This window comes from Pieris rapae, chromosome 18 (assembly GCF_905147795.1).
Source record: "Pieris rapae chromosome 18, ilPieRapa1.1, whole genome shotgun sequence".
NCBI lineage: Eukaryota > Metazoa > Arthropoda > Insecta > Lepidoptera > Pieridae > Pieris > Pieris rapae.
In genome coordinates, this window is record NC_059526.1 from 7,115,454 (window position 1) to 7,259,632 (window position 144,179).

General features: G+C 32.8%; 8 protein-coding genes across 19 annotated transcripts; 6 read left to right on the forward strand and 2 right to left on the reverse strand.

The window, feature by feature from the left end:
- The first annotated feature begins 9,784 nt into the window (after nucleotides 1–9,784).
- LOC111000615 (E3 ubiquitin-protein ligase MARCHF2) lies at nucleotides 9,785–18,658 on the forward strand. Of its 2 annotated transcripts, none has more exons than XM_022270126.2 (5): nucleotides 9,785–10,488; nucleotides 11,063–11,173; nucleotides 12,308–12,395; nucleotides 16,814–16,946; nucleotides 18,348–18,658. In XM_022270126.2, the coding sequence occupies exons 1-5, from the start codon at nucleotides 9,857–9,859 to the stop codon at nucleotides 18,575–18,577; spliced, it is 1,194 nt and encodes a 397-aa protein (XP_022125818.2). In that variant the 5' UTR covers nucleotides 9,785–9,856; the 3' UTR covers nucleotides 18,578–18,658. The 2 variants fall into 2 exon arrangements, with proteins under 2 accessions (XP_022125818.2, XP_022125819.2); XM_022270127.2 differs by having other exon boundaries at nucleotides 18,369–18,658.
- Nucleotides 18,659–19,442: 784 nt separating this feature from the next.
- On the reverse strand, nucleotides 19,443–20,655 carry LOC111000616 (D-erythronate dehydrogenase). Its single transcript, XM_022270129.2, has one exon. It carries the CDS (start codon nucleotides 20,622–20,624, stop codon nucleotides 19,668–19,670), a length of 957 nt encoding a protein of 318 aa, XP_022125821.2. The 5' UTR covers nucleotides 20,625–20,655; the 3' UTR covers nucleotides 19,443–19,667.
- Nucleotides 20,656–22,781: 2,126 nt separating this feature from the next.
- Nucleotides 22,782–33,351, forward strand: LOC111000603 (nuclear pore glycoprotein p62). 2 transcript variants are annotated; one of them, XM_045632135.1, is made up of 14 exons: nucleotides 22,782–22,964; nucleotides 23,176–23,226; nucleotides 23,607–23,702; nucleotides 24,090–24,211; nucleotides 24,620–24,698; nucleotides 24,961–25,067; nucleotides 25,794–25,905; nucleotides 27,594–28,172; nucleotides 28,203–28,727; nucleotides 29,932–30,004; nucleotides 30,756–30,924; nucleotides 31,299–31,471; nucleotides 31,845–31,956; nucleotides 32,574–33,351. In XM_045632135.1, the coding sequence occupies exons 1-14, from the start codon at nucleotides 22,895–22,897 to the stop codon at nucleotides 32,730–32,732; spliced, it is 2,427 nt and encodes an 808-aa protein (XP_045488091.1). In that variant the 5' UTR covers nucleotides 22,782–22,894; the 3' UTR covers nucleotides 32,733–33,351. The 2 variants fall into 2 exon arrangements, with proteins under 2 accessions (XP_045488091.1, XP_022125799.2); XM_022270107.2 differs by having other exon boundaries at nucleotides 27,594–28,727; nucleotides 32,574–33,350.
- A 1,783-nt stretch (nucleotides 33,352–35,134) lies between these two features.
- Nucleotides 35,135–44,668, forward strand: LOC111000612 (putative ATP-dependent RNA helicase TDRD12). Of its 3 annotated transcripts, none has more exons than XM_022270122.2 (4): nucleotides 35,135–35,298; nucleotides 36,326–36,600; nucleotides 37,243–37,655; nucleotides 38,266–42,794. In XM_022270122.2, the coding sequence occupies exons 2-4, from the start codon at nucleotides 36,332–36,334 to the stop codon at nucleotides 42,108–42,110; spliced, it is 4,527 nt and encodes a 1,508-aa protein (XP_022125814.2). In that variant the 5' UTR covers nucleotides 35,135–35,298; nucleotides 36,326–36,331; the 3' UTR covers nucleotides 42,111–42,794. The 3 variants fall into 3 exon arrangements, with proteins under 3 accessions (XP_022125814.2, XP_022125813.2, XP_045488090.1); XM_022270121.2 differs by lacking the exon at nucleotides 35,135–35,298 and adding an exon at nucleotides 35,309–35,444; XM_045632134.1 differs by lacking the exons at nucleotides 35,135–35,298; nucleotides 37,243–37,655; nucleotides 38,266–42,794 and adding exons at nucleotides 35,309–35,444; nucleotides 43,617–44,668.
- A 654-nt stretch (nucleotides 44,669–45,322) lies between these two features.
- Nucleotides 45,323–48,019, reverse strand: LOC111000604 (checkpoint protein HUS1). Of its 2 annotated transcripts, none has more exons than XM_045632281.1 (6): nucleotides 47,823–48,019; nucleotides 47,480–47,686; nucleotides 47,151–47,251; nucleotides 46,872–46,986; nucleotides 46,088–46,255; nucleotides 45,323–45,589 (listed from the first exon to the last, which is right to left on the reverse strand). In XM_045632281.1, exons 1-6 carry the CDS (start codon nucleotides 47,872–47,874, stop codon nucleotides 45,360–45,362), a joined length of 873 nt encoding a protein of 290 aa, XP_045488237.1. In that variant the 5' UTR covers nucleotides 47,875–48,019; the 3' UTR covers nucleotides 45,323–45,359. The 2 variants fall into 2 exon arrangements, with proteins under 2 accessions (XP_045488237.1, XP_022125801.2); XM_022270109.2 differs by having other exon boundaries at nucleotides 46,088–46,265; nucleotides 46,876–46,986; nucleotides 47,823–48,018.
- Nucleotides 48,020–48,372: 353 nt separating this feature from the next.
- LOC111000609 (myb protein) lies at nucleotides 48,373–96,223 on the forward strand. 5 transcript variants are annotated; one of them, XM_022270117.2, is made up of 17 exons: nucleotides 48,376–48,557; nucleotides 49,638–49,754; nucleotides 76,698–76,830; nucleotides 77,423–77,572; nucleotides 82,127–82,224; nucleotides 83,056–83,190; nucleotides 83,910–84,060; nucleotides 84,789–85,036; nucleotides 85,480–85,562; nucleotides 85,914–86,029; nucleotides 86,559–86,681; nucleotides 87,402–87,478; nucleotides 87,623–87,788; nucleotides 89,194–89,346; nucleotides 90,561–90,719; nucleotides 94,202–94,309; nucleotides 94,572–96,223. In XM_022270117.2, exons 1-17 carry the CDS (start codon nucleotides 48,529–48,531, stop codon nucleotides 94,692–94,694), a joined length of 2,169 nt encoding a protein of 722 aa, XP_022125809.2. In that variant the 5' UTR covers nucleotides 48,376–48,528; the 3' UTR covers nucleotides 94,695–96,223. The 5 variants fall into 5 exon arrangements, with proteins under 5 accessions (XP_045488036.1, XP_022125806.2, XP_022125809.2 ...); XM_045632080.1 differs by lacking the exons at nucleotides 94,202–94,309; nucleotides 94,572–96,223 and having other exon boundaries at nucleotides 48,373–48,557; nucleotides 83,910–84,039; nucleotides 90,561–91,591; XM_022270114.2 differs by lacking the exons at nucleotides 94,202–94,309; nucleotides 94,572–96,223 and having other exon boundaries at nucleotides 48,374–48,557; nucleotides 90,561–91,590.
- A 2,659-nt stretch (nucleotides 96,224–98,882) lies between these two features.
- Nucleotides 98,883–105,420, forward strand: LOC111000608 (gloverin). 3 transcript variants are annotated; one of them, XM_022270123.2, is made up of 5 exons: nucleotides 98,883–98,991; nucleotides 99,311–99,395; nucleotides 99,590–99,710; nucleotides 100,054–100,239; nucleotides 100,579–100,747. In XM_022270123.2, exons 2-5 carry the CDS (start codon nucleotides 99,316–99,318, stop codon nucleotides 100,708–100,710), a joined length of 519 nt encoding a protein of 172 aa, XP_022125815.2. In that variant the 5' UTR covers nucleotides 98,883–98,991; nucleotides 99,311–99,315; the 3' UTR covers nucleotides 100,711–100,747. The 3 variants fall into 3 exon arrangements, with proteins under 3 accessions (XP_022125815.2, XP_045488037.1, XP_022125805.2); XM_045632081.1 differs by lacking the exons at nucleotides 100,054–100,239; nucleotides 100,579–100,747 and adding exons at nucleotides 104,808–104,993; nucleotides 105,252–105,420 and having other exon boundaries at nucleotides 98,888–98,991; XM_022270113.2 differs by lacking the exons at nucleotides 98,883–98,991; nucleotides 99,311–99,395; nucleotides 99,590–99,710; nucleotides 100,054–100,239; nucleotides 100,579–100,747 and adding exons at nucleotides 103,285–103,413; nucleotides 103,735–103,819; nucleotides 103,964–104,084; nucleotides 104,808–104,993; nucleotides 105,252–105,420.
- An 8,777-nt stretch (nucleotides 105,421–114,197) lies between these two features.
- Nucleotides 114,198–115,685, forward strand: LOC111000607 (attacin-E). The gene is made up of 3 exons (XM_022270112.2): nucleotides 114,198–114,536; nucleotides 114,866–115,063; nucleotides 115,246–115,685. Exons 1-3 carry the CDS (start codon nucleotides 114,256–114,258, stop codon nucleotides 115,448–115,450), a joined length of 684 nt encoding a protein of 227 aa, XP_022125804.2. The 5' UTR covers nucleotides 114,198–114,255; the 3' UTR covers nucleotides 115,451–115,685.
- Nucleotides 115,686–144,179: the final 28,494 nt, after the last annotated feature.

Genomic DNA, 144,179 nt, shown 5'->3' on the forward strand with positions numbered 1-144,179 from the left:
TGTTGTTGGCGTCTCCTTGTGTTTTTACAAAGTGTATGTGTGAGTGTTCCTTGTTACACCTTACGAGAATCAATGCAAAATTTCATCACATCACCTGCTTGGCTGGAAATCACTCTATCTGTATTACAAAGAATTATCTTTAGCGAACAAGCGTACTGTGGAATCGACTCCCGTTTCTAGTTAGAGGTCGTATCTTCCGTGAAAGATACGACCTCTAACTATTTAAACTGAAAAAACCAAAATTTTTATTCAAAGTTATAATGTATGGAGGATACACTATAATATATCAATGGCCGGCAACATACCCACTAAAAATTGGCATCCCGTAGGCTCATGTTATATATACATGGCCCCCTATTATATAAAAAAATTATTTTTACTTAATACCTACTCCTTCACTTTTAATCGTGAACTGATGAAATTTTGATAGCAAACTCTGACCTGATAGTCTCACGTTTCCCAGCAATGACATCCACCGTACATTCTCCAGGGATTCATAAAGCGGAACCCGATTGCCTACAGATGTAGGTTGCAGATCACATACTAGCTATCTGCGTTCAATGAGCATTTCGCTGATATGTGGCTGTTACATGGAAAATATACTTAAACGGATATTATAGATTTCGTTCTTGATTGTTGGAATAGGTAATTATTAGTCGTTTATTTATTTATTAACACTTCTAACACTAAAAGATCTTTAAGTTGAAGCGCCACTGGATTATGATCCTGTACCAAACTATCTTATTGATCTTAATTTATTTGATTGATCTCGGGATTTAAATCCAATACCTCATCTTGGATTCAAATCCCCCGTGAGTCTAAAGACTAGTAGTACTACTAGTGTTCTAAGCCTAAGTAAGACATCTTTCTTTGAAATTTCGAATTAATAAAAAAATAAAAATGAAAGATTAAAAGGAATGGAAATTTGGAAAATGATGAATCTAAACTTTGACGTTCATAAGTCTTAAAAAAGTACTGACATTTAATAAATAATAATTAATGACACTGATAAAATCCTTTTATTTGAACGTGTGCTACTTACAAAATGGAACAATGCTCTATAAAGCCGGGTGCAGACAGGATTAGATGGCGGCTAATCAACGACAGTCGCTTTGACAATGTTATCTCCACTAACAGACTACGATTTATATTTCGGCAAAATCTGATACGATTCTCTCAGTGCATCTAAAATTGAATGAAACAAATTAAAGAAGTTTAAATTTTTGAAATGGAATGGTTTACAAAAATAGAACAAAAACTTTTCGCTTTATCTTAAATTGATTTTAAAAATTTTGAAAATAGAACACAATTTTATCGCGCAATTCCATCTTTGTGATTTTGGAATTTTTAAAAATAGAACACAAAATTACCGTGCAAAACGATCGTAAAGTGATTTTGGAATATTTAAAAATAAAACACAAATTCACCGTGCAAGAACATATTACAGTGATTTTCGAACTTTAAAAATGGAATACAGTTTCACCGCCATACCATACAGTGTTGTTGAAATATTTTTTCATAGAGAAGTCGGTTTGAGCAACTGTTATTAAAATTTAGGTTATAATTATATGTTAAATAGCATCTCGATAACAATTAGTCTCTAAATATCGACTCAGAGTTATTATATAGCTACACAAGGCTAAATGAAACATGCGCTCTTTTCGGTCATGCAACAGGTTAGAGAGTAAAAATAACGGAATCGGTATAAATAAGTTTGCAAAAATATATCTATATAAACATATATATATCTAGGAACCTCTACGGACACAAATCTGCCATCTGGCATCTCGGCGGATACTTAAAAAGTAAATACTATGTAAACACAGCGTTGGGCGGCATGAACCACCCAACGGAAGTATATTGAGCGGCTTATAAGGCGGGCGGATAGCCAAGTACACACGATAATGACTTGCTTCATTCTTGGACGTATATTACGGTTTTGGTTTTAATATTACGCCTTGAGCTCCTCCTCGCTGTCTTAGTGGTTAAGGTATAGAAGTCGCTTGGGAGACCCCGGTTCCATATCTAGTGAATATTGTTTCAGATTGGTTGGTACGAAACTACATACATTACCATTTCACCTTCTCTTTATAAAATTGAATTATTTATCTGTTTTGTTATTACGGAACCATTCTGGTATTAATAATATATTTTAGTTACATTAGAACTCCAATTATCCGAATTAATGGGGACCGGCACCCATTCGGATAATCGGATTTTTTTTTTAAAAAGTTGCCCTTGGAGAGAATAAAAGCTACGTTTTGATATTGCACTATTTTTTTATTGAATTAAATTTAAGAAACATGAAATTTTCACATGTTTTAAATATAAATAAAATGTACTTATGTACAAGTTTAGAAATAAAAATCATTGTTTTTTAAACATCTCCGTCAATGTAAGCTGTTTTGCGGTCTTTTTTTTTAATTTTTTGCGATTCGGATAATCGGCGATTCGGATAGTCGGAGTTCGGATAATTGGAGTTCTACTTCTTACATTTTAAGGTTAGTTATTATATTATAATTATATTTACATTTTAAAATTTATTGTATTAGTAATTTTTAGGTCTAAGGACTTATTTTGTTATTTCAGAAGAAAAGTGGAATTCCATTTTAATTATCATATTATATATTACCAAAGACAAAACAAAGACTGTCTTTTACTGTTTTAATTCCACATAGATACTACAAGAGCTCTTATAGCTTTGACATAACATCACATATAATTCGGACATTTTTGCAGAGCTGTCACGAGGGACGGACATGAGCTGAATTATTATGTTAATGGTTGTCATTTGAGAAGCCGACATTAATATTTATGACACGTAGGATCTGGACATTGCTTTTGCTGATTTTAAAGTTATGATTACGATGTCCATTAACTTGCTTTAACGACTCACCATTAAAAGGAAATTCGTGTATCAAGCGGGACATGTTTTGAAGCCCCATTAGGGTCTTGAGACATAGCTTCGGGGGTTTTTATCATTTTTGACGAGATCGCTCTGATGCCAGTTTTGGTTCGAAATCAAATACTCTCCTACATAACAAATACTCTGCCACCTACCTACGGTCTAGGTAGCATGAAAATATGTTCAAGTTGTATGTTCTAATATGTTTATATTTATAACTCGTGTTTCGTAACAGTATAATTAAGCAGAGTAAATAAATATTATTTTGGTGTTTTTAAATAAATTTAATATACGACGGTGATAGTATTTACAAATAATTTATTTATTTAAATAAAATCTTTATGATTAATTTATTATTTATCGTTAATCATTACTGCATTTTAGTTATTTTTCCAAACGTCAAAGAAGTAAAATTTCTAACGAGTGTACATAAGTACACATACTCTTTTTATTTTATTACTATGTTAATAAAATTATAAATACTGTATATTCGATTGCTATGTATATGAATGTCAATATTAATTTAATAATACATGTATTAGTACATTTTCTCATGTAATGTTCTGTGCCTAAAAACAGATTCTATTTTCAAATTGCCTCAGTTATTTAACCAAACCTTATTCCGAGCGCAGTATTCATAGTTTTGTACGATAAAGTTTGTTCTATTTTGCTAATTAATAGCTGCCGTTAGTTATTTAGCATCGCCAGCATCGTATTACGAATTTAACAATTGATTAAAACGTAACTACTGTACCTTTGCTATATAAACAATTAAGCCTTTTGAAATATGATCTTCATTTAAATTGTCTCTTGTATTGAAATCGGATAATCGACTAGATATTACGAAAAACTTTTAGAGTAAATTGATATGATTTTGCGAATCTAGATTAGTTTGATGCGATTGGAGACTTAGCAAATAGGCGGAAATTAAAATAAAAGTGTTTAAATTACGAGCCGTACCGCGATAGGTGTATTTGGACATTACCAAGCAGACAGCGTTCAAATAATATTGGCTATGAAATAATGAAAGTTTTTAGGATAAGACTTATAACAAAATAAAACATTAACATAATACATATTTATTTTATAAGTAATAATATAATAACACAATTTAAAACGTAATAACTAAAATATATTATTATAAGGAGTCCCTTTAGGCAAGGTTCCGAAGATACTGGCAGCGTTCACTCTTTGAATAGCTAGACTAATTCTTTGTCCGAGGTGACTGCCAGTTCTTCAGTCTCCAGTGATCGTCAAACCTTTTTGATATTTCCCTAAAAAGCCTTATAGGACTCCACGGAATAAGGGTCTCGGCATCGAATGGGAAAATATATTATTACATTTTGTATGTATCCAACTTCATACGCTTACGTCATAAACACGCTTACTAAAAAGTGATAAACATTGCAGGTACCCACTTCTGCTAGCACCATAATTTCGATTATTTTTGTAGAAATTTTATAAATTTAAAGTTTTGCAGCGCGGCGGTTTAATTATTTTACTAACTATATTTATGTATAGCAGTTCCGCCTTTAGTGTGCGACTCTCATCTCTGGACTATATATATGGACTATCTGTCTATGTACACAAAAAAGCATCGTGAAGAAACCGGCGTAACTTAGACCCTAAAAGTCAACGGCGTATATCAGGTGCGTGCCTGCGCGTGATTTGTGGCGGCTTATCTTCTTGACTTGCCTATAAGATCGACTAATAATCGTAAACACATAGAGAAATCTGAGGCCCAGACCTAAAAAGGTTATAGTGCCAACTGCTTGCCTATTATATTGACAAATAATCATAAACACAATGAGAAATCTGAGGCCTAGACCTAAAAAGGTTATAGCGCCATTGATCAACTACATGCCTATTAGACTGACAAATAATCATAAACACAATGAGAAATCTGAGGCCCAGACCTAAAAACGTTGTAGCGGCACTGTTTTTATATTTATATATAGAAACTAGCTGCCCCCGCGAACTTCGTTTCTCCTTAATGAGATTTTACTGAGCCTACCAACATGGAACATTTTGCTATGCTATCCCCAGAGACTGTTCGGTTTTCCAGAATGAAATCTTTTTAGGTAGTTCTGTGAATTTTATTCTTCTCTGTATAAACCTCAGACTTCACAACATAAGTTTTCAATAATGAAATAAAAAATAGGGGTTGATTGTACAGGGTTGAAAATTCAGGGTTATATGTATTCACTAATGCTATATCATAAAAAAATTAAAAAATTGTTTTTTATCCAAAATTTAAAAAAAAATAAGGGGGATGAAAAATAGATGTCCGATTCTTAGACCTACCCAATATGTACACAAAATTTCATGAGAATCGGGAAAGCCGTTTAGGAGGAGTAAACACCGCGACACGAGAATTTTATATATAAGATTTATATATATTTAAATTGTAAGCAACCGTCTCTGCGAAATTTAGTACGTGTTTTTCAATATATTTTTAAGATTCCGCCCTAAAACTTTCAGCTCGTTTATCCCATAAAATTCCCGATATATCAGACAACGGATGTACACAATAAAGCCAGCTCCTTGAAGCTAACCGTCTCTGGCAGGTCGCAGTGGAGGCCTGGCAATTTGGCGGCCATTTGGCGCAGTGCCAACCTAACAACCCAATGTCTTAACATTTTGTTACCATGTTCGCCAATTCTCCAGTAATTACTGTATTGCTAATTATTTGCGAGATGCACTGGTTTGTATGGCAACATTATATTGAATAGTTTAAAGGTTTTTATTGAAATGATTTAAACTATTCATGTAATTCTCAATTTTATTTTACATTTTGTAATTTGGTGTAAACGATATCGTAAAATACGATTGAATTAAATATTTTTACAAAACTTATAGCGCCCCTGGCAACTCGCAAAACTATAATGCTTTGTAATAATTATTGGTTTGGATATAGTACAATAATATTATGGTAGTACAATCTAAACTTCGCATTCTGTCACACATAATGGCGTGCAAATTTGTCTTACATAAGTAGAATTTTACATTGTTATTAATATCACCAAATGATATCATTTGCTTTGGCAAAGCCTTCTAGATTAAGCGTTCTCTCAACCTCGTGCGTTCTAACTCCATGTACTAATGAAGTATTTTAGAAGCCTATTTAAATATACAAAAAAATATTCCCAAGGACCAGCTACTTCATACTTGTATGTTAAGAAAAATAAATGATAAGAAAACAGATACAGAAATGAGAAGAAAAGATTGTAGTGTCACAAGCGGTTCATACTTCGGTAATATCGTTGGTACTGCATTAACAAATATTATTCAAAACCATTGCAGAAACATAAACCTTGAATTTAATTATAATTTAGTCCACGTTTGTTCATATTCGTACCGCTGTCAAAATAAGCACCTCTGTTAGGATTTAGGATGCCTGCATGCAGTAAAACAATAAGGCGTAAGAAATAATTTTCTCCGATTTTTCTTCGACTATTTCGACGTTGAGAACATTAATTTAAGACTTTAAATTAGAGACTACAGTTAGAAAGGAGACTTACCTAACTACTTAACATACGTGTTAAATACGTTTTTGACAAGCGGGAGCCGTACTTAGCAACTCAATCTTGCTCTAAGCGAATTCGCTAAAAGTACTCTGAGTTGGCTTCAGACTTCAAAACATTCTAATTATTTATTTACATTGATTTTACCTTCTTATTTTACTGTACGAACTAGCGCTAAAAACTGGTAAAATTAAGTCTTACAGACATTGGTAAACAATGGATTATTATAGAACATTGGGTTCAAGAAAAGAGCGTACCGATTAGTATAAGGCCGGCAACGCACTCGCGAGCCCTCTCGCATTGAGGGTGTCCATGAGCGGCGGTATAGGCATCAGGTGAGCCTCCTGCTTGTTTGTGATATAAAAAAACTGACCGAATCTTGCATTTAAAAGTTTTATTGTTATTTTTTGGATTTATAGTAGTGTTGAATCACGTCTACTGCTTCGTTTAGTAGTGCGTCCAGAAAAAACTACTGCATGCTTCACTCTCCATTAAGCCAACCACGTTCGTGCCATGTCAGTATTTCAGCTATGAACTAATTAAAATATTTCCCTTCCATAAAGGAAACTGGAGTTTCGCAATAATTATGGCGTTTTATAAAATTGTTAAATTAGCCCGAAACAAATTGAAAAACCGTCAACCGGGAGAAAATAATGACAATTAACAATATTTCGCATTAAATTTGAAAGTTGCGACATTAATTAAAGGAAATGCTTAAATAAGGAACGGTTTGTAATAACAGTTTATTTATGCCTTTCTTAAGTGGACTGCAGACAGTCCAAAATAGCACTCCCGACAGTAAACTCGCTACTGACAAAGCGTCTTCTAACCTCAACACAGCTATTCTTAAATATAATTATATTATATTTACATATTATATACCTATAATATATATATATATATATATATATATAAAATGTACGTATGTACGTATGTACAATTACTATATAAATTTATTTCAAATAAATTTATAAACAAAGTAAAACTTGCTTAATACTGAACAGTTTAGTATAATTTATACACTTATAAAAACTTATGATTCATTATTAATATATAACTACAGTGTCTGTCAGATAAAGTACAAAAAACTTAATAAGATTCTGTGGTTAATAAATATTAGGACAAATTCTGTTGGATATATAAACACTTGATATGCAGACATCCAAATTGCTTCGGCATTTTTAAAATCAATAAAAGTCGAATTTAATCGCACTAAAGACTTCTTCGTCGATATCTAAAATACTATTAACCATAGAATCTGACAATTACCTGAAGAAGAAGAACGTCGCTGCCTTTGATAGTATTGAGGGTCAATAAAAATTAACTATTATATAATTAAAACTTTACTTTTCTTATTAATTATATATATATATATATATATATATATATATATATTATATATTATTATATATATATTATATATATATATATATATTATATATTATTATATATATATTATATATATATATATATATTCTTTGCGTATAGATATACATATACGTTTATCATACAGGTATCACTTATTCCACGTCATTAAATTTGAATGGATAGACATCAAAAAGAATGTCTATGTCAAACAACATTTATTTATAAACAAATATCGCAAATTATAAACATAACCTACAGAGCAAAAATAGGGCTGCATAATTTATGAAGAGTTAACTTTATAGTTTCCTTTTAAACAATATCTACAAAAAGCTTCGTTCCTTTTACACAATTTTATAAAATGTTAAAGTAATTTATTCGTGAAGTATGGAGCACTTAATACAAGGTTTCAGAAGCATCGGGCTTGTGGGATGGCTGTGGTGACAAACTGAGTGCAGACAACCTATTCATATTATGTACTTTTTGATCGCTGTGATAAAGTTATGCGATTTACTTACTTATTTTAAAATATCATACTTGGGTTGTTCGTATTACTATGTTATGCTAGTTATAATTATAACTCAACGTAATTTGAGTGAACCCATGAACATTGTTTGAATTTGCGTAGTAAACATTGTAATGTTAGTTTTGTATGTTTACGCAGCGATGTGCTATAAGCAGTTTAAAGCTTAATTTTTTTTTTTAATATTTTTGACCCCTATTCTATAAAAAAAGCTTTTTTTTATAGTCTAACTGTTAACTGAAATAAAAATATAAATATAGTTAACAACAATGTCTTCTATCTGTAAATCATGCAATCATAATGTCGAAATAAAAGTTAACCGTTGTAGCACATAAATTTAATTTAACCATAAAACCACCCTACTTTTTACGAGTAATGAGAAGTAATTACAAACGATAAAAAACATTGTAACACATAACTGTTTAATTTAAAAGACTTGATTAAGTGGGGTTTTATCTCATTGTTAAACTTATGGCACGGTCATTTCTATGATTAAAATATTTAAAGATGTGTTTCATAATTATAAACAATTCGTTGTATGTAACATTTGGGAACCCTTTTGAGAAAAAGTATGAGTTTAATAGTAAGAAAAGAGCGTACAAATTCTTAAAAGGCCGGCAACGCTCTCGCGAGCCCTCTAGCTTCGAGAGGTCCATGGGCGGCGGTATCACTTAACATCAGGTGAGCCTCTTACCCGTTTGCCCCCTGTTCTATAAAAAAGAAAAAGTTACTTATTAGTAAATTCCATTACCAAATTTTTCTAAATTACTTTTAAACTGTTTATAACATGCGTGAGTGAATGACGAAGTGTGTGGGTGTATTAACTAATGAGCATATGTAATGTGTATGAGAATTTGTAACAATATGTTGGGTCTCTCTAACATCTTTAACGCCAGTCCCTAAACCGTTCTTTTAGTCGATATTACGCCTATTTAATTTAATTTTTGCATATTCTGCCTGGAGATGTCATACTTTACGAACATACATATTTACAAATTATAACGCCATAAATCTTAGGTGAAGTAAAATAGAAAAAACTTATTATTAATTTTGAAACGACGGCAACGCAACGAATGATTGAATCCAATCAGTGTCTATGGTCTGGGGTAGTTTATTTATTTATTTTCTTATCTTCTATCTTTATATGTACTAATATAAAATAAAACTTATTAAAAATATATTATTATAATTAAATAAATACAATAAAAAAATATTTAAACTCAGAACAACCTAAAGACCAAAAAGATAATAATACAGTAACGAATAATTTAAGAACAAAATGAAATTAAAAAAATAATGCGTTACTGTGATGTGCAAAATACGTACTGAGCAGTGTCTTTCAATAATCTTATTTAACTGTATATTTTTTCTCATCCTTTTTCCTGTCACTGCACAACAAATGTCATTAACATCAAACCGTGACAAGTTGAAATTGTCAATACTATTCATACAAGATTTATTATAATATTATTTAAGAATTATTGTTTTCGTAAAATCCATAAAAAAGCAGTATCTAACACAAATGTAACAAACATTTTAATGGACGACGAGGAAAAGTCTCAACCAGAACGCATCGGAAGTAATCAAGAAGAATGTACTAAAAATATTTTAGAGAAACCTATATCACCTGAACAAAATGACGCTGGTCCTTCGAGAATTTTTGCCTTACCGGGATCAGTATCCCCACCTCACAACTCAAAACTTCATCTCAATAACTCAGGCAGATCCAAGTCCGAACACAGCATTCGGAACATAACTCCCGAAGACTTAACCAACGCACTCAAACTAACTTCCCTAAACTCCGATCCGAAAAACCCACTTCAAAACATAAATTTTAAGGAACTACACATTCCTATTCTAGATAAAATAGAGAAAGACGACAATTCAGCCACGCTTATCGAACTAAAGAAATTTATGGAGTCTTGTTTTAAACATAAAGTTAGTCAAGATAGATTGAACCAAAGCGTTGCAGTAACGAATGATGTTGTTCTGAACATTCCAAATGCAACTTGCACAACCAAAGTTCCAAACGAAGTTGCAGTGGATCCGAAGCAATCTAAGGAAAGAAAGAAGTCTGGTTCTGATAAACCTGACTTTGTAACTCAAAGGGACTCTCTTTCGAGTATTGGCTCAAATGTTTGTAGAATTTGCATGACAAGAGGACGTGAGAGGTTAGAAAGTTAGACAATAAAGTTCAATACAAATTGTATCGAAAGGGCCTGAAACTTCACAAAGATCGCTTTGCCTAATTTTGATGTATTCATCCGTTGAGGATTTGTTTGGTGTTTGCATAAACTTTGCGGATGGGAGCTTAATTTAATAATAGGCTTTGGATAAACATTGTTTTAATAGTCGTTCTAGTAAATTTTAAAAGGATTAAAATATAAAAACAGTTGCGTAATTTCGTCATGCGATATGGGATTTAAGCCCGAAAATGCATTTAAATTAGCATTAAGCGAGAATCCTAAAATTTTTGAAATGTTTTTGTTAATAAGAGGAATTATAATAATTTATATTAAGTTCAAAACGTGAGCGTATGTCATGAACATTACTATCATTAAGATTACTAAGATGTTTATTTAATCTTAATACGAAATCTTCTATGATTTATTACTCTCTATTTATTTATTTATTTTTATTATTAAAAGCAGATTAGCAGTATTATACAAAAATGCGCCATACTAAAAAACGTTCTTTTGTTAGATCGTTAAAAAAGTAGGTCACTAAACCGTTCGTTGTTTTCAGGTTAATATCTCCGTGCAATTGCAAGGGCTCTTTAGCAAATGTGCACTTATCTTGCCTGGAGAGGTGGCTCAATCAAGTTGGAAGGAATCATTGCGAACTCTGCGGATTCAGGTATTACAATTGTTTCATTTCAAAAGAGCTGAGGTGAATTGGTTCGTTCGACGACTATTTTTAATTCAGAACTTTCTGCATATGCTGGTATTATGGGTAGACTGACATAGAAATTGTTGCCATATACGCTTTATACGAATATTGTAATTGAATTGTAATATAATTAACTACAAATAAAGAGCGGACCATATCTCCCTCCTTTCTGGTTTCTTCTATGTGCCCATAGTCATTTTTTATGATGATTATATATTTAACAAGAATACCGAGAGTTTTGCTTGTTTAATATACATATTTTTATTTTTAATAGACAAATATATGACTCGTAACAAATACGCAATTTTAGCATTATATGTAACGTCAAAAATTTTCTACATTTGGATGTTCATTGATCAAATTGACTAGAATATACTGCAATACATGAGTGAAGCCAATTTTTGTTTAATGATGTGCTTGTTACCTGGGGTATGTACCAAATAAGTACATAGCCTTTTACAGTATAATCTGTATCTTTAATAAGAAACCATTGGAGCAATAAATCATTTCACTTTCTTAGAATGATACAAAGAAATAGCGCTGTAATGAAACAAAGAAACTTAAAAGAATTTTAGTTAAAAATCGAATTGGAACTCAATGGATCGGATATCTGGAGCTAGATAAATCACAATCACTAATTACGTACAATCGAGTGGATTAAGAGTACCGTGCATTGTGCACGTACGAGTATCCGAACGTTGGCGGGAATTTTTTCACTTTACTCTATTTTGATCTATGCCCTTTCTTTTATTGAATTGTCAAGAATACATTCGAAATTTGAATTGGAACAATGGCACGTGAAAACTTTTTATTTATATTTTGAAATGCATGCGAATAAAGGTATTAAAAATACCCATGTTCTAGAAAAGATAATCATCCGTTACGTCCGTTCGCGCCAATCTCCAAATATAACAAACGATTTATGTGCGAGCTCTTAAAGTGTTATTTAACAATTTATAAATGTTCTTACATTCCGATATTATTCGAATAATATTTTTCAGTAATTTATAGAATAATTTGAGTGGGAAATAAAAATGCTATAATAAAAAAGAATTGGCTGCATTTTTATATGTCTGCTATAATTCCATTTGACTATTTCAGTTATCCGGCGATACGCACACCTCGTTACACAGTGTTGCAAGCGCTTCGACTATGGTTCGGCAATCCGCGAAATAGGAGCCATTTACAGGTGACTCATTTTGATCGCATATTGTGGCTATGGTTTTGCATGTTTTATGAATTTTCAAGGTTTTTCCACAATTGCAATAACTATACCAGAATTGTGCTGTATTGAAAATTTTTATTTCGAAAGTAATTGACGTGATAACGCCCTATAAATCGACGTGACATGATCCGTTGTCACGTTCCACCTGAGCCGAGCGTAACATGACTGATTGTCACGTTCCGCCTGAGCCAAGCTAAAGTACATGGAACGTAACGCAAAAAATATTTTAATTAACGAAAAAAACTATATGTTAAAATATAGAAAACAATGTTATTTTCTCGTGATAATAATTCAAATCATAAAAGTATACAGTTTTTCATTTATATTTTCTTATTTCTTTCCCGACACCGACACCGACAATAATATTCAAAAACGTTTTTTTGCGCAAATAAACACTAACTGTTTTAAGATAATATTAAGTTAATAGCTCTGGTCGAACGTTACACGCGTCATCGGACTCTGCCTCGGCCTTGAACCGACTTATTTCAGTTCGTGGTCAAAGTAAGGCAATGTTAAATGTTCTTGGAGTATTAAGTTTTCTTTGAGCTTCCAGTATAACTGGCATTTTTCATGGTAGTGTTACAATACCATGAAAAATGCCAGTTTGAATTCTCTATAGGTAGTGCGTTCAATATAGTGTGCGAATGTGCCCTCTCAATATTCAATATTTTGTTGCGATATTTGCTTGTATTAAATATTTGTCTCAATCTTCACCAAAAAGTAATTTGAGTCTTATCCTAAAATATGGGAGTTGCCATAAAAGTTAAAAAAATATTTATTACACTGCATGAAGTAGTTACGATGTAAATCAATCGTAGCGTACGTAATAAAAAAGACGCAGAAATATGGTTTCCCGACATCGCAAAGTAACGAGAATTAATACGTCAAAATATCATTTAAAAATATCAAAATAATGGTCACCGTAACACCCGGTCCATTTCCCATCGCGTACCATTTGCGATCGGCGGACCGAAGGTGATTCGTCTTCACATTTTTGCCCGCACACCAATTTTATTTTCTTTTTTTTGTAACAATTTTTTCTGAACGATTCCAATCGGCCGACGGCTTTTAAAAGGCCATTTGTGTCGGTACAGTTTGTTTATAGCTCGCCCCTTGTCACTTTAAATATATCGTCTTACTTACTTGAGTTTGTAAATCAAATTTTATAGTATTGCCATTCGTAATTCAATCGCCGATGTATGTATGGAAACCCATAGCCCTCAGATGGGACACCTGGCAGATATAGTTTGGTTTAATTCTCAATATACTTCCTACACGTCGTAGATTCTGTGGAAATAATTTTAAAAAAATATTTTATCTATATTAAATCTAGCCATAAATTGTTACATTAAAAAACAATTCTATTGAATTTGAATTTGGAATATGCTTGTATAGATTTGATAAAACTTTTTACAAATCATTTTGTCTTCTCATTATAGCGTGAATTTGATGTAATAAATGTATTATATTTTAAAGGAATAAATTAGCCCTTATTTTAGTCTAGTCTAGACTAGTAATACATTAAAATAAAAACTGTGTATCATGTGTTGTACTATACACAACTAAAGAATAAGTCTCTCAAGAAGAAGTAATCGTTAGTGCGCCCTTCATTTCACATGGGCATATTGCTTTGCCTCTACGCGCGACAATGCTCTTTGAATTCATGATAGCCTAGTACTTTTACTTAACGTTGCGGTTAATTCGAGAGTAAAAAATACGTAACGGGCTTATTAAGTTATCCTGAAAATTCAGGATTATTAAATATATTATTTAATATGCCTTAATTAAATATGTATTTTTTATTTAAGAAGATAATAAAGTCCATACATATTTTGTTAGTAACAATAGTTAGTGTCCTTAATATAAAAATATCGAGATTAAAAACAAACAAAGGGTAACACAGATCGTCGATTTTAATGTCAAAAGCATGCAGCTTTTGTCATGATGTTTATCTTAACCGCAAGACGAAGATGTTAATTGTGCACAGCCGGAGTTTGAACACACAAATTCAGGATTGACAGTCCAACCTCAAAAGTACTATGTCCTATGTTTAGGAAGGAATAAAATATTTAAACTAAAACAAACTTATATAAGTTTAATTGATCAATTTAAAAAACATTACAGAAAATCACAATCTTCATTATTGTCCAAATGGCGCATATAAAATGTCAGTGGAAATAGTAAATTAGGAGCTGAGGTGAAATTGGCTGTAGTAACATATCCATTTGTATGTAAATTTTGTAAGTGAAACCCGCCTTTGACGATACAAGGAGCTAATAAGCTGAGAACACCTGTCCTATACAATAATAGTACGTTAGGTAATAGGCTGGTCTGGGGACATAGTCAAGATGCCTTAACAGTAGTGTATGTAGAAATTCGAAAACTAAATCTGTATGAAAATTTTTCGACACGAACTGTATTTTTCATACAAATTTAGTTTCATCTCGAGTAGGCCCCCTGGATGGATATTTTTTTATATCGCCTTATCTGTGGCCAGAAATAATGACAGTTTCATATTATTAGCATTAATATAATAATTTCTGTTTTTGACGCTTCAAACCCTTCTACTGTATACATTTTGTATTTACGCCCATTTCATTCGACTGACGCATGGTCACACGCATTTGTCTTAAGTTTTCTATGCAATAATAATAATAATAATTTTTATTTTCTCACAAAACTTCGTACATAATAATCTATAAATAATCGTGTGAACCGTTTCCGGCCTTTTGTGAATAATCAAGCTCTCTTACGCCATATCGTAATCGTATCTTGAAGGATTTTAATTAAAAATAATTTTGAAACAGGAAGAAATAGCGAGGAAGTTTAAGAACTCGTAAAATATTCATTATCGGCCTCATTTATAAGTTAAAACATTCAGATTAACTTGCTGGTACCTGATTAATAATTATTAATAGGATGTGTTAAAATTACGCGTACTAAGCATTTTCAGGAGTGTGGCATTTGTATTGTAGCTCTCTAGACCTACATAGACAACATTTAAAATATCTTTGACATCTTTAACATCCCAGTCACTTAGTTCAAACTGTTGCCATAGATATTTAATTTTCAAGCTATTAAATAAAGTTTTGTTGACAGTAATATGAATAAAACATTAATAAACATTAATGAGTAAAAATGTGAATACTTTATCAAAAAAGATTACTAAAAACTAAGACACTAAAAATGACGATTTTTAACGTCCGTCAGGTGATACAAAATGGCCACAAATTAGTCGAACCATAAATAATGCATCCTCGCCTTCCAGTCCTAACACTGTCTTGGATTTTAATCGGTTCGCAGACTATTTTAGATCGGAATATATATTATATTATGTAAAAAAAACTTTTGTTTGTTTACGTGTTTACATGTAAGGTATGTCATATGGACTGGTACAGAGCCATCTTGGCTACAAAGCGTTTTAACGGCTTCTTGAAATTATGAATATTAAATCTGTAGATATTAATTAGTAAAAATGCAAAAACTAAGTACATTTTTAAAACACTTTCTAGATTTGTCACAAGATGGCGCTTTTAAAAAACATAATTTATCGTGATTGACAGCTTCGAAGCGGGCACATATTGGATCTCCTCCATGTCTCATTCAATTACCTCCTTTCCCGTTCACGTCCTGTCTATAACAAAATTATCGACGTAATTTATGTCATTCTAATTTATGTTATAAACCTCTTTACTTTAAGAAAGAATCAATATTGCAAAAGGGCTAGGCAAGTACAACGTATTCTAAAACAGGATTGCAAAAATGAATGTAATGTCATAACTTACGAATGGAAATGTTTACACAATGAATATTTTATTAAGTATTAGCCCCAACACGACTTTATTAGTAGTAGTATAAATCTTATCATAGATTAAATACATTTATATCAATTAATTAAGTGTATGCTCTTATTTTATGACTTTAAATATGAACGTATAATAGACAGGGGTGTTGATAAAAGGGTTGCTCTTAAGATTCCTGATTACCTTTCTATGTCAGTGTTAAAATCGCTAGCAATTTCTATAGTTTTGGTGATAAAAATGTACGCGATTGGTGATTGGTCGGACGGTGAATCAAATCGCGTGTTTTTGTCTTTGGTTTTACAATATCTCTCCCAGTAATTTATTATACAAATGTAATGCAACCTTTTTAATGTTATTGTTTATTTCAGAGGTAATGTCCTCTTTATTTTACTTATTTTTGGAACTTGGAAAACGGTTTCATGCTTTTAAATTAAAGACTCTAAAGATTATTTTACGCAGTATATTTATCTAGAAATGTGTGGGAATAACACCGAAATCCTTTTTTAAAATAAATTAATGTTAGCTGATCACCGTCGTATACACATTGGTAATTGTCATAATTTTTCATTTGTTTTTCAGTCGGACTGTCTCATATTCTGGCTCCTGTCAACTGTCACCGCCGGTCTCCTTGCCGTGTGCATCGTGGGCACACAGTATTTTGTTATAGAGGGCAACAAATTTGGTAAGCTCGATGCGGCTAGAAAAGATGAAGGTGTGTTGCTGAATTTTATTTTTATTTTTTACGTAAAATTGTTTCTTTGAAAAGACTCAACAGAAGCAGAAATATGGTACAAAAAAACAAACAGAAATATAAAAAATTGATAAATTGATAATTGGTTCATATTATAATATATATAACATAATTTCCGAACAGCACATAATATGTCATTATTAACGTGACCAGACCTTTTGAACGGGAGTGTCACTTTTTCCAATTACGAGTCGCGGTGTCCTCGTAATGAACTATGGGACGTAAAATTGTCCCGTTTTCAGAAACTCTGCGAATATTTAAGCAGCAGAATATAAAAAAAACGTACCAAGAGTTTTTTTTTAATCGTCACCAGCTAATTGTTCTTCTGATAAATATAAATACAACTATTTTGGGTACCTATACTTTGTGATTCGTAACTTTAAAGGGAACTAAATTTTTCTAAATAAATAAAAGAAAAAAGTTTTTTTAAAGTTATTTATTTCAAGAATAAAAAGATCAAAGATTAAATGGTCACTATAGTCATAATGGTATCATTTATTTGATTGTAAATTATTGTTCACCAAAGCTGTAGCTGTGAACTTTTAAAAACTTACAATATCACGTTCCCGAACTTAGAAAACTATTAATACTATTATTATAAACTTTTAAGAGGGTGTAGCTTGTCTAGCCGTCACTTTAACAAAGCATTTTTATGAGATTGATACACTCTTTATTGTTATATTTTGCAGTATAAGATCAATGTGTATTTTCGCCTCGTTTTGACTCCTCATTGGCTGATTTTCCTGGTTCAGATTCCGAAAGTTTATCAAGTCAAGCCTTGACTTCAATAGTATATTTTTTTAGCCAAAAAGTAATATTTTATAAAAACAAATCCCTTTTTATCCATCTTTTAAACAAACAAACGTCCCTTCACTCAAAATTCTACATATCTTCTCCTAAACATCATATTAATTTAATACTAGTTCCGCCATTTATGTATGCCATACTAATGAATACGAAATAACAATATAATATAATAAATAAAATATAAAGGGAAGTTGGTGACTTCGAATCATGAAGCGTAGTTCAAAAATGTAGGGATTATTATTTAACATATATAATACTTTTTAATCCGATTGTATTATATATTTGCGAAGAAACAAAACAACAGACATGAAGCGACCTCATCATATAATCACTGTTTTTTTAATATAATAGTCTACGTTTCTGACATGTAAAATCTAAACTTTTAGCAGATAATATAATATATGAATCAAGTTTTATAATTCATTCAGAACTCCTGTCATATTTTTTTAATGCATCGTTTCTATTCTATTAATCCTTTTAAAAACTATCGTATTAAGTTTTTACAGTAAAAAAGCTAATAATTTACAAAACGGACAGAGTAAACGTATTAAGTAGACCGTCTGCGTTTTATTACAGGTATACCACATCGGATAACAGAAACAGCCATGGACTTCTTTATGGCTATTGTGCTCTGTGGATACTCTGTGACTGTCTATTTGCTATGGAAAGATCATTACGTCATGTGGAACCGATGGAGACGCGCAAATGTCAACGTCAGATTATTACTGTCACCTGACGCAAACCCCGTCCCGTTTGTACCGAGGCCTAGGTATACTATTGTTTAAAATTTTATTCTGAATAAAGATTTTTATTGTATGCACTATGCTTTATTCATAATTGTCAGTGGTACCAACTTACAAAATCCCTATTACGTATATCTCAAAGAAGGCTCTTGACGAATTATTACAGGAACCATTTAAAAAATAATAAATTTGTGAACGCATTGGCTTCCTTAATTCATTAAGATGCTGAACTGAAAAACAGCGGCGCTAGACATTTTCAGGTCTGCGCCTCAGATTACTGTTGCTGCGTCGCGATTATTTTTCAAATAGGTATAAAAGAGATGCCCGTTTCCTCATCATATTGTCCTTTACCGCACGAGCAAGTCGTCAACTTCATACGCCGGGGATTGAACCTACGACCTCAGGTATGAGAGTCCTACGCTGATACAACTAGCCTCAATCATGTATCAACACCATTCGTAAAATTGTCTAATTTTGCTATTATTCGCTGAATATTTTTCTCTGGAAAAAGAGCACCAGACTTCTTAATTGACATTTAAAGTGCGGTAGTTCCATCGAGTTTCGAGTCTTTAAAAACTGAGCTTAAAAGGTGGAAAAAATATATATTAAGTACTCTGCTTGCTCAATAAAGACTGTAGATAAAGAGGAACACATTTAACAAAGACGCAAGAGCTCAAAGCTGGCCATTTTCATAAAAATAATTTTATTTTTATTGTTACTTCATACTTGGAACGTGAAAAGTAATTTTTGCAAAAAGTTTTCACAGTTTACACATTGTTAACACGCAGCCGTCATTGCAATGATTCCCACCTTTTGTTGGCTGAATGCCAGAACAATTTTAATAATAAAATATACTTTGACTTTCAATTGTTTCTGATTTGCTAATTACTAGAACATAAACAACAGATAATATTTTAAAAGGTTATGTAATAAAAAGTAGTTGAAACAATTTGTTATCATCTACATAATGTAAACAATTTATCTGCATAAATGTATTTAATATTTAAAAACTTCCTGGCACCTAAACCATATACAAATAAGTAAACAATTCTTACTATACGTAAAAATTAATTATAAAATTCAATAAAAAATTAATGTATAAAACTGTTAACTTAACACTTAAGACAACCCTTTATAATTCCCGTTTTAAGTCCTCTTGAATATATAACCGGATAATATCACGGAAACTTTTATCTACCATAAATCCCAACTTCATGCTGCGAGTATTATTAAAGTTCACGGGCAGGCTATCAACTATACTTGAAATGAAATCATCACGTTCAAAGCGCACCAACGCCGCTATCTCCTCCCCTGCGACCTCACGTAAACTCTGTATCATAGTACGTACAGATACGCATATACCAGGTAGATTAATCACCCTCCAAGGGCCTAAGACATGGGCCGGAACAGTTGCCGCATGAATTATGTTTCGCACGACAGTAGTCGGACTGGAGAGCCATAATTCTAAATCTTCACTCACGGGGCATATTGCTTCTTCACCATTCAGTGGTTCACGAATGATTCCGCTAGCAAATGACGTGACAGCTCTATTTGGTTTACCAGGACGAACGCTGACTGTAGGCAACCGTACTATTCTAGTATCCGCAAAACCTTTTCTTCCATAATCGTTTAGCATCAACTCACACATGGCTTTCGCTGTTCCGTATGTGTTTTGAGGTTGAGTAGCCGTCCCATCCTCAATAACAGCGGGTAAATCACCTCCGAAAACTCCACAAGTACTTGTAAATACAAAGCATAGCGATGTAAGCTTACGAGCCCTTTCTAGAAGAGCGCGAGTGGCATCAAAATTCACTTGGAGGCCATAGTCAAAATCTAATTCAGCATGACCACTTACAACAGCAGCTAGATGAAATACTAAGTTTGTACCAACTGGAATCACTTTTTCGGCAGCGTCTGATGACGTAAGATCAATTACAATGTTAGATACTCTTTTGTCGTCTCGAATTCTCGGCTGAACGCCGTCAGCTAGAAGTAGCTTTGCTATTAATATTGGGGAATCTTTTGACAGTAGCACATCAGCTATGCGAGATCCCAAAAATCCTGCAGCACCAGTTACGACTACGTTCATCGTGAATAAACTTTATACTGACTATCTTAAAATAATTACTGAATGTCATACGTTATTAAGATACTTATGTAAATATTGATAAGGGAATAAGTATGTTACTACTGAGTTTGTATGTTTTTTGGTAATATAATATTTGTTTAATCAACAATACGGTGAAGGTAGGTTTTGAGATTAGAAAGAGAAATATTCTTATCAGTTTTTAGTTTAAAAATATTAAAAACTTAAATCTTTTTATTTGCGTTGATGTTTGGCCAACAAGCCATATATTATATTAGGTCCTTACATATGAAATTGGCGTTTTGTTTGGGAGGAACAAAAAGTCGAATATTTTTAAATATTTAATTAATCAAAGTGACAACAATGGTTCATCCATTGTTTTCTATGCACTTCTGCCATCTCATAGGTTCTCATTGATCTTTTTACTAAAAACACCAGTCGGACGGGAATCAATAAAATCTGTGAAGGCGATTTGGACTGCCCCATCAGATTTAAATTTTTTCCCTTGCAAGAAGTTGTCCAAAATTCGAAAAAAAAATGTAATCTATTGGAGCAAGGTCCGGGGAGTACGGATCCTTCGTATAAGACGTTTCAATTGAAGCTCTTCTAATTTGGTAGCCGTCTGTTGTGCAGTGTGTGTGTGTGTGTGCGTTGTCGTGAAGTAGCAGTGGCGTGGAGCGATTGACCAGCCTAGGTTGTTTAGCCGCTAGCTTTTCCATCTAGGTTAGCAATTGCTGACCATCAGCTGTAATAGTCTGGCCAGGTTTGAGAAAACTGCAATGAACAATACCGGCATGAGTCCACCAAACGCTTACAAGTAACTTTTTTGGGGTTAATTTTTGCTTGGCTGGCTGGCCAGGACCATTGCGCTGAGCGCTTCCGAATATCGTAAAGAATCCATTTTTCATCACAGGTATGATTCGGTTAAAAATACCTTCATTATTGTGCCGGTTCAGTAATGTGACGCAGCAGTCGACGCGCGTTTAACGGTTTGCTGCAGTCAATCCGTGAGGTACCCTTTATCTTATCTTTCAAGCTTTTTAATCTTCCCAATATGCTTCAAGTGAATTAAAACAGTTTTATCACTAATACCGCTGCCTGCAGCTAACTCGGACGTGGTTTGCGATGGATCCGCTTCCACAATAGCCTTCAATACTTCATTATCAATTTGGGTCTCAGGCCGTCCACGGGGCTTGTTCTGTAGGTCGAAATTTCCAGAACGAAAACGTTGGAACCAAAAACGAACTGTGTTTCTTTTGCAACATGACCGCCATACACATCATTCACCCTTCGAGTCGTTTCCGCTGCACTAGTGCCACGGCGGGACTCGTACTCGTAAATAATGCGATACTTTTTTATGTTTTCCATTTTGTAAAATTTTCTGTTTTCGTGACGAAAACAGAAAAAAACAAATTAATGACGGTCATCGAAGCACAAATACATGAGTAAGTAACTGTACAAATTTGAATTTGGGATTCCTTACCATAGAGGAGAACATCGTGATTAAAGTGGCCAGTACGAAATACGCCAATTTCACATGTAAGGACCTAATATAAGCCTAATACGTCCAGTACAAACAGTAAGAACACTAACATATAAAGTACCATAATTTCGGTTTGCATATTGCCTAGCGCCTCCGATTTTTTATATACACTGCCCAGGGCAGGGCAGACAAAACCACGTATATAGTGGGGTGCTAATTGAAACGTGAAGTGATTGACGTTTGACATCAATTACTTGTCAAATTTATTATGTTATTGCCTGTTATTCGCCCATTTGTATGGAGAGTATAAATAAATGTATCTCGTGAACCGTTACTTTTCGTAACTTTGCAAAACGCTTTCTTTTAGTGAGTACTATCTACAAAAATATATGGGCATTTTAATCGATGACCCATATTGGAAAGTTTATGCATCTTTTCTGTTTCCTAATCTATTTTCCTTGAATTTCATCCCAGGGAACACAATCTAATTTTAGAATTACATATCCTAACTAAATTGTCAAATGTATACTCTGTGTACAGAGTGGCAGTGGTGTTTGTCGTATGTCATTAATTGTCTCATCGCTAAACAGATGTCAAGTTTCAAGTTTTAACTTCATATTTGTTATTTCAAATAAATTTTGGTTTCTTTGCTTAATGGTTAATAACTCGTCACTCGATCTGTGGACTGTGGCAAAAATTTATCTTACATCAAGTTTTAAACGTTAATTTATTAGTTTACTATATAACACATCAAAATAAATATTATTGCTTAAAATACTATTAATTAAGAATGAGTTTTTCATTTGGAGCATCTACGACTACTTCTGGTAGCACTTTCGGTACAACTTCTCCCGCTCAAGGTAATTTTTTCTGTAAATACGCACTAAAATTCAACTACATACATAATATAGTGTTTGATTAGTCATTTTTGTCATACATTTCATTTGATTTATTTCTCAAATGTCTGTGTTTCATAGTTAGAATTTTTACTAAATAATAACCTAAAAATCCAATGACCCTTTGTTTATTGGCTATATCACTTGGCTTAAATTTTTTGACCTTCTCTTATAGGATCCTTATTTGGTGGTGGAGATGCATCAAAAGCATTGCAAGGAACTGGAGGTTTGAAAAACCCAATTTTTTCATAGTTTTATTAAAATATAAGCTGTAGGTTTCTGCTGTTTAGTACTGAATCAAATTGTGTTCTTAAAAACATCCTATAATTCCATATACTTTACACTGTATTATAATATTTATATATTATTCACCATACAATTCTAGCAATACCTTATTCATATAATATTCTAAAATTGTTTCTTAAAACTATACTGAATCTAAACAGAAGAATCACGACAATAAAATTAGCTATGTCTGTGACTGCTCTTTTTTGAGATGCAAGCTAAATGCATGCATTAATCCATTTTCTACATAGTGCCGACTAACATACACATGTTTTATATAATTATACTAACAATTTTGTAAATTATAAATTTTACTTTTAGATAAACCAAGCTTGTTTGGTGGAGCAGGTACAAGTACACCACCATTTGGAAGTTTTGCTTTTGGGGCTAAAACAACAACTGCGGCCCCTAGTTTGTGTATGTATAGTTATTATTGTGTAAAGATGTAGGTACCCACTTCCTTTTATTCTTCTTTAATAATATTTTGTGAAGTGGGTAATTATACATCACTTAGCTGGACTAGCAGCATTATCAACATAAATAATTGTAACTTTGCCTCTGAAACTAGTGTTTCCTACATTTTAATAATATTATATCTATAAAGATAATCTCTATGAAAGCAGACAAAGCAAGAGTATGTCTAACAAACAAGTGGAGTTCTGTGTTACTTGCCTACCTCTTTGTACAACAGGTGTAAAGTGTATATACAATTTTATTATTAAATAAAATTGATTAATTTTTTAATAATACAATTTTAAATTACCTTTGTTGTTTCTTTTTAATGTTTTTTGATGTAATTTTCAGTTTCAACGCCAACAACAAGTACTACAACAGCCTTTGGTGGTGGAAAGCCTTTGAATTTCTCTTTTTCATCTCCTCCAAATCAAACTGTAGGCAGTCCTGGGTTTGGATCTCCCGCAAATCAGGTATGTTAAAAGAACAATAATAATTTGTAACTTTAATCAGAGATTTTAACTTTTAAGCATTACATTGTGATGTTTTTATGTAAAAAAAATTATGATTCTTTAGATAAAATTTTATTAATTAAAAGCAGTGTGACTTTGAGCAAATAAAGTTACTGCCATGCTTGATTTGATTATAAAATACCTGAACCGTTTCAATTTTTATCAGTAAAATAGCTCCAGCTGATAAAAGATATTTTTTTACAATTTATATTTCATATAGGCTTGAAATATTTTCTGTTACTTAAATTATTTAAATGAATTGTAAATTTTAGAACTCTCCTCAATCCTCAACACATCCTAAATTAATTTAATCACTTGCTTCAAAATCTTAGAAGTTCAGTTTATATAAGAAAATAAAATTGATTTCAGAATGCCGCTCAAAATCTTTCATTTGGTGGCAACACTCAAAATCCACCAGCGTTTGGATCTCAAGCCCCGACTACTCAAGGTTCATAGTTAACTTTTTAGATTTTTATACAAAATTGATAACAATGAAAAGATAAATGACTACATCATTAACAAAATATAAATTTAACTCATATTTAAAGTTTGAAGTGCCTAGGTGACTTCTGTGCTTCTGCAAGGAGGTTGGCTGGCTAAATTAGCCAGGACTACGGAAAATGGACCAAATTTGAGTCTAGTAGTCGGAAATTGACTCCACCTACCAAATACCCTAAGTGTTGTAAGATAATATTTCTTAAATATTTCAGCATCATCCGGCTTTGGTACTCCAGCAAGCACAGGTTTTGGCTTTGGAAAATCAACGGGTTTTAACTTTACAACACCAGCATCTGGTTTTTCAGCAGCTCAAGTAACTGTAAGTTAAATATTGCATTAAATCTGCTACCCCCTACCCCTATTTATACAAAGCTTATATTTTAAACAAAGTTAGTTCAGACAAAGTGCTTCATTTAACATAACCGAACAAATCTGCAACTGCCAGCAAACTTAATTCTTAGCGTGTGGTTATGCCTTTGATTTATAAATCTTGGCCACTCTTCTAGCAAGTGTTTCAGTGTCAGCGTTGTGTGGTTGTCCCATGGGCATTTGCCGTTGTCAGTGATTTTGAATTGGCTCAGATAGCTTTTGGTGAAAGAGTGTCTTGTGAGGAATTGTGTGAGTTGAAACGAAATGGGTTTATTCTACTATTTGCTATTGAGGATTATTGTGGACCTAGTTATTAAAGTCTGATGTATTATCTTATAACTTTAAACGAGCAAGATGATTGCAGTCAAATAAAATATAATTGTAATTTATATATATTGTGTTATTTGTGTTTCTTTCTAGCAACGATGTGTGAATAAATAAATAAATAAAAATTAAAACTTTAATATAAATATAATTACATATCATTATTTGATAATTATATTCATATTTCATCAATTTATTAGGATGTAATTCATACTTAAATATAATTTCCATAAAACACGATTTATAAAAAAAAAGAATAATCAAGCAAAGCTCCAGGGTCATCATAAAAGGTCATCCAGGTACTGCTGTTAATGCAAGGAATTTAGTTTAAAAAAAAACATTTTTGTTCTAGACCGCAAGTCAGCCTACTCAAGGCGCAAGTGCGTTTGGTGGAAAGGGATTCGGTTTTGGTACAACTGCTACCTCTGCCACTACTAGCTCTTCTGCTCCAGGTGTTGCTCCAGGTATGAATCGAATATAACATAAGACAGGTCCAAATTCTTCTGGATTAGTTGTTTTTACTATGTATTTGCGTGTTGTTCCCACGAGTATGTAAGTGCGTGCTCCTATTTCACCTTGCCTCCTGCTGATAGAGGACAAATCTTTGTTTTTAATTTATTTTTATTATTCTTGATTACCCAAGATTTCATATGGAACATGGTGTAATGGTTACAGCTACAAACGTTGTGTAAAAAAAACTTGGCGATTAAAACTAATTAATTATTGCCTGTTCTTCTCTTCCGTTCTACGCCCTTGATTTGAGAACTGGCAGTAAATGGAATATTAGAAGCATTTAATGTATTTTTTTTGACGTTCATATGCGTCATATTTTCGACGTGTTACCGATATGAATAAATTATTATTAATTATAATTATTATACTGATGATGAACTATACTCTAAAGCTTAAGAATCTACCTGTGGCCAAATTCCAAAAAAAGTACATTGTTTATTTCCATTATTTGTCATCGTATCTTTAAGTAGGGCAAATGAAAAATTTTCAGAGATCGACACACGGTTTTAATAACTTTGCTCGTAAAAAAAAATCCCAACCATAGCCAATTTCTGACACTTCGAATTCACTTTATGACGAAAATTTTTATGGAATATGATTTTGGAATTTTCACGTTATTTTTTATCGGAAGCCAAGTTAGAAAAAAAATGACAAAATTACATTAATTTAATGTTTTATATAACTAATTGTTATTACGGGCCGGCGCACCGCACTCCATTGCGCACCGCAGTCCACCACGAGACACTGACACAGCAATTTGTTCTGGGATAGGGCAGGAATATATACATACTAAATGGAGATGGGCAGGGCATGTAGCAAGACTATGACGAGCGTTGAACCATAATGGTACCCAGAAGGGTATTGGAAAACGAAACAGAGGAAGACGCTCAAACCTAATAAATAGGTTATTTTTGATCATCTGAGATCAATAACCAATCGACGGATTGTAATAGCCATCTGTCGATACAAGCTATCCATGGTAGGTCGGATCGGTATATGTGGATAGACCTTTGTATGAAAATGACAGTTCAACTGTGCCAATATCCTTAAGATTTTAACTTGTACCAGTAATAATTAAAAATCTTTGATATGTTTTAAACGTAGACATGTATATTTTAATATTATTAGTCTGGTTTTATTTACTTTATTTGGTTTATATTGATTATCAAGTAAGGAGTGAAGAGATTGCATTCTATCCGTCGCCAAAAATAGATTGTCTTCGTAGGGTTTGGTTATTGGGATGCAGATAGGAGTTCGATCGATCATGGTCTGATCCTTGTGAATTAATTATTGGGTTCGAGCGTAAAACGGCATATATTAAAAGATATATATATATTATTAAGTTTACTTTGTTCTAATATATATATATATTAATAAAAGGGCTTTTGTTTTATTAAGCTATTGCCTAAATTTTATTTAGATCAACAAATTTCGTAACGAAAATAAACCCATGATGTCGTTAACATACATGCGGTCAATACGCGTTGGAGTGGGACAAAATGCATACTGCGTATTCACATCTCTCTCTGACGAGATCGGTACTAAATAAATATATATTAAGTAACATTAATCTATGCTTTTTAAAGATTAAAGATATTTTAAATGTTTTTCTTAAAATCCATTAATCATCTTATTTCAGCACCAGCCTTCGGCACACCTCAGCCAAGTACCCAAAGTTTGTCATTCGGTGCCACCACCCAAGCTCAAAACCAAAGCTTTGCTTTTGCAACTACTCAAGCTAAACCAGGCCCACCCAGTTTGTTCCCAACCTCACAAACATCGACATTTGAGATAAAACCGGGTTTCGGAGGTCAGACACAAGCAATTGGTGGTTTCACGAATCAAACACCTTTTGCAAGTTCTGGAATGACATTGGGAACTAGTGCATCAAGTTCAGTTTCTACAATGCCAATTGCTCAATCTGGCACAGCCATTGGGTCTGGGTTCAATTTTGGTGGTAACACATTAGGCACTACAACTTCAACAGGATTGGCAGGATTGGGCTCAAATATTGGCCTCTCCAAACCGCAAACAACTGGACTCAATGTGGGAACTTCATTGGCTACGTCATCTTCGGGGATGAATTTGGGTACCAATGTGTCTACAGGACTTACGTTGGGAGGTGGACCCAATCTGGGTACAATAACCACTGGAATGAATTTGGGAACTAGTGCCGCCGGTGGACTTAATTCTAGTCCGTCTTTAGGACTCAATATGGGTACAAGCGTAGCCCCAGGTCTCAATTTGGGTACAAGCGCATCTACGGGACTTAATTTTGGCACAAGTGCACCTTCAGGACTCAATTTGGGCACAAATGCATCTTCAGGACTCAATTTGGGAACTAGTGCACCTTCAGGATTCAATTTGGGCACAAGTGCATCTTCAGGACTCAATTTGGGCACAAGTGCATCTTCAGGACTGAATATGGGAACTAGTGCACCTTCAGGACTCAATTTGGGCACAAGTGTATCTTCAGGTCTCAAATTGGGGACGAACACGTCTTCGGCACTTAATTTGGGGACTAGCACTTCGTCGGGGTTGAACTTAGGCACCAGTACCGCGACAGGACTTGCTTTGGGTACCAGTACATCGACGGGACTTAATTTAGGTACGAGTACCGCTACAGGGATTAATCTTGGTACTACTACGTCTACGGGACTCAATCTTGGTACAAGTAGCGCGGGACTTGGTACCAGTACTGGTTTAGGATTTCCATCATCCAGTGCTCTTACCCTGGGAAAACCCACTTCAGCGACGGCAGCATCTTCGATAGGTATGTATTATTTAACATAAGATACTGTAAAAAGTAGGCACAAGAGGTAGGTTTTTACGTATAACGTATACGTAATAGGTATACGTTCAACGTATTCTAAAAAGTAAATAAAGTTTCAAGAGCTGCCAGGCTTTGTTTTCTGTATGATGTATGATAAAGTTCAAAGGGCCTTAGTCTTGGGATTAGTTTATTTATTTATTTAATAGGAGGCAAACGAGCATCTGGCTCACCTGATGATAAGTTATACTGCCGCCCATGGACATGAACTCTCTGTGCTCTGGGCTCGCAAGTACGTTGCCAGCCTTTAAGTAATTGGTACGCTCTTTTTGGACAAAACTTAGTTCGACATTTTACTATAAATCAATGATAAAAAATTCAACGATTATATATTTTGTGTTTTTTTTTATTTAAAAGAAAGTTGGGTTAATAAAACACTTATAATTCGATCTGGCTTGACCGATATTCATGGTTTTTTTTTGTTGTCTCGAATATATACTTAAACTATGAAATTAAAATCCCCAATACAAAATATTTATTCGTAACATTTGTACAAACAATGTTCATTTCATCGTTACTATGAACATTCCCTTCAAATCTAGGAACGTAATTAAACAGGAATCATCGAAAATATGCGGACTATGGCGTAAATTATTTATTGATTATAGAAGGATTAACAAATATATTGGTTGTCAAATATTTAGCGGTGGGTTCAGATATTAACAGAAATCTAAGGAAAATATATCAAATCATTCAATTCAGTTAATCACAACAATAGCAGTGGTTGCCTAGTGGGTTCAGCGTGCGACTAATGGTCGTAAGTTCGATCCCTGGCTGTGCACCTATTGACATTCTATCTATCTAGTACAGTGTCTTGCTTTATATACAAAAATTCGTATGTCAAGCACAGGATCACCTACTTGCCTATGAGATAAAATTATAATGACACAGATTCAGAAATCTGAGGCCGAGACCTATAGAGGTCGTAACTCCACTAACTGACAACATTCTTGACTTAAAATACAAAAAAATAAAATTTAAAGCCGTCTCTATTATTTATTCCAGTAGTTAATGTCCATAGATTTTTGATTTTAATCTATATTTATAACCATAGAATCTCCACTAACTGTCAACGTCTTTGTCACTTAGTCAAATTTTTGATATTTTATACAAATGGACTATTTTTAATTATTTATTGAAATTTCAGCTTCTTCTACGCCATCTGGGATAATGGCCCTCGGTAAATCCACCGCCAGTGCTTCACTTACTACGGCAACTGCGTAAGTAGTTAGTTAGCCAGCGGTTAAGTTTAACCCATTTTATTTATTTATTTATCCTTTATCGCCTATACAAAAACACACATAACAAAAATAAAAAAAACAGTTACAGTAGTTTTAGAAGTTTATAAGAAAGTATTTTTGACTTTTTTTGTTATATATTTTTATTTGATTTATTAAAACACATACTATATATATAGGTTAATAAACACACTTATGAACGTGAACAGAAAATATTATAAATTGATTCTAAATTTACATTTAGTTCGCAAGTCAAAGGCGTAGAGCGAGTTAAGTGGACTGGCAAGAGGCAAGAAACTCTCCGCCACTCTTTTTCGATAAGCCATACAGATTTGTATTTTTAATTGTGTATACTTACGTATTTGCGTGTTGTTCTCACGAGTATGTAAGTGCGTGCTCCTATTTCTCCATGCCTCCTGCTGACAGAGGACAAATCTTTGTTTTTAATTTATTTTATTATTCATTATTACTCAAGATGTCATATGGAATATATTGTGTAAAAAACTTGGCGATTAAAAAGAGTGGCGGAGAGCTTATTGCCAGTTCTTCTCTTCCGTTCTACGCCCTTGATTTGAGAACTGGCAGTAAATGTAAAATTAGAATCATTTTTTTATGTTCATAAGTGTACATTATGTTACGTAATGTATAAATGATTTTTGATTGAAACCGTGTTGAATCTACAAGAGACATTTAAATGTAAGCACATTAGTAATAGAAGATATAATATTTTTAGAACTGTAGCGTCTGCACCACCCGCTGCCATCTCGTCGATAACATTCGCCCAGCTCGAGGAGAGCATCAACAAATGGACCCTGGAATTGGAAGAACAGGAGAAGACGTTCATCCACCAAGCCACGCAGGTCAACGCTTGGGATCGGCTGCTAATCGCCAACGGAGAGAAGGTAATGTCCTATAATATTTATTATTTACTTTTACTTGAAAAATTACCACCTTTTTTGAAGCAGTCTCATTCATGTGTTTCTTATCTATTTAGGCTACTATGGATAATTTGATATATGTATGTTTGTCCATAATTTTATTGAAAACTAAAAGTCATGGTTATCATGGTCAAATGATCAATTTTGATGAACGCCCAAACCCAATAATCCAAATATTGATTTCTTCAAACTTGAAGTTTCTTAAAAATTGGTTTAGTAATTTTAAAGATACATGCCACGCCTTTCTGATAAAAAATGTAAATGGCATGATTTTTTTCTTTATAAGTAGGTATTTTAAGTTAAAGTGTTAGTTAAAAGTTTCTTTTTTTTAATTTCAGATTGTAGAACTAAATGATGCCGTGGAAACTGTGAAGAACGAACAACAGAGTCTAGAACACGAGTTAGACTTTGTACTAGGGCAGCAGAAGGAGTTGGAAGACCTCTTGGCACCACTTGAGAAGCAGCTGAAGGAAGATGGAGACCGGATGAGGGATCCAGAGAGAGAGCATATGTGAGGAATATTTTAATAGTTATTCAATGTAGAAGGTTTTGAGTTCAGTGACAGAAAGGACAAGTTTTTTAAAATGACACTTCTTTAGGCGCATGAGTGTAATTTTTACGGATGAAACGTCACGAAGATTTGCAACGTTTGTCGAAGAAAAGGGAGAGAGCGATCGAGACCGATTTAGAGAGAGTGAGAAAGGGAGATTTTTATTTATATATATTATCATTAGCATGTATACAGTGTGAATGTAGATATACACTGGTACATGATCATCTATTGGGGCTTTTATCTTAGAAATAATTAATTTACAAAGAAGTTTCACTTCTGACATGTGTACTTTGTTGATTTTTTTTTAATCAAATATAAAATTTGTTTCCAGGTACACATTAGCTGAGAATTTGGACAGCCAGCTCCGACAAATGTCTGAAGATCTGAAGGAAGTCATCGAACACCTCAACGAGACCAACAGAAGTCAGGACAGCAATGATCCGGTAAGTAATGAATTAATTTAATTTATTCCTTTTATTTATACCTGCGAACATCATTTTATATGATTGTACTTATCCTACCTTTTTAGTGCATACCGACATAGAACATTTTGCTATGCTACCTTAGATACTGTTCGGTTTTCTGGAATGAAAACTTTTTAGGTTGTTCTGTGAAGTTTCCTCTATATAAACCTTAAGAGTTCAAGTTTTGAATTAATAAATAAAAAATAGGGGTTAATTGTATAGGGGTGAATCAGGGTTGTATGCCGTATCATTAAAAAAAAAAACAAAAAGAATTGTCTAAAAATTTAAAGTTTAGGGCTGGATGTCACTTAGGGGTTCGAAGGATAGTAGCCGATTCTCAGACCTACTGAATATGCATAAAAAATTTCATAAGAATTGGTCTAGCCGTTTCGGAGGATGTATGGGAACGAACATTATGACAAGTGTTAAGATATTTAACAATCTCTTTGTTTGTTTCAACTGCCAATATTAATAGATATGATATTCTAAATCTGTTATAACGACATCGGTCGTAAAAACCGATGTAGCCGATGACGTTATTAAACACCTAATAATTATTATTGAGTTCTCTGCTCATACAATGGTATAAATTTCAGATTGTTCAAATTGGCCGAATCCTGAACGCACATATGTCTTCGATGCAATGGATTGATGGCTCCATAACGCAGATTTCCACAAAATTGGACCATTTGAAAGTCACCCACGACACTCTGAGACGGGAAAATGAGAAATCTTTCCAGTTAACATACAGCTAAACTATATTTTGAATGAATAGATTTGGATGATGAATATGTTAAGATTATCAGTAATTAACTAGCGGCCTGAAAGATATTCAGCCGGTTGATTAAACAGCTAGGAAAATAAGTCATTTTCCAGATCAATGACGTTTCATTACTTGCCTGTTGACTGTTGATTTAAATTCCACTTTCTGGCGTCGGCAAACGACAACATTGATGGTGTTTTCCGAAGTTTCATGAAAATTCACAATGGAAGAGTAAAGTTACATTAATAATGGTAATTCGACTTAAGCGATTTAATTTTAAAATATTTTTTTTTTATATCATTATTAATTTTTTTTTATGTCATATGTTTCATCTTTATTATTTCTTCCAAATAATGAATTTATTGTATTTAGCCAGCAAATGTTGTAACGAACGCGACGGTTGAATATCTTCCAATTATCTAGGCTGTTAATTGAACGGCTAATTAAGCTAGTTAGCTGCAACAGCAGTATGGAGTTATTGATTTTTCTATGTAAAAATGTCAAGTATTTACAGACTCCCTTATGACTGTTTTTTTTAATAAAAAATAAGTTTTTAAAGAAACACTGTATACTTGATTCCTTTAATGTAATAATTTTTCTGTTTTTTTTTTTTTCAAATATTGTTAATATAAATAATATAATATAAATATTGTTAAAATAATATAAAGTGCATGATCAATAATAGTTGTTTTTTTACAATATATGGTATGCAATCTTTGGTGGTTTTTTATTGCTAATGGTAGATTTGGAATTAATCACCTAGTTAATAAAACCCAAATTGAGCTTAAACTCCCATATGTCAAAAACAGCATTTTGGTAAGGATTACGATATCCAAAGATAATCATCTTTTTTCTTCAGGCTTTTCACTGAATACAAATTAAAAAAGGGGCTGTCACTTAGCATCAGGTGGGCCTTCTGCCCGTTTGCACCCTGTTCGATAAAAAAAAGGCGTCTCCTATATCTCCTGACTCGAACATTGGCTTGGGACGTCACGGTCATAACTAGCCTAGACTAGGGTTAAAAACCGCCTTTATCGGGGAATGCGAGGACCTTTATTTCGCATTTCGCTCACTCCAGTGAGCTTCCGTCCTGCCCTTCAGGCGATTGACCAAGCCGAGGTTCGGGTCTCACAGGAGACGCCCTTGCGCGAGTCGCGGGAACCCCACCCTTTCCGGCTGAGCTAAGCTCGCAAAAGCCCGTGCTGAGCTATAAAGGCCAACAGCGAGATCCCATTCTAAAAAAAAAGCTGTGTGGCCGACGAGCAAGTATCGAGGTGTCATCTTAAATGAATCTGGATTCACTTGCCAAATACATATTTGCCCATCATAACACCCAGTAACCAGTGTTTTCTGGTTTCTCAAAAGGTAAACGGATGATATGCAATGAGTTGGTGCATGTTTCCCCCACAAAACAACAGGAACAATTAAATTCATTCCTGGCATCTGGCACTAAAAATATTTTTAAATTAATTAATGTATTACTTTTACTACACAGTTATAACAGTATTAATAACCATAAATTATTTCAAATGAAGCTTGAAATGGATTTTTTGCGTAGAACAAAACCTGAATAAAGGATCTACTTCCTAGAAAGTATTTTATGCAAATTTCGTATGCGATGGAAAAATATATTAACTTAGTATATATTTTTTTTTACTAAAAACAATATCGGTCTGATATTATCATTTAAATAAAGTTTTAGTGATGCTGCAATCATATTAATAGTTTTTTTGAGACATGTCTATAGACACATTTCACGAGGAGGAATTGTATAATAAAGTTGTGGGTACATGAAGTCAATATAAAAGATTATTGATACCTAATAAATATTTATTAACATAACATCTATGAAAATATACTATCATTGCTATTTTATAAATTCGGATAAAAAAAAATTTACGTCGATATCTGAAATTTACTTTGAACCTAAAATTTACTACTGACCTGTAAACCGTCAAGCGCAAAATATTATAATTAACTAGCGACCCGCCCCGGCTTCGCACGGGTGCAATGCTGATACTAAATACACTGCAGAAAATCTGTGAACGTTGTTTAAAAATGTGGGTTATCCATAAGAGATAGACATATACCATCACGGACTTTTCTGTAGACCTTTTCAATGTATACAATACTGTAGGGTTCAGCCTGCGTTTGCAATGTAAGCGGAAAAAATTTAATTATTTACGACATCACATTAGAAACCTCAAAAATAACAGTACTTCTCCACTATTTAATGGATGTTATTATACATATAAACCTTCTTCTTGAATCACTCTATCTATTAAAAAAACGGCATCAAAATCCGTTGCGTAGTTTCAAAGATTTAAGCATACAAAGGGACATAGGGACAAAGAAAGCGACTTTGTTTTATAATATGTAGTCATCTGTCAACACCATCGTATCCACCGGATAATGGCTATCGCTGATCGCTCATTTTTAAAGTAGAGAATTGTTTTAGAATTCATTAAGTTTAATTTCATTTTATGTTGTTATGCTAGTAATAGTATTCGAAAATATTTTGTAACTCTAGTCTGTGTATTTAAAATTTAGTTTTTCGTGTAAGTATGTAGTTATATTCTTCCTTCCATTCTTTAAGTTTTAAAGGTGGTGTGATATCTTAATATAAACAAATCTTCTCCTAATACATTCTGCGGGTTGTCTAATTACTTAATTATATCATTTGATCAAAGACATTATGGAATTGGTAATACTAATAATGTTTATTGACGCCAAAAATGCTGATATTATTTTATTCTGAACTTCCAGAACTTTAATCCATAGTCGTAAATATATCACATCTTTAATTTTAATATTCCTCATAAAATTTAATAATTTTGATTAATTTCATTAGATAATCTAGTTTGTTGAGTAGTTTCTAAGTTCTCTCCTATAATATTTATAATTATAATTTTGTTTTACAAATCTAGTTTCTTAAAAATAGGCTACATTATAGTGTTATTGGTACATTAGGTGGCTTTCACTGAAAGGATGCTCATATTGAATTAAAGACACTGATGTTCTGCACTTGTGTGATCAAAAGATACCCAAGAGAACCAATATTTATAGGTATCATGATAAATAACACACTTGAATGGCAGCATAAGTTGTAACATTAGAAATATATATGAAAACCCTTATATAAATACACCTAATGTTAGTGGCATAAAGAGCCTAAAAATACCATGATACTTAATGTAACAGATGGACGGTTTTCCTCAAAGTTCAGACAGTCTTATCACAATACAGTAAAAGTTCTGGCCCTTCCAGAGCATATTTAGGATTTTTATGTATTACTTAAGAACTTCAAATGTTAACTAAATTATTACAACTACTTTACAGAATCATCAAAAAGCATATACTTAATCAAAGTTCTGCATCACACAACTAGCTGATATGTAATAAATATTTAGTGCACATTTAAATTATTTTTCATGTGCTAGAATTTATTTGTACAATTAGATAGATAAATATTATATTACAATTAATTAATTAATCATACAATCATGTTTTTTATAGAAATAAGTGGAGGTTCATATTAAATATACTTTAACTCATCAAACTAATTATAATTAATTTAATTTTCAGGTAAATATGCTCCCGTTGGGGTCTTATGGTGTCAAAATAATACATTACTGTAATCCTCATTTAATTTGGGTAGACAAAGATAATGTTTTAGAGCAAATTGGTATCTATGGTATTGTACCACATGGAAAAAGTTTAGCATTCAATCCAGAAACAAATTCATACTGCTACTCGGAGTTTGAAGTTGACAATTGGCTGCCAGCTGCAATGAATCTTATGAAGGAATTCTTTGCAGATGCAACTGATATATGGTTTTCAGTGATACATTTGGATGATGGGTAAGTACCAATATGTTAAAAAAGTATTGTTGAGTTTCTGACACAATCTATGCCCTTGATTAGTTAGGCCATAAATTTTTATTGTATGACCAAGAGGGTATTTAAAGTAAGGTTTTTACCACTGAGAATGGACTCCTGCAACCTAAAGAGATTTCCAAGTGCATTGCTGTCCTTAAAGGTACACTGTAAAAAGAATCTGGATGTCTGAGGTTCCATGACAGCTTCCCAAGCCCTCTGGCAGTGTGAGGTCCATCACTTAACATCAGGTGAGGGTCCTGGCCACAGTAAAAAAACGAACAGTTTTCACTTTATGGCCTTTATAAATTTAATGATGTTAACATGAATCATTGATGCCGGCAACTATAGAATCTTCCCAACCAAGCATATAGGGGTAGTTGAGAACCTATTTCAAATGCTCCTAAATATTGTTTAAAACCCCTAAAGTTTTTGTTGTACACTTGTTGTAAGAGGTAATTTCAAATATATTGTGTATAAATGTAATTTAAACCATATTTGAAATTCCCACTCAAACAGAGTGTACCGTAGGGGTGTGTTAATTGAAATTTGGTCCTAGGAACAATCTGATGGCATTACTGAGTTTATTTATGGATTGTATTATATTGACATTTTTATGAATTCCAGTGGTATATTCGACGGAAAGCACAAATATGGCGATATTTACGCCAAAACTAAGTCTGGTCTAAAAGTTTTGTCAAATATTCTAACACAGTCATCATTTGCAATGATTGATAAAGATTTGTTTCATGAGAAGTTGTCACAGAAATTGTTCACTAAACTGAACTATTCAGATACTTTATATATTATCAGAAATCTTAATACATATTATAAAAAAATCACGAACAAATTTGAGTTGTATGAAAAAGATTTATCTTTGAATAAAGATGATGTGCTGGACGAGGTTAATTGGAAATTCAAAGAGAAAGGAATTGACAAAGATTGCCAGAAAATAGACAAAAAACTGAAGAATATGAAGATGTTAAAGAAATTGGAAATGTTGAATATAATGAAGAATGTGCAGGCAGAGACAGGAATTTGTAAGTATTGCCCTGTAGTCGATAATATTTATTAATAATTAAAAGACAACGCACTCGTGAGGCCTGCGGCTTTGCGAGTGTCCATGGGCTTATTACAATATCAGGTAAGTCTGCTAACTTGCCAGCCTTAAAATTGAAATTAATCAACAAATTAAAAATTTTAAGAAAAGAAATGTTACTGCTTCATAAAGTCAAGGCGTTTAAATCCTCCTCATCCTCTTTTGAAAATGTAATCTTCATAAATTGCATTGTTGTTAGCGAAAAGCAATGTTGGCCTAAAGGCTTCAATGATTCAGTCTGCCACTCTCATCCTTGAAGTAGCAGAACCAGGCTATGCACCAATGGACTTTCTATGTGTGCATTTAAGACTCGTTCGTACGAAGGAAAACATTATCAGAAAACCGGCTTGCCTTAGAACCAACAAGGCGGCGTGTGACAGCACAGGCTGATCATCTACTTGCCTATTAATTACAAAACAGAGGATAGAAGTCAGGATGTAGCAACACTGCTTTTTTCTTAAAGACCCTAAGTCATAATGATTGAACTCAAACCACAATTATTTTAGTAAAGGTCTGGCTTCGGTTATATTAATACCATGCTTTTTTCACAGCATCAGCGAAAGAAGACAAAGAATCTGAAGTTAACAGAAAAGAAGAAATTAAGAATGAAAGTTCAATAGACATACCAATGCAAGAAAATAAATGTAATGTAGTAGAATCTGAGAAAGCTTCCAAAATTGATGATAGTGAAGATGTTACGAATGATTTAATGCAATATATTGATGCAAAATATCCAAAAAGAAATATAGAAATAAATATAAAAACAAATATAGAAAGTAAAAATGTAATAAAAGATGACAAAACTGATTTAAAAGTTATAGCCTCTTCGATGTGTAGTTTTGTCAAAAAAATAGTGACGCCAATCGTAATGGTGCATTCGAAATTAAAAAAGAATATAAAACCTATATTTAATATGCGGGACGTTCCATTCAATGAACAAATACAGATTGCGTTAAAAAAAATGTCCATCACGCAGCCAATGGCGATACAGTCCATCACTTGGCATACGATTCTAAGGGGACATAGTATTTTCATCATAGGCCCTAAATTTTGCGGTAAAACTATGGGTTATCTGCCAAGTGTCTGCCGTTTAGTCAGTGATGGGACACCTGAAATCACCAACAGCGTTGGTCCCATAGGCATCATTGTTTGTGCTTCGGCTGAATCCGTGACACAAATGGAGAACAACGCTAAAATGCTTTTTAGATTTAAAGAACGGATTCTGGCTGTTTACCCTGGGGTAGATGATTTGTTTATTGCGACGACTCTTCTGAATGGGTGTGATCTGTTAATATCCACACCATCGGTGTTAGTTCGATTGCTGCAAAATAATGATTTCGGTGTCGACTTACGCAGATTCAGAATCATCGTTCTAGATGATTGTGAACGAATGAACGAAGTATATAGAAGAGAGATTAAATTCTTTCATCACAAAATTAAAGAGATCGAAAAGGCGAGGTCAAATAAGGAGCTTAGAGTTCAATATGTCGTTGCGTCAAGGATTTGGTGTGATTTTATGGAACCGCTTGCGAAGAAAGTCCCTGATACTGTTATAAGTATCAGTGCGTTCCCGGAATGCGTTATCTACTCTAAAGCGAAAATGACAGTTAGCTTTGTGAAAAATGATAAAATCGGGTGTGTGTTAGAGTTTCTTGACGAAATTGATGCATCTAAAAAAGTGGTGATTGTGTGCAGATTGGATGATGAGGTGAAAACTCTGGAGAAGGTGTTGAAATGTCGCAAAAATTACATATTTGCAAGTAATAATGAAATGTCCTTGTCGGATCTTCAGAATATTAATTCGGCCTGGATTGATTATGACGCACCATTGATAGGCCCGATTCTTATTTGTACGGATGAGAATTTGTCCCATCTCAACATCACCGATGCAAATTATCTCGTCCATTACTCTTTACCCAAAGCGTATTCCTTTTTTAGGAGACGATTTTTCGTTTTGAACGACAAGTACCCGTCGATATTTCATTCTAACAACGATTCTGTCAAAATTAAAATTATCCTTGAGGAAGTGAATACGGAGAAATTGCCGAAGATTTTAAACTTCGTAAAGCGATGCACTAATGATATTCCACCTGTTCTGGATGAACTCCGCAATAAGATACTCGCTGAAAAGGATTTGACGAAGGCTGAAGCATTGGTTCCGATTTGCGGTAACCTATTAAACTTGGGTTATTGTCCAGAGTTCTACGATTGTCGGAATCGTCATACGGTATTAAAGCGCTACGATGATCCGCCGAATTGGATTCCTCGAAGTGGGATTGTTAATTTTAAAATCATTCATCTCCACACAGCCGTTAATTACTCCGCTCGCCTGTTAACTCACATTGAGAATAATAAAGAGATCAAGTTCCCCGCGATGCACACACTTTCTATTAAACTTGGCATGTATTTCGGTAATATTGCGAATAGACAACTACACGGCATACCAAAAGTTGGTGATATCTGCGCTGTGGCGATAAAACTGGATTCGTTCGCGAGATGTCAAGTCGTAAAAATTATTTGCCGAACTCGCGGTTCATACAGAGTGTTGATAAAACTATTGGACGAGGAGAAATATCAGGAAACAAGCGATGTATCATTATATCATTTGCCGGAGAGTCTAATTTCTATTGAAACGTATACCGTGCAAATTCGTCTGGTTAATCTCCAACCGAAAGATAATGATGTGACGTTTTCAGCACTGGCTCTAGATACCGTCAAAAGTCTTGTTGATGAAGTTTCTCACGTAAGAGGCCGTATTGTTGGTGTAATTGGAAACTGTGTTTTTCTTGATACGTTAGAAGCATGCGAAAACCTTAGATCGTTAAACCAAGTTGTTGTTAAGCATGACTTGAAAAGGGAACTTCTGCAAAAGCATGCAGAAGAATGTCCTGATCATATTAATAAAATTAAACAGCTGTGTGGTCCAAACTTCTCAATAGTCACCACCCCAGCGATGAAGAAAAAGAAGAAAGAGAATGTTGGCACCTGGGCGCATTTGAATATTGGTGAATTGGAGGGTGTATTTATTACCAACGTAATAAATCCTGAGCAATGCTTGTTACGTGTTAGCAAATTCGAACCGTGCATGCAGGTTTTATTAAAAGATATTGAAACATATATAGACAGCAACCCGGAACCGTTGATAGATTTGGAAGTGGGTGATATAATACTGGCAAAATTTCCTGACGACGAAATATACGAACGCGCGAGAGTCGACAAAATTGAAGGGGACATTATTAATTGTTTCTTTGTGGATCAAGGCGACTCGGCGAATATTCAATTAAAAGATGCCAGGCCTATATCAGATAAATTGATTAATAAACTGCCTTTCCAAAGTATTGAATGTCGACTAATAGGTATTAAACCGGTTGGAAATCTTTGGACAGATTACTGTAATACATGGTTATCGAACTACGCGGATGAGGGAACAAAGCATTTCTTCGCTAAACCTTTCTATAAACAACCAGCCATCACTACCGGTGGCAATAAATACTCCATCGCATTAGTAGATACAAGTACCAGCGCTGATATTATTATTAATCAATTAATGCTGGATTTAAATATAGCAAGCACATTGGAAGATGAAATTGATTACCTTAAAGACGTCGTGCCAAACACGGAAACACCCGAAGATTGGGAAAAGCTAGACAAACCTACACCAGATATTACAAATGCCTCGCCTACGCCTAAACTGATACGATCAGTGCCTTTGATTGGGTCTGATTGTGATTCAAACCAATCAGATCCCTGGTCAATATACAACATGGCTGACTTTGCCTCCCACTTAAAGCAATCTCAAAACACAAATCAAGCTAAACAGAATCTTCCAATGATACAACCTTTAGCCGATAATGCAAATAAACTAAATACAACTGGTGAAACAAGCTCCATTGATCTCTCAATATCTAAGAGAAACGGTTCAGTTTCCGACGACACCGCGTCTTCGATAATACCACAATGCGCCATCTCTGATGAAGCAAGATATCCCAAGTTGCTATGGCGACAGGATAAAGCGTTTGTGCATATAAAAATACAACTGATTGGCGTAGAAGAATACGAAATGACAATAAAGGCACGGTCAATAAAATTCTCGGCACATTTGCACGAGAAGAAGTACGCGTTTGACTTTGAACTTTACGGCGTTGTTGATACGGAAAAAAGTTCACATTCCAATAAGGGACAATATATTTTGGTGAAGTTGGTGAAAGTTTTGCAAAAGATTTGGGGTACTCTTGGAAATTTCGAGAGAATTAAGCGATGGATTGTCTATGATGTTGACAATTTGGATGCGTCGTCTGATGAAGAGGTTGTGGATGATTCTATAGTATCAATTGTTAATGGATTACATGAGGAGGAAGATGCAGATAGTGATGATACGGATTTTATTTGTGATTAAATATATGACAATGACCAAAATTTTATATGTAAGTGTTATGTGTGCCTTCGAAAATCTTAGTGGCGTCTAGCCCGTTTGTTATTTTTTATTTAAACTTTTATTCCATGAAGATCTGGAGATGATCTGATGATGGAGCCGAACTCGTCTATTAAGAGCTGATTACCCGATGTTTGGGCTGATTTTTAGATTTTCACTTTATAAATAAATGTATATGTAATAAAATAAAAATGGAATGGAATATAAATTTAATTATATCTATTCACAAAAGTACAATTCAATATTATCTTTTAATAGATACAGTGGTCCGTCCATTGCATCGAGGTGCCAGACAGTTTATTAAATGTACAAACTTTACGACTGAATTCGGGCCGCTAGTTAAACGACTACATAGTTAAAGTCTAGGCTGTTAATTGAACTAGCTAATTAAGCTAGTTGGCTGCGACATATATAACGCCACATATGTAATAAAAATCGGTTTATACAGAGTTTATAAAGATTTCATTCGAATTTTAGTATGTACACGCGTTAGAAGTTATACTTCTTTGGCGTATGGAAAAAAATTACTGACATGCAGTAATGATTAACGCAGTAGTAAATACTATCACCGTCGTATATGAAAATGATTTAAAAACACCAAAATAATATTTTTTATTCACACTGTTTAATTGTACTGTTACGAAACACGTGTTGTAAATATAAAATACTAGAATATACAACTTGAACATAGTAATCGATTTCCATGCCACCTAGACCTAACTTCACTATGTCGAATTTAGGTGTGCGCGCGCATCGTAAAAGTTCACTCTCATCATTCTTCTTCATCGCGCCAAAAGAAATTTTACGTCAATAAAAATTGTATTATCTTTGCTAAGAAGTCTGAGTTCCATTATGAGATACGTGTTTATTATAATATCCTGGGGGCTTGTAAGTTATATTATATAACTAAAAAAGGCAACAATGTGTTTTGAATTATATTCGATAGAATCATGATCAAATAAACAATATAAACTAATTAAAACCTAAGCTTTAGTATCATTTAGTAAACATGATAACAATATTTTCATTGTTTATAATGAAATAGAATACCTGGCTTATCATTAAGCGGCCAAAAGTACTGAGAAAGAGACTTTTCTGATTGAGTCTCAGCATTCTACTATTTTATACAGACTACTATCTTCTAGATTTCGACAGTAATATTTCTTAAACATACTTTCATGACGCCAATTTGCCTTAGCAATAATTTATGGAATATCTTTCTAGAAAGTTTAGCGAAGCAACAGCTGATGTACAAAGCGGCGAGGCCTCGATACCTGATTCCAAAAAAAAACTTAACTCAGCTCCCAATAATTGCGGGGGTCATACAGGATCTCTGGTTGTAATAAACAAATTTGTCAAGGAGCCAAGTCTATTATTAGAGACGGTTATGAGTGTCCTACGACAAATAAGGGATTTAAATGTTTATTCGGGCAAGATTTGATTCTCTATACGTTTCTGTATCTGTTTTAGAACCGAAAACCAGATGGAAAGTGATGGAATCACCGTTATCAATAAAATGCTGAAGTGGCGACCTGCAAGAGACTCAAATAATGAACTCTGCGCCCAAAAGCCAATAAAATTATTATGCCTGTGCAACTCGAGATACCTACTTATAAATTTTGCTCATCTACTTTTGGGCTTTTCAAATAATTGATAACTATCCTCGCATCCCATACTGGCAATTCCCGCGCGATTGGTTTAGCTATAGATATCGCTTCAAGGATATATTTTACTTATTTATTAGATGAAATCTTAACATCGCTTAGAGTCTCACAAATTCAACTATAACAGATTTGTGAATTTAAATAGATCTATGTGCCGGATGATTATTTATAAAAAGTTTTGCTAAGTATCTAACTACAGCAGGAGGAGCCGGGAATCGTCATATTTTATTGACAAAATTTACCCATTTATTCCAAATAGGGAAATATGTTTTCCTTGTTGAAACTCTTCAACACGACGAAAGAAGTTGTTTTTCGTCTCGTGTCCGTTGTCTGTGATAGATTTCCAGCCAAAAGTCATGGTCAACAACAGTATTTTTTTTTTAAATAATAATTTGGGGACAGGCGGTCTCTACTCCTTTGCTGCCCCGCGGCCTCGAGAGGCTAAAAAAATGCTCTTAACTTAGATGTCAAGTCAATTCGAATGAACCCTTGCCTAGACGAATATTTATTTTATTTAGGTTTTAATTCATCCCAATTTTTTATTTTAAGTCAACAAGCCTGTGAATTACGTTGTGAAACGTTCGGGGCTCATTGGGGGAAATTATTAACATTTATCTGGGTTTTTTATTTCGGTAGAACTGTATACTTGAATTGAGTAATTTTGATACAAAATATTACTATGATTTTTTGTTTGTGGCAAAATTGTATTAGATCCACTCATATAATTTGCATAAGCACATAGGTATGCTTCATAGAGATCATAGAATCAACATTGTATTGTAATAAACATATAAAATATTCGTACATATAATAAAGCACGTGTTATAAAGAAAAGTGATCACTGCTAAGCTAAGCTAAGCTAAAAACAAAACGCCATACATTAAACATAGTATGTTTTTTCATGGGACTTCAGGTTTTTGCTAAATAGTAACACTGTGTAAAATATAATGAAGTTGTGATGTGAATCTCAAAATCGTTTTGCTGTTTCTTTTCAGTTCAGTGTTTAAATTAACGTAAAAAGTAATATAATCATCAATTACGAAGGGACTCCAGTGGAAAATGCTTTTGTGTTGTGATATCAACATTAATGAGACAGTTGACGTTTTGACGCTTTTGTTGTCATATGAAGATTATTTAATTATGTAGTTAAATAAAATTGTTACTCATGTACTACTTGTTTTATTTGTCTACATCATATTATTCCTTAAAAACTTGCATACCATTTTAAATTCTCGCGCCATACAACAGTACTGATGGTATTCACCGGAGCGCTGGTGTAAGAATGTTTTTACGATGAAGTTGTTGTTTTTCTTCGCTAGAAGTAATAGTATTCTGTGTCTTCAAAACGATTGAAAGAATTTTTATTTTGCAGTAATAAGACATTTTTACATTAGCATATTTTTAAAGTGACAAATTTTAAATTAATATAATTATTACCTTACAATATATAATCAAATAAATATATATATAGAACAGACTAAGCTATATCATATGTGATTAATAAATAAGACATCAACATCGGAAATACATATATTATCTGAAAGTACACTTAATACACAATCCCTGTTATAAAACACTGCAACTTCACATTTTCTTCTGTTTGCAAACACAAAATTACTAATTTTTTATGCACAATTGAGCAAATAGTCCTATTGTGTGAAATTTGATCTGCACTTAGAAACATTGAAAACTTTTTAGCATCAACTCTACAATAGCATGTTCTTGCCACATCTTCCATTGTTTGAGTTTCTGTTTCAGAATCTGAGTGATCTATTGGACCTAAAAAAATAAATTATAAAATTTCCCTGTACATACACTGTTTATGGACGATAATAAACTACTACTACACAAATATTATAAGTGTATTTAAAGTCAGAAGCCTATTCCATAAATCTTCAACAAAATGTGTGGAATCACTCAATTCAAAATAATAATTGTCTAGGTAAGAAGCAACCCTAATCATATGATTTATACAAAATTGTTCTGTTGTGTATGTTGAAAGACTAAGAGAAACATGGGCAAGAATGTTTCCATAACAACTATAAAGATTTACCATCACATTTTAATTACCAGAAAAAACTATATAGAATATTATTTCTATTACACAGGTATTTTTATTTATTGAAATAACCACTCAAACCACCCCAAGCCACATGACAAATGTGTCTAGCCCAAGAAAAATACCGTTCAGTTTACATTTTAATGCTCAAATTATTAAATAAAAAGCTTAATTAAATATTTGTTACAGGACTCAAAATAATAACACAAATATCTTACCCTCAAATGCCTCTACTCTCAGATCTTTAAACCTTGTAGACACTTTGGCCAAATCAGTCTTTATCTGCAAAGTTAATCTGCCTTCTGCAGATGCTCGTATCACAACTTCAGGGCACATACATTTCATGCGGTCTATGGTTGTACGTAGTTGTTTTAATGCTGGCAGCTCTATGGAAATCTAAAATTTTATTTGGTTTTTACTTAATAAAACCTGTTTTAATAAGATACATTTATGCTTGACAGCATATTGTGAATATAACATACATAAGATATACTTTAAAAAAAACTTACAAAGTATAGTTTTAATCAAATTTAGTTAAATCCCTTAATCTAATCTGTTGCTTTAACAATGCAATTTTAAGCAGTGCAAAAGTTGGTTTAAGTAGAAGTGAAATTATTAGAACAAATATTGTAAGGTAGTAACTGATACTTCATATTCATGACTCTAGTCAGTATATGATATAAGATTAGAAACCCTGATTTCAATCAGTCTAATTTCTTCTTAGAATTCTGTTGTTTTTATGCTTTAATGATAAGAGACACATACTAGTTATCTTGTTGAAACAGTTCAATTAAACTGACTGACTTGAAGTGTACTTTATGAATAAAGGGAAACTTTTATATGCTTCTTTATCATTTACTAAAACTATTGAATGCAGGAAAGATACATGAAAGCCAATTATTTAAAAGTATTTTTGTCTTTTGTCAGAAACAAATCACCTTGAGAAACATTTTTACTGCATGCATTAGTAGAATACAATTTGATACATGAAATGATATGTACCTACATCAGGATGAGGAACCCTTGGTTCATGGAACTCAGACCACATTTTCCTTGGGATCACAACCACAGGTATATCATGGGTCACTTGCCTAGACTGTTGTGATGTAGATGACGGCTAAACATTTAATAGTAAAATTAATGTTTTAGCTTTAACATTAATAGTATGTTTACTAACAACAATTTTTTAAATATTTGCACTTGAATACAGAGTAAAATATAATTTAATTCTAGATTTTTAGCTTTATACTGTTAATGTATTAATTAGGAAGTAAAATTTACCATTTCAATTTCTAGTGTTAGACATGGACACTGTTTCTTAGTAAGTTTCATCTTTAAGCATTTAGCAGTTTTAAGGGTTACTAGTGACTTAGATAAATTAGCTGAAACAATTGGAATTTATGAAATTACATTTTGTTTAGTATAGTATTTTTTGTCCTTGACGCAGGAAAAATCTTATATACCATAATATGAATTATAATTTATATTATATTTTTATATTTAGACTGAATATAACAATTTATAACTAGACATGATGCTTCTATTATTTATCTTTAGGCAATATATTTATCTTATATGTTTAAGGGATATTTGGTAGTGAGATTGAATACCTGACACTATACCCAAGTAGATGTCTTTATATTCATCATCTACTCCAACTATTTGATACTCTGAAAAAAAAGTTGATTGAGGCATTTCACACCACAACATTGGTGGAGTTGGACCACTGTTATCTTCACTAACTATTAAATAAAGTTTGTCAGAAGATAATCTAAGGATACATTCTTTGGACAATCTTGATATTGTTGAAACTATATCTGAAACAATATAATAGAAATAAGAATCAATCTTTGTTGGTAGATAGAGCTATACAAGATAAGCTTGTTATTTTCATGCAATTGTAAGGTATGTATTACATGTTGAGTTCAATCAACTTCAATCATATCAACTCACTAGTGAACTCTCGCATAGGTCCTGCGTCCATCATTACGGCCCGAAATTTCATTCTTTTGTTTGAATTTATATTTAGAAATTAAAATATCATAACTTTTTATGATCTCATGTAAGGTAAAATTGAAACTAGTTTCCTCGCTTTCCTATTTAAATTTTCATTTTCGCCGTTCGCGCTCAACATAGATAATATTTGTACAGATGTACGAAATTTCGTAATTTTACTAGCTACGTCATCTATATCATAGACAGCAGTGACAAATATAGTACAAGCTTTATTTTTAAACGGTTGTTTTCACCACCCATGGATTTATCAATATTATTTAAATCAAGGATAAATTTTCTCTTGTCCAATAATATATTGTTATTATTAAAATGTTATAAAATAAATTAGTGTATTTTTTTTTCAGGCGAGCAATAATATTTCATAGACAACATAGGTGCATTTCCTTAAAACATGGCGCTTCATGGAACGTCAATTCAATGATAAGTTTATTTACGGTATTATATATCTATCTCTCTTTATCGTGTATTGGACATCGTGTAAGAAAGAGATAGTAAATGCCCTCGTTTGATTGTAACGAATATTAACGTACGGTGAAATTTTTTGGAAAAACAAATCACTAGATTTTCGCGTGTAATGAAATTTCAATAAATCAACACTAAATATTTTTTAAGAAATAGATAGTTCGCTTAACCTCATTTGTATATGTGTATTATGGAGGATGCTAAATCTAAGTAAGTAAATGAAATAAGGCACGATCGATAACGTCACTTCATAACCACAAAATACAAAATAACTGCATTCTAAGAAGAAATTAGCACATTTACTGTATGTTAAAATTAACTACTCGCTTTTCTGTTTTTAATTTATATAATAGAATAGCGATATTTTTAATGCTTTTCTCTCATTCTAATAAAATCAAACTGTCGGTTTAACGGGTTTAACGTCTTTCTTATTCGATCTTTAAAATTTTATATTTAACGGCCCACTATTAATTTCAAATAATTATTTTGTCAACGGATATGACTGATTTTCATTGTATTCCCATTTTGATAACTCTATTTTCTTGGTTTCATAAGCTATTTTTATTAGCTTGCATTAAGGTGAGTTCAATGCCGTCCATGATTATGCAACAGCGAGTTTCAAGTCCTTAGACGCATTTTGTGGAGTATGATAGTGAATCGATATGCCTGTGATGTTGATAAAATAAAGATGTTTATGATGAAACTAGTTAAAAATTAAAAGAATAACACTTAGGTCGTAGTTTTACTATTTTGATATGACCGGAAGTGCTAGGAAGGTTATTTGAAAAGATTTAATTTCAAATACAAATAAATTTGATAAATATCAATATTATTAAGTTCTTAAAATACCTTGTGCTTACATATATATATTGTAAGGCATTTCGATTTTCACCAATGCCGCTTTACGTTAAAAAAAGCAATCGCTGATATCTTCGTAATTTCAATGGCGATATACTGAATCGTATTCAATTTAATTGCAGTTAGAATTTTTTATTATATTTTAGTATGTAAAACTATGTGTGTTACTCGTGATTTTTAAATGAAAATGATCGATTATACAAAAATAAGAGAAAATATAGATTTGCCACTTGTTTTTGTGCAAATATAACCAGATTAGCGATTTAAGCGCTAATGCGTCGTAACAGATTATTCTGGTTTTATATATGAATATACAATTAATTATTAGAAATAATATTATTTTACGAATCTACAATTGCTTTAGGCTTTGATCATCGATATCCTATGTTGACTTATGAACCACATTACAACATAAATATTGTTTCTTGACAGTGGCGAGCAAGGAACAAAATCGTATCTGCAGTTTCAAATCGAAAGACTGAAAGTTTTAAAAGAAAAACTCAATAAAAGCGAAAGAGAAGACTACAGCATCACCTTAAAGGAAGAACCGTAAGTACTTTGAGCCTATTATTGTCATTAAAAAATGAGCTCTGTGTATATATTTTTTTAGTTAAGTAACTACATAATATTAAGCTAGGGTTTCGACTGCATTACTAGATGTCTTTGCGACAATACTTAGTCATATACATCGAAATTCTATTTTAAGAACATATACAATTACATCAAAATAAATTATAATGTATTTAATACGAGGGGTGAAGCGGCCCTAACTAACATCAAAGGAAACGGGGAGGCAAACTAAAAAAACTAGCTGGTTTCTGTGCTTTGCCGAACGCTTTGTTCAATGTTCACTATAGTCACTAGTCAGTCCGGCTCCGCGCGCGCTACGGCCGTATCCTGTCGCGCTTCTGCGACCCCGGCCCAAATAGAAAATAAAAAAATATTATCTATGATTATATAACTTTTTGGCGCGAAAACTATGCATAAATGTCATTTATTGACATAATTAAAAACACGTGCTAAAAGTGTCTTTTGTTATGATGTTATTAAAGTCTTTTAGGGGTGGTTTATTTCGTAGCAAGTATCTTAATTAGTGTTTAAGCGATGCAATATCAAAATATTGATGATGACGAGTTCGAATATCGGATTTTTGGTGAATCCTACAACATTCTCACGGATAATAAACCTGCCGGTCGCCGTAGAAAGTAAGTTTTATTTCGATTTCATTTGTAACGAAAGTTTTTTGATCATTTGAAAATAAATTCAATATTCAAAAATATATTTTTTAATAAAGATATTGAAATGGTAGTAATAGATAAATAAGGTAGTATAGAAAGATTTTAATATCTTTTACCCATCTCTATTTTAAATAAATAAATTTTAAAGACCATTTCAAATCTCTATTGACATGTACTAATATATAAGTCTCATCCTCGTTGATACTGCTGGTAAAAAGTAAAAATACCCAGATTTAGGTTTTTCTTGAAATATTTCAACACAATCTTTATAATAAATTCTATTGTATTTGATTTTTGCTAGCAAGTTACAAGTACTGCTTAAGTCTTTGTTAATAATAAGCAAACAATTTAGATGTTATTTGTAGGTACATCTACAGTGTTGTATTACTATCAGAACGATAACTTTGGTTGGAAGGTACAGTTGGCGTATCACTTCATCTTCATCACTCAGCGAAACATTATACTATAACAATATTAGGAAACTATACACTGTAAATATTAAATCATCCTGTTTTTTGAGATTTTACAAGTAAAAGTATCAATATTTGTTTAAAAATTAATTTATTAAATTATATAATTATCATCATGTTATGTTCTTGATAACATACTACAATGAACAATTTAGTTAAAGTTTTTCCTGCTAGCATGTAGTTGCTTTTAGATAAATCAAAAAAAGATAGCTACAATTCTGTTAATTGATTATAAAACAAATATTCTGTAAGTATAAAATGGTTAAACTTTCACTATTGCTTACAGTTTTTATTTCCAACAACCTTCATTATGTTGTATTATAAAAAGTTCTCAATAAATCAATAATTTTTATACTTAGACTAATTATTGACGTTAGAATGATTGATTTTCTAACCTTCTCGTTGGCTTGATATTCATATACAATTATATGGTGAATGTAAGACAAAACTACCTATTGTAATAGAAAGTATTGTTTATTTAAATATATCTACTTTGCCCCGTTCTAAAGAATCATATTTTTTAAGAATAGTTAGGTTATTTCATAGCCATCCTGATTATTTACCCACCATCAATGTATTAACCAAACATCTCAATGATGTGTGTCATAATTAAGTAGCTGTAATGATGGATTCTTACTTTACAGGTCTATGTGCAAATACGTAAAGGTTGTGTTTATTCTTTTGTTATCAGTAGTCATATGCAATGTGTTATACATAGAAACAAAACTAATAAGACCCAACATTGTTGACTGAATTCCATTGTATTGGTTGTTGTTGCTCTAGGTTAAAGTGTATATTCACATACTTATTATATAATACTAGTACATTAATATGAATCACTAACTAGACTGAAAACTAGGTTTTTTATGTGTTGTGCAGATAAATATTTATTTACCCTTTGTTACCTTATTTAAAAAAATACATTTGAAAAAGCAGATTATATAAGATATTAGACCTTATCGCTAATAAGCTATTTCTTTCAGGCAACCCTAATTTGGAACAATAAAAATGAGACGGAGTGTAAAAATAAACTAAAAAAATCACACTAGCTCTAACTAAAATAAAGAAAAATAAAATAAATGAACTATATGTATAAAAAAAATAATAGTAGAAATGTTGTGATAGATAAAATTATAAATTTATATATGCTTGAATAAGACATTCAAAATTATTTATTAATGTTGGTAACATAATGTATGTAATTTTATATTTACTGCTAGTTCTCAAATCAAGGGTGTAGAACAGAAAAGAAGAACTGGCAATAAACTCTCCGCCACTCTTCTTAATCGCCAATTTGATTCTTCTGTTAAAATACCATGCTTCCCACAAACTTATAACCTCTGTGTATCAAGGCAAATGAGCTGAAAACTACAGCATGGCCTCACATTTTTTTATAAAAATATTCCAGTTTTATACTCTTGTTACCTGCTTCAATAAATACTAATTGACATACACTTCCAAAATCGCAAAACCTGAGCCGGAATTGTCATATAACCGGTTCCAGACATGATAAAAATAACCCTGATAAATGATGTTTATTCCGTATGCCCCTTTATGTGAACCCCGAGTCTCGTCAGACCTTACGAGACTATACAGATTCTCCTTTTACTCGGGTGAGACATTAAGGGTAAGATTCAGAGTGCAGACTAAGTATGACTAGAGGATTTAACGTATTGGATTTGACATGCCGGAAGTATGCTAGCGTTAAGTTTCGACTACTCGTCTAGCCATTAAACTGGGTGTTCGTAGAACAAATCTGTTTAGGCATAACATATTAATATGAATGTCGCGCATACTTGTTGCTGATATCCGGATTCTATATCGAACAAACCAGTCGTAATTATGACTCGTATTGTGCCATAGAGATTTACCCGGGCGGTCGATATGAAACTATTTCCTTGATCAAATTTTGGTAATAATTTCACACTTGACCATGGAAGAAAGCAGCGTGCTTACGCCATTGACTATTCGACTGCTGTAAAAATTTAATTCCAAGTTATTGGAGTAAAAACGGCAGAAAGCTCCTTTGTATTTCGGTCGACTTGAAAATTACTAAATTTTTTACATGTGTTCTTTAGCTTCACGGATATATTGTCGTCGTATTCAGTAGCTTATGTGCGGATTATGAACAAAATTGCATTTGTACCTAGTATGTTTAAATACTTTTAACAACTTTTTGTATACCAAATTTTATTGTCTAGTGAGATTTTATTCAACAGTACATTAACATTCTTTGAAGTTAAATTACTCTATTGAAATGTTCTAAGTGTTAAATCATTTCTTTCTGTATTCTATGAGTGACTAGTAACAATTTGGCATTACGAATCGTAGACCTACCCATCAAATTTGAATAAGCGCCGGCCTTCAACTCTTATCCTGCGTGCTTACCGAAACCTTGAATCTTAGCAAGGTCTCACGTACCGAAGGTACCTTTAAGGTTTTTGCTTAAAGTAACATGTTTTCGTGTTTGAAATTAGTATTTGGTTTAGGCAAGTGATACATTTCTAAATAAAACTTCTATGGGGCCGTTCAAAGTATTATTTAAGCAGATTTACTGCAATTTATCTCCTCTTTTTAGCAAAAGTAAGAAAAAGCCCTCAAAAATAATAGTACATAAATGTATTAATGCTTTGTAGGAATCGTCGAAAATGCATTTCGTTTTCAAGAATAGACAATGTGTGGGTAATATTTGTAAAAAAGTAAATAATTACTTTTGACGTAATCACTAAATAAGAAAATCAAAGACCCCCTATATTGCTTACTTAATACTTGAACGGCCCCTATATAAAAACGCTGATATTAGAATAAATTCATGAAATTTACAGTAATCCAGTCTCTGATTGACATACTCCTTTTTATCCGTTTCAGAAGAAAATAATATTGAAAATATGCACCTACCCACCTATTTAGAGAAATTATGTAATAGACATAGCAGCAATAACAATAAAAAAAGAATGGGAGATAACAATGCTTTTTTTAAAGCAGTTTTAAGTGTGTATTGCGTGTGTGTTGTAGTTGTAATTGGCCCTGGCTCAGAATCTTGCTGAGGAGCAGACTGTTCCACAGCGCTGGTCATTGTGCCAGAGACCACAGCTAGTTTGCGCCTCAGCCGCAAAATAAGAAAAACTACCCACAATTATAATAAAAATATCACAGGTGATTTTAACAGAATTTCCAATATAAAATTGATACAATACATACAATAGTGATTATAATTATTGCTCTTTTATTGCCTCAATTAATATTGAAGTAGCTGGACAAAAAGTGGTGTCGCAAACAGAATTTATTAATGTTTCGGCATTATGACGCCATGCCCAAGATTGGCTTATTTTAAGCCACCTTGTCAAGCTATTTGAACATTTCCGGTCAAGAAAACAAGTTATCACGTTATTAATTGAAACTCTTCATCATCGTTAAGTAGGAAAATATAAATGGAAATTCCAAATTAGTTATATTATTCGTCTTTGAAACATTTGTATTTGTTTAAAAATGGAATCTTTTTCGCCATTTTGTAAATGACAAATGACAAAACATGTTGCGATGAAAAAACTTTAATCACCATTACGTATTCCCATATTATTACCGTAAAATGTCTTCATGTGAACATGTAGGTTGACCGACCCCCTTCCTAGGGGTAAACGACCATTGACCGAGGGTGGCTCCCCCGAAGGCACAATAATTACTTCACGTGCATCTGCAGATGTCAGACAAGGTGTAAGCCAGTGATGACCTTTGCTTATCGATAAAATATTAATTCGTAATGCATTAGAATATCTATTGCAATAACATCGTTCAAATAATTTTAATACGCAAACGGAACTACATATTTGACAATTGAAATTTTATTCCTAGAGTTCTATATCTATGGCTCCCTCATCTGTTAATTATGCACCAGTGACTTAGTGGACTTGCTCTTACAGTTTAGACACTTAATAAAATTTTACAACAATCTTCTTCTCTTTATAGCATTTAATTTTTGTTATTAATAAATAAAACTATCTAAGTGGTGTTAGTCGTGTCGCGTAGTCATTGGCGGTATTTTATGAACTAGATTTATGTACTATATTAGTGTTGCTTAGAAATTTTTAATTAAAAGGTCAAATGTCATAGATAAGTATTGATAACACTATTTCATAGGTTAAAAACCCGGGTTGACAAAACTATATTATTTGACATACGATTTTCGAAATTCGAATCGTTTTTTTTAATGCTTGATAAGGTTTTCTGAATTTCTATCGAACCTTAACCTACTTTGATATAATAATAATTCCCAGCTGCCCACTGAAGTATTTCCGACCCATTCGACTAAGGGTCTTTCAAGAACGTACTAAGTTCTCAAAGGTCATCAACGCTAGCCTTTTGGCATTGAATGTCCATGGGCGTTGGTATCACTTCATATCAGAGCCTGCTGTCAGTTTTGGCCCTGTTCTATAAGAAAATATAAATTAAACATGTTTGGTGGCTGTGGCAGTGGCACCTTTAATTTGCATTTTAGGTACGCTGTTTTTGTTGAGTGGATAAAGTTCTATAAGTCGATGTTTGCAAAGTATCGATATCGATGAAACCTGCATGCATGTCTATTGCAGGCAGAATACCGATATAATTGGGGTGACTTTAGGACGCAACTTTCACACGATGCAACTGCATAGAAATGGTCTATAATAACAGTGCTCATTTTTTATGACTCATTTTTCCGATTAACAGGGGTAGATTTCATAATATTATGAAATTTTTCCTTGATCGAGTAGGCTTTGTATATTGTTTAATATTCATAACTATAGATTATTAAATCGTGCTAATACTTGTTGGAGAATCTCGACCTAAAACAATTCATAACAAACTTTTTAAATAGCCGAGTGATGAATTGGTTCCGTTTTGATCCAAAACTGTTCAATGTTATTTTGTAAGTCAAAAACTTGAATAATATTGCACGCTAAAGGATGGTCAAGAAATGCCAAGAATCTTTTGAAATCGAAATTGTTTTGACGAATCAAATCCGCTACGTACCTGAATACATCTTGTATTTAAAAAAAAACATCCCCATTTTGTCCACGTGGTACAATTCAATGCCAGCTGTTTCAAAGAAGTAACACTTACAAAGAAATTGGGGTAACTAAAAAGTCTTGTCTAGCTTTTTTGTTCCGCAAGGAGATGAATAAGAAACATGGGCTGTTCGCAATATGTCAAAGTTCATATTTTTTCAGAAATTATTGATCCTTGAAGGTAGGGAGGGTCGGAAACTGGCGTGGCCTTGGGGTGTGCTAAAATCGTGTCGTTTTAAAACAGACAAGACATTTAGGGCCTGTTTCACAACGTCCGGATAAGTTCCAAATAAACTATTTATTACTTATTGGTAGGATAAACAGTACTTTTGCGTTTCACGACTGTCAGATGCTATACGTTATGAAACGCGAAGTATCTTATTTGCAACTTTTATCTTTCGAACAATTTATGTGTAGCATAGCTATTTGGTACTATGATACATTGTGAAACAGGCCCTTAGTAGCTTAAAATACATTCAATTTGTCGTGATATTGGGAATATAACATATTAGTAACATTTTCTCTGTAACAACTTATTTAATCATCAAACTTGTATGTAGGTACTTATATGAGCATTTGTTTACCTGTAAATTTTTGGCTCATTATTAATATTATATCTACTTTATGATATCAATAAGTAGCCAAGGCGTTAACGATCTATTATATAAAAAAAAACATCACTTCTTTCATAAAATGTGTATAGTTATATAGACATACTAAATAAAATAATTGAATAAAGATGAAGACAACTGGCTATCTTATCGCTGTCGATCGATCAGACAACCACAAAACGTAAAGTTAGATAAGCGTAAGAAGTGAACCACACAAGACAGACTTGAAACAAAATTTATGAAACAAAGTAAAGCTTTCTTAACTCCTATTACATACGCTAAGCGATCCTAATTATCGAATACATTTCTGAGAAACCTTTCTTGTCAAAAGCCCTAACAAAGAACAGGTTAAGAAGCCTTGCAAAATCGTCTAACCACATAGATAAAATGCAAAGTCTAAGATGCGGGCCTTTAAGTGTTGTCATTAAGGAAACCCCCATACTCTTTGTATTTTATTATCTACTTGAATATGGGCACATGAATTTCCGCTCGGCATATGGTCCAATCGATTTTAAGGAAAGGAACATAGTGTGAACAACTGTTCTTTGTGCAATCCAATTATGTTTAAATATGTTTTAAATACAATTTTGAATTGGCATTAATGACGTGTGTTATATCAAATTGTTACTACTAATACCGAGCGTGCAAATACCTGATCCTATTCAAGTATTAGCTTATCAAGTTTACGTACTACTATAACACAAGATTTATATTTATACAAGATAACAGAACACAAGTTCAGAAATAGATGAAAATACTATGCCAAAAAAATGATAATTAGTCACAATTTTAAATACAATGCTACAAAGAATTATATTTAAGAAACAACTATAGATCATATGAAATACAATACAACACATTCCGAATACTCTCCAACGCGATAGAATTAATACATTATTAATTAAACGTTTAGGCACCAACGACCGTGTCGGCCATATTGCACGTTGTTTTATGCTTGAAGGGATGCGTGGGAATATCTGGGAACAAAATGACCTAATTGTGCAGATTAATTAAATTATTATGGTAGTTAAAAAGGTATACAATTACTTAACACCTGTTAGAGCTGGAATTATTCAAATTATTTATTTCACAGTTTATTTTGATTTTAATAAATTTTGGTGTTAAATAACTTTATTTTTTAATAGGTTTAGTAATTAATTATTTATTAGAGGTTAGTTTATTAATAAAATAGATCCGTATCTCTAATTGGTTCAATGAACTATCATAAAGAATAGTAAAATTTTGCTCCAAATAGGTGATTATCCAAATAGTCGTTCAAGGGCATCAATATAAACTTATCAGTATTACTGTCTTATGGCGCATTTTTTGTTTTAGAGATAGCTTTCTTATGTTCTAATATAATTGATGTGTATATGTTGATATTGGAATACGTGGATGTGAAACATTTTCTTGTACAATTTTATGCATACAATATTATATATATAAACTAAATAATAAATAAGACAACTATGATTTTGTCCTCTGTGGCCGTGGGGGTAGATGCATTCCTCGCTCAAGGAATAATTATAGCAATACAGCGAGAAAATACTGCCAGCATTAAATGTACACGGGGACCAAACATTTTGAATTTGTTTTAATTTTCCTATTTATCTACATTTTTAGTAATTATTTCTATATTAAGAATATTGTATGTACTGCATATTTGTGTTTCAGTATTAAAATACAATAATTCATTATGACAGCTTAGCGTACTTGAAATGGTATATTAGATAAAGTGTTAAGGGTTGATAAAATTGCGTAACAGTTTAAAATAGTAATTGCAATTTATTGACCGTAAAGGATTCAATGAGGGCTTATTACGAACTAATATTTAAACTTGAAATTCCCACGAGCCGTAAGGGGCTTGTATTTGTGGACAATGGGACAAGTTTGGTGCGTGTAGAAATTTCGGTACAGATGGGATGAGTTCCCATAGTGTATTGAACTTTGATTGACAATTTTGATTGCTTCTTTGATCGCTATGAATAAATTGCAGAAAATAAGTATTAGCACTATATTATAGACGTCATATTTTTTTCATATTACATTTTAAACAAATAATACGATTACAGTTCAGAGGGATTTGTGAAACTGGTTTCCGAGCTAAGAACCCGTGATATGCAAACTTCCATTCCCTAGAAAAGTCACACTGAGTCATAACAAGAAAGTTAATCTACTAGAAAATAAACTCAACTAAAAAAATATAAGAGTACATGGACATCAAAAGCAGATAAGTAAAGTTACTATTAATATAGCTATTATCATTTATCATCTAACTTAATAAGTAGTAGTGAAGTATCAATGTAGTAACAAAAAGGTTTTTGTTGTATTATTTATGCAAATAAAACCTTTTTGGTTTGGCCACAGCCTTAGATGGGGAAAGTCCTATAAAACAATTGAAGCTATTTTATAAAAATCGTGTTTCTATTTGTGTACGACTGAAGTGTGAAATTTATATGAATCTTAAAGAAATGGTACCATTAGCATGTTCTTTGTTGAAACCTGCTTAATGGTTTAATTTTATGTTAGGGGAAAGATTTGAAAAGTTTGAATGCATTTGTAAAGTGCATTGGCCTTTCAATAGGCCAGTCGGGTTTGTTTTGACGAATTTTATTTTTGTACTCCTGAGGGCTATGGCTATAATTAATTTAAGTATTCGATCAACCAGACTCCAGAAGATAAACCGCTCATTATATGGGAATTTTATTCGTTTTTTTACAACAAACTCACAAGCGAAATTAGAGAATTACCAAAAAATAAAGCTTCGAATGTAAATTAAATAAATCTTTTTATAAATTCGACGAATATTTAAATCCTCCTAATTCTTGGGATTGATTTTCTCCAGTTCAAACTATTCGTATGACTCAAAACTTAGCGATTAAAAAGAGTCGCGGATAGTTTCTTGCCAGTTCTTTTTGCCTGAGTGAATGACTGAGCGAGCATAAATAATAGACTCATATCACCAGTCGCTAAACGTAGGAATATTTTTAAATTTGTTTTGTTATGTTATTACATAGTTTATTGTTTATATAAATTTGTAAATTAATGACTCAGTTATAAGCAAGCCAACTAGAACAGTTCTGCGATAAGAAGCGGAAATTGTGGTGATATATGTATATCCAATTAATATCTGTAGCTATTTATTAAATAGATTTCCTTAATTGCATACTTAAACCTAACATATTTGTATGTTTGAAAACAGAAATATTTCTGCGTAGCTTATTTACCCACTCAATACAATTAACCCCGGGTACGTTCCAAGGTTACGGTCAAATAATAATAAACAGTTATTTTGAAACATATTTTAGAAACTTCAACATCTTGTTCTTGACATATGCGTGTATTTTTCAATAATTCATGTATTTTATGTTCATTGGGAAAGTATTAATTAATAGCTCTAACATACAAATTTACAGTATTTACAATATTAAAATTATTAGAATATTTTTTAAAAAGTTTGTTTTCTGCGTATTGCGATACTTATTCGAACGTAGTCCTGAGGTAATCTTTAATTAGCGTAACAATCCCCACGGCCCAAGAGAGATAAAAATTGCATACATTTCAAACAGTAATTCACTACTTAGTTAATGAAACATTTGACAAGCTAAACATCTCTATCATATTTATATGCTTCAAAGCATGAAGCTTTATCGAGCAGCTGCACAATCAACGTGGTATTGTGTGGGGGTCGCAGATGGTGCGACGCGTGTACTCCCCGTACATAATGTGTTCTATTTACAGATATTGCATTGATCGAATTGTGATAGTATTTTGCGAATTGATTAAAATGTAGATAGGTTGCAATTGTTTTGATGAGTTTTATTGAACTTCAAAGTACAGTAATTATTGTAAATAAATAGACTTCGTTATAGTGGTCATAGAATAGATGACAAAGATATATTAATATATGTATATCCATTAAGTTTGCACGTTTAAAATATACACAGAGGAAGATGTGTGAAATAATTAAATCAGAGAACTTGACCAGCTCATAAATGACTTAGTTTGTTTAGAAGGATTACCATTGTCTCTGATGTTTCTGTAGTTCTGTTTAAAGTTGGAAAGTAAAGGAATTTTATTTGGCTAACTTAAAGGGCGTGTCCATGTTTAAATGAACCCTTTGGTTATAGTAGCAATGCAACCATTTTGTTTTTTGCCAATATATTAGCTAACTATCAAAAACATTCACACCTTTTAAGCTCCCAATTCTAACCGTTCGTAATCTTGATAATTGCCGATCAATATCGATGTCGACACGTGGACACCAGATGGTGTATCACCTGCGCATCATGACTGAACTCGGGGTTGCATTCTTGGGTTCTACTACCGGTCATTGACTGGGTTAGTCTGATTATGTGAAATTTCACATGGCACAATATACATACGTAAGCTCAATTGAGAACTTTACTTAAAACAATGTACAATGTTTTGGCGATGATGTACGAATATTTTCAAATATACATACGAAGTATTTCATACAATAAAAGAAAAGAATTTTCGATAAAATAGACATTCAAAATTAAATAAAGACTCCTTATATCTCTCTCGGCTCTATGTAATTTGTGCTTTTATAAAAAAATATTTTCAGTAAATCTTCAAAAACAAGTATTAAAGTGCCGTCATACTGATTTAAATATTGCGGGTAGGAGCCATTTTTCAATAACTCTCAATTATAGAGCGGATCTCATATATTTCATGACGAAATAGCGATAATATGATAATGTACCAATTTAGAGGCGCTTATATCGAACGATGACCTTATTGGGGCCCAAGCTTTGCTGACATAGATCATAAATTGAATTACATGACATCACTGCCAATTTGGGTGGCCGAGTGTTCATAACACATATGTCACATGTCTTCTAAAATTTCAACACAAAACACCATTCTATTCCCACATTCAAAACACAGTCCGTCACGTATCTTAGGTTAATTGATGAGTTAAGCAAATTTGTACTCGGTTCCTGTTTCAGTTTCTTTGATTAGTCTCTCTGAACTGGCGACTAGAGGTATACAACAAGCCAGTACTCGAGAACTATGGAGATACTGAAACATATTACTGTCATTCCGTGTTCAAATGTTTATTGGGATACTGATGTTTGTCCATGATGCTGTTTTGTTGGGTTAAGCAGTGAGTTCTAGTACTAAATGGGCAATTTATAAAACGAGTGGCGGAGAGTTTATTGCCAATTATTTTTTTCCGTTCTTACGCCTTTGAGTACTGGCAGTAAATGTAAAATTAGAAGCATTCAATTTATATTTCTTTTTTGACGTTCATAAGTATACATTGTGTTATCTACATGAATAAATGATTTTTTATTTGATTTAATAACCAAGTTGTTACTTTTGACTTAATGTCATTTGGTGCAGAGGGCGTCTACAGTGAGTCTCCATTGCGTTCTGTCATGACAGAACACAATTCAATCAAGAGGTTCGTAATCACTTGCTCCATGTCGTGCCTCGGTGTGTTGTTTCGCTTTCATATAACGAGCAGTGAAATAAATAATTTGTTATGACCTTTTGTAGATGAATCGTCTACACATGAACAAAACATTCCTTGGTTTTGAACAATAAGAAATAGCAAAGACTTCACAATATTTACCAGAACAAAATAACAAAAGAAATTCATTAGTGCTTTCACTAGACACCTTTCGCGCGTGCTATAATTATTAAGGAGGGTAGGAAGTGGGAAAAAAAGTAAAAAATACACGGGGTACAGAAATGTCAGGCCATGTGCGCGGGAGTCATTGTGCGCGAGACATTAATCTTAGGGGTAATGCCCAGGTGAACAACCCTCGGACCTTTGTTATATAATAATGTAGTTTTTTATTGAATGAAAGCTGGCGGTCAGCGTCTTGCGCTTTTGTGATTGATGTAATTTATTACAGTTCACACTGTATGTCTTGAATAATTTACTTACGCGGAAAGTAATACATGTGTCTAATGGATACATTTTATTTTGGTTATATTATGTTTTATAGAACAGGGTGTAAAAAGGCAGATGGTGATTAATACCGCAGGCCATAAACGACTTGTGCGAGACTTCGTCAGAAGGAAGTAGAATATTTCAAGAAAATAGATGATAGGGTGAAGTTTTATTACAGTTTCTTATATATATATATATATAGCAAAATAACTACGTTCATTTGTTTTATCGTATTAGTAAGGCATATATATATATATAAGATATATAACACTGTGGTCGCTTCATTACGTCCTTGCTACTTTGATAGTGAATTCAAACGAAATCCCTTAATTACTTGTAAATGTGTTTCAGAGTCCTATTCTAGTTTACCTATTCAAAAACCGGGAATGAAATCGTTTATGATTTGTACTGTTCATTAGATTTAATTAAAATTGCTACTTTTCTTTGAAAAGATTAAACGAATATACATGACTCAAGTTAAAGAAAACACTTTTTTTACTTAAACTTATAATTATTTAACATACTTTTAAATTTATCCGACGTTTACAATAATACATAACTTCAATCCGGTTTTCTTTAAGTGTATAAAAGCTATGTTAATACAAGACAATACTATGACCCAAGGTCTTCGTAATTTTGAAATTAAGTTTACGTTCGTAAAAATAATAAATAGGTCTGCTTAAAGGCAGTATACGGCAACAAGTCATATACGCGATGTTAATCAAAGAACATCTGTCCCTTTATACCTCACCCCACTTTTATTTTTTTACAGGCCTAATGTCCTTTTTGAATTAAAAAATGCTTCAGTTACCCTTAAAGGCAACAGTAATGACGTCATATCTAAGGAGACGCAATCCAAAGCTATAAAAGGTGTATGAATAAATAATATTTTTTGTTGTCATTAAGTTTAATATGTGTATGTTGTGTGGTTGATATGTCGTGAACCAACACTGAAGATGCCACTAAAATGCTGTGTACAGATGTAATTGGATTTCAGGTTTTCAAATGTTGTTTAGTGTGTAATAGCTGTATATATTTAATCAATCTCTTTTTTGGTTGTGTACCAAAATGTTAAAAATACTATTATATATGTACCTATAATGTTATATTGGCAATTTATTTCTTTCTCGAATTCGTGTTCAGCCATTCGAATTTTGTGTTCAGCAATATATTTTGCGATTTATTTTTATGTATACGTTTAATACTATCAAATTCATGGAATAGGGGGTATTAATCGTGTTGTGTATATCCGTTATCACAGAAAGATTACAAAAAATGGCGCAAAATACTGAAAAGTAAAAAAAATTACAATATACATACTTTTACTAGATATCAGCATCAGCCACGTGTTTCTAAACTTAACATAAACAAAGCTGTCATATCCGAAAATAGTTCAATTTGAGACATTTGTTTTGAAGTGGTCCGTTTATGGAAAAAACAATGTGTTTTATGTGTCATCGATGGCATATGGGGTATGGAGGAACAAAAACCGGGATCCCACGATTAATAAATGTCAGAATTTTCGTAGGGTTTCTCTGAGTATTACTTTTTACCATATTATATATATATATATATAATGACGGGAGCCTACGGGACGCCGAAAAAGGCAGTCATTGCAGCCCATAGGCACCCATTTTTAGTGGTTGCGTTGGCGGCTTTGTTGGAGGTCGTATCTCTCAGGGAAGGCCCCCGCCGGTAGTGGATTCCACAGTTCGCTAGTTTGCAAAAGAAAATGCCTCGGTGAAACGGACTGTGGAAGCCAGCCATCAAGGTGATATTGGTGAAATTTAGTATTCATACGTCTCATACGATGTTGAAACTACGCAGGAGTGATTATCCCAAACAATTCTTCAGAACACTCACCGTGGTACATCTTATAGAAAACGCAAGGAGACGGAGAGAGAGAGAATCAAGCTGATCAGTAAGACAGCGAAGGGAAGAAGCTGGTATTTCGTAGCACCGGCCCAGAGATGTGAGCAGTATTCCATATGGGGTCGTACTTGAGCCTTGTAGAGCTGAAGCTTAAGTATGAAGCTTTTAAAGAAGAAGAAAGCCTGCCTTCATATAGAAGACTGTATTGGAATATGTATATTAAACATACAATAACAGTTTAGCTGTGTATTCGTCTCGGCCAGTCCAGCCTGAATAACTCCCATTCCCCGCTTACTTTCGCAGCTTAATAGTTTTCTTGACTCGCCGGAAAGCGACCTGTTTGTTAAGCGTATGCATTTATTGTGATTTTAAAAAGTTCTTAGAAAATATTTATGAACAGAAAAAGTATTCGGGTAATTTAATTTAATTGTTTGTATAAAAGTAATTCCTAACGAGGAAAATAGCGACAGCATAATAAAAATTATTATATTAAAATATAGCGATACTAATATATCTAACTTAGGTGTAATAGACACAAATTCGTGAGAAGATTTCAGTGTCTATTCACGTGGTTCCCATGCGTTTGTTTTTACGTGTATTGTGAACCTGTTTCTACCCTCTTAGATTAGTTTTATCATAGACGCCAGCTGCTAGTAACATTTGGTAGCCAGGATTAAAGGTGCTATTGTAGCGTGTGCCTTGAAATCATTAGTAATAGATTGTGTACAGGTGTGCTGCAACCATTTACCCAATGGTTGTTAATGTTATCTGAGAGTTTTTCAAGTATTTTTTGAGATGAGACAAATTGACCTTTACTTTTTTTGGAAAGTAAAGCAATCGTTATTTTTAATGATATATTTCTTATTTTTATATAATTTCGTATAGTTTAATGAGTTTACAGTAGCTATTACTGTATACAAACATGTATTTAAAAATATAAATTTACTTGTAAACAATCAGTCTTTGTACTTATGTACACGCCTTAGAAGTTATACTTTGGCGTATGGAAAAATAACTAAAATGCAGTAATGATTAACGATAAATAATAAATCAAAAATATTTTATTTAAATAAATAAATTATTAGTAAATACTATCTCCGTCGTATATGAAATTGTTTTAAAAACGCCAAAATAATATTTACTCACACTGCTTAATTGTACTGTTACGAAATACGTGTTCTAAATATAAAAATACTAGAATATACAACTTGACCATAGTTATCGATTTTCATGCCACCTAGACCTAACTTTACGATGTCGAATTCAGTTGTTAGTGTGCGCGCGCATCGTAATAATTCAGTCTCATCATTTTTCTCCATCGCCCCAAAAGAAGTATAACGTCAATAATATTTTTTTCATAATTCTTTACTATTAAACTTAAATTTAGCAGATACCCAATTCTACTGTCTTTAAATAAGACTATAATTAAGTTATATATACAAAAAACAATGTTAAAATTTTCAACTTACTCTAATCAACAACAAGCAAACATCCTTTGAAGAAATAAATAAATCTTTACTCATACATTCTTTTGGAATATAACAAAATGTTTGCGATCTCCGTCTTGCATAATTCGACATTGTTGAATAGTTTTGCGTATAATCCCTGCATAGACAGTGACCAAACAAAATAGCTCTCACGGCTTTTAACGCACCTGAGAAGAGTTGAATAGAGTTTTAACTTTGTATAGATATAATAGACAAGCTTTTGAAATATTATGCAAGATTTATTAGTTTTTATTTGATCATGTGCATTGGCTAAAACAGGCATTTAATATTTGCCTTTAAGATACACACGAAATTTTCAGCCAATTAAACATAGCTTTCGTTTTAAGTCCGACTTTATAATTTTTTTATCGTCAAATTATATTTACAGTATACTCATGTTATTAATTTGTGAGAAGTATTGACTTAGTATCATTCGAGCTCTTAACTTCAATCCTCGGCTAGATAGAAGCAATAGACTTTTTCTGTATCATTTTAACACTCGCACGGTCAAGGAAAATATTTTAAGGAAAACGGTATCTGAAGACTCGAAAAGCCTACGATATGTGTGAAGTTCAGAAGACAGATCATCTAATTATCTATTAGATAAAACCAAAGATACAAAAATTCTGATTTATTAATGTTACTAATTTAATTTAGAAATAGGCCCCATTTGAATGTAAACTCGGATTGAGGAGCCATAACAGTTTGAAGAGCATTTTAAAAAACAACACAAATGTTTACAGTTCGACTACGTTTGTTATGAATATAGTAACGATAAGGAACATGTACGGAAAGCAAATACAAAAATTTTAAATGACGTAATACAGTAAAGAATATATAAATAAATCAGTGGCGCTACAACCTCTTTAGGTCCTGGCCTCAGATTTCTGAATCTGTTTCATGATCATTTTTAAATTTTACAGGCAAGTAGGTGATCAGCCTCCAGTGTCTGACACGTTGTCGACTTTTTGGGTCTAAGAGATGTCGGTTTCCTCACGATGTTTTCCTTACCGTTCGAGCAAATGTTAAATGCTCTCATAGGAGGATCAACTCATTGGCTACAAGGCGCCTGCATATAGGTCAACTCTTTATTCTCCCATTATGTCAGTATTTTCCTTGTAATTATAATCAGTTAGTTAAATTATTACATGTCATACCAGTATTGTTATAAATATCAATTTAATGTTAAAACGGTTTTCACGTACTAGATTCAAGGTTAACGCTATACCGACTTTGAATATCACTTTAAATTTGTAGCTGTAGACAAGTATTGCATTAAATAGTAAATATATAAGTACACTTATATACTTTCCCTGTTCTTAAATTGCTTAACTTTAAAAATAAATTTCGATATAGCCACCCAATCTCCCACAGCATAATTACTTCCACGCCATTGAACGTATATTGTTACCCGAGACCTCATAAGTAAATCCGGTGTCGTGTTATCAGTGTGGTCTGTTATGTTTAAAATGTACTTTGATGATTCGTCTAGTACTTCTTGGACCGGTTGTACGAAGATTTGTTTAAGATGTATGCTTAGTATATAGGGGCTTTTAAGGTACTGTGAGTCTGGAATTCTTAATTTGAATTTGTTTTCGAACTAAAGCCGCTGATAGGTATTTAAACTATGATGGACATTATTATGCATTACAATTTTTTCTTGAGTCTTTTATTAACACGATATACGAAGTAGTTGAAATATTATATTCTATTACCAAGTTTAGAATTTTTAACAAATCAAGCATATTTTTCTATTGATTCGAATAAAGAAACGATATTAATAGTGAAATGAGATGACTAATTGTCGCTACAAGGTTTAACAATATTGATCAAGTCAGCCTTGAGAATAGAAATTATATTCCTCAGTGGATAGTATTTGATCCTTTATAACCTCCCACAGATACATTCCACATATAGGCCGAGAAAAGTAATTTAACGCCGTCCTTAAAACTGGTTATTCAAGATTCCTTCACCCTAGCTTCATTAATCTATACGGATTATAATCGTATAATAACTTTGTTACGTCATTGACCCGTTTGTCTTGAGTAGGTTATCGTGGCGATCGTAATTGAAAGAATTATACAAACTCACTATTTACCTACCAAACTAGAAATTTTGTTATACTGACACATATAAATTTGATAAAATATTTGATAAAGCTCTTACTATGACAGTATGTTAATACTATAGGTAGTAAGAAACGTATTTTTCAAATACTAATATCTAAATTTTTAGTAGACTATGTCTCAAAACTGCGTTATTAAGGCACTTCTCGCGGTCCCACTAGTGGGAAGGGGAAGGTGAAAGTGGGAAGGCCACTGAAGTATCTTCGAACTCGAATTGGGTCTTTCAAGTGCGTATCAATTCTTCTTTGCGTTTGACCCCTGTTCTATACAAAAACACATATACAAATAATCCATCAATTTTGTTACAAGTATTATATATTTCACTAATCAATATTTTGTCATTATTATACATCGAATACAAATGCAAAAGTTTAAAGTAATTCCAATGGAGGTAAAATCTGGCAGATTAATTCAAGATTTTAATTATATAATCGGATGGTTTTATTACTTCTAAAAATGACATCACAGTCGACGAATCTAAGAATTTAGAAGCTTATTCTAATAGAAGGACACAGCTTACAAAAGCCCGAAAACAACGCCTACAAAAGTTCCATAATAATTAACATTTATACGAAAAACGGAAATTCACGCAAATCTATTGTGGGGTATAACGTGGGATAACATTACTAATTATATTTACGGTGAAGCAAAAATATACATTCTTAGAAGCTATTGTTAAATAATTATATGATGTTATTTGTCCTTAGAGTCCTGGGAACGGAAACTAGTCAGCTAGAAATAGAATTCCGTACCAGTTTGCTCATGAACTAATCGTTTTGAGCCATTGATTGTGACAATTGCATTCTAGGTGTTTTTTCCTGGGCCTGCGTGTGAGTTTTCTTTGGCTCAAACTTTAAATTTTAAATCTGTCTTTCTTGGGTATAAAACTATTTGAGCTACCTAGTCTGCCCCAACGTTGTAGTTCTACTTCTGTAGCCCACGACATTATCTTATTTAGTTGATAAAAGGACCTGGGACTAGTGCTGGGCAGGCTACTTCTAATTAATTTGCTATATTTGTTTTAAATATTGTAGAATTGTATGATGATTTGATTTTTTTTAAAAAGAGTACCGAGAGTTTTTTACGCCGACTTTTTCTCTCGGCCTTTCAACACCCTCTGTCTTCTTTCCGATGAGTAGGGATGCCAACAGGCTCGAATTGAATGACATGGAATAAGTGATACCACGATGATCCTATGTTCCAAAATAAACGTATTTTATTTTTATTTTATCTGTGGAAGTCGACGATGATTCTCCTAAAATAGCGGAGATAATTATCGAAAAAAGAAAAATATTATCTTTCTCTATACGTAGATACTCTCACTTACATTAAATGCATTTAATATTTTATTTTATTATATTTTTTCTTTTCGTGAGCATATTTAAACCTTTTGGTATAAATGTATTCCTTCGCAATTTTTTTAAAATAATTGTTTTTTGTTGTAATCAAAGTTACCGGTAAAGCTCCGATTCAAGATAATAATTGTGTTAGGCACATTAGATCACATAATTGGCTATTTAGTAAGTTAAGTATATGACATTTTTGTTAACCTATGCGATAGGTATACAAGTATGTCACTGAATTAATTGCATAATATGCCGATTGCGCTCTTACATTATTGTATAGAATGAAAATTATTTTTGATTATTCATAAAGATGCTCTAGTCTCAGCGTCGAAGTTTTTGTATACGGCACATACAGTTTTTAAAGTTGTACATTTAATATCAGTTCTAAAACGAGCGATAAAATGTTGTTATGTTTTTTAATTACCATGTTGTTGCAAAACAATTAACATTTAAAACAGTTGAAACAGTTTATTAAAGGTTGATTGTGTTTTAACCGATACTAGGCATGCGATATTCAACACTCAGTGGGGTAGAATGTTCTAAAATAAAACTTCACATATGGAGCTTCAACGGGGATTTAAAGGCAAAGCTTAAATCTATATAAACACTTTCGCAATAACTAAGTTATTCTATCAAAATGTAGTTTCGGTCTTTACGATTGTTAAACAAATGAAACGGGATTGATTACTCAGATTTTGACAGGCCAAAGTGGAATCTTGTCGTATCAGGACAAAGTGCTTGTAGCTGCAGATGAAGAGGTTATGTTACATTACCTGACTGACTGTCCAATACGGCTGTTATAACACTGAACAAGCTATCAACAACTTAAAAGAAATAATGTTCACCAATTAGTTAAAAGACCTTTCCAGATTTTGTTGCAAATATTTACAAAAAGTTTTTAAAAGAAATAGGTAGTAATGTTGCAAACATATGTAAATTGTTTAACACCGCTGACGACAACGAAGTCGTAATAATTTTTTATTTTTTACATTTTGGTAGTGACACAGAAAACAGAATGATTAAACTAAACAACATTTGAAAACCTGAAATCCAATTACATCTGTACACAGCATTTTAGTGGCATCATCTGTGCTGGTTTTACTATATTATATATTATACCATTACATACAGTAGGTATACATATATTAAACCTAATGACAAAAAAATATATTAAAATAAGTAATTCAGGTTGCAAGTCGAATAATCTTTTTAAATTCATAAATACTATAATAAGCTAGAATAATGTTTTAGCTTGAGTTTTTCGCTTTAAGAATTATTTATTAACGTTAATAGTGGCATAGTAACAGGACCTAATTATAATAAGGAAGTTCCTTGGTCATTTCCACCTGCCACCCTATACAAGATTGTTGTTACGATTAAAATGTCTCAAATCGGAGGTCATCAACAATGGGAAGTATTTATGGTACAAGTTTGATGAAGTAGTGGCTGAATTATGTCTAATTTTGAGAATTTTTGCTGAAAATTAGAAATGTAATGAAATTCCAATTTTTATTTGATATCAGATCAGTCTCTTGCACGTTTGCCTTCTGATATATAAATAAATCTTCGACGCTGAGTTGGACCATAATTTATATATACTTATATTTATTAAAGTCACTAGTAAGGCTGATAAACTTTGTGGTTAATGTACCTTCCAGAGCTTTTTCCAATAAAAACAAACAAATCCCGAAGCATTAATGTCGCCATGGATCGCCGGACAAAAACTCATCATTAGAATCCTATTTATGTACTGGAATACTTTGATAAAAGATTAATTCAAATACGCCAAAAAATTATGTTATTTTAAAATGTCATTAGTTAGGAAATACCATGTAATCATCGTAATGACTACTTAGATTTAATATCGGGTCACCCTTACGAACATATAAAAGACAACTTCCTCAAGGAGGGCCCCGAGGAAGTGTCCAGTTAATACATTCATGTCCCATGTTTCCTGTTATAAGGGGGACTGTTTACACTTGAAGACTTTCATTCAAACTTGTTTTGGTAGCAGGTTTTGGACTTCGTAGGTGGCTTCCATGAAAAGCATTAATCGAACGAGCGATTTAATATCGAAATATGTATACATCGCTTGTTTAGTTTTTCACTTAAGCATTATTACTAGCCGAGTACGTAATGAATATGCCATTTGAGCTTGTGTATCTAAAAGCTTTATATTATAGATGGGTACTGTGTCATGAAGTGGTAATGTTGTGACGACTCTGCAATAACATATTTATCTGATTACATTTTATATCTGGCATTGCCCTGAACTTTTTGAATTGAGTCTTATCAATACACAGGAAGTTGATATACATACAGTGCTATAAAAAAATAATTCATGTAAAATCAACTATAATTCCCTTCATACTTTTATGTTATTTACTAGTTTCTTCGAGCATATAAATGTGCCTTTATAATATTAGCTGCAAATGTAAATCAGCTGTCAGTAGGTACTAAATCATGGCAAAAACGGGATTCCCGTTCCGAATTAGCGCTTCCGTCCCAGACCCCCATTTTTTGCCAAATCTGTCCCGTTTTGAAGAATGCGGAGATCAACCTTTGAAATATGTGTAACAATAAGGTAAACAAAAATTGTGTGAAGCATTTGTTCTATAGTGAACATCTATATCTATAGGCATGTATAGGAGTACTGAGTGTATATGAAATAGTAAAAACTGATTCAGTTTTTATAAAGTTCAATTTCTATTACGGTGGGCAATTATGTAACAAAAACCAACCAAATCAATACGTCATAAGGGCCGTTTATGTATTACATAAGCCGATTTTCTGAAATTCACCCCCCCCCCACCCCTCTCAGCAAAGCTTGCAAAAATAAAAAAAAAAATTATAGTTTTTTTATAGAAATCCTTGATGTTTTTCTTTTTCAAGCATAGACATTGAACTCTGTATCTGATAAAAGAAATCGTGTTTATACTTATGTACACGCGTAAGAAGTTATTCTTTGGAGTAACAAGATAAAAATCTTTTTAAATTTTTATCTTTCGTCTTATTCTACGTTTGCAGAAAAAACGACACTAACAATAGATAAAAAGGTATTTAATACATTGAAAGTTTTATATAACGCATTATCTTGTTAAATTAATTTAAATATCACAAAAAAATATTTCTACATATAAGTAATTTATTAATAATTATTAATGAAATGGACATTTTTTATTTTAAAATGTTGACTGCTTACTTCAGGGTATCGTTTTGTGACGGTGTGTGGGTGTCGGTTTTTTGTGACAGCGCGCGCATGGTAAAAATTTACTCTCACCATTTTCCCTAACGCAAAAAAAGAAGTATAACTTCAAAAATCTACAGTGTTTGTTGAGCGTGCTCAAAGGTCATTTGAGTGTTAGTTTACATATGTATTATATCCAATTAACTATTATTTATAACTATATTTCTACATAGGGTATTTCTAATAGAATGAGCCATACGTAAAATCGTCCTAGAAAGTGATGATACATTTGTATATTTAAACGTGTTGTTTCGAAATAAACGGCGCGAACATCTATGGTGACAGAATTCTTGTATGAAAAGTCGATATCTAAGCTATCATAAACTGTTATCGTATTGAGGTATCTGTAGAAACTATCGTAAAGAGTGTACGAGTCTTAGACGATCTTAGTGGTCCTAACTGCCCTGCGCTATGCCTCACAAATATTTCTTTACATATATAGGAGTACTGAGCGATAATGTTCTTAGATTTACGATCAACATGTATCCGAACATAGAAGTCAATGTCTTCAAGACGTTTGTATAGAAAAATGATATTCAGACTACGTTCTATGTAACTATGAAAAAGGTACTGTTAATATCTTAACACATATCAGAAATTGCTAATATTATCTGTTCCTACATTATTTTTAATTTCCGTTGCTTTGATATCAATTCGGCGTTTTGTGTTTGTTCAAGTATTTTGCCGAGATGGATTTAAATATGTAATTGAGATTTCATATGCATGCCATGTGCGCATTTAAAATTTGTCCCGAACTTGCTGGCTTGCTTTAGACCCAAAAAGTCGCCGGCGTGAGTCAGGCACAGGAGACTGATTACCTACTTGTGTAGTAGATTGACAAATGATCATGAAACAGATACAGAAAAGTCAGGCCCAGACCTAAAGAATTTGACTGTGACTGACACAACTGATTTATTTTTATATTTTTAATTATCTCTTAATTGATTACTAATAAAAAAATATATTTTAAATTCGGGGCAATAGTTAATTGACAAAAGACAAGGCATTTTAATTAATTATAATAAATTAAATAATAATTTAAGTAATTTAATAATAATTTAATTTAAAAAATTTACATAGTCTATTAATGATTATTTCAGTGTATAATAATTAATTAGATAATGTAATATATTTTAGTAATGTACTGATAAAACGATATTGACTAGTGATGATAATAAATAACTCCTACTTAAAAGTCCACCTTTTAATTATATGAGATAAAATAGAAGCTATAATGTGTAGTAGAATATTCGAAGTTTTGACTGTACTATCATAATATTTTTTTCGTATCGCAAATAAATTATTATTATTAAATGTTACATACAAGGAATTAGACAGTCGCTGACCTATCCTACGCGGAGTTCATTCTTTGTCTAAACACGTCTAACACCTGCCTGCACCTTTTACATTGCGTCACGGGTTCCCAGAGGGTTACTTATATCCGTCTCTTTCCTTCGTAAGACATTTAAACGCTATCCTTATTCCGCACATCCCTTAGGGGGCTTTGTATTCACCCTTAGTCTGTACGTGGGTGTGTGTGCGTGTTATCCACACATGTAAATTTTGATTTCTTTTATTAGTGCAGTGGTGACGTTCGGTGCGCACGCGTCGGAGAATGGCTTTTGGCGGGAACGGGATATTTTTGTGCAATTTTTATTAACTAGTCGTTATGTGGTGTGTTTATTTTGTTAGTTATATATAAAGCGTGATTCGTGATGTTGTTTGTGTAAGTTTTTGTGATTACCGACATAATGATTTTATTAAATATTTTGCTTGAATACCAAACATACCATTGTTACATAGAAACCATAGATTCTAGAATCTGTTAATATAATGAACACGATGTGTTATTGTTTCAACTAGCGGACAGACATCGTCTTATACGCACGTCTTTTACAAAAAAAGGAAAATACCATATATACCAAACACAAAAAATTCATCAAAATCGGGCCAGTCGCTTGGGAGTTTAATTACAAGCACACGCACATAAAATTAACATTTATATATATAACTTTTAGCCAAATTTTACCTTCTTTACGTTACGTTAAATTTTTGCTGTTTTCTTAGAGGGTATTAACGCTGATTTAATGCTAAGTGTTACCGCCATGGACAATGCCAGAGAGCTCGCTTATTGTACTTTGAACTTTGCGAAATTCTTTTGCCGGACCCAGTTCTATGAACGCTGTTATCAAATAATACATGACGTCATCATTTCATAATTAACATGACAGCTTAATTGTGGGATGCTGGCTATGTTAATGTGTCTGATTTTCTATGCAGCAATTTATATTATTATTTCCACGATTTATATGTATTTTGACGGCTACTCAAAGTATACTATAACATTGGGGAGTGTTGGTTCAGCGTGCGCGGTACGACTGGCTGGCCGTAAGTTCGATCACTGGCTGTGCACCAAGGGTGAACAAAAACATCGTAATGAAACCGGCTTGCGTTACCCAAAATGTCGACGGCTGTCTCAGGCACAGGAGGCTGATCACCTACTTGCCTATTAGATTGACAAATGGTCATGAAACAGAAATCTGAGGCCCCGATCTAAAATGTGTGTATGTATGTTTCCCCATTTGTGGCAAAATAAACAAATTCATACATTAAAAATAGCTTTACAGAGATCACTGTGTCAAAATTGATATTGAACTCGAGATGGAACAAGTTTCTCAGCTGATGGCAAATCCTTACCTAATCGAATCGAACCGGTATTCAATAAATTAAGACTCTTTGTATTGGTAAAGCGGTTCAAATTCCAACGAACCTATTTAAAAAAACCAGCTCTCTTCCTAGAATTCCTATTGTACTTTTGCGCATTGAAGGAAGATGGCGCCACTTTTTTGTCTGCAGTGTATGAAAAAGTTGATGGCTTTAAGATTTTCCATTTATAAGCTTAATGAGATTCGCACTTACTTGATTTCAAACCGCCTGAGTTGTTTATATTGATTCTTTACATAACAAGGATTACCTTTTTTGTCAATTAAAGTACATGTCTTATAATACATATTATTTATTTATTACTGTTTATTGTATGTATTAAATTAGGGTCCCGACTTAACAAAAGCGTGTTGTGCAATCTATATTAAAACGATTCAGAACCTATCGATACATTCCGTTAACGAAAAAGTATTTATGACTAAAGAAATCATAAAATTCTAACACACAAGTATTTACAATTTAAGTTAATTATTAGTACTCATTACTCATAATATATATCTTTGCCTAACTTCACCGGGTGATCGCAGTTCGCGGTGAGGGAGATATGTCATCCAGTTATGGGCGTCCTACGTTTCCTATCAAAAAGGAACGAGTTTTTTTTGAGTTGTAGCTTTGCATTGAGTCATGACGACAAACCAGGGTGTGTAACTAATAGCATTTTTCCTTTGCCTGGAAGAAAGAGATTTTTTATGTAAAAGGGTCAAATGGGCAGGAGGCTCAGCTGTTGTTAAGTAATACCATCGCGTCCATGGGATTACCAGAAGGTTCTGAGCACGTTGCCGGCCTTTTAAGAATTGCTACGCTCTCTTCTTGAAGGACCATAAGTCGAATTGGTTCGGAAATACTTCAGTAGGCAGCTGGTTTTACATAATTGTGGTGCGCGGCAGAAACTGCCTTAAAAAAGGCTCAGTTGTGAATCGACGAACGTGTCGAGGTGATACGGGTGAAATTTCGTGTTCTGTTGCCTAATAATTTACCTTTATCTATGTCTAAGGTAATGAAGTATAAAAAAATGGTACTACCCGCGCAATCTAAACACACTATTATAAATTTCTTGTAGATGTACCAACTAACATCGTCAAGTCTCATAATCGCAGTGTAAATCGTTTAGTACTAAGTGATTGGGCGACAGCGGGAATTTATAAAAGTAGACAATGGTTGTATGACCTTTACGCTGAAAAGTCATACAATCATTTACTATGTTCTAAATTATTTAAAAAAGTTTGTTACGCGGCTAGGTCCTTATATATAAAAAAAAAGATTGAAAATAGTACAAATAAAACTGAAATGACTTAGAAGATAATTGATAGTGAAACTGGAAGGGTCAAAGATCGCAATCGAGATATCGAACTATGTGTCGATAACACTACTATCTATCTTAACGAAATATTGTTTGGTTACAGACGAAGTGGCAATGAGTCTGAGTCAAGTGAGTACAGCGACGACTCGGTGCTATTTGAGTATGAAGACCAGCAGACGACCAAAAGTACCGGAACCCGGAAGAACTGTAACAGAGGCAGGTGGAGTAAGGAAGAGGTGAGATATAAAACTGAATCTTTTGGATCCTCGGGCTAATAAAACTTTTCTTACTTTAATTCTTTAATCGTGACACAAATATGGCAGTGACAACATTTTATCGCTAGGTTAGATAGCTAGGCATGTATAATACTTATTCAAGTAGTTTTTTGTCAGAAATATTGAAAGTATACATGGTTTGTGGATAAATAGGGATATTGAAAAAAACAGAAGGATTATTTTGTTCCTTTGATGGTTTTGAGTAGAATTACCTGTAAAAACATAGAAAATTATTTATAATTTATAATCAAACACAAATGTTGAGTATGTGAAAGGGTGAGTGTGCATATGTATAAGCGCTGTATCTGTGTTAGTTTTTGAAACCTCAGCATCATGCCAAAATACGTAGTTATAGTAAAATAATCTTGAGTTAGGTAGGTACCTTGTACCTGGGTCATTAACCTTTGTCTAAAAATTTCTATGACCACTTGATCTCTGGATCTACAAAGACGCATTATTAGTTTACTTTGTCTAATACATTATATGCCCAGTTGATCTCTGGATCTACAAAGATGCATTATTAGTTTACTTTATAAGGGTTTTAATATTTCAGGACGCGAAACTCAAAACATACGTTCGTATGTACAAAGAGAACTGGGAGATGATAGCAGCCCAGTTCCCTGATCGGTCAGACGTACAGTGCCAGCAGAGATGGACCAAAGTTGTCGACCCCAAACTAGTCAAAGGCCCTTGGACCAAGGAGGTGAGTTTTATCTGACAATTTTTACCTTTTTGCCTATAGGTAATTTGATTTTTCATTCCGTAGAATTCTGACATTGCATTAGAGTTGCTGCTAAAAAAACTCCACCGATAAAGGGACAGAGAGAGGGATTATTTGTATGTTTTACATTAACTAACATTTAAAATGTTTGTCTAGTGTCAGATGTTTAGACTCGTATTGAATTTGAAAGATGTGCCAGCCAAAAAGGTTTGTATTCTCTGACACGTCTAAAAGTGATAGCTATCAGAATTCAACGGAATTAAAACTCAGAGTAAACCTTTGGTGTTTTCAATTCGCTTACGTTTAGGTATCCAGACTTATATTTATTTATTAAAGTTCACCACAACATTTTCTACACTATATGACACAAGCTATCTATTGTAAAATACATAATAATTATTGTGAACATAAATGTTACAAATAAAATCAAAATATAAAATTATTTCACTTTTTAGTTTTTACTAGTAACTATTTGCTTAACAATATGGATTAGGCAGATGCCTACACATTAAAAATTAATCAGACCACTACCGATATCATCTCTGGGTAGTGCTTTTTCTGTTATAGTCGCTAAGATTTTGAATGAGAGAGCTAGATATCCTAGGTTGGTTTTTTTTAAATAAATAAAGGATAACAATGTTAATGTTCTGTAAGAAAATACACTAATTTCTGAGTTTGGTTTGTATTAGCCTTGGTCGACAATTTGTTTGCATTGTATTCGCCATTAAGTCTAGTGCAAACGATGGTGAATCATAGGTCAGTAACCCACTAGTGCATGCATTTTGCATTCTACATTAATTATATTTTGTTAATGGAATTACGTATATACAAAGGTGAAATTCAAAATCTAGGATCTTACGACAGAAAGTTTATTTGTCAAGGATGTAAATACCGTTTGAATTGAGCAAAGCTTTTTCCAAAAGTTCAATTACACCAATAGGTTACGTGCTTTTTTAACATATTTTTTCAAAATTATGCCGGATATATTTAAATTCTACACGTCCGTATATAATCCAATAAAAAATCCAATCAAAATTTTATGTCAGCTGGTTGGTATAGCATAGCTCTCGTATGACACACATAAATGAACATATTTGTTATTCAAGTTACAACCTCCCATTGATGAAATCTAAGAATCTTTGTGTTTGGCATTCGTTAGTTGATATATGAATGGATGATGTCATAGATTTAGTTTACTATCGTATTTTCTTGGTATAACTAAGGTGCTAAAGCTATGACAAATTTAAAGGCAGGCGACGCACTTCCAAGCTCTGGCAATTTAAGTGTCTATGGGCTGCAGTATCAGTAAAATATCCCTCTTTGAGGTTTCTTCTATCTATGTTTGATATAGCCATTTTGTATGATGATTTGATATTAAAATAGTTCCGAGATAGTACGCCGGCTTTTTAGGCCTACACCTTCTGTCTTTTTTGACGATGAATAGGGATTTTGTGACAAATTTGATGACGTGAAATAAGAGATGTACCTGTATCTTATATCCCATAATAAACGTATGTAAGTAATTTTTTATAGGCAAATGAGGCTTTGTGCCATACTTTATTTAATCTGAAATAACACATTTCATGTTATACGGCGTGTCATCAACTGAGCTATGGAGGCGGTAAAAAAATAAGGTGTGAAATGTTGTGAAATAAGTCGTCAAATGATGAAAAAATGTTTTAATAACTTATTATTACACTATTAAAGTATATTATTGGTTTATCAAATTACTATTAATTATAATGTTTCACGCCAAAATTCATTAATAGAATTACCATTATTACAGACGGCAGCACCGAATTGTACTTGAAATAAATATTCCTAAAAGACATAATTTATACAAAATGCAGACGCTATCGGAATTTTAAGTTTACATTTAAAGTAGATAAATTTAGAATTTTATTACATGAATGGAATTGGGTATAACGTAATGACGTGATTCTTGATATTTTTTAACAATAATGTTTTTAGGCAATACTTAGTTGCTAACTGTTTTTTTGTTAAATTATCTATATTATATATGAAATTATAATGCAAATTATATTTACGCACTTAAATTTGGCAATGGTAATGGCTTCCTAATGCATATTATAAAATAATAAATAAATTGCCTAATTAATTAATGTGTACATTGAAACGACTTACGTATTTATTAAGTACACTAAAACATCTGTTATCTTCTTTTGATTAAACTATTTTCAGATTTTTGATAAACAAAATGTTCACAGCTGTGTTATATTATATTGAAAAAAATATGAATGCATTCATTTATTGCATGTGTACAAGACAAAAACAATAGATTAGAAGCCCGAACATTTATTTTGGATTTTATTATTTCGGGGAATTCCAAGTAAAGACGTCATTATATTTTACTTACTACCACTTAAAGACTATAAATATATAAATATGTATTATAAAATACTTCGTAGGGTTTTTTCCAGTTAAAAAAAGTAAAATAAGTCGAGATACCGCGTATAGTTCCAGTTATATCAATATACTAAAAAATAAAGCGATATATTTTCTCCAAATAACTCCTAACAAAATTAAATCTCCTAAATTTAATGTGTGGAGTCAATGACCTGAAACTAAATATATGTAAGGAATAATAATTTATTATCATTTATTATGTGCTATAATATAATCAAAATACACGCTCATATACCGATTGTAGATTATCTTTACATGAGTCGGCCATTACCAGTATTTACAGACACACAGAAAAACTGACCCTGCCAGGGTCAACTAGTGTGTCATGCTCTAAATATGTATTGTTACATCATAAATCTAGATACGATGTTCCACGCAATTATACATGAAATATATATTTCATTCATTTACTGTCGCGAGAGTTCAGTGTAAGATTAGATATTATGTTTCGTGTTCTTTTTCTAGTAGGCATGTAGGTGAACAGTATTGGCTTTAGCGTGCGACTCTCGCTCCCTGAGATCGTAGATTCGGTCCCCGGCTTGAATAGATTTTATATACCTATTTAACATTCGCTCGGACGGTGAAGCAAAACATCGTGAGGAAACCGCCTTGCCTTAGACACACTATTTTACTCCTAACAGCCTTTAAACATTCTTCCTCAGAAAAATTTAGCCAAACGGGGAAGTCAATAAATCTTAATATGCTATAGGCTCCTAAACCACTTAACCGATTTAATTCACATTTGTGCAGTTTGATCTTAATTAAAAGATAGGATACTTACATATATATATATGTGTGTGTAAGTGTCATGTCACTGAACTCCTCTTAAATGGCTGTACCGATTTGAATGACTTTTGCGTTTGGGTGAAGCCCTGGATGGTTTAGATTCACACTGTAGCCTGGCAGATGGCGCTGTAGTCAGTACTTGCATACTTTGTTGACTTGCATACTTGGCTGTCGGGTCTGCTAGTAAATGAATATAATAGTCTTTAATCTAGTCAAATTCATCATGTCTCATCCGTAAAATCCTATAAAGGTTGATAGATCTGTGTAAGCTTGAACGATAAAGGAACAATTATTATTAATTATATCATCAAGCTTTTTTAAAATTCCACGCAGTAATAATTCTGTCTCCGCCTGGTTTAACCAGTTACGAAATGCATTGGGCCTCTGTATCAGTCACAAACAGCTGATCGCCCACGCACGACCTTGAAAAGTAACGTATTTTCACACGATCTTTTTGTCATTATTTTTTGTATGGCATACGAATCTTCAAACTGACTTTGATCATGCAAAGCGATATTGCTTTAGTATTTACGCTCCATATCTTAATACCGGCTATTGCGCAGGAAAATATATAAATGTGGGTGTCGGTTTTTGTATGGATGGATGGTGAATATTTTTTAGTAGGGTAGTCATAATTTCTCTAAAAAGGTGGGTAGGTGTAATAAATTTTCAATATTATTGCTTTGACTTCTGAGACGGATATATAAGAATTACGTCTATCAGAGACAGGATTACTCTAAAACATTTGGTAAATTTCATGAATTTATGTTTATATCAGCGTTAATATGTACATAAGGCCGTTTAAGTTTTACGCAAGCACTATAGCGGGGAGGGGGGGTCTTTGATTTTCTTATTTGGTGATTACGTCAGCAGGAAATATTTACTTTTTTACACATATTACCCAGACATTGTCCATGAAAAGAACTGTATTTTAGAGGAACAAAACATTAATACGTTTATGTACTTATATTTTTGAGAGCTTTATTTACTTTTGCCGACAAAAAGGAGCAGGATAAATTGCAGTCAAATCAAATGAAATCAAAAATCATTTATTCACATTACACACTCTTTCTGTCACATTGTGTTTACGCTACGATAAAAAGATTATATTAATATTAAACAATGCATTTAGACTGATGCAATTCTTATATTCTTTATTTATGACGTAGGGAGATAAAGTTTAAGTTATAAGTTAATGTAATTAGAAAAAGCTAATATACTACTAATAATGATACTAAAAACAATTGTAATTTTAATACATATAAGTAAAAGTTAGCCATATTAAAATTTCAGTTGTATTTTATATATGTTTTTAATTTTCAGGAAGACGAGAAAGTAGTAGAATTAGTAGGAAAGTATGGCCCGAAGAAATGGACGCTCATCGCGCGGCATCTCAAGGGAAGGATAGGAAAACAGTGCAGGTAAATAAATTCATATTCAATTAAAATATCAAAATTACTAAGACTTTTTTTTTATAGAACAGGGGGCAAACGGGCAGGAGGCTCACTTGAGTCGCAATAAAGGCTTAATCATTTATAAATAGGCTTATGTTATATAAAACAAAATGAATAAGGGGCAGCTTACAGAGTGGGGCCAGAGATGGGATTTCTATTGAATTTCTATTGTTAGCGTCGTTCTAACAAATGTAGAATAAGGTGAAAGATAGAAATTTTAAAAATAATTTTACCTATTCAATGCTGTCTCCGACACTATCGACATATTTGTATGTTCGCAGAATGAATTCACAGTTGCGATATTGTGTATATTATGTGTTTAATATCACATATGTACTTTATTATATTTTATTAAATGTTTCTCGACATTATAGTATTGGCATAATTTGTAAGGATAATATATGTATTTTTGTAATAAATAAATAAAGAATATAACTTCGTATACATAAGTACGAAGAGAAGAAAAGAGCGTACCGACTCTTAAAAGACCGGCAGCGCGCTTTCGAGCTTACAGTCAGTGCGAGTGTCCATGGGCGGGCGGTATCACTTAACATGTGAGCCTGCTGCCGGTTTGCCCCCTGTTCTATTAAAAATAAAAATAAATTAGTTTCTTTGATTTTATTTGTACAATTAATTCAAATAATAAGCGTATATTTGTAGTACTAATAATCGTTTGAACATTTCTTATTCTTCTTCTTCTTCAAGTGCCTCTCCATTACTGGAGGTTGGCCGTCAGTTTTCTGAACCGCGTCTCGTTTTGCGCCAGATGTAGCTTATTCTAAGACTGTTCAATTTCAGGGAGAGATGGCACAATCACCTCAACCCCTCGATAAAGAAGACGGCGTGGACGGAACACGAGGACAGGATAATATACCAGGCACACAAACAGCTGGGGAACCAGTGGGCTAAAATCGCCAAACTATTGCCCGGCAGGTCAGTTATTTGTACTCCCCTCTTGATTGGTTTGCCTTTGTATTTTTATGTACAAAACTTATATGTATTAAATGTCTCCGCGTGAGATTTTTTTATAGAACAGGGGGCAAACGGGCAGGAATCTCACCTGATAAGTGATACCGCCGCCCGTGGACACTCTCGATGCCAGAGGACTCGCGAGTGCGTTGTCGGTCTTTTAAGAATTGGTAGATGAGACGAACGATACAGTGTAACATGATGTAACGCCAAATGCTTTTTATTTAAATAACTTTTATTTTGCAATATTTAAAATCGCTAGTAACAGTTCTCGGCTCAAAAAATGATTGAATAAAATCGAAATGAAGCCAAAATTTGGTTAGGTGATTTTGTGTGGTTTTTGTAATGAGGGATATATATTTGTTTTTAATTAGAGTCAGTTATTGAAGATATAGTACAATTCATACATATTTGTAGTTTTTTATTTCAAATATTTAGATTAAATCAAGTCATGTTAGTTAATGCGCGGAAGTCATTTCCATGTTTATTAAGAACATTATATGAGAAAAAATACTAATACCATCATTTTACGCAAAAAAATATTAAAATACCGCAAGTAATTTTTTTAATAACACAAAAATTATTAAAAAATGAATTTGTACCCAATGTTACAATTTTTTTAAATTGTTTTTGATTACGTATTTTGATTAATGTCTATTTTAAAAATAATATTTAAATTTCAGGACCGATAATGCAATTAAAAACCACTGGAACTCAACGATGCGACGGAAGTACGAGCCGGATGGCGGGGACGCGTTTGAATCCCGGCGGAAAAGCAAAATCAAGAAATTTGAACATTCCACTGAGCCAAAGGTTGCTGCTGTAATTTATGATGTCAGTGTGCTTTTTTTGTTTTTTATTTTTTTTTAATATTTTGATTATATATTTCGCTATTTTTTATTTACTAACGCTTTGCGTGTTATTATTATCATTTTGGAAAATAAAAGGGTTTTATTTTCCTTAATAGATGTAGTATTTAAATAACTTGAACATGACATTTAATGGTTTTCAAGGAAAACCATTTAATCATTTTGTAGGAAAAAACAAAAGTATTCTCGAAAATTCTAGGAAAAAAATATTTTCATATTTTTGAGTTAATTAACTTTTATGTGTGCAGTATTTTTTTTTACTTAAACTTATTTATTTACACTTTAATATATGTAAGTTAGCTAACTATTTCCCAATAATTGATAAAAACTTGATCTATCTTTTGTCTATTTCTGACAAATTGTGTTTAAACTGTGATGAAAAGAGACGGATGACATTAGAACCACTCATTATTTTTTAAGATTCCTTATATAAAATAACTATTTCTAACAAATAAATAAATAAAAACTATTCAGAGAACTGATTTATGGCATTATCATATCTCATTGAAGTACTTTAAATTTTGTGGTTTATTTAACTACTTCATCAACTCATTAAAATGTTGTCATTTATCTTCATTGTGACGTCATTATATTTCGATAGTAATCTTGATATGAAGAATTTAAATACTTTTGTGAACAAATAGTGTTTATATTCGATAATTTTAGTGTTAATAATTCTTTAAATATTTCCAGAATAACTGGTCAGACCCATTCAACGACTCAATACAAAGTACCACGTCATCGAATGGCCAGCCATCAAAACACGTATTGCACTTCCGTCAGCTGCTGAAGCAGCAACTCAACTCGCTGCAGAACGTGTCAAACACGTCAATGTCAAATGTCTCAATGTCAAATTCGTCAAATGTCACGCTGAGAGATTCGCCGGAACAGGGGAGTTTGGTTCCGGCGGACACTATGGAGATAGTTGGGCCGGATTATAAGTGAGTTTTAATTTATCTTAGATGTTAAATTATAGTAGTTCTAACAAAAAAAAAACAATATCAATATTAGGGAGCAAGTGACAGATAGAGAGAGAGATTGAATGAGAGAGAGTTAGTTGAATGAGAGAAAGAGAGAGAGATTGAGAGAGAGAGTAAGAGATCGAGAAAAAATACACGCTATTGTTTGATGTATTCGTTTAGAAAATATTAGAAGTTTAGATGCCTTTCCATTGCCATTGATTTTCTGGCATGCTACATTATCGTCTATTCGACTAATCTGTGACTGTTGTGTCACGTGGTTGGTTTTTTAAAATTTTTCATTACTAATATATTACGTTCCATTTCCACTAAAAAACAGTTCATAAAAAAGGTTAAAGATTTCAGTAAAATACAAATAAATATGTCTGATGTATATATGTGATATATTTTTTTTACTTTTTCAGGTTCGTTAACATAAACTCTCTTCCCAATGAATCACCAATAAAGTCATACCTTTCGCAGCCGTCATCGAGTAATGAACAAAATGGTAATTATTCATAATTTAAACATTTAATATTATTTTTTAGTACTTAAGCATTTTCATGTCGAACCAAGTTAAAAAATACGCAAAATAACTTAAACGCGTATACGTTCCATAAATGTATATAAAAACCCGTTTTAAACTGATTAAAAAAAAAAATTAAAAAAAAATCAACATTGAATATATAAATTATTTCCGAACCAATTAGACATTGGGTCCTTCAAGAAAAGAGCGTACCGGTTTAAAGGTTGGCAACGCACTCGCGAGACCTCTGGCATTGGTTGTGCATGGGTTGTCGGTTTGCTATATACACCTTTGTACATATTAAATTAACTAATATATAACGTTCTATTCCAGCGTTTCTGTGCCAAGAGAATAAAGATAATCCAATATATATGTCTCCGAAGAAGAAACTTCTGGAGTCCAGTCCACCTCCAATACTGCGACGGGGGAAGGCTTCTAGAAATAACTCTGTGAGTAACTGTATCGTATCTAACTTCTACAAGGTGTATTTAATTTTTAACTAATTAAAAAAAAATGTAGAAATTAAATGTGTTTCTTGAAATGAAATGTGTTAAAAGTTAGTTTTCGTATGTGTACAACACAAATATAAGGTAACCTTTTTTTTATTTAAATAAGTATATTTTAATTTTCATCAAAATCGGTTTAGTTGGGTAATTTTCTACATTACTTATATTAATTATTGTTATTAATAACAATAATTATACAACTAATATTTAATATTTTAATTATTAAGTTAGTTATAAGAAATTATTATTTTTCCTTAGGGTGTGTTCGAATCGGTTATGTATATTTTTAACAATTAACATACTAGGGGTGTTAACTGTTTATATTATATGTTTTTCTTAAAATGTTATATGATACAAGTGTAGTAGAAAGTTATGTAGATAGATGAAAAATGTATTTTTTTTGTGTCTTGACCCGTTTTTAAAGCCTTTTTTTCTCAGATAGATTCTAAATTATCAATTATTTCAATTCCAGGCGTGGTCAGAGGGCGCCACTCCAATCAAGGCGCTTCCGTTCAGCCCCTCCCAATTCCTCAATTCGCCTGCTACGCTCTCCTTCCCGAACTTTGACTCGTCATTACGGCATTCAGCTACTAAGGTAATTGGTACTTAGAGATTTTTGTAATTATATTAAAATAAAATAATTCCACTCACGAGCCCTCTGGCTATGTGGTACTATTACATAACATAGCCTTCTGCCCGTTTGCCCCATTTTCTAGAAAATTCCCAGATTTTATTTTCGAAACAAAAAAAGGGGTTATTGTGATTTGTGGAGACTGATAAAACACCAAACTATGAGAAATTGATTGGTGGACTGAAGCTGTTTTATAAATAATATATTAATTATAATATTTTTTTATAAATATTTAATAAGGAATTACTGTAAAGTTGGTTTACCGACGATAGTTGAACGTGACAACGTCATAAGAAAATACTGATAGAATGGTTGCATTTTTCAAAAGAAAATTTTAATTTTATTTGTTTGATAGATATTTTGTATGGATGTAGAGAAGTAATCACAATTGGATTGATCAAGTTACATTTATTTGTACGGATAAATATAATTATGTAAATTTTGAACGCCTCAGAGCGAGGTAACGCCGCACGAGTCATGTTTTTAGCCAGCTCCATCGAATTATAGGACGTTGTCACGTTAAAAATATAATATATTGTTTTGAAAGTTGTTTCTAAGGAAGATCGAACTATCTGTCATGAGTGTGATAAATGTTTAATAGTTGTACAAAATTTATCACAATTTATAAAAAAAAAAATGGTTTTTATTAGATTTCCCTATTAAATAATCCATTAATGTTTCCAGGATTGGACTCAAAGTCCATTACTTCATACACCGACGCCTGCGCATATCACGCCCGGAGGTTCCAAAACCACGCCCAAGTAAGTTTTTTTTATAATATCAATTAAGGCGGTATCACTTAACATCAGGTGAGCCTCCTGCCCGTTTGCCCCCTGTTCTATGAAAAAAAAAACCGAAGCTCAAATCGTAAATAATTTATTTTGATGATTTTTTTTAATTTTCAGAACTCCAACCCCCTTCAAAATAGCAATGGCGGAGATAGGAAAGAAGTCGGGCTTAAAATATTCCCCTTCTAGTCCCGGGGTCCTCGTAGCAGACATCACGGAAATGATTGAACGGGAAGAGAGCGCTAACAACGAGTCCACCCTTGCCATGGAACATGATGGACAGGTAAGAGTGGGGCATGGGGCGGATGGGACATGATTATTTAAATAGATATAAAAAAAGATATAAATTGGGTAAATTTCAATTACCAACTACGTCATTACATTTAATAATAAAGCCCGTTTAATTTCCCAACGCGACAAAAACATATACTTTATTTAATTTATCTTCTTAGCGTATATATTTCTATCTTCAGTACCGTCGATCGGGTAAAGGCCTCCTTCAGATGCCTGACATTAATGACTTACATAAAAAAAATAATGATGATGATGATGATGATCTTTATTTATACATTTACATTAAAATACATTTCCATTCTAATCCTCTTCTACTGTATCTGTACATTATAATTTTTTTATTAAATCACACGTTTCATTCATACTATGTGCAGTGTTTTCGAATATTGTTGGGATGTTCAGATATTATGTTAAATGAGATTCATGAGCTAATAAAAAGAATCTGTGGCGCAACAACCTCTTTAGGTCTTGGCCTCAGATTTCTGAATCTGTTTCATGATCATTTTAAATGTAATAGGCAAGTAGGTGATCAGCCTCCAGTGCCTGACACACGTCGTCGACTTTTTGGGTCTAAGACATGTCGGTTTCCTCACGATGTTTTCCTTCACCGTTCGAGCAAATGTTAAATGAGCTAATAACTAACATAAAATTACGGGTAGTGGGGTTAAGACTCACACAAACAATAACATGGCTTATTTAAAGGTTTTTAAATCTAAGAGACATTTCAATATAAGTGTAGTCGAATTAATGGGCATTATCGGATACGAGACAATTTATTGTAGGAAAAACTAAAGGGCTCATTTTGGCATCAACTGTGCGATGACTACTAATAATACTAATAAAAAGTTTTCTTATTAATATATTTTCTTAACCTTATTATAAAATAATTAATTAAAAGTTTATAAAAGAAAATTTAGAAAATTTGGTTCCTGGGGTCCCTTTATCGCTGGCATTTGCCCAAATATATATTTTATTATTAATTCCTAATATATGTTTTTGTATTAATTCCTTCTTGAGACCTTCAACGTATTATCAGCAACTGACAAGTCATAACTTCATCGAAGGTTTGAGTAATTTCATATTTTTTTATGTCGTTCAGATTTAAGGGATTGCACATATTTAGGTCTGGATCTCAGACTTTTAATTTTCATCGGCAAGTAGATGATCCTTCTATCTGACAAATACTTATTTTGAGAAAAGCCACACGATGTCTTCCTTTACCGTACGAACGTACACGTCCATGCGTACGCAGTGTTTACGTAACGTACGAGATCATGAGAGTCGCACGCTGTATGGCTATAGCTATCTAATATTTCGTAATATGGAGTTTGACTTTAAATCAAGTGCCGTTAATGAAATTACACCTGATATTAATACTCCAAACCTATTCGTAGGTGAACGATAGCGGTATAGGGACGGCCTCCCTGGGGAAAGAGAACGTGCCGTCGCACAAGAGAGCGAGAAAGGCGTTGGCCCAGGCGTGGGGCGTGGCCACATCCACGCCCCATTCACACGTGCCTGACGTCAGCTTCGTCGTGGAGACACCGGTGAGTGCTTACGCGGCCTTTAAAAACTTTTTATATAAGGATAGTAACAACTTGGATGGATTTTAATGGTGATGTTTTTGATACTTTCGCCTGTATGGAATTAGTATGGGGATAGCAACCATGATATTCTAATCCAGGTTTTGTTATATGGTCTATAGTGTTCTCTTGGCCCACGATTGTGTTGACGTAAAAAACACGGGGTGTAGCAATACCATTTTTTTAAATCTAGGATTCGTACCTAAAACCTTATCTACAGTGAAGCAGTTCACGCAAAGTGGCCAATAAAATAATATATAGATAAAATTATAAAAGGTTGTTTCTTAGAAGAAATAATAATCAATCTAATACTGAAAATCAGTAGCTTTGAAGGTTCTATTTAGTGAGAAAAGTCAAACGTCTGTCTGTTCCGTTCTGAAGATAGTGTATGATCATTGTAAAAATACATTAATTTTCCTTGAACTTTTAAACAGTTTTATGTTATTTCAAATAAATATTTTTTAATTTCAACTTAATAGATAAAATAAAAATATGTTATTTCCCTTTTTTTATTAGTAAAACATTACAACCGATTGACTACCTCAAATAACTTAGCGGAAGTAAGATTTATATATCTTATTTTTTTTGAAAAAATAAATAAATTGTGAAATAGAAAAAGTCCCTGGACATGATGGCAGATGGGGAGTACAGTAAATAATAATAAAAAATTAAAATATTTATGATTTTAGGATTTATTGTATGAGCTCATCATATATTTACAGTTGGTATAGATATCGAAACTCGAGCATATTTTACATCTGCTACAATAATCATTGCTGTGCCAACAGGAATTAAAAATTTTAGTTGATTAGCAACTCTTTACGGAACTCAAATTAATTACAGACCTTCAATATTATGAAGATTAGGATTTGTTTTCTTATTTACTGTTGGAGGTTTAACCGGAGTAATTTTAGCAAATTCTTCTATTGATATCACATATTATGTCGTAGCACATTTTCACTATGTTTTATCTATGGGAGCTGTATTTGCTATTTTAGGAGGATTTATCCATTGATATCCACTTTTTACTGGATTAAGATTAAATACACAAGTGATACTTAGCCCTCAGTTTCGTCTCTAAACTTAATTCAATTTGACAAAGATTAGATATTTGACACATTAAAAAAAAAGATCACACATCTCTGACGTCATCTAAAACTGTTCCCCGTCAATTTCAGAGCAAAACCCTCGCCGGCGACGAGAGCTCCGAACTATTCTCAACCCCAAACATGCACCGGAACTACTTGGACGAATCGACCAGCCTCCACAGCCTGGTCAGCGCGGAAAACACGCCGGACACAAAATTCCAAGCGAATTCCAACTTATTGGAACCAAAGGTACAACACAGGTCCTATGTCCCAACTAATCCTAACCCAAACCCGTACTACCATAACCATTTCAAAGACATCACTAACTTAGAGTCCCCTAGAACGTTCGCTAGACTCAACGCCGATAGGTTAAAAACCATCACGGGCGTCAACGAACTGAACGATCTGATCGCCCCCAAGGAAGTTCTCACCAACGCCCTGGTGGAGCACATTTACAAAGTCACCAACCAGAAACCCTCCACTTCCAGAATAGACGAGATATTAACGAATAAAATTAAAAACGAAAAAGAGAACCAATGGTGGATAGAGAAGGAGAAAGAGAACGAGGAGTTGTATAATGATTATTATTTATTTACTAATAATATGTAGAGTTCGGTGTCTGTGAGTCGGGCCAAAGATGACTGTCATCAGATTATATTAGGTTTTTTAGTTTAGTTAAGTTTACCTCAAGTTTACCAAGCACCAAAATTATTTTAAGTCGCAAGTATTACGTAGGTTACGTACGAAGTGTTCGTTGGGTGGAGTAATCGAATTGACTAACAGATGTTAATGACCTGTCTTTATGCTTTGTAATTTGCATTTTCGTAATATAATTACATTATTTATTTAATGAGATCGGCAGCTACTTAATGATATTTGAAATTAATGACGTCCCCCCCTCTCCCTGCCCGCTCCTCTCCCGCAATATTGACAGGCCAGTGTTGATACTTTAAAACATTATTTATTTTTTGTTGTATTTTGTTATGTCTTAAATTGTTTTAATTTATTCTATAGCTGTAATATGTAAATTTGTTTGTATTGTTTTTTTTTTTCGCTGTCAATATTGATAGTACCCATTCCAAAGTCCATACCGTTGTCATTTCTTTCAATAAATGTCTATTACAGTAACTGTTGGTTTTATTTGTGTTATACCAAATGCAAGAAATATGTATGAGCAGCCAACTAGATTAAATAGCCGAATTAACGGCCTAGCCGTTTAACTGGCGGCCTGAAAGTTGTTCAGCCAGTTGATTAAACAGCTAGGCAAATGGCTTCGATAACGTTTCATCACTTGCCTTGGGTCAACTTGGGGGTCGTATAAAATCCTTAAGACCTTGAACTACATGTAATTATTTTAATACTTTACCCCCTGGGGCTTCAAGGTAAAATTAATCACTTGGTAGTTGGTTACATGGGGAAAAGGGTCATCAAAATTTGCCTTACGTATTACTTGAATGTCTAATCACAGCGGGCGCCACTTCTTAAATCACATTGTTCTTATAGAACAGATTAAGAAATGATATTCCAATTGTATGTAAAATAAGATTTGAAAAATCATCATCATCGGTAACTCTAACTGAGAAGACACAAATTTTATAAAATAATTTAATTGACTTTCATCAACATAACTTTTACAAATTGTAACATAACTTTTGCCAATTTTAACATAACTTTAGCCAATTTTAACATAACTTTTACCAATTTTACACACTAACTTTTACACATTAAAAGAAAACACTTTTTCAATAGATTGAATTATAAATTTATAATAAATAGCTTCAATCCGTTGAAAAAGTGTTTTCTTTAAGAATGTAATTAACAATAACCTAAATATTTACAATTCAAGTAATAATTTTTATACTGATTAATACATAATTAACTAGATTCATATAAATAGAATATATACGTTAATTTTCTTTACACAAGCCACCTGTAGCTAGTACAGTTTTAGAAAGGTTCTTTCCATGATGTTAGTCATTTTATCCATCTTCCATCTGCAAGCCCAAACAAGTTCTGCCCACTTCTATTTTAATGTGGCATTGACTATCTATGACGTCAATATAATTACAACATTACCTGAAGCGTACATAGATTCTGAATTCCGCCTATCTGCCATATGCCGACAGTGAATTATATCTTATCGGCTATACAATGCGAACAGGCTTTGAGAACTTGGAGAAATTGGTCGGGGTAATACAGAAGGCTAAAAGATCACGTGGTTAAGCAACCAGGTGGACCGACCAAGCGAAAGACTCATTGTCCTCTAAAAATAAGAGAGGGAGAAACCGGTGGAAAAAGATAGTCCGATCCAGATGCTTGCTTGCTCCGAAGTTCACACATGACAGAAGAGAGAGATAATACTTTGTTTTATCTTTTAATTGGTTATTTAAACCTAAAATTATTTTTTTACAAACTAGTCCAGGAATGTTTTAATTAATTCAAAAGATGGCAGTGTACTCAATTATTGATTTAAAGTCAAGACAGTATTTCTGCTCAGTAATACTGACAAGAGTGTATAGTACGGACGCGGAGCACGAAGAATTTCGTACAATGACCTTTGGGCCTACTGCCAGTGGTTAAAAACATTTTTTTTTATAAGTACGAATATTAAAAACGGTAGGTTTGATTTTTATTTAGACTAAACGGCTTGATGGATTTATAAAAAGGAAAAGTTATGATTGCGACTAAGATTTGGTAAAAAAAACAGAAATACTCTTAAAAAACATTTAATTTTAGTCAGAGGCATCTATTTCTGATGAACTATCAGATGTTTCGCCAGATACGTTACTACTTATATACTATACTATAACATATATACTACTTATAACAAAACAAACGAAGTAAAAAGTACATGTGCACCACCGCATGTCTTTATGGTTATGACTAAAAGGTTTACAATCTCTGAATACGGCGGTCATTGCATCTGTGTGAGCGCAACGGCAATATGTTTATGCGCGAGCGACAAAGACATAAGATGAGGGGTCATTATACGAAATTCTTCGCGCTCCGCGTCCGTACTATAGACAAAGAATGGAATTACACATTTATAAGAACATTTGCTAGGCTATACATATAATATATTATTTTACTCCTCACAGCTCGTATTATATATATTAGAAAATGAACTCTTCGAACGCGTCTTTTAGGTTGTTATTTTTATATAAGAGGGGGGCAAACGCACAGAAGGCTTATCTGTCACACTGATATTGTTTATTAAATAGAAAAATGTCCAGTGTCCTTTAACCAATTACCGTCATAAATTCGTTAGCGCGTTTTGAATTGCAAACGCCATTTAAGATACTTATCAGAATGACCTAATATACTAAATAGGGACTACTATATACTAAATAGGGAATTTGTAATGTGAAATAAAGTTTTTTAAACTTTTCTTGGTGCAATAAATAATTTTACTATCTACCAACATCTAATAAATATCAAGTAAAATGTATTTATATTTATTCCTTACGTTATAATTTAAAACTAAGATACCTTTCTTAAAAAGTATTATATTAGTACCATATAATCAAAAACCTGTCATATCGGTCGTTCATAAGTTAGTGTCAAAAAGCCTAGAAGTGTATTTTATAGATACTGTATGCTTTATTAAGACTTTCCAATAAATTCTTATATTCATTTTCATTTACTGGCAATACTAATTTCCACAACAGCAACCTTACCAGCCAAGTACTGATTTTCTTACCATATGTTTAATTTGGAAATATTTATTTTAGGCACCGCGACGTACTTCAGATGAGCCGGTAGTGAAGAAATCCGCTGTAAGGTCGATTAAATTCGACCAAGAGGCCGAAGCCAAGGAAGAGACGCCCTCATTTATAATGGTTAGTATTGCATTGATGAATTCCCTAGAATAAATACCGCAACACAAGGGAAATCAATGCCGGACGCCAGGATTCATTCAGGATGAAAGGCGTCCGAAGCCGCAGACTTATAAGTAATTTTCAGTCGATGGATTTCCCCCACTTAAGAGGGACTCACAGTTCACCAGCCCCACAGACCCCCCTAGCTACTACAGATTCTACATCTAAATAGAAAGAAAAATACAGCGATATGTTAGTAAAATAATATTTTTTTTATTTTCAGTCAACAATTAAGTGGGAAGTCCTAGCTTGTGGTCTAACACAGGATCAACTCGACCTAACTGCGCTCGCGCATCAGTATTTACGGAAATCGACGTTAAAGCCTAGATCGCTTAATTTTTGTTAATTTTTGAAAAAGGAGGGTAGATCAAACTACCCGCATATTATTCGAAATTATTGTCATTCAACATTTATTAAGACTAAGGAAATTATGAGTTTAATTATAGTCAATATGTTTGTCTATATTTTTTTATGGTTGAAATTGAAAAATTCATCTACACAGAACTTTGTAATTTTTTGCTGTTAAGCAAATTGCAAATATAAGCGAGAGTTTAAAACTGATATCACTTTAGCATATAAGGTTTTATTTAGGTATTTTGGTAAGAAAAACCTCACTACTGTAAGAAGAATACTATTTTTGTATTGTGTGATTGATTCATTTGTGAACCTTTGTCCAATTTGACTAAAACAGGTATATAAATGTGTCTACTCATAAGAATCATGTTTATTAGAACTATTCGGTCCAGATTAAAAGACACTAGTTACACCTAGTTCAATATTAACTTTGCTTTCGCTTTTGAAACAAAAATTCGGTATGACGTCATTAAAGTTAGAGATCTAAGTATTGACTCAAATCGCTATTCAGTTTACGTGGTAAGCTAGCAGTTGTGTGATATGATTGTGTACGTTTTTTTGCATGGGAGTGTTTTATATGTAAATCAGGTTATTTTCGAAAACAAATACTATTTTTGCGAATTTTTTAGTTACTTTTTGGGTCAAATTTTATCATGGGTTTATCGCCATATTGTAAATATTATACGCAATATTTAATTAGTGTAAGAGAAGTTTAATATTTTCTAGTAAAGACGAATACAAAACACGGCTGCTAAGTTCAGAAACGAATTCCCACTCCGTACGTCAAAAATCTACTGGATTTTGACATATGAGTGACATTTCGCGCTTAATCCTTCTGAATCTCAGCCAAGGTGAAATAAAAACGTGTTGCAGTCGGGGACTGCAATCATAATTTCTTACTTAATTTTTATTTAGGCAGTATTTTTTTTTCTTTGTAATTAATTCAATCTACCACTCTACCAGACATAGACAGGTCTATATAGTATGTCTCACTCTAACGCGTACCGGCTGCACCGGCCGTCACCGATGTCAGAGATATATGTGTTCTATCCCGCTTTAACGCGTATTGGCCACATCTATGTTACGTCATCCTGTGTTAGGTTTTTTCGTTACGGAATTTCTTGATTCGGTCGCCGCGCTCAGAGCCCGCGATAAAATCTATACAATAGCTTAAAAAAGTCACTTCTGTAAGGAAAACTTGAGCCGCGCTCCGTGGCCATATTTGGAACTAAAACCGATAACGCTTTCACGTATTCCATTCTAATCTATCTATCTAAATATTTGTAACTATCAATTTTTCAAATCAATCTATCAATTTTTGTTCTAAAACTTGCCGTCTTCCTCTCTTTCATCTCTTTCATATTCTTTTTTTATATCTCCTGTTTATAACAATTGAAATTGTGAAACATCGTTTTTCGTGTTTCCTCACGATAGTTTTGTATTCGTCACTATTTATATGTATTTAATTTGTTTGTAATTTAAGATTTTACGGTGTGTAAAGATTAAAGGTTTTTAAACTGATTTTTATCTTTTATTTTCCCAAGTAGTGTTAAACTAGTTTTGGTGACATTACTAAAAGAAGGCAATTTACGGTGAGGCTCCACAGATTTTAAGTGATAGATGTTCACATTGCCGAGGCCTCGCAAGTGAGTTGCTGGCCTTTTAAGAATTGGTACACTCTTTTCTCGAAGGACATCCCCGTTAGGAGGTGACTAGAGAATTGTGATAATTTTAACCACAAAAGGTACCTCATCGTGTATTTTTTTTTATATAACAAGGGGCAAACGGGCAGGAGGCTCACCTGATATTAAGTGATACGGCCGCCCATGGACACTCAATGCCAGAAGGCTCGCGAGTGCATTGCCGGCCTTTGCCGGCCGGGAATTTAGCACAGCATACAAACTTTTAAGATGGCTTCATTATTAGTTCGAAATTATTATGGCTTCAATTAGACTCCATTGCTAATATAAACATTTTTTACATTTTTTATACAGTTAATTTATTCATTTATACAGACAAATAGATGCTTATTGATGCATTATTAATAAATATTTATAAAATTATATATTTTATAGTAAAACCGACCCAATCTGTTGACTGAGTTTTTCTCTATCTATCTCTGTCTTGGTTTATCTTCTTCAAATCATTAATATAGTTTTATATTATATATACACTAGGAATAAGTCAAATTAAAGTATCGAGTTAAATATAATTATAAACATTCTAAGAATTGAAGATCAGAAAGTCTTAGATTTTAATTTTGTTATATATCAATAAGGACTCGGCAATACAAAATTAACACGGGGATTTTTAGAAAAAACTGACGCACTACATCGCTTTTAATTAGTTATGAATTTTGTTTTCCTGTTGATAAGCGTTTTAGTTCATTACTCACGCGAAATAATCCCCGATCTAACGAAGTGTATTGAACTTTTAAGATCAGTACCTACAACATATCTTAACGAGTTTTTTTCAATAACTCGAATTATTACGTATCTTTTTTATAGAACTATTAATGGTAAATTTTCGTTTATTATGAATAAAGTTCTATTATTAAATGTAAAATTGTTTATCGAAGAAAAATGTCAAATTCAATTTAATATATCAAATGGTTTATGTGTTCATATAATGATCGTACCAGCAGATGATAGTAGTAGCAGATCAGACAATGAACTAACTTCTGCGATACAGCTTCACATAACTCCAACGTTTTTATTTTTTGTGTTTTAAAAGCCGGTTGGTCACGACTGCATTATTATATTCTGAGGTTGAATCATAAATTGAAGGTTGAATCGTTGACGACCAAAATCTCTCCAGGCGGCTTGATCCTTTGGCGTTGCGTAGAGATGTGGGGTTTACCGCATTTACCATGGAGAGTGTTCAGAGGAGTTGTTCGGATTAATACCTGCAGCTGAGTTTCATCATCGGACGTCGAGGCAGAATACGAAATTCCACCCGTATCACCTCGACGTCCGCCGTTCCACAACTGCGCGTTTTTCCAAGCAGTTTTTGCCGCGCACCACCACTCTGTGGAACCAGCTGCCAACTGAAGTATTTCCGAACCAATTCGACTTAGGGTCCTTCAAGAAAAGAGCGTACCAATTCTTAAAAGGCCGGCAACGCACTCGCGAGTCCTCTGGCATTGAGGGTGTCCATGGGAGGCGGTATCACTTAACATCAGGTGAGCCTCCTGCCCGTTTGCCCCCTGTTCTATAAAAAAAAAAAGATGAAAAAAATCGATAAAAGTTAATTTAGCTAAAAATAGGCAGTACCACTTTTCGATAGGCAAGCAATTATAGGCATATTTGTTTATAAAAAATATTTAATAATTAAAATTATTTAAAAAATACGTCTCATCTGGTTATCAGATCGGTTAAGGACGACCTCCCACGGGCTCTTAGACCATAAACAAGTAGACATATGAACGTTAACAGAAAAGATGTTAAATTAATTCTAAATTTACTTTTACAACGAGTACGCAAGTCAATGTCGTAGAGCGGGCAAGAAGAACTGGCAATAACCTATACCACCCTTAATCGCTAAGTTTTGAGTCATAAAGATTGTTCAAAATGGAGCAAATCAATCCCAAGGATTGGGATCATTTAAAAATTAGTTAATTTTATACAAATAATAATTAATAAATTTACGTTTAACGAGAGCTTTGAATTTATTCAGTGATCATTCTCTAATTTCACTTGGGAATTTGTAGTTAAAACAAATCCACATTCAAGCCTAATATTATGAGAAGAATTAGTTACATTTATTGTATAAATATGCATTATATGCATTTACCTGTTTTTACTACGGCACTATAACCTCTTTTAGGTCTTGGCCTCAGATTTCTGAATCTGTTTCATGATCAATTTTTAAATCTAATAGGCAAGTAGGTGATCAGCCTCCAGTGCCTGACACACGTCGTCGACTTGTAGTAGTGTATAGTAGCCTTAACCTACGGTTAAGTTATGTATATTATGATGATTATGTATGTAAACAATGAACCAATAATTATGTTTATATACTAAAGAATACGAGACTTTACATAATGTGCTAAATCATAAAATAATTGATAACAGATGCAAATAAGTTCTTATCAATGAAGATGCGATGACGCACTTCAGCCTGCGCTTTTAGATTCTAAGGGGATTTACTCAGGGTATGAACTCTTGTTCGGACGTTGGAAATCCCTTGGGCTGTTTAGTTTAGTATATAAACATGGAGCAGTAAGGAAGAGATATCATTTCTTCGTGTTTACTACTGTGATATTAATACTAAGATACTAAGTTTAAAAGGTGAATTTGTAATTCATTTTTCTGCTTAGAATTTTCATTGATTTGGAAAGTAATTAAATCATAAAACAGTATTTATAAGCGACAATGAAGTTAAATGTTTTGTGATCATTGAAAATATTTTACGGAATTTAGGCCCTGATTATTTGTAACATTATTAACGTTAATATTTTCACGGGTTGCCTAGAAAGGTTTCATAATATTTTAATGTGTAAACAAGTAAACATTCATTTCTATATTTTATATTGTTCAAGCATTGTTTTTGCCTAGTATAATAAATAAAATAATGATGATTTAAATTTAATAACAATTAATATTTCAGATAAAATGAAGTTCCTTTGTGTATTATTTGCGATTGTGTGCGCAGTGGCAGCACAAGAATATTACGTGGAACTTGTTGATGATGGGTAATATTTAAAGTGCACAAGAGTTTTGCTAGTTTTAAACTAATTAGATATACAATATAATTAACGATGAACATTCTCTATTTGCTGGTTACTATACTAATTCTTTATTTGTTTGTTATATTACTATATAGGGAGTTTCTTAAGAAATATTAAATTAAATACATTTACCCTTACTAGTTATGATTTTTCCTTAGATACCCAGAATGGTACCTGGAACCTCAAATGAGAGTACGCCGTGATCTCACAGTAGACCAAAAAGTAGGGGAAAATGGTAGAGTTTTTGGAACCGTTGGAGCCAATGACGATGGATTATTCGTGAGTAATTTTATTAAACATACTTCCTAGATTTAATGTCAAATCAAATTGAACTATTAAAGTACACTAGGTGTCCTATAAATCAATATCAGCCCAACATGGAGTGATAATAGTTTTTGTACTAAGTATTCTCCTTTTTATGTCTTTTACAATATTGCATAGTAGATTTTTTTTTTCATTCCTTTTTTTAATGGCAACAATTTTAAAAATCCGTGTCAGTTTTAGACACCTGTATAAATATAATGAACCCTTTAGGTTATTTTTATATATTGCAATAAAAGTCACTATGACAACAAATGTACATTCATGGGTTGTTTGATTTTAACAAAATAAAATATTTTAGAGCAAAGGAGGATATGAACACCAGTTCTTCGATGACAATAGAGGAAAGCTAACGGGTCAGTTATCTGGTATCCGAGTGCTGGGACCTCTTGGAGACTCCTCCAACTTCGGAGGAGGCTTGAACTGGGAAAACTCCAATGCTGCTGCCTCCCTGGATGTCACCAAACAGATTCATGGACCCACTTCTGTATGTCATTTGATTTATAGAAACTTGAGTCGATTTCGTTGATATATTTTCTTCAGTCGCTTTTCAAACCAAAACAATGATCGTTTCATGTTACGACTTTGAATAATATAATACAGAGTTTAATAATTTCTATTCCTATTCCGTTAAACAATTCAGTATTTGTGATGCGCAGCTAATTGTAACAAGAGTTTTCTTTATAATGAATGTATGTAATTTGATATATACTAATTACTAGTATTTAATGTCTTGTATTGTAAAATTTAAAAAAAAAACTCAATTTGCCTTATTATCATGTAATGCAAACCTGATCATTAATAAGTATTTTTACTGTTTTTACAGTGGTCTGCGTCGGGTGGTGGAAAATGGCCAGTTGGTAAGAACGGCGATATCTCACTCCAAGGCACCTACGATCAAATTTCTGGACGTCGCCCCGATTACGGCGGCAGAGCTGTCTACAACTACAATTGGTGATTGTTATTTATTAAGAATTAAATTATTTATTGATTAATTTGTGTTTTTATACTTCTACATTTTATTAAAACCACTCCTAGTTCCCATTTCCTTTACAGACCGAGGACCTTATACGAGCAAAATTGTTAATTTTCTTCTTAAGCTACTTTGACATTAAATGCTCATTTGTGATTTTTGTTCATATCATAAATTAAATAAATCAGTGGCGCTACAACCTATGTAGGTCTTGGCCTCAGATTTTTGAATCTGTTTCATAATCATTTTTAAGTGTGTGCCTGACACACGTCGTCGACTTTTTGTCTAAGACATGTCGGTTTCCTCACGATGTTATCCTTCACCGTTCGAGCAAATATTAAATGCGCACATAGAAAGTCCAGTGGTGCACAGCCGGGGATCGAACCTACGACCTCAGGTCGCATGCTTAGGCCACTAGGCCAACACTGCTTTAAGCAGCTGCTCAAAAGTATTTCAATATACTAGATAATTTATTTTAACTAGTTGCAATTAACTCTTGTAACTTCTCGCTAAACTTTGACGTAGTTAGCAACTGAGGCGTCTTGCTTGCCCCCATCATATACCGAAACCCATTAGTTAGGGGTTTAATTAAAATGTTTGGGTATGTTTGTTTTACACGTGAAAGCGGATATGTTAACTTTTAATAGCTATTTCACATTACTTTAATAAATAAACGTGGTATATTTAATATGCTACATTTATATATTACACACACACACACAGTCTATAATGTTTTCATGAAAAAATGTTTTAAATTTAATAGGTCCTATAGTATATAGAACCCACCTCAGTTAGACCTGATCTCAGTTTAGTTTCTTTTCAGCACGTCAGGTTTTCAAGAAGTGTGCTTGAAGATTTTTATAGAAACTGTCAAAAATATTAAGATTGTTTTATTATATATATTAGACATATATTAGAAAATTACACTTCTAAATACAGTTGTTCATAACAAACAATGACAAATTGACAAATCGTTCTTTTTTCCCTGAAAACTGCGTTTTGTACGTAGGATTCTTTTTTTGGATTTCTGTAAGCAAGTGCCTCCTAATATCTTATGTTCCTTCGTAACATTCTCCATCTCCTTTATGTCTTGATGGAACCACTTTCACTGTTCCTTGCTGACTGCTCCAAGAATTTCAAGAAAAGAGTCAATGTGGGAATCAAGGTAATGTTTGTTGACGTTCACATTGCATCCATGTTTAAAAAAAAACTACTATGTAACTGTGTGTACTTTTTCACGATTACCACGAAAATGATCTAGATTCTAGATCAAACAGATTTTTGGCTTTCAATCGTGATTCTAAGATTCGTGCAGCATGCTTTGATTTATTTATTTATTTATAGCCTTATATCAGAATCAATATATATATTATAGCTATTGTTTTTATTGATCTACGATAACTGATTCTGTGTGCCCACGGGCAAAGGCCTCCCCCATTTTTAGTGTTAAATTATAAATTTGAAAGGACATGACAATCTTCGAATGATATGGCATTATTGGCTTCCTGGTTCATGAGGTACGGTAGGTACATTCAGCAGATAGTAGACCAGGATTCTAATTTCAATATCAATACTTATTTGCACTAGAACTCTCTAGGCTTCCTGATAATTTTGTAAAATATCTGAAACGCCAGACCAAAAAACGCCAATAATCACGATAGCCTGTCTATATTTATATTATAACAACTTTACTGACTGACATAGGCTATATTACAGTTTCAACAAAAAAATAGGGATAATAATGCAATAATATATATGGTGTGAAAAATTTGTCCCTCAAAAAGCTGTCATCGCGTGCGCTATTAGTAAGTATTTATGATAGAACAAAAAAATGTTGTACCTGTATAATACTTATAAAACATATTAATATATATAAGATAATATTTCACCCATTATCCAGAGTCGGAACCCCAAATAATGAAAATTTTGCTGCCACAAAACAAAATTACGTCAAATGTTGTGTATATGGAAGTTTTAAGACACAGAAGTTCTACAAAAAAATCTTTTCTCTAATATTATAGAAGAAAATTATGCATTTTGATTATTATTTACAATTTTTTACTAATCAAGCTAAAGATGCTAAACAGAAGAGTTTTTTAAATTTACAAATTTTGGTCATTCTACGTGATGTTTTTAATTTAAAAAATGTATTGGATATTCGTTGTAAAGTAAATGTGTAAATTAATTAGATTATAATGAATGTAAGTATATCTAATAATCTGAAAGACTGTAATTAAAAACTAAGAAAACTAAGTAAAAAAACGTATGATGGCAAAAATATATATAGATATATTTTTGTCCATCTTAGTTTTTCCACTACCACGAGATCGGTATACATGCGAGTAAAACCGCGGGATATTGCTAGTCTTATATATATATCACAGACCGAAACCAAACCTGCACCTTTGTAGTAGAATAGAACTATTATAACTATATATAACAAAAATAACACGAGTGTGCCAAATAATAAAATACAATTACTGATAACAGATGCAAATAACTTCTTATCAAAGTTTGCGGGCGCGCTTTATGATTCTCAGGGGATTTACTCAAGGAATGAACACTTGTTTGGGAGATGGGAAGAACCTAGGCATGAATGCTTAGTATATAAACATGGAGCATCAAGGGAGAGATATCATTTCTTCGTGATTACTACGAGTAGAACTGTGATATTGTTAAGTTTAACAGGTAAATATTCGTAATTTATATTTAAGCTTTGATATTTAATGATTCGAAAGTATTACAAGTAACTACGCAAAATTGTACTGATTAAAAGTTTAGTTTTTTTATAACTAGAATGCACTAAATATGTTCACGGGTTGGCTAGGTTATGATTTTTTTCATTTAAAAAGAGTTGCATTGCTTGAAAGTTTTGATGTGTGAGCAAAGAACTTGATTATTCAAACTTGTATATTATTTAAGTCAAGAATATTTTCTAAAAAGATGACCATTAATTGGTTCAAACATTTGGTTTTGGTGTGGTCAACATTTGGTTCTCTAATATTTCAGATAAAATGAAGTTCCTTTGTGTATTATTTGCGATTGTGTGCGCAGTGGCAGCACAAGAATATTACGTGGAACTCGTTGATGATGGGTAAGCAATATTTAAAGAATTTTGAACATTCTTTATTTGCTTGTTACAATCTAATTCTTTATTTGTTTGTTATATTACTATAAAGTTTCTTAAGAAATATTAAATTAAATTCATTTACCCTAACTAATTAAGAATTTGCCTTAGCTACCCAGAAGGGTACCTAGAACCTCAAATGAGGGTACGCCGTGACCTCACACTAGACCACAAAGTTGGGAATAATGGTAAAGTTTTTGGAACCCTTGGAGCCAATGACAATGGATTATTCGTGAGTATTATAATTAAATATTATTTAAAAAAAATCTAAATCAAATATTTTATACAGTTTGTCCCATAAATCAACGTCAGCCTAAAAGCGATTTTTTTGTACTTTAAAAATTTTAGTATTCAGACTAAATGCGCCATCTTTTGTCATTTCCGACATTGCATAGTAGATTTTTTTTTCATTTACTTTTTTGATTGGCAACAATTTTAAAAAACGCTACGATCTTGTATAAGTATTGTGTTATTTTTAGTGTCAGATAAAGAAATATTTTAAATAATTACATGCAAAGATTAGGAAGGAATTCGAAATATTTTTATAAATTTCTTTTAAAGTCGCCATCTCTGACATCATCATCTCAGTTTCAGTTGTCATGACTCTATATATAATACTAGCAGACTCGGCCAAGCGTTGCTGTAGCTAAGGTTTTTGTTAATCACATAGTAGTAAACTATTCAAAGGAAACGGTAGGAGAATTTAGTGAAACGTTGGTACTTTTAAAATAGCGCCATCTGTTACAATTGTATCAAATAATTTGCAATAACATAAAATTGCGATTGTAATTAAAGATCTAAGTTATGCTATCACTTAAGTTGGACCAGACTGCTCACGGTGTGCCAATTTAATTTATAATCGGTTAAGTCGTTTAGGAGTCCATCGTGGACAAACATCGTGACAAGAGATTTATATATATTAAGATATATATTCTAATAAAATGAAATATTTTAGGGTAAAGGAGGATATGAACACCAGATCTTCGATGACCACAGAGGAAAGCTAACGGGTCAGTTATCTGGTACCCGAGTGCTGGGACCTCTTGGCGACTCCTCTCACCTCGGTGGAGGTTTGAACTGGCAAAACTCCAATGCTGCTGCATCATTGGATGTCAGCAAACAGATTCATGGACCCACTTCTGTATGTAATTTAATTTATAGATTAGCTGATTTTACAAATTGTTTATTTATAATGAATGTGTTATTTATTGTATGTAAATTGCGATATACCAGTAGTATTTGCCGATAAGTAGGGATGCCTACAGGTTCGAATTTAATGACGTGGAATAAGTGATACCTTGATGATCATATGTTCCAAAATAAACGTATTTTATTTTTTTTAATTTCTCATATTGTAAATAGTTTTTCAGAACAAATAACTCATCTTGGTTTTTTACAGTGGTCTGCGTCTGGTGGTGGAAAATGGCCAGTTGGTAAGAACGGCGATTTCTCACTCCAAGGCACCTACGATCAAATTTCTGGACGTCGCCCCGATTACGGCGGCAGAGCTGTCTACAACCACCGTTGGTAATTGTTACTTGTTATGAATTAAAGTATTTATTTATTAATTTGTGTTTTTATATTCGTATAATTTATGTTACCATACCATATTTAAACATAAACTTAAATTTAAACACATTTAATTTTAATTGTTTGACCTAGGGCCACGCAGTTCTCAATTCACAAATGTTTCATTTCAAATATATGCCATTCAAATTTAAAAATATTAAGTTGTTATATAATATATAATAACTTATTAACATAGATTATTATCATATCTAGTTACATTCAGAGCTAGTAAGTTAGTTAACAAACCCAAAATTAACAAATTTTACAGCGTTTGCTGGTTCTCAAGCATAGTTAAAGTAAAGCGAAAAATAATAATAATAATAATAATTAGGTGATACTTAAATATATATTCATAATTAAAAAACGTACTCAGATCAATAACATGAAGAGAATCAGAAAGATGCTTTTATCGACCATGTTTATAAAAATATAGACTTATGAAATAAGAAAAATTAAAACTGCATCTGCCAGTTCTCAAATTAGAGGCGTAGAACGGAAGAGAAGAACTGGCATTGAACTCTACCTCTATCTATCCTTTAAATTACCAAGAATTACAAATAAAAAATTGTTCCATTTTAGTAATCCTCCACCCGAAACAAAAACAAATATATCGAATTGCAATTTGTTTACACAGTATTTCAATATGCTAGATTAATTATTTCAACTAGGGAAAATTAACTTTTGTAACTTCTGGCTACAGATTAACGCTGTTAGCAACTGAAGCGTCTCATTGCCACCCATCATACATCGTAACACCTTAGTAACGAGTTTAATTCAATTGCCTATGATAAATCTACTATTTTCCTCTTCTTAATTACGTCATAAAACTACATACAATAATTAAATGTTATGTATTTCTAATACCATCATTCAAAAAGTGTGTTAAACATTACATCTAAATAAATGTTTGAGTGGAAGAGATGCAAAAAGTAATTTGCGCATACCGAAATCAAAACGGCATCCTAGATTGCTCAAACGAATTTCGACTATTTGTTTATACACTTAGGTCACAATTAGTAAATCCAGTTAAGAAACTCCAGTAGGTGTATTACGTAATACGTAATATAGAAAAAAACCGCTGATAGATACGATTATTGGTTCGAGTCTCGCCTTAAATTTGCATTAAAATATATCGCAATAATCTATTGTGTCATTTGAATATGCTTTCAATTAATCTATGTTCCCAGTAAACTTTTCTAATAACATTCGTAACTACAAATTTGAAATCATTATAAACTAAGCGAGATTACTGCAACTAGTGAATACAATTCGAAGACTATCTTTTATTTCAGAGTAACCCTCCTTGTCGCAATTAAAGCTGCGTGTTCGTTCTAAATTCAGTTCGAGACTGGCTTTAATTTCAACCGTCGATGCTTAATTATCAGCTCTATCATTCATCATTCCCTTAAGAATTACTAGTCCTAATCTAAATCTTCTACGAATTTATTTGTCACTCAATAATGTAAATCTTTATTGTTTTATGAAAATCGTAGTAATTCATGGAATTTTATACGAGTGTCATGATGTACTACATAAATTCCAGTAGTCCTAGGGCATGGTGCTAACATCCTGACCACGTCCTTTATACATATCTATTTTTGGGCATTCGATATGCCATATTTTCGTTGACCGTCTAAACAAGTATTTTCCACATTGAAGTAAATATTTGTGAACAGGCAAATCAACCCACGACATAGGACTGAGAATCAAACACTTAACAACTAAATTAAGACCGCTCCTACAACTAGCCTAGTTGGTTGACCCGGCTAACTTCGTTCCGCCTAACAGTCTAATAAAATCGTGTTAACTTTAGTAAAACTTAATTTAAGATTTCATTATATTATTATCATTACATAATAATAACGGTTGTAATAACAATTAACATTTATACTACTTTTGTTGCAAATACAGAAATGTTTTATTGCTTGCCATTGCGAAAGAATGTTTTTCACATTAGGCCTGTTTTTGCTAGCCATTATTACTATACTGTATGTTAAAGCACTTTCTGCTACACAACATTTTTTATGAGGTAACAAAATATTATGTCCTCAATTAAGATCAAAGCCTGGTTATGCATCACCTCAAGATCGGAATTTCTGGAACTGACACGAATTCGATGTAAAATGATGCGTAGTTTTGTCAACAGATGGCATCATATGCTGTTTGCATTCGTAAAATTAATTTATTTATTTTCTTATCCGATAGGAGAAGAATCCGCCAAAAAAGTCCAGCCGATCTTGAGTTATAAGTGGTGTAACTGACGACTTTGTTTAATATATTTCTTTTACCTCGAACAACTTAAACTAGAATATGGCATAAATCATGATAAAAATAAAACATGTAGGTGAAATTGCAGATGTTATTCGATTACGTTGGAGCCACGTCTGAGCTTTCATTTGCCTTGTTATAGAGCAATAGGGACTCCAATTAAGGTGAGCTCGCAATTTAAACACGCAATGCGCATACCATTTTTGCTCCTCTAGGATTTATGTATGAAAAAGTGTGGCAACGGAAAGAAATCGTAGAAAAGGATTTTGGTGATTAAGACCAGTCGATTGTGAACCCAAGTATTTTCCTAGAACTGGGGTTCTTCGGGTTAATTGCGCCAAACACCAACGTTGTTTCCGATACAAGAATGCTGTCTTCTATACAAACGTTTTTTTTATAGAGCAAACGGAGAGGAGGCTCACCTGATGCTAAGTGACACCGCCGCCCATGGACACTCGCAATGTCAAGGGCTCGCGAGTGCTTTGCTGGCCTTTTATGAATTGGTACACTTATCTTGATATCGCAGAGAGTTCTTAGTAGCGATATCGAGTATATTATATATAATCGTTCTCGATATTATCGTATTGGTTTTGTGCAAATAAAGTAAAACTAAAAGAAAATGTATTTTCTGTGAATATATAAAAACATGTTTGGCTTTATTTAATAATTAAATATAGGCGTGTATTCTCTATTCGCCACCTGTCGTATTGACAATTGACAGGCATCTGCCTTTTTTTTACGGCGCAGGAGGCTCATCTAATGTTAAAAATTGTTACACTCTTTTCTTGAAGGACCCTAAGTCACATTGGAACTTGGACTTCAGTGCGCCGCTGGTTCCACATATCGGTAGTGCCCTGCACAAACTAAATTAGTTGTGGAACGACGGATTTCGAGGTGATGCAGATGGTATTGTCTTCTTGGCTTGAGTCTTAGCGTTTAGTCTGACGCCTATATCTACAAAAATATTGACACGGCATTTTTGCACTGTTGTACCTAGGAAGTATTATATTTTTATAAAAATAAAATTATAATGATTAGAAGTCACTTAGTAGCGCTAACATCGCATCGTTGAAAAAGGTTAGAAATCACTTATATAGTGGCGTTAAATTATCGCTGTTCAGAATTATAATAATATTTAATTTACAGTCACCCTACCACTAGAACCAGCAGGAGATTAAGGCAACCCCCTCCAGACAACTACGGTGATGTTACGGGGAATAAGCTTAAACTTTAAACCTCTCATTTCGCCTACAATTATACATGTTACAGAATATTACGTTATTAACTATTTGAAGTTATACATCTTTTAGCGCGATAGGGATGAGATTTAATTTTTACGATGCGCGCGCACACTGTCACCGACAACCTGAAGTAAGCATAGTCAACAAAGAAAAAATGTCTTCTTTAATTAGGTAGAAATATATTTTTGTGTTTAAATATACTTTATTTAACTATATAACGCGTTATAATTATAAACATTCCATGTATTAAATACCTTTTTTCTATTGTTGGTGTTATTTTTTCTACAGATATAGTATAAGGCGAAAGATAATATTTAAAAAAGATTTTTGTCGTGTCATGCTAAAGAAGTATAACTTCGTGTTTTTTAATATTTTATATTATTAATCAAACGTTGAAGTATTTAAAACCGTCTTAATTCAGAATTAGTTAATATAAGTTATGCATTATTTTTGTTTGGTATTAAAAATAAAACTAAAAACACTGAACACTTGTATGCAACGGTCAATTAACGTATAGATAATAATGCAAGTTATTAGCATACTGCGAAAACCTTAAAATACCCCCTGAATGCTTCTTTGGGTTTAATCAAAATCTTTTTTAGTCCGCAGTTAAAGTAGCAAACACTTAAAATCTTCCGTTTTTTAGCTGTACCCGAATCGTGAATATCATTGCAAATGGCACTCTCGCCATTCATCATCATAAATTATCCAGATTCTTTGAAACTTCAAATCAAATAAAGCCAATGTATCAAGCAACTTAAAATTGCTTAACAATAATTTAATTGCAAGACTATGGTACATGAATGTTTTCGCTTTCAAAGGTTGGCACAATTTGCCAGACAAAATGGTGAGAAATTTGTCTTAAAGACTATAAAAAATAGAAACTTAAAGGTACAATATAAGTAACAATACAAACCCATAGCTAAAAGGTTGGTCGACATCACAGGAGAACGAAGAGATGGAAGCTACCACAGACAAAGGATTACTCTAGCTATTCCAAGGGAGAAAGCAGCCAGTAGATCTTCGGAACCTTGTCTAAAGGCACACCTTTTAATATAATATTTGTTAACGTCACCATTACGTAACGACCAACCAGGCTCCAGAAGATAAACCACTCCTTATATGGAAATTGTATTCGTTTTTACAACAAACTCCCAAGCGAAATTAGAGAACTGTCTTAATATTTTCAAAGCCCTGGTTAAAAGCAAATTAATTAATAAAGCTTTTTATAAATGTGACGAATACTTAAATGATCCTAATCCTTGGGATTGATTTGCTCCAGTTCAAACAATTTGTATTAAAAACTGGAAAAGAGTGGCGGAAAGTTTCTTGCCAGTTCTGACTTGCGAACTGGTTGTAAATGTATATTTACAGTTAATTTAATTTGTTTTTCTTGACGTTCATAAGTGTACATGTTTACCTATATGAATAAAGATATTTTGATTTGATTTGAGTCATATCATTATAGTCAATTCTTTTATTAATTTATCATACACGTTATTAAAATATATTATTACGTTATGAAATTAATATTAATTATAAACTTTCACCCAAATACTCATTATTATTATGATGATGGAATATTTTACTATTGAAATCAACTGTAGTACACTTATTTTCCTTTAACACATTACACAAGAATATTTTCCTAAACATAAATCAATTCCGCGCAATAGACTTCAATCTATATTCTTCCGAACGGATATTAACTTCAAACCGAATCTAATAACAGAGCGACGTCGCTGAGGAAAACTGCTTTTCATAGGATTTTCATATAATAGAGTAGACAAGAGTTACTCAATAATGTGAATATATATTAAATTGTTTTGTGTTCGTACAATCCTTATTAATTAATGTAGGGCTTATTTCATATGCACATTTGACATCTTAATTCGTCTTAAAAAGTAAGAAGTGGGATAACTTTTTTATTCAATTTGTGTTCTAAGGGGGCCATAAGGTTTCTTAAAACAATCCAGTCTAACAAGACGTCGATATTTTAATAATTTATTTTATTACACTTTCAAAACTCAAAATTAACACAAAATAAAACTTGCAATATTAGACATCGTATATCTTATGAATTGCACTTTTTGAATTAGTTTTAATTATTATTTGAACACGTTTGATACAAAAAAGTTGAACAAAAAGAATCTTTTTTAGAATCGCTTCTGTCATAGTTTTATACAAATACGTACCATGTCAAACAGTCACGTGGAAACATAAACTGTCTCATATTTTGTTCGATGTCATTGTATGCATGAAATTTTGCCCGCTCTACGCCTTTGACTTGCGAACTGGTAGTAAATGTAAATTTACAATTAATTTAATTTTTATGACGTTCATAAGTGTACTTGTTTATATAGATGAATAAATATATTTTGTTGTTGTTGTTGTTGAATAAGCGATGCATCTCTAATGGTAGGCCCTCTGACGTTACAAGTTCCGTCATGAAACGTCCTTTGAATCTAAAACTGACAGATGTGAAATGGCTTATCAATTTAAATCAATTTTATTATCAATAGTATATTTAATTCACAAAAAAATCTTGTTTTGAAAACATATTAGGGATAATAAGAGTCGAAATTTAATTACTATTATAATGTCGGTTTGTGACATTCTATATAAGAATTCATCTAGACTAGAGCAGCTATGGGCAACCTTTGACTCCTTGTGGGCAAAACTTTAGTCTGAAAATAATATTTTTTGATATTAGACGTTATAATAATATGACAATGTTATGATATTACAATGAAAAACTAATTTATTAAAATGACAAAACTAAATTTAATAAATATGGTACATTATGGTTAAATCAATAAATTTGCTATAGTTACAAACTACGAAAGTTAAATTCCCCAAAATCAATGCGACACTTGATCTTAAATTTGGAAAACTAATCCATCGATATTTGGATTAATTCCACTGATGAGTCGCAAAGAATTTTCCAAATTGTCGTCAGTCAGTCTTTTACGATGTGTTGATTTATTGACTCTTATCAAGGAAAAGAACTGTTCGCATTTATAAGTACTGTCAAACGCACAAATCAATCCTCTCTTCTAAGCTGCAGAAAATTGTCTTTTTTTAGGTATGTTTTGTAGAAATCTTTTGATGTGTCGCCCGTGAATATAACTTACCTAATGCAATAATTTTTAATTGGGCATTTTTCAAAGTGTCTTGCGGGCGGATGATATCTTACAGAGGGCCGGTGGTTGCCCATATATGCTCTAGAGTTATAACGATAAAATATTCAATTGCTATTTAAGACTTCGAGACTCGAGTATATTATGAACGAAGATTTTGAAATTGCAATGAGCAGTGTTGGTCTTGTAGCTTCAGCGACTAACTCTCATCCCTAAGGGTCGTAGGTTCAATTCCCAGTTGTGTCAGACTTTCTAACTATGTGACAGCTGGAAGGCTCGAACCTACTAGTCTGTGAAATAAAAATTATCTAAGAAGTTAATGTTATCTAAATCCAAGATATATAGGGTTGTAGTGGGTTGTGGTTGTGTGGTGTGTAGTGGTTGGAATTGGATTATTATTATTTTATACAACAATATTTATTTAATTAAAAAGATAAAAAGGATATCAAAGCTTAAAAATGAGTCGGTTTTCGTTGCATTTAGAGCAATTTTCAGATTTTTAAAATGCACGCAAACTTTTGGAGTGGCTTCAATGAAAGTCGAGCGTTCGCTGTTTATATTTCAAACTAAATAAAAATCGTCGAAGTTGAAACTTTGAGTGGGTTCATGTTATTTTATATTACGAATTCTATAAACGTTATAATTTTTAAAAGTTTCGCTTTTTGGGCAGGTATTTTTTCGGGTTTTTTGCAATCGGTTAAAAAATTTTTCCAGTTGAAATTTAACAAATTATAAATACAGTTTCTTCAGCCAAAATATGGTATGCAAATATATTAGTTTAGAAAAATGTTAATCCAAATCTTATAAGCCTGAACAATTTTCTTAATAAATATGCATATGACTATATTATATATAGTCTATATTATATATAAGAATAGTGATATATCTGTTTAATTTTGCTCTTAATTTACTTTATCTAGTCCACAATAATTTGGTAATGCATGTTAGCAAACAAGGTTTAAAATATCATTTCAGAGTATTAAATTTCAAATTAAACATTCATAACTTTAAGCTTCAGTAATAAAATTGATGTACGAATTAATATTTATTTAGGAAGAAGCTATGACGACACACTAATTAAAAACTCAAATTAGGTTGTAGACTAAGTAAGTTGAAGATAAAATGGTGTGTGGTTTTATGAAACCACGGTAAAAGTGTGTACCAGTCCTACGAAATAATCTGCATGTTTTTTTAACAAATCTACTTATTATTAAGAAACTTTAGTTGATCGTATAAATCGTAGGTTAATACCTAGATCAAAGGCTTCGATCTTATAAAATATAAATATTTATAAAAGCCATAGTTTTACAGGTGAAAAGCAGTGTTTTCGAAGTTACCTATACAAATCATTAAGCATGAATTTTATCATGTGCAAATGCCGAGTGTTTTATAGTATCCAAGTTTCATCCGTTTTGTGTTACTTAGATATAACCTCATTTTCTCGCATTGAATACTTTGTCAAACGTGTGGAGAGGCTAAGCGAACCCGCTAGTTACAAATAACCCCCAAAATAATAAAAGTGTTAACCACGAAGCCACAAAGGCACTTACGTACACGGCATATGATTAAGGGGATTCACAATGCTATTATTTCGTTATCATATAATTAATATATAATAATTATGAGGTCAGACGTCAAGAGATATCGAGGGAATTCCTCGGCTGACGAAGATATAGGGTTCAAGACATGTCATTTTGTAATTTTAAAGAATATTTGTTTGAATTTATTTTAATGAAAAGAATTTAGTAAAAAAATATTATAACAAATTTTATTTATCATTGTTTTCAAATTCAAACCAAACATTATACATACCTATAAAATAATATATGAGAGCATAACTTTATGATAATTATTATTATAATAAAACACTAAGTGGTAACTATATATACTCCCAATTAAATGTAATCAATAATCAATGAAGAAAAAAAATAAACAAATTAAATACTATGCTAGTCTAGATGTCAATTAATTAATTTAAAAGGTTTTGTAAAATTGTATTTTCGTCTTATGTTTATGTTATGTAAACAAAGAAACTAAAACGTAATTTTACATCCAGTGAACTATGTAACTTGATAACATCTTCGGGACTTTTTAGCTCGCCAATCATACGTATATAAGCCTGGATCAAGCACACAGCATCCATTCGCATCTTAGTAACGAGAGTTCTCACATATAAAAAATAAAAATGTTTTTCAAAACTCTGATCTTTGCCGCTTTATTGGCCGGCATTAACTGCAGATACATTTTAATTGACGAAGATTATTTGCCTGAATTAATTGAGCATTCAAGAGTGAGGAGACAAGTGCAGATAGGAGCTGGCCTCGATAATAAGGGGAACTGGGACTTTGCAGGCAAAGTGCCGCTTGCGAAGTCTGATACTAACATTCTCAGTGCAACTGGTATGGCTACGATGGACCCTAGTCATAAGCTGACTTCGTATGGAGCTGGTGTGGCGTTGGATAATATGTAAGTGTGATCGATTTAGCTATAGATAGTACTCGCTAAATGCATAGTGCAACGGGCGGGCTTTAAGTAAACTCTTCCAGGCAAAACATTAAAAGACGACAGGAACGAAGACAAAATATAAGAATTATTAAAACTTTAAATTCTTTATTGTAAAATTAATCTTTTGACGGTTTGAATTCATAAAAATAAAATAATTTTTTGACTCTGTAATAAAATACTTGTCGCACTCTTTCTTAAACTAAACATGATTTGCCAGAAAGAGACATAAAAGGTATTATGACTTAGACGAATATTATACTCTTTATATAGCTTTAAATAAAACTTTTTAGAAATGGCCACGGACTCAGCCTATCAGGCAGACAGATCCCAGACTTCGGGAAGCAGTTGACAGCTGCGGCCAATTTAAATGTTCTCAAGACACCTAACCACAATTTAGACGCGAATGCATTTGTTACAAAGAACATGCCAAGTATACCAAATGTACCCAACTTCAACACCTATGGTGGTGGCGTAGATTACATGTACAAGTGAGTAACAATTAAACATTTCGATACAATTCGTTTGGTTACGTAAGTGTCAAACTCATAGTTAAGGTATCAAACACAGCTGAAACTGTGATGAAAATTATTATAATTAAGTTCAAAACTTTGTGTACAATTTTTCTTTGTGTACAAGATTTTAGCTCTTATAATCGTAAATGATGTTTCAGGAACACACTTGGAGCCTCACTAGGTGCAGCACGCACTGATTTCCTTCAAAAGACTGATGTGTCTGCGATGGGAAAACTAAATCTATTCAAGACACCTACCTCTTCATTCGATTTCGGCGCTGGTGCAACGCGATCCTTTTCACCGTTCATACCAAAGAGCAGTTGGGAACCGGCCTTTAAGTTTAACTTTATGAAATCATTTTAAAGAGTTAAAAGCTGTAGCAACTAATTAATGTTAAAGAGTTGTATTATGTTTTGGTTATATCCTTTCATTTTATTGTATAGTCTGGACGTAGGGTTATTATTGTAAACTTGTCTTATATGTATTTTAATATTAGATTATAAACATGTCGAAGCTTAACTAGCCTTACAAAATGTTTAGGTTTAAACATTCATTATAAGGTGTAAGTGACCAATTAAATAAAATACGTTTTATATTACATTTTCTTTCTTTCTACACACCTTTAACAGGGATTCTAAATGCATATTAAAGTTTACCACATCATACATAGTACCAAATCAACGGTATAAGTTACATACTCTTTTATCTGAAATGTAATATGACAATTGAGGTAAATTATGAATGCACTGAAAATACCAATTTTGACATCTGAGAGCTGGCCAGTTAGAAATATTACTAATGAAAACTTTTTTGAATTACAATTTTAGAACTATTTGGTAACCTTATGTATATTGCATTCATTTGTCATTTGTTTTTGTGAATTGGCGGCAAATTAAAAACCATAGTTACACGTGAAAATGAACCTAACACGAGGACGAACGAAAAACAAAAAAATTAGGTCAATGATTTATTATAGTTTTCGTAGTGCGACATAGGCTGCGATTAGCATTTCTTAACGATGCCCTATCTCGTGCCACTATTTACAATTGGTTTAACTAGTTTCAGCGGGAACGTAGCAATCTCAATGATGATCCAGGTGAGGGACGTCCTTTAACAGCGACTACTCAAGATACAATAAGTGCTGGGCGACGCATATTTTAGGAAAATAAGAGAGAGTGACTTTTCAGCAGATACGGGCTAGGCAGTGGTATGAGTCTATTTCAAAAAATATTCCACGAACAAATGAGTCCTCTGTTTTAGTCAGTGGTTCCATCGAATGCGATGTGTTGAGAGGAACGGAGATAACTTCGAAAAACAATAAAAGTATTGGCAACTTTCTACGTTCCGTTTTTGATTTTCTTAACATTTTCAGTGTTACCTAGGTCTGGGTACCTACTGACACTACGTTTTGTGTCCACGATACCGCACTGGCACTTATATTCACACTACAATAGTTAGTACACTGGTTAATAATCTAATTCCTGTGTCAAAATACATTTAAAATCTTGGACTAAAATTAGCTGAAAGGTTTACCTAAATCGCAAGTTAGAATTCACAGAATGTAGGTCAAACTGTAAAATCAACGTTAGTTTCACGAGCAATAGTTAATTTTAGTTCAGTTTACAGTTCACTTTGGTCTTGATGAATCTATACAACTGTCTGGAATGAAATTATACTCAAAATTTAATTACTGAACAAAAGTTAGTGAGAGTACACATAATAAAGTGTAACTAACTACGTATGTATTGTTGTTAATCTAAAGTCTCAGCGAAGAATCTCAATAAGAGAATCAGTGTCGAAGTCTCATACAAAACACTTACCGATATCGCAATTATTACAGAGTAGTGGCCGATTAAAGGCGCTAAGTTGCTGATGTCGTGGTATTAGTATATACAGTCAAAACTCCGACGACATCGTTTAAAACAACATCGGTTATATTGACCAAAATCAAAAGTCCCGGCGGGTAAAGGTTCTTTATAATAACGTTATATGCTGTTTTATTGATAAACGCTCGGCACACTGTTACATTGATAAAAGAAGCACAACATACTATTTTGATGTGACAAGCACAAGGCAAACATGATGTACAGGTAGAGATCACACAAATATTAAACATAACAATTATTTAAACTTCTTCTGCGGTAGCCTGGTTTCGTATTTTGGCAACTGTTTTTTTTAAGATGTTCGGGAGGTTAGTAGTTACGACTGTCGGTTTTAACGACCAAATATGATGTCGTTATAACAGATTTTGATTGTGACTAGTATACTGAGCGATCGTTAATACTTAGTGCAACGGTGTGACGCTATCATTGTGATTGTTGCTAGATTGTCACTGTCACAGTTAAGCGCAAAGTGAAATAGTTATCTTCTCGATTATTAATCATCTCAGTAAGGTGAAGTTACACGTCAGTAAAGAAGCTTGCGATATAATTTGTAAAGTTCTTAATGAAATAGGGAGTTAGCTCGGCTCGGAGTTTATGAAAATAGATTAGGCTTAGGGCACACTGGAGACGTAAACTGTGATGATTAAAAGATTAGTCAGCTGTTAAAGAATCAGCCACCATCGGAAAACTGGACCTTGAGATATCGAATGATGTTCAGTTTTTCAGTTTTAATAAGTATTTACTTAGTGTGCTTAGCAAGGCGAGACTGTAACCCATTCGGGGCCACCGTTTGCAAGTGTATAAAGCGCAAATACAGCACCACATGGAGAAATGTTTTCACCTCTTGGGGTATCCCCACCCAAACATCAGCACCTAAGTATCTGCTTCGTTCACTTGACAGTATCCAACGAAGAGGGAATTCTCGACGACCAGTGACATACCGAGCTATACCGGCTTACTCCTTGCTAGTTTTTAGAGGAGGGTTTACCATTGAGAGTGTTCAGAAGAGTAGTTTGAATCAATACCTGGAACTCAGTTGTATCATCGAAGGTCGATGAAGAAAAATAAGTGTCTACACGGCAGTGGCATCTATGCACCTGGGTGGCCGTTCATAAAGTTTAATTTGAATTTTTAACTTAACAGAATTAATAATACAACGAGTGGTTAAGCTAACGAACAAACTTGCTCGCCAACTCACAAATAAACAGTATGTGAGTCGACTAAAACGTTACCATATTCCAGAGCTAGAAGACCGGCGGCTCTAGGCAGAAGATGAGTAGATGCTTCCAATGGGAAGTCACTCCACATGACAGCACCACAGCACAAATTCGCTCATAGCCTTAGGGATGGTGCAAAAAAAAACTGCAGAGAAAAAAAAAACTTAACAGAATAAACAAATCAATTTGTAAGAAGTTTATAGTAACTAATAAATAGTTTGAATTTTTTTTAAATGCTATACTTATAAATAAATATTGATTGTCATTAGGTTTCAAAGATTGAAAGTGTACAAGTGTACACTTTCAATAATAATGACTATGCTACTTTTATTCAATTTATTGATAATTTCTACTCGATTGTTATTATTACCCAAAGAATTATAATTTCGTTATTAGGTAAAGTTTTTATTTAATTTGTCATACAAATGAAATACCGTTGAGTTATATAAAAAAAATAGTATAACAGGGTTGACGTATGGCCCAGGTGTACCACAAGCACAAAATAAACGCGCTAGATTGTTGAAGCGAGAAATGGGACATCCAAGTTGTTGGTACAATCTTTGAGAAAAAGAGAACTCGTCACAACAAGACACGGGATTAGGTAAATTATTTTTATCCAACTTTTATTGATGTATTATGCTTGAGGAAAGGTTGCTTTTTACTTAGGAATTACATTTTACACATGTAAGGGACACTTTAGTTAAGAAACAGTGGCTCTAAGAGTCGGGCCTGAGATTTCTGTATCTAATTTCAGATCATTTGTTGATAAGTCGGTTATCTTCTGAGATACATACCGTCGATTATTTGTCTCTAATCAAATTTTACTCATGATGTTTTCTTTTACCTTACGTTCGATTAAATAGGCATGGGAAAGACCAACTGTCGGGGTTCAAACCTACGACCTCAGGAATGTAGTAGTCACAACAACTCGGCCTAAACTGATCTTAATACAAGTCAATTTCTTTGTTCTATATTTAATGAAAAGCCCATTTCGTTTGAAACTTTCTTGATATTTTACTAATAAAATTGTCTATTTACTACGGGATAATAAAGCATTCTTATGAAAAAATTCGAAATTGGATCCAATATTGAGGATAATCGTTACAAAAATATATATTTTACTTATTATGATATTGAGCAGTGTTGGCCCAGTGGCTTCAGCGTGCGACTCTCATACCTGAGGTTGTAGGTTCGATCCCTGGCTGTGCACCAATGGAGTTTCTTTCTATGTGCGTATTTAACATTTGCTCGAACGGAGCAGGAAAACATCGTGAGGAAACCCAAAAAGTCGACGACGTGTGTCAGGCACTGGCGGCTGATCACCTACTTGCCTATTAGATTTAAAAATGATCGTGAAACAGATTCATAAATCTGAAGCCGAGACCTAAAGAGGTTGTAGTACCACTGATTAATTTTATTTTTATTATGATATTAGGAAATATTAAAATTGTAATCAGACTCATTTAGCATATCATTTAGCACATTATACTTTAATATTTTGTCCCGTTTAAGAGACGGGGTCCATAAGGAAGAGTTCAATATCTTTTCGAGGACAGTACCTGTTTGTATCTATGGTATTGTGCTCGAAGATAAATGTACGTATGTTTTTTTTAATACAGTAGAAAAACCAAATAAAAATAATACCGGTGTACCTAATAATCCATAATCTAAACTATAATTTATTTTAGAATGTAGGTTAAGAATATTGAAAATTCTACGTGTTGGTAATACATTTATATTTGAAAGTAGAGTTTGGCAAGCTATATATATGATTAATATTCCTAAAAGCAACTCTATTTTTGGTGAAAAATGTTCGCGTTATATTGATATTTCAATATAGATTGAATTGCCAAAGATAAAGGATAGAAATATATAAGTTGTAATGAAAAGACTAGTCTTTATTATATTAGTGTCATTTTAGTAGTTTATATACGCAATTAATTGCATTGTTGAAAATATTGCTATGACATGCGTGTCTGTCTATGGAGGCATATAAAGCTGATCTCAGTATCCAAGTATCTTTCGGTCGCTAAATGCATTAATAAAATAAGGCTTGTAATGGCTAATTAAGAACAAAAGTGGATTTGTAAATTCCCACCTAAAACTTGATTTGTATTTGTAAACGTAATCAGAAAATTCTTTGAAACTATTAAAAGTACTGTAATTCGTTTTTTCTCCAGCGAATATGTTTAATTTAATAATTATTAGGTGACATGTGGTGGTCGATCTAATATAATTATAGAATATATCATGTATCAAAACATACAGGGTATCGTTCAAGTATAACGTAGTAGATTAACCAATTTATCCCCCGCCTCTTGTCAGCAAAAGTAAGCAAAGCTCTCAAAATATTAGTACATAAACGTGTGATTTTTTTGTAGGAATCCTCTAAAATGTATTAAGATTTCCAGCATAGACAATGTGTGTCACCCACACATTGTCTAACTAATATAACTGTATAACTTAATGTGTAAAAATGTTAATAATTACTGCCGACGTAATCACCAAATAATAAAATCAAAGAAGAGGAACCTTTCTCTAGGATAACTGTTTATGAATGAGCAATGTATGACTGTATATATATCATTGAGTATTTATTTTAATATTTTTTGAAGTGAAACTTCTTTATCGGGGTTGGAAAAAAAATTTAGTGAAACAAATTTTCGTTACGCGTGACATTCTTCCGTTACGCGCCATCTTTTTCTTATACCTACCACGCGTGATTCGAATTATACTTTCACCAGCGGAGTAGGAATTGGTATATAACTCCATATATATGTAAACAATATATTTCGTATTTCAGTTACCATAAGCCATTAATAACACAAATATATAATAACGACATCAATGATAGTAGATAGACATTTTTCGAAAAATAAGTTTCACTTCTTACATGTGTAATTACACGCAATTTTTTATTATTTTTAAGAGTGTCTATCGTGATCCTATTATAACTCTAGCTATAAAAAGCAATAAACCTTAAGAAAATGATGAAAACATTTCAATTTATTAAACAAATACTCAGCTTGCTTCGTGTATCCATTGTCTGATTGGAGATTCCGCACCGAACGCACTCGATGTCAGTCTGCGTTTAAACAATAAATGTTCTGGAAGGAACAAAATATTGTAATATTCCTCTGCTATAGATTCATACAAATATAGAGAGCTCCAGATGATATAGGTCTGGCAGGACCGAGTCTACTTAAGGGTTTTTGAGCTGCAGGGACCCGTGTGTGACAATATAACGAGTAAATTTTCAGCGAGGAAAACAATAGGTGATTTTTTATGAAAAAATAACTAAAATTAAAAAAAAAAGTGTGTGTATTTATGTACACGCGTAAGAAGATATACTTCTTTGCCGCAACAAGATAAAAATCATTTCAAACATTTCTTTCACCTTATTCTACGTTTGTAGAAAAAAATAGAGTATCAATACTCGGGGTGTCGGTATGCTGTGACGATGTGCGCTTCGTAATAATTTACTCTCATCATTTTTCCTAACGCGCCAAAAGTAGTATAACTTCAAAATCTTGGAATCCCTGAGATCAATCAACTCAAGTGCGATGCGCGACTATCGATCGGATTTTCCCATTAGTTCCTTTTTAGAATTTAGAATCCTTTAAAACCGACTTTACTAGAAAGTATAACTTTTTGAAGGCTTTATGAAAGTCACCTTCAGGTCTCATAATTTAGTCACATCTAGAAAACATAGTCCGGCGACCTATCCCTTTATTATGATTTTAACTTGCGGTCCATTGAATTCCAAGGACAAAAGATTTACTCAACAAAATATTATGGCGGGAACAATGTATCTTTAGCGAAATGTTTTCCAATGAAAGGATGTTTCGTGAAAAGATAAGAAAATTGTAAGAAAAAATCTTAAAAAGTTGATTTTCATTTGTCCTACTGTACTATATATATATATATATATGTACGATACTTGTATAATATCATCTTTAATCGAAAGCTCATGTCTGAGTGCCATGGTCATCAGACTATCTGTGTCCACCGGTTTCTATCCAGCATCTCTTTGACTGACTGACTGACATGACAATGTACAGTTTTGAGAACAATAGTCTTTCACTTGATAGTTCCATCTGGTTGATGAAAGGCCACATGAGCTTTTGTTTCTGTGTTACCAACCACTATCAGTTTCTCCAATTTCTCATCGCCTCTGTACGTTAATAAGATACAATTCATTGTATGGTAGACAGGCGAGAACCATATATGGCTACAGCAATATAATATTATACGTAAGTTAGTAATCTTGGAAATATTTATAGTAGAAGTTCTAAAATACACAATAAATACGGTGAAAATTAACTAATTTGATACCAAAGATGATGCCAAAACACACCTTTATCTTTCTTAGAGAAGAACTATTGGCGAAAACAGTACAAGAATCTATTCCGTAGATTTGGAGTTTATTGCGTTTAGACACACGCAGTTAGAGGATTTATTTTACGTGTGTACGGCAGGCATAACTTTTCCTATGTCTACTGAACTCTCGTATCATCGAATAGCGCGTGTCATATTCATGAATCATGAAACAGATTCAGAAATTCGAAGCCAAAGACAATACCACCACAGGATTTTGTTAGAAAATAATTACCAAAACGGCTTAAATATAAGAATATTTCCTTTTAACATCCATTTTATTTCCTTTAGAGTAGACTGGAAAGACGCCCTTGTGCTGTGGGGTTTTAAATATTTAAGTTGGGGCCTGGTACCATGTAATGCTGGTGCATTCCTTGCTCATCGAATAACTATCATAATGCAGCGAAAAAATTATGCCAGCGTCAAAGGTACATTGCCACTGGGACCCAACATTTATTTTATTTCTCTATTTATATATTTTTAATTATTATTATTAGTACTATTTAGTTGAGAAAATTTTAAATCTAAATATAACTAAATAAAACAAAGTCGTGTTAGTTACACCACTTTTAACTCAAGATCTGCTGGACGAATGTTAGTTAACTTTTTTCTGTGGATTTCCCTCCGCTTCGAATAGCAGAATAATTATAAAATATCGGGTAAGTTATCGAATAACAATAAATTAATAAATTACAACAGCATCTGTTGATAAAACTACGCATCGTTTTACATCGAATTCGTGTCAGTTCAAGAAATTCCGATCTTGAGGTGAATGAGGATATGCATAACCAGACTTTGATCTTGATCGAAGACATGTGTTAGTTCAAAAAATGTTGTATATCAGAAAGTGCTTTATCATGCAGTATCGCAATATTGAAGCTAGATAAAAGAGGCCTAATCTGTTACTTATTTCACAATGGTAAGCAATAAAACTTTTCTGTATTTGCAAAAAGAATTGTATCAATAAATCCTAAATTAAGTTTAAAGTTAAGCGGGACGAAGTTCGCGCGGATCAGCTAGTACTATATATTTACAAATTAATAATGTAAACCAATAAATTATTAATCTGCGTTAAAAAAGGAACAGACAAAATCACTTGGAAAAGATTATCCCTCTAGAGTTATGTCGAGCAAATGTATGTAATCCTATTTACTTAGGCCCTAATTCAGCGGACTTCAGACGGCTTTACTGAAATCACGTTGAGCCTTTTGCAGTTAACTTTAATATTAACAATAGATTTGCAATTTTATTTGTATGAGATACGGTTGATTTTACCTTAACTTGTGTAATGTAATTTTTATACGTTTAGTAGATGTCTTATTTTAATGGATTATGGTATATTATGGCTTGTTTTTCTCGTCTTAATTTTTATATGGAACTTTAGAAGATGTGATTACTTCACTTTAATCTGTCGTATATGTTTAATTTTGTTTCTAAGGTTTTAAATAGTTTTCCAATACTGTGTGTCAATAAGGAGAATAGTGACCGATCCTAAACGAGCAACTTTGGGAGCACTGCCGAGAAACCCCGATCAGCAAGCAGAAACAACGACGTAAATGGAAATGGAAAGAAATTGGAATCCGCATGGAAAGCAGATTTCTGGCCTTCCCCAGCAAACCTGGCACCGTACAGCCGAGAGATAAAGAAAAAGAAAAGAAAGCCGGAATAACTTGGAGCGAGGTGAAATACGAGGTTCAAGACCAAGCCAGATGGAGACTCACTGAGGGCGCCCTCTGCCCCATCTAGGGGTTATAGGATATTATACCAAGTTTTAATTTTTTTGTTCCCAAATATTTTTAATATATGTTATCGCGAAGCCCGTCTGTAATACAATTATGTTTTATAAGCCTTGCAGCAAAATTATTTTCAGTTAAATCATTGTAATCATGTTCGTAAAATTGACACGAACAAAAGCTTTCAGTATTCTTCAGAGGAATATATTTATGAACATTATCACAGAGCTGTTTCTAAAATATAGTTTAAGTGAAAATCATAATTGATTTACGCTTTGGAACAAAGATGTAATTACGAGTATTAAATAAATTTAAAATTGGAACAAACGAAACACATCTGTGTGGCTACCTTGAATTTACAAAGCACCCTCATAGCGTTGGTTTAATTAAACCCGTTGCAAATTAAATACGAAAAATCTTAAACAAACGAAGTGGAAATGTAAAAAAATATCGGATCCCAACAAACGTTTTACTCTGAGTTTATTCCGATCGGAACGACGGTTGGCAACTACGCTTTAATCCCGTCAAACGGAAAAAATTGGAAGGGGACTATTATAGAACCTATCGATATTATTGTCTTGTCTATGATACTGGATTTATTTTAGACGTTATAAAATAGATTATTTAATGCAAATGTTTGAAATAAATCATTTTCTATTTGTAGTAATTTTCTAATAGTAATTGTAGTATCGTGGTGATTATAGATTGACAGCAAGAAAAAACTATTTACTCTAATAATATAGAGAGATAGGACTTCTTACAATGTATTAAAATAAATTTCAAATTTCCTTCGTCATCTCGTCACGCGTAAACAAATGTAAGTTGAGCGAAACAATAAACAATTAAAAAAACTAAATTACACTAGAGTAATTCAATTTATATGGACAGCCTCTATCATGTCAGCTAGTAAAAATATATGGTACTAAGTCTTATTTATCCAATCAGCAAGGTGATAAATCGAAGATTACATTAAAATTAAATACTAATACATAAAAAAGGTTGTCAAATTGATACAAACATTCTATAGGACGTTTAATATTTGTTGTTAAAAACATTTACTTCAACATATCGTTTAGAACTCTATAAATGTTTTAAAATATGTAGTTGCCTATTTTTAACAACTGTACACATGTACGGTGTGTTACATTTACAGATATGAGATATTCTAGGCTTTGTTGTACAATCTATTCTGGGCTTACTCTAATAAATATACTTGAACGATAGACTGACTGGAAATCAATCGTAGGACTGACAGCTTTACGTGCTCTACGAGGCACAGTGGTAACTAATCTCTAATTTATTACTCTAGTATTTGATTCTCCTGGCGCACTCTTGCTTATGTTACAATCTCACTTATATACTTGGATGTATTAGTTCTACATTCTTTGTGTATTTAAAATGTTTTATAAAAAAGGATATAATAATTTAAAACCATATTTCATTATGTATTAGACTCAAATTACATATATAAAGTTACGTGTGATAGTGGAATAAAAAACAGCAAAAAGCCAAGTACGAGTGCAATTTATTTTTTAATCAAAAACTCGATTATCGCGTGTGCAGAATAGCCCCCGGACCCACATTTCATTTCCACAGCCATTACAGAGATTGAGGCGGGAAAAAACAAAATTTAGAGAGCTTATACACTTCTCATATAGAGTATAAATTCCATTTGGAACTAGGTTACCTAATAGGTTATTTTTGAACAGGGAATATATTTTCGTCTTAATTTACATGAAGGGTAATTAGTTTCACAGATTATTTGTTTTTCCAAATTTGAATTTAGTTTTCGAATATAAATCTTCTTTATAATCTACCTCCTGTCATGCAGGGCGACCTGCTTTTTTTGTTATTGTTAATTTATTTCAATGACGTTCAATATTATCAACGTATTACAGGTTGTTTCTTTGTTTGCTTGTTGTCTTAAGACAACCACCTTCGTCAAAGTTAGGGAACTGAACCAAAAACTTATTTTGGGGAAATTGGAGTAATGTTTTAACACAACAGCACCTGGATGACCGATGTTTTTTTGGAAATTATATTTAAGTACGAATTAAATGCAAGTATATACTAATAAAATGATGAAATATGAATAATATTTTTCAATCTTACTGACAGAATAATTTTTAAGATGTTTAAAGATATAAGATACGAAGTATTTCACACTAATGTATGTAAAATGTTTAGTTATTTAGTATTTATTTATACACAATAACTTTGCTCGATAGTTTAATTAAATAAGCGACTTTTGCTAGAAAAACTATTCTATTTTACAGTTAAATAAACTACGGCCAACTCAGAGTTCACTTCAAAGTTTACAAGTCACGGCGTTACATAATTAAAGGCAGCATTCTACATTTTTAAAATTTTTTGCAGTACTTGTTCAAGCTAATGATAAAGTTTGTGAATTTTTTAAATTCTCTAGTGCTACGGGATTTTTAATTAAATATTTTGGACTTTAAAAGGCTGAAGAAATTAAAATGCTGGGTTTCATCCAGTCGAGATGTTTATAGCATGTTAGTTTTTATTAAGTAGTCTATTTTTTTAATACTTAAAAATGTTGCAAATTGTTTTATAGTTTCATAATAATGAGTATCATTGTCGGACTCCGAGGCATAACATATTCCACCTGTGTCACCTCGACGTCCGTTATTCGACAACTGAGTGTTTTTAGGGCATTTTCTGCCCACCACCACTACCTATGTGAAACCAGCTGCCCACTGTATTTCTGAACCAATTCGACTTAGGTTCCTTCAAGAAAAGAGCGTACCAATACTTAAAAGGAATCGCACTTGCGAACCCTCTGGAATTGAGAACATGGTCAAGCAGAGTCTCTTGCCAAACTTCTCTTTTGGCGTCTTATTACTGTTGTATCAAGAACTTGGATTTGATCAGAAATATATAAATACTACACACAAAAAAAAACATTCTGAAGTTTTTCGAATTAATCGCGGTCAAGCCATACACAGCCGGGGAAAATCAAATATAGTTTTTTGCGATAAGCATTGTTTTGTTGTGCTTCAAAAATTAGGCGCAGAATATTGCACATATCTTCAAATTTTTAATTACATGAGCAAATTCACTGTTCTTGTGTAAATGTGAAGTAAAATTTTTTTTATTTCCACACATTAAAATAAATCTCAGTTAAAATAACGCACTGGTTATGCCACTGCATTTTTCAGGTCTTCGTTTCTCTGTTCTTCCTTCTCAGATTTCTGTACCTATATCTTTGTAAATCTTTTTTTTTATTAAAGGGCAAGTAACACCGTGATAATTTTAAATCATAATGTGCTTTCTATAATTCTGTCTGAAAATATTTTCAATACAAATTATATAAACGAATTAATGTTGTAATAGAATTTTAACATATCAAAGACGGTATATAAGCTTTATTAACTAAAACCCACAAATATTTTCTTGCTTTCGTAAACTGTCACTTAGTTAGATAAATCGTACCTTCAGTAGAACCTTTTCCGACCCTTTGTAATTCAATGGTTTTCGATTTATTGGTTATTTTTATCTATGGTATGGCAATGAAAGAAAAAATATTTTTGAGAACAATGAATAATCATTATAGGAATGTATTAATTGAGTGTGTATATTTCTTAACAGGTAAATAAGGAGTAGAGAACATAATTAATAATTCCGAAAATAATAATTCAGCTGCCCACTGAAGTATTTTCGAACCAATTCAAAATTTGTTCCTTCAAGAGAAGAGCGTACTAATTCTTAAAAAGTCGGCAACGCACTTTCGAGCCTTCTGGCAATGTGAGTGTCCATGGGCGGTATTGCTTAACATCAGGTGAGCCTCCTGCTCGTGTGCCTTCTATTACATAAAAAAAATACGTACATACGCGATACTTCCCGACATAATGTTACTCTAAGTTTTTCGTGATATATTACTGTATTGGTTCTACCTTTAAAAACCTACATTTTAACATAATATTTATTCATATATATCATATTTATTTAAATTTGTACTACTTTCAAAGCATTTATAAGCTCTAAAAATTATATTAAACTTAAAGTGAACTCAAGATTCTAGTTAGTGGTACAAAATGGCATTAAAGAAAAACTGAAACCTTGCGAGCTCACTGAAGCTACGATATCTAAGCTTTTAAGATTTTAACGTTGAATTATCTTCTTCAACGACCGCTTTTATTTTACATACTTTATTTTTCATTTTAACCTAAAAATTAATAATTAATAATAACAACATAATATTATATATTAATAGCTTAAAACAGCTATTAAAATTCACTACATATATGTATATATATAACGTATTAATGTTTTGTAGGAATCCTCGAAAATGCTTTTCGTTTTCAAGAATAGACAAAGTGTGGGTAATATGTGTACAAAAGTAAATGATTACTCTTGACTTAATCATCTCGAAAATCTAAAACGAAAATCAAAGGCCCCTCTCCCTCCTTTTGTGGCTACGTAATACTTGAACGGCCCCTAACACCCAAACCCTATAGTCTATCTCAATCTATTTTTGACCATCTGAGATAGACATCTTAGATTACAATCAAATATTGATCAAAAGTGTGCCAACCAATCGACGGATTGTAATAGCCATCTACCAATACAAGCTATCCATAGTATGTTGGATCGGTGTATGTGGATAGACCTTTGTATGAAAATGACAGTTCAATTGTGCCGATATTTTAACGTAAAACAGTATTTGAAATAATTAAAAAGCTATTTGATATGTTTTGGTTTGTATGATACATAGATATGCATATATTTTAATATTATTTGTACGGTTTTATTTGGTTTATATTCATTATCAAATATGAGTGTAAAGAGCGAATAGATTGCATTCTATTCGTCGCCAAAAATGGATTGCCACATAGGAGATCGATCGACTGTCACGGTCTGATTGAATTGATTGAAAACAATCTGAGATTGTGGATTAATTATTGGGTTCGGGCGTAAGCCAACATCTTCTTTGACTTTAAATAAGAATAATAATAATAACGCTAAATATCGACTATAATAAATATCGACGTACCAATGACGTAAAACGTTTTGAACTACTATAGTTAGCTATTTATGTAAGTGTCTTTTAAGGATAAGCACCAACTAAAACGCATTTGCGTATATCGTGAAGCCTTTTCTGTTTGATGATTCAAGACATCCCAGATGTGGTTTTAACTACAATTTTCGTTTAAGACCATTTTACGGCCTAATAACTCAAGCGGCCACACAGGCTTTTAGCTTTGATGTAGTCCATTAGTGATGTTCGCTGCATAATCTATGACATGTATGTTTTTAAAACTGCCTACATATATGGTACGAACTATGGTCTCACATTTGCATACGATGCATCATTTTGATGTAGACAATTTAATTGTGATTCAGAATAAAAAAAAAATATCACCTTTCCACACTAATAATATAAAGAGGAAAAATTTGATTATGTTTTGTTTTTAATAACTTTTGTTTAACTTTGTTTTTAATGGCTTTAACGAAAAAAAAACTTGAGAATTTCTTATATCTTATGATATCCCTATATTATTATATTAGGTTAGAAAATATTTTCAAAAATGAAATTTAGATACTAAAATATTCTACAATTCCAACAATCTGTGCGATACACGTAAAACTAATAATTTAAGAAGCATACGATATATATGGACACACTTGATGCCAGAGGGTTCGCAAGTGCGCTGCCGTCCTTTTTAGAATTGTCACGCTATTTTTTGAAGGACCCTAAGTCGCATTGGTTTGGAAATACTTTAGTGGCTGGTTCCACATAGTGTTTGCGCGCGGCAGAAATTGAGTCCGTCGGATGGATATCGTTGGTACCACAAGAGGTGATCTTAAGTAACTATTAACTCTTAATACAATACCAACAATAGAAAGAAAAGATTACAATTGTATATAAATATACAAATACACATAGGTCATAGAGCGTCTTCCAGCTCCACATACCTGGACGTGATTTTAAAATATGTTGAAAATAATTTTGTTATAGCTTACGTCATAGATAATGTAATTTTACGTATATCATAGAAAAAAAACAAATATCTCCATATTATAACATAGATTGTTATAAAGCTGGAATAACTGTTTTTTTAATACTGGGAGTAAAACAACAGTATAATTGGAGGCATGAATATTGATAGATATGCATATTGCAAAGATCTGCAGTGTCTGATACGTTTTGGTACAACTGAATTATTAATTTACAGTTTAATGGTAATCTTATGGGGCAAATGTATAATTTTTATCAATTCTTAATTTCTTTTTGTGTACACGTATTGGAGTAGATGGATTACAGAAACACATATAATTTTGTAATAAGCGATAATCAATTAAGAACCTGATTTGAGATCAATTTAAACACATGAATATCTGCTTCAGAGTAATTTTTATTTTTGTTATCTTTTTATTGTTATTATCTTTTATTAACATAACTTTTACACATTTAAAGAAACCACCTTTTTAGCAGATTGAAGTAATGTATTATTGTAAACTTAGAATAATTTAAAATCCGCGAAAATGGAAGACACCGTGAGCAATTTCTGCAGAAACCCTACATTGTTTAGTCGATACCAACTCTGGGGAAATAAATACACATAATACAACATTTTCTACAGCTGTGATACTTTTTGACATTCAACACCTTTTGTTTTCAGTCACCGACCACGAACGCTGTAAAGCACGCGAAACGTCGGATAAATTTAAAATTATGTTTAAATAATTATAGTTTACAATAATACATAACTTCAATCCGTTAAAAAAGTGTTTTCTTTAAAAGATATATATACCGTTAATATCAATACTCAATACAGAGACAAGAATTTTTTTTCTGCAACAGGCGGGTTCATCTATATGCGCCCATTGGCCAAAAATCTCCTCAATACTGCCACAAAATATTGTCAATTAATTTCTATGTGAGAGCTGTAAATACTTACAGCGAAGTGAAATACGAAGCTCAAGACCAAAGGCGATGGAACTGGTTAACATCTGCTTTCTTTCTTGCTTGCTGGGCTGATAAATTCAGCCATTTCATTTGAGTTTTCAATATCCTTCGAGCGAAACTATTATAGTGGTCATACAGTTATTCGATATAATTTTTATAGTACGATTTGTCGTTAGCATGAAAAAGGCTTTTTCAGCGATTAATTCTTCATCAGCATCAGTCTGAGAACAGGACAAGGTGGAGGTCAAATCATGAGAACACTATGGATGCGGAAGCAATTCGATGCTTCGGGCATTAGTCAAGTAAGTTCTGAGTAAGCGTCTTTATACGATGATATTTAGATATGAGTTACGAGTAGCGAGGAGCGTCCATATAAATCATTAAAAAAGCATGAAATGTTGACGCGTTTTACACCTCCTTACAAGCTTTCAGAGATTTAAAAGGCGAGCATAATCTCTTTAGCACTGCAGCTTTGAGCGAAAATATTCCGCGATAAGTGCTAACTCATACAGGCCATATATGCACTTTAGGATTTCAGATTTTTCATAAATCACTTTACTTAATAGTATTTAATTATATATTTATTAACATAACTTTTACACATTTAAAGAAAAACACTGTTTTACAGATTATAGTTATGTATTATTGTATTTAAACATAACATTTGACATTTAACACCTTTGTCTTCAGTCACCGTGACCACGCACGCTGTAAAGCATTCGAACCGTCGGTTAAATTTAAAATTATGTTAATTATAATCCGTAAAAAAGTGTTTAACTTTACATATTTACTTACTTTATGGTCTTTATTTTAAGTGAAAATACACCGGGTCTAAATTGAATTTACGTTTTACATTAGTCTTTTTTTATATTTTTGAAACTTCTATAGGCGCATGATGGTAAATTTTTCCGGAACATCACGAAGTTGTGCAGCGTTTTTGTCGAAGATAAGGGAGGGTTTTATTACTTTTTAAACTGTGCTACCTATGGGAAGGTAATATAAAATAAACTTAGTAAAGCTAAAGATATGCAAACAAGGTCGGGGGCTTCTAGCTAGTATTGACTTGTAGGTTCGAGATTGTTCCGTGACAAAGTAACTGCGACGTGGATTTTGCGTGAGCGAGATTATCTCTGTCACATTGATATCTATTTCTGGAAATGATCATAATGTTTTTTACAATTTAATCGTTGGATTTTTTCTTTTCTATGTACTTCATACTCGCTTTGCTATAAGCTCTTTTCATTACAGCGTAAAACGATTTGAGAGAAAGAGACAAAACTGTTATCTAGAAATTGTGACTATAGAGAGAGACAATAAAATCAATAATTGTGCATATGCGGAGAAAGTAATGTACAAGTCCTTCAATAAAATGGGGGGATTCCCCATCTGCCTTATCATTAACTGGCCCAAAGGCCCTTTGCGATTGGAACAACTTCTACGAAGGTAAGATAACATCGTAGTGATTCATAGGTACACATTGTAGGTATTGCTAGTAGATAAGGAGTCGTTCAAGTATTACGTAAGGAGATTTACTGTTATTTATCCCACCCTTCCTCTTGTCAGCAAAAGTAAACAAAGCTCTCAAAAGTAATAGTACAAAAACGTATTAATTTTTTGTAGGAAATTAGATGAAAATTCTAGGAAATGCATTTCATTTACAAGCATAGACTGTGTGGGTAATATGTGTAAAAACCCTCTAGCATCGAGAGTGTCCATGGGCGGTGGTATCACTTAACATCAGGTGAGCCTCCTGCCCGTTTGCCGCCTATAAAAAAAAGTAAATAATTACTGTTGACCTACTCACCAAATAAGATCGTAAAATAAATCAAAGATCCCCCTGCCCTATAGTTCTTACGTAATACTGGAACAGCCCCTAAGAATATTGTATAACGGCAAAGAGTTTGGTAGACATCTTTGATTACGTTATAAGATTTGCATTTTTCCTTGTACTTATAGTAAATTCTGTCGCTTCTAGGAATCTTACTCCTCGTTGGTACCGTTTTGTAAGTTGCCCGTATATATTCAGTCTCACGTACGTGTTAAATTTTACAAATATTTTTTATATGAAATCTCTCTTTGTGAGAAGAATTTTAATGACAACTGCTGTTTATGATAGGTGAAAATGATATCTGGAATTTAGACTTTTACAATTACTACTGGCATGGGTTAGTACTTATCACTTGAAACGCATGTGGGATATAACTTGAAAGTTTTGAAATTGTTATAAACATTGTTCGAGTTTTTCCCGAGTTATACTAGACTAGTTTTTCAATATAGGAGATAGCAAGCTGGTACTGGCCTGGCTTGCTGACTTTGCTTGGAAAATTCTAGTTTTGTTTACATGAGGCTTGGATTATTTAGTACTATTACAGTCAATGAGGTGACCACACGTCTAAAATGCTGCTTGCGAAAAAAACTATTCAACTGAATGAGTTACTTCGAAAACTGTCTCTATTCGCACTAGATAAACTAGAAGAAGGGTTACCAAAGCTCTCTCTCTGTCACTGTCTTTAATTCGCCACAAATTTTCTAGTTATTCAAATATACTGAATTATAGCAAGAATAGGAAGTGAACGCCGCACTCCGCCACTCACAAGCTTTTGTTTTTAAGCTTTCTGTTACATTTTCTGGACTCATGATCACTATATATAATACTAGCAGACTCGGCCAAGCGTTGCTGTGGCTAAGGTTTTTGTTATATTACATAGTAGTAAATTAATCAAGGGAAACCGTAGGAGAACTTTTTTTTTTTTTTTTTTTTTTTTTTTTTATAGAACAGGGGGCAAACGGGCAGGAGGCTCACCTGATGTTAAGTGATACCGCCGCCCATGGACACCCTCAATGCCAGAGGGCTCGCGAGTGCGTTGCCGGCCTTTTAAGAATTGGTACGCTCTTTTCTTGAAGGACCCTAAGTCGAATTGGTTCGGAAATACTTCAGTTGGCAGCTGGTTCCACAGAGTGGTGGTGCGCGGCAAAAACTGCCTGGAAAAACGCGCAGTTGTGGAACGGCGGACGTCGAGGTGATACGGGTGGAATTTCGTATTCTGCCTCGACGTCCGATGATGAAACTCAGCTGCAGGTATTAATCCGAACAACTCCTCTGAACACTCTCCATGGTAAATGCGGTAGAAGATGCAGAGAGACCCCACATCTCTACGCAACGCCAAAGGATCAAGCCGCTTGGAGAGATTTTGGTCGTCAACGATTCGAACCGCTCTTCGTTGAATACGGTCAAGTGGAAGAAGCTGGTACTGGGGAGCACCCGCCCAAAGGTGGGAACAGTACTCCATGTGGGGCCGAATTTGCGCTTTATATAGTTGCAAGCGGTGGCCCGGAGTGAAGTACCGTCTCGCCCTGCTGAGCACACCGAGCTTTTTGGAGGCTAATTTTGCCTTTCCCTCCAAGTGACCGCGAAACTGAACGTCGTTCGATATGTCAACGCCAAGTATTCCAATGCTGGCTGTGGCTTTAAGGAGAGTGTTTTCGAAAAGAGGAGTAGCGACAAAGGGTGTTTTTTAGCGGAAAACGCGCAAACTTGTGTCTTTTTGGGGTTAAATTGGACTAGGTTTAGTCTGCCCCAGTCAGAGACTCCACGTAGTAGGGTTTCTACTTCAGACACAAGTTTGTTCCGGTACTCATCGACATCTGCCCGAGAAATACTTGCCCGGCCAGTGTAAAGAGTGTCCCCAGTGCTGTCATCCGCATAGCAGTGAATGTTGCTAAGTTGCAACATATCATTGATATGCAGAAGAAACAGGGTCGGGGATAAAACACAGAAACTTATGTGAAACGTTGGTACCACGACACGGACCTAAACTAAACTACCTTTAACTCAGCGCCATCTGTTAGAATTGTATCAAATAATAAACAAATGTTAATGTTATCGTAATTTTAGTAAGGATGCCTATTTTTTTGAAAATGAAATATAGCCTATGTCACTCAGGAATGATGTAGCTTTCCAACAGTGAAAGAATTTTTCAAATCTGCCAAGTAGTTTCGGAGCCTATTCAATTCATACAAACAAACAAACAAAAAATCAAACCTTTCCTCTTTATAATATTAGTATAGACTAGCTGACCTGGCAAACGTCGTCTTGCCAAACTACTACCTTTAACTCAGCGCCATCTGTTAGAATTGTATCAAATAATAAACAAATGTTAATGTTATCGTAATTTTAGTAAGGATGCCTATTTTTTTGAAAATGAAATATAGCCTATGTCACTCAGGAATGATGTAGCTTTCCAACAGTGAAAGAATTTTTCAAATCTGCCAAGTAGTTTCGGAGCCTATTCAATTCATACAAACAAACAAACAAAAAATCAAACCTTTCCTCTTTATAATATTAGTATAGATATATAGTATAGATAACTTAGGTCAGTCGACATCACAGGAGAACGAAGAGCTGGCAGCTACCTCGCACAAAGAATTAGTCTAGCTATTCAAAGGGGGAACGCTGCCAGTATCTTCGGAACCTTGCCTAAAGGGACTCCTTTTAATAATATTTTTTAATAATTAAATTTTAAGGTTAGTTATTAGATATATTTTTTATGTATTATGTTATTTGTTTTGAATTGTATGTAAATAAACTTAAAACTGGGTTTAAAGTAAATAATCGATTTTTTCAACATAATATGTCTTTACTGAGACATCATGAAACATAAGATCTAGGCCGACTTAAGACTCATAACTAAGTCTAACCTTTTTTACTGATGAGAATATTTAACGGAAGAAAGTTTCCAACATGAGGCCTCTCTCTTGAGGAACTTGCCTTTTTGATATATTTTAACTTACCACTTGCACGAATTCACAAATGAAATGTTTGGACATTTTCAACCTTCTCACTAGGCCCGTGGTGTTAAGAAATTGAAAACTAATAGATGCCACTAAAATGAAAATTAATTGTGCCGATACAATTAGTGATTACAATAATTTGAATTAATATCTTATAATCAAACAGCTTTAGAAGATACAAATTAAACACGACTGTATTCCCTCTTCGCTTAGTATGAAGTAGCCGAGGGTCAGACAGTATTAAATCGATGCGTAGTCGGAATCAGAACATCCCAATCTAATGTCCCAACGGGCAAGGGGCATAAATCTCCGGAAGACGGAAATGCCCCACATAAATCTTGCCCCGAATATGCATGAGCCTGCGACATATGTTTACTTTATGAATATATGGCCTAGGTTGATAGTTCTTCAAAATTTGTTTTATTACATTGTCAGCGCACAGTATATGAACGTATGTTATATCAATTTGTTTCTGTTAGAAGTTTTCGTCCTTTACATTATTTTGTATAGGGGGTTAACTGGCAGGAGGCCTATCTGATACCGCCCATGGACACTCTCAATGCCAGACCGCTTGTGAGATCGTTGCCAGTTTTTAAAGAATTTGAACATCTTTAACTTGGAGAAACCTAATTTGAGGGAAATACTTCAGTGGGCAGCTGGAAGGTGTGGCAAAAATTGTAAAAAAAATAATAATATATCTCTGTAGACAATACAAAAACAGATTTAAAAATATTTATAGTCAGGTACTTACCATGTTCACCTGAATATGATAAGTACCTGACTATATAAATAGAATATACTGTACCTTTGGAACTTTTATTTGTAATATTGGAAACTCAGCCCGCAATCGGAATTAGATTGCGCCGTTACGCTGGCTCGAGCCAGCGATTCGATTTCATACGCGCTCGACCAATTGATTTATACCCCTTGTTACGGGCTTGAGGGTTGATATCTAAGAGTATATATTTTTATTATATAGTAAGGTGAATGCTGAAGGCTGAAAATGACAAAACCATTTGAACTAGTGATTTAGTGATATGTAAATATGAAGCGCTAAAGAGTATTAACATCAGGTGAGCCTCCTGCCCGTTTGCCCCCTGTTCTATAAAAAAAATTAAAAAAAAAAAGAGTGTCTGTAAAATAGAACACAAAAACAGAGTTTCTTCTTTAATTTAATAGAGACTGTAAGTAGTGTTATTGGACACTTACTTATATAAAAATCCTTTTTTTAGTAAATAAGGTTAGATTTAAGTCACAAGCGATTTAATGCGAAATTAAAATATTATATAACGGTATACAAAAAAGCAATTCAAAAATGGAACGAACGAGTGCCCTAAAACCTTTTCATCGAGAAACCTTTTCAATACTTGTCCCATTGAACGAAAAACAATGGCGGGCGTCTTCAAACAATGATTAGTTTGAAAGTTGACGACTTCAATTTCTTGAACGTTAATTAAATGAGCGAATTTCGCCGACTTCAACTAAGTCGATTATATTCGTTTAACTTCAGAACACCTACTATGTATTCGCAAGTCAGAAATTCAGTAATGAAATTTCGATATCAATGCAAAACTAAATACAAATAAATAAAATTGTAAACACTTGATTGTTGTGAACTAATAAATGTTATCGCTTGGGTTAAAATTATGTGTTTGGTTAGTGAATGAAGGCTTTTATTAATAATAATAATTATTATTAAAAAAATAAGCAATAAGGGCTTTGAAATATGCTTCGTTGGTTTAATAAAATATGAAAACCACCGACTAAGAACAATATTATTCCTTTGTTTTAGACTGATTGATTCTAGAAAAAACCCACTATCTTTGTTCTATATATGTATATAATATTTGCATACATAAAAATAATTTGTTTATGGGGTGTTCTATCTCTTTATAAATCACAACCCATTTTTTTTCTTTGTTAATTATTTATACATATTTATTGCTTCGAAATATGCTTCGTTGGATGAATAAAATATGGAAACCACCGACTAAGAACATTACATTATAATTACTTGATTTTAGACTGCTTGATTCTAAAAAACTCGAATAAGTAGAAAAAATAGAACCCACTATCTATGTTCTATATCTGTATAGCACTAATATTAATAACGTATTAATCTAAGAAAATTTGGTATTGTAATCGAAAGTATTTTATTATCACGGAGTAAGAGTTATCATGGCCAGCAATGCCGGATTTTTTAGAATTGGAACTATGCGTTATCATGCATATACTGCGGGCCTATATTGTTTTTATAAAACTGTTATTTGAGTCAAAATTAGGCCTGTATGAAATATATATCGTTTCGTTTTTTCCCCATAATTTGAATTCGAATAATCATTGTAGGGGTTAATAAATTTGTTTTGTACTTACGCCCTCCATAGGCGTTAGCTTGATACAAAGTCAATTGATTTAAAACGAAATTATTCGATTTCACTCGAGAAACACTTAAATTTAAGCACTTTTCTAGTACTTTTATAAAACATTATAAACGTAGAAAGCTTTTGATTTGAAATTGATATTGAAAAAGATTATAAAATGCTTTGATTTTTGCGTACTCTCCAATGCTCGCTGTTAGAACTTTTAAAGATCTTTGAAGAGCTATTAATTTCACCTTTACATAATTCTTTATTGAAAATAATATTGAAGTAAGTATGAGAAAAATACAGTTTACTTTATTTTTATATATATTCTACAAACATATGATAAATGCCCCGTTTGGGCAGATCACCGGATGTAATGTGTCGCACGGATACTCTCAAGCCCAGAAATGACGGACGTTTTAGAATTGGAACTCTATTCTGAACGGACCCTAAGCCAATTTATTCGGATATAATTTAGTGGGTTTAGTGGGCTCAGTTATGAAACAGGTGATACGGGAATTATCTCCCGATCTTAACCCCTTTGATAAGCTTTGTCACGCGTTCCTATAATGCGGGCCTATATTGGGTTTCCTAATTTTAAGTAATTCATTAGTGTATCGTAATATTGAATGGATCAAACACTTAAGACAAACTCGTCTGATGTCAGCCTTCTACGTCTACATTTAACTCATATCTTGAGACACCCTGCTTATGATACTTTGCACTGTACAAAGGGTTAATTTTGCATACATAAAGATAATTTGTATATGGAATGTTCTATATCGTTATAAAACACAACCCATTTTATCTTTGTTAATTGGTTTATTCTTCATAAACAACAGTAATTAATTTATAATCTTCTAGAAACGTTCAAGGAAAAAAATACATGTTCACTCGTCATAAAATTCTTTTCTGAGTGACGTCTGTTTTCTTCTTTTCTTCTTTTCTTTTCCTAGTTCTAGTTTCTATTTCTATAGTTATAAAGAAGTATCACTCGATGCCTGCATACTATAGAAATTCAACCGTGCCTTCCATGTACAGTTATCACCCGCTACCGTGCAACCCTACCAGACACCAAGATCAAATTTAAAATTTGCCCCCGAACCGGGAATCGAACCTGATACCCCTCATCTAGCTACCACTTAATAAGACCGCTAAGCTATGAGGCCCCTTTTATGGATATATAGTTTATGAAACACTTAATAACGTTATATCGGAATGAGAGCACGAAATGCCGGTAGGACGGGAGTCTAATAACCCGCCGCTTCAGTTTCCCGAGCTTTAAGTATGAGGGTAAACAAACTCGAGCAGAGAGACTTCAGGGGTCCGTGTTGAAGCTTTCATTTGTTTTTTCTATCTTGTCTATGTTTAAAACTCAGTTGTTAATACTTCTTATATGTACTACTTGTGTGCTACGTATTGTCTACACTTTTGTAGTAAGGACCTGTTGCTGTTACAACTTAATTGTTAAATAAATAAACCGATTTTTTTAGTTTCTCAAATATAATATAGATAAAGAGAGACTTAACGCGAAGTACGACTTCTGTTTGTCAAAATTCAAGTCAGACTTTGTGCTAAGCTTGGCTTCTGAAACTTATCCTAAAGTTCGTGAAAACTAATATAAAAAAGTAATGTTTTCAGAAGATTATTTACCTAAATGAACTAGTGCTTATATACACATTCACCAATTAAAAACAAAAATTTTAAATTTTTATTTATTTCTCGTAAGCTAGCATAAATTATATTAGCCAAAGACGGCATACATAATTCTCGGTATCTAACTAGTCTTGAATTTAACACAAATAACCAGCAAATATTTATATTTAATGTAACTTAAAAAAAACATTAAAAGATAATATAAAACTCTGGTATCATTTATTTAAAATAATAGCTTTTGTATTCCTCCTTTATATAAAATGTATTATAATTATCAATGCATCTTAATCATTATTTTATTATTAATCATCAATGTTTGAATGTGTTTTCCATTTTTGGCTTTTGGAATAATGTAATTGTTTGTATAATACGTATCTGTGAGATTAATGATAAGCAAATAAATATTTAGTAACAAAAATAAATGCTTCTTTAAAAAGTGTGCAGAACCTATAAACATTTTATTAAATAAACACGAAACATTTTGTGAGATAGGTACGGCGAGTGAATTTAATGTATTTCACAGCTCGCTGCTAATGCGATGCATATTTGAACTAGTGCTTCCATCTTGCTTTTAATGTATATCTTTTGTATTATAAACAACGTTTCGGTGATATAAAAATAATAAGATGATACATCGTTTCCATTATCCTTTTTTTTATAGAACAGGGGGCAAACGGGCAGGAGGCTCACCTGATGTAAGTGATACTGCCCATAGACTCTCAATTCCAGAGGGCTCGCGAGTGCGTTGCCGGCGTTTTAAGAATTGATACACAATATAAATATACTAAACTATTAATACAGTCATAGATACTGATTAAAAGCAAATATTCATATAGCATAATTTATTCACTTAATAGAGTTTAAATCCGTTAAATGAGTCCAACCTTAATCATGCAACATTATACCACTGCATACCTTAGAGATTTTGTACAGCTTACCTAGTCAGTGTTTGAAATATGCTCTCAATTGGTTAATAAAACCACGCGAACGTCGCAAACAAGCGCAGCCTGGTAAATTGATTAGCGTCTGATTCCCGCTCGTTACGTGACTCGTTGTACTGAAAGTATTTCTTTGAAACAGCTTTACGAAGCTTTTTGCAATAAATTGATTGTTGGTTAAAATCTTAGCAACCAATTCAGAGGGAATTAGAAGGGCTTACGTTACAGCCCCGTTGTACATTTTATTGATTGTTTTAATGAAGTAGGATATATTCTTTAATAAAAAGAAATTGCTAATATGGCATAATTTTAAAATTATGTTTAATGTAAAACCTCTATTATATCAGTGGTGCTACAAGCTTTTAAGCTCTGGGCCTCATGATTGATAAATAATAATTAATCTAATAGGCAAGTAGGTGATCATCGTCCTGTGCCTGACACGGTTCCTTATTTAATAAATATTTAAATATTTTCCTGCACCGTGCGAAGTACCTAATGTTAAATGCGCACATAGAAAGAAAGTCTATTGGAGCACAGCTGAACTTCAAACCTGCTTAGGGATGAGAGACGCGCTCTGAAGTCTCTATGCCCGACACTGTTCCTACGTAAAGGAATAGATAAATGTGGTGAGGAAGGGTTCAGCCATAAATTTTGTTTTTTTTTTATTTAATAGGGGGGCAAACGAGCCTGAGGGATAAAAAACAAGCAGTCATCGCCTATAGTAACCCGTTTTTAGTGGGTGCGTTGCCGTCCTTTGGAGGAAAATGTTACAAATTAAAATCTACTTTTTTAATAAAGTAATGTATTATTAGTTAAATTTATACCTACATATTTATTAAAATCCTATCAAAAAATATATTATATTCGAAATAGTCACCTTTAGCTTCACACGCAATAAAATATCACATACATAAACTTGAGGCCCTGAACTAAAATGCGCGAACTTCTGAATCACTGTACAAAAGTGTTATTGATTTACCAAAGAAAATATACGGTCGGGTTTATTAGATAGCAAGTCCGAAGTCGAAAAATGAGTTACCCATTACGAGTTGGTGTTTGATATTGACTTTCTTGTCTGGGGAATCGAATCCTCATTTATTATACAAGTTTTGTTTTGGAAAGTTTCGGTAGATCTTGATATATACTGTATCTGAAATATAATAAAGTAACGTATAGAATACTATTATAATTTTATGATAGATTATGTTATTTTATATTTAAACGCAGGTTCTGGAGAAAAATAGCATTATATATGATTATTACCGCCTTATACCTAAATAAAATCCTGTCCAATCTTCGTATGTCAAAAATATCAAATCTCGTCAAAGGTTGGATAGTTCGCAGGTAGTTTACATAATTGTTAAATTTAGTTTGTTATCCTTAAACGTTTCGGAATACTATAACATTAGTTTTGTCTGTTTTATAAGTTTTTAAACCGCAAAAGGTTTTAAAAACGTGTATAGTTTTAAGGTTGTTGTAGATTTTAGAAAATTAATGTATACTGGATATAGCACTATTAATGTGAAACATAATACAGAATCTTTGAAATTGAAATTGAATTTGTTGTCCTGTTAACTAAAGAACTTATCTTTTTCTATCACAGTTTCAACACAATTTGAGAGAAAGAGACGCAATGGTTCTTTTATAAAAGACGCCAAAAGCCACAAATATATGTTCAATTTGAAGACGCTTCTCAATCGAAAACCGTTTATTATAATGATTTTAATTACAATAACAACCATTCGAATTTCAATTTGATCGATCACAGATTAAAAACCCCTCACAAAAACTATGATTGCCAAAACGGCTTCCGCTAACTCTATTATTTATGGCACGATTTTTCAGCCGTAATTCTTATCGCAGAGCAATATATCGCGCAATCCCTCTCATCGACGTCAATTTGTCTTAGCTAATAGCTATATTTTTTAGGATTTGTTTTTTATTGCTTTAGGTTCATAATTACAATAAGATCGCTTTTTTTACGCAGTAATTATTTTTACGATAAATTGCATTGCAGATTTTTAAAACTTCCTGTCACTTGGATTCCTGAAAAGATAAAAACGGATGCAATACAACAGAAAGGTTTTGTCCATGAATAAAGTAATTAATAAAATAGCTAAAACACTTCGAAAGTGAATTTACCCTCCGTTAGTCAGTTCTATGGATTTTGGTCCGAAATAAATTATATGAGAAATTAATATTTTGAAAATAATTGCTAACATAATTTACTACTGTATTATACTTTATATTATGTATAACTCACTAACTACAATTTTTCGTTCATTCCGATAAAAACAGATAAGCTATTCGTTTAGTTTCAGAAGTATTGACAACTGTCATCTACGAACAGCTGTCAAGAATAAAATTGACATTCTAGTTCCGGCGTGTACTACCTCTGTGTTGCCAATTTTTATTAAGTTCAAAACACATAGAAAAGAATTCTAACGACATAAGACATCTTGTTTGTTATAACAGTCACAACCATTTTTGTTGAAACAATCTACACCACCCAATAATATTCTAAAATTTTTATAATTACCGGTCAACATAAACTATAAAGCCTTAAAAAATAAACTAAAATTATTTTGCAATTGCTCAAAGGCAGCTCCGTCAAAATAGCTTTTAGTTTACCTTTGTGCTTATTAAGCAAGTTACAGAGCTTTTGAAGTGGAACTTGCATTCAAACAATAGCTTAAGCTGCAACTTACACAATCTTACTTAACTGCTTGTTACTTACAGCTTGTTTAAGCTGTACACTATAATTTCCGACTCCAGAACTCCTTTTGAAAGCGACCTGCCATAACTCGACCGTCTTTATCGAGAAAAGGATCATATTTTTTCATGTATCATAGTAGAATAAGGCTAAAACATGTAAGTAAAGGTTGGTGGATTCAGTTCCCGCACTTAGAGTCTTGGCTAACTAAGCCAGCTCCTTCAAGAAGCACAAAAGTCTCATGGGCACTTCGCAAGATTTATGGAGTGACCTGCACTACTCCGAGGATATCTCATAGTATTTGATAGCGCACGAATACTAGCTATTAACTAAGAGTGACCCTCAACCCTAAAGTCTTATCTTCAAAACGCCTTGTCTACCACATTTAAAGAGCGCATTAAATTCTAGTTAAATTATTAAGAGAATTAGCTACTGTAATCTGTATTTACTGCATTTTCTATTTTAGTCTTAGTAAGACGTGATACGG

What these genes read in the sequence shown, in the direction of transcription:
- LOC111000615 (XM_022270126.2), top strand. Translation starts at nt 9,857, where the DNA reads ATGGACGACGAGGAAAAGTCTCAACCAGAACGCATCGGAAGTAATCAA. An exon ending in TGCGAACTCTGCGGATTCAG is followed by an intron (nt 11,174 to 12,307) that starts GTATTACAATTG and finishes TGACTATTTCAG; the next exon opens with TTATCCGGCGATACGCACAC. An exon ending in TGCGGCTAGAAAAGATGAAG is followed by an intron (nt 16,947 to 18,347) that starts GTGTGTTGCTGA and finishes CGTATTAAGTAG; the next exon opens with ACCGTCTGCGTTTTATTACA.
- LOC111000616 (XM_022270129.2), bottom strand. Translation starts at nt 20,624, where the DNA reads ATGAACGTAGTCGTAACTGGTGCTGCAGGATTTTTGGGATCTCGCATA.
- LOC111000603 (XM_022270107.2), top strand. Translation starts at nt 22,895, where the DNA reads ATGAGTTTTTCATTTGGAGCATCTACGACTACTTCTGGTAGCACTTTC. An exon ending in TTGGATCTCCCGCAAATCAG is followed by an intron (nt 24,212 to 24,619) that starts GTATGTTAAAAG and finishes AATTGATTTCAG; the next exon opens with AATGCCGCTCAAAATCTTTC. An exon ending in TAATCGCCAACGGAGAGAAG is followed by an intron (nt 30,925 to 31,298) that starts GTAATGTCCTAT and finishes TTTTAATTTCAG; the next exon opens with ATTGTAGAACTAAATGATGC.
- LOC111000612 (XM_022270121.2), top strand. An exon ending in GTGATACATTTGGATGATGG is followed by an intron (nt 36,601 to 37,242) that starts GTAAGTACCAAT and finishes TATGAATTCCAG; the next exon opens with TGGTATATTCGACGGAAAGC. An exon ending in GCAGGCAGAGACAGGAATTT is followed by an intron (nt 37,656 to 38,265) that starts GTAAGTATTGCC and finishes CTTTTTTCACAG; the next exon opens with CATCAGCGAAAGAAGACAAA.
- LOC111000604 (XM_022270109.2), bottom strand. Translation starts at nt 47,874, where the DNA reads ATGAAATTTCGGGCCGTAATGATGGACGCAGGACCTATGCGAGAGTTC. An exon ending in CAAGGGTTCCTCATCCTGAT is followed by an intron (nt 46,266 to 46,875) that starts GTAGGTACATAT and finishes ATAAAATTTTAG; the next exon opens with ATTTCCATAGAGCTGCCAGC. An exon ending in GAGAGTAGAGGCATTTGAGG is followed by an intron (nt 45,590 to 46,087) that starts GTAAGATATTTG and finishes TTATTTTTTTAG; the next exon opens with GTCCAATAGATCACTCAGAT.
- LOC111000609 (XM_022270114.2), top strand. Translation starts at nt 48,529, where the DNA reads ATGTGTATTATGGAGGATGCTAAATCTAA. An exon ending in TTGCTGCTGTAATTTATGAT is followed by an intron (nt 84,061 to 84,788) that starts GTCAGTGTGCTT and finishes AAATATTTCCAG; the next exon opens with AATAACTGGTCAGACCCATT. An exon ending in ATCGAGTAATGAACAAAATG is followed by an intron (nt 85,563 to 85,913) that starts GTAATTATTCAT and finishes GTTCTATTCCAG; the next exon opens with CGTTTCTGTGCCAAGAGAAT.
- LOC111000608 (XM_022270123.2), top strand. Translation starts at nt 99,316, where the DNA reads ATGAAGTTCCTTTGTGTATTATTTGCGATTGTGTGCGCAGTGGCAGCA. An exon ending in GTGGAACTTGTTGATGATGG is followed by an intron (nt 99,396 to 99,589) that starts GTAATATTTAAA and finishes ATTTTTCCTTAG; the next exon opens with ATACCCAGAATGGTACCTGG. An exon ending in CCAATGACGATGGATTATTC is followed by an intron (nt 99,711 to 100,053) that starts GTGAGTAATTTT and finishes AAAATATTTTAG; the next exon opens with AGCAAAGGAGGATATGAACA.
- LOC111000607 (XM_022270112.2), top strand. Translation starts at nt 114,256, where the DNA reads ATGTTTTTCAAAACTCTGATCTTTGCCGCTTTATTGGCCGGCATTAAC. An exon ending in GGTGTGGCGTTGGATAATAT is followed by an intron (nt 114,537 to 114,865) that starts GTAAGTGTGATC and finishes AAAACTTTTTAG; the next exon opens with AAATGGCCACGGACTCAGCC. An exon ending in GGCGTAGATTACATGTACAA is followed by an intron (nt 115,064 to 115,245) that starts GTGAGTAACAAT and finishes ATGATGTTTCAG; the next exon opens with GAACACACTTGGAGCCTCAC.